This window comes from Trachurus trachurus (genome assembly GCF_905171665.1).
Source record: "Trachurus trachurus genome assembly, chromosome: 8".
Lineage (NCBI taxonomy): Eukaryota > Metazoa > Chordata > Actinopteri > Carangiformes > Carangidae > Trachurus > Trachurus trachurus.
This window is the reverse complement of record NC_139905.1, coordinates 29,355,368-29,493,084: the sequence shown is the minus strand read 5'-3', so window position 1 is coordinate 29,493,084 and position 137,717 is coordinate 29,355,368. Positions and strand designations below refer to the sequence as shown.

Here is a 137,717-nt window from a genome sequence, read left to right as displayed (position 1 = left end):
TTTTCACAGCACCGACTGCTCTTTGTCTCATTCATGAAATAGCCTACTTCTTTTCTATTCTTTGAAATAGCCTAGTCTTGCTGTCTGTCAACCTGTCTGCACTGTGGCCAGCACCACTCAGAAATCAAAAACAATACTTTTATGTTATAACCCTGTAATAATGACAGTAGACACAAGCTAAGCAAAAAGGAAAGAAAGAACGAACCAAAGACAGAAAGATCCCTTCTGTCTTTTAGAGGCTATTTGTCACCTCAGCTCTCGCTAAAGACAGAAAGATCCCTTTCTACACCCGGAATTGGGCTTGGTGCTGATGATCATCAAGTTTATAGAGGCTATTTGTCACCTCAGCTCTCGCTTACGGCCATACCACCCTGAACACGCCCGATCTCGTCTGATCTCGGAAGCTAAGCAGGGTCGGGCCCGGTCAGTACTTGGATGGGAGACCGCCTGGGAATACCGGGTGCTGTAAGCTTTTTCACTTTTTCACAGCACCGACTGCTCTTTGTCTCATTCATGAAATAGCCTACTTCTTTTCTATTCTTTGAAATAGCCTAGTCTTGCTGTCTGTCAACCTGTCTGCACTGTGGCCAGCACCACTCAGAAATCAAAAACAATACTTTTATGTTATAACCCTGTAATAATGACAGTAGACACAAGCTAAGCAAAAAGGAAAGAAAGAACGAACCAAAGACAGAAAGATCCCTTCTGTCTTTTAGAGGCTATTTGTCACCTCAGCTCTCGCTAAAGACAGAAAGATCCCTTTCTACACCCGGAATTGGGCTTGGTGCTGATGATCATCAAGTTTATAGAGGCTATTTGTCACCTCAGCTCTTGCTTACGGCCATACCACCCTGAACACGCCCGATCTCGTCTGATCTCGGAAGCTAAGCAGGGTCGGGCCCGGTCAGTACTTGGATGGGAGACCGCCTGGGAATACCGGGTGCTGTAAGCTTTTTCACTTTTTCACAGCACCGACTGCTCTTTGTCTCATTCATGAAATAGCCTACTTCTTTTCTATTCTTTGAAATAGCCTAGTCTTGCTGTCTGTCAACCTGTCTGCACTGTGGCCAGCACCACTCAGAAATCAAAAACAATACTTTTATGTTATAACCCTGTAATAATGACAGTAGACACAAGCTAAGCAAAAAGGAAAGAAAGAACGAACCAAAGACAGAAAGATCCCTTCTGTCTTTTAGAGGCTATTTGTCACCTCAGCTCTCGCTAAAGACAGAAAGATCCCTTTCTACACCCGGAATTGGGCTTGGTGCTGATGATCATCAAGTTTATAGAGGCTATTTGTCACCTCAGCTCTCGCTTACGGCCATACCACCCTGAACACGCCCGATCTCGTCTGATCTCGGAAGCTAAGCAGGGTCGGGCCCGGTCAGTACTTGGATGGGAGACCGCCTGGGAATACCGGGTGCTGTAAGCTTTTTCACTTTTTCACAGCACCGACTGCTCTTTGTCTCATTCATGAAATAGCCTACTTCTTTTCTATTCTTTGAAATAGCCTAGTCTTGCTGTCTGTCAACCTGTCTGCACTGTGGCCAGCACCACTCAGAAATCAAAAACAATACTTTTATGTTATAACCCTGTAATAATGACAGTAGACACAAGCTAAGCAAAAAGGAAAGAAAGAACGAACCAAAGACAGAAAGATCCCTTCTGTCTTTTAGAGGCTATTTGTCACCTCAGCTCTCGCTAAAGACAGAAAGATCCCTTTCTACACCCGGAATTGGGCTTGGTGCTGATGATCATCAAGTTTATAGAGGCTATTTGTCACCTCAGCTCTCGCTTACGGCCATACCACCCTGAACACGCCCGATCTCGTCTGATCTCGGAAGCTAAGCAGGGTCGGGCCCGGTCAGTACTTGGATGGGAGACCGCCTGGGAATACCGGGTGCTGTAAGCTTTTTCACTTTTTCACAGCACCGACTGCTCTTTGTCTCATTCATGAAATAGCCTACTTCTTTTCTATTCTTTGAAATAGCCTAGTCTTGCTGTCTGTCAACCTGTCTGCACTGTGGCCAGCACCACTCAGAAATCAAAAACAATACTTTTATGTTATAACCCTGTAATAATGACAGTAGACACAAGCTAAGCAAAAAGGAAAGAAAGAACGAACCAAAGACAGAAAGATCCCTTCTGTCTTTTAGAGGCTATTTGTCACCTCAGCTCTCGCTAAAGACAGAAAGATCCCTTTCTACACCCGGAATTGGGCTTGGTGCTGATGATCATCAAGTTTATAGAGGCTATTTGTCACCTCAGCTCTCGCTTACGGCCATACCACCCTGAACACGCCCGATCTCGTCTGATCTCGGAAGCTAAGCAGGGTCGGGCCCGGTCAGTACTTGGATGGGAGACCGCCTGGGAATACCGGGTGCTGTAAGCTTTTTCACTTTTTCACAGCACCGACTGCTCTTTGTCTCATTCATGAAATAGCCTACTTCTTTTCTATTCTTTGAAATAGCCTAGTCTTGCTGTCTGTCAACCTGTCTGCACTGTGGCCAGCACCACTCAGAAATCAAAAACAATACTTTTATGTTATAACCCTGTAATAATGACAGTAGACACAAGCTAAGCAAAAAGGAAAGAAAGAACGAACCAAAGACAGAAAGATCCCTTCTGTCTTTTAGAGGCTATTTGTCACCTCAGCTCTCGCTAAAGACAGAAAGATCCCTTTCTACACCCGGAATTGGGCTTGGTGCTGATGATCATCAAGTTTATAGAGGCTATTTGTCACCTCAGCTCTTGCTTACGGCCATACCACCCTGAACACGCCCGATCTCGTCTGATCTCGGAAGCTAAGCAGGGTCGGGCCCGGTCAGTACTTGGATGGGAGACCGCCTGGGAATACCGGGTGCTGTAAGCTTTTTCACTTTTTCACAGCACCGACTGCTCTTTGTCTCATTCATGAAATAGCCTACTTCTTTTCTATTCTTTGAAATAGCCTAGTCTTGCTGTCTGTCAACCTGTCTGCACTGTGGCCAGCACCACTCAGAAATCAAAAACAATACTTTTATGTTATAACCCTGTAATAATGACAGTAGACACAAGCTAAGCAAAAAGGAAAGAAAGAACGAACCAAAGACAGAAAGATCCCTTCTGTCTTTTAGAGGCTATTTGTCACCTCAGCTCTCGCTAAAGACAGAAAGATCCCTTTCTACACCCGGAATTGGGCTTGGTGCTGATGATCATCAAGTTTATAGAGGCTATTTGTCACCTCAGCTCTCGCTTACGGCCATACCACCCTGAACACGCCCGATCTCGTCTGATCTCGGAAGCTAAGCAGGGTCGGGCCCGGTCAGTACTTGGATGGGAGACCGCCTGGGAATACCGGGTGCTGTAAGCTTTTTCACTTTTTCACAGCACCGACTGCTCTTTGTCTCATTCATGAAATAGCCTACTTCTTTTCTATTCTTTGAAATAGCCTAGTCTTGCTGTCTGTCAACCTGTCTGCACTGTGGCCAGCACCACTCAGAAATCAAAAACAATACTTTTATGTTATAACCCTGTAATAATGACAGTAGACACAAGCTAAGCAAAAAGGAAAGAAAGAACGAACCAAAGACAGAAAGATCCCTTCTGTCTTTTAGAGGCTATTTGTCACCTCAGCTCTCGCTAAAGACAGAAAGATCCCTTTCTACACCCGGAATTGGGCTTGGTGCTGATGATCATCAAGTTTATAGAGGCTATTTGTCACCTCAGCTCTTGCTTACGGCCATACCACCCTGAACACGCCCGATCTCGTCTGATCTCGGAAGCTAAGCAGGGTCGGGCCCGGTCAGTACTTGGATGGGAGACCGCCTGGGAATACCGGGTGCTGTAAGCTTTTTCACTTTTTCACAGCACCGACTGCTCTTTGTCTCATTCATGAAATAGCCTACTTCTTTTCTATTCTTTGAAATAGCCTAGTCTTGCTGTCTGTCAACCTGTCTGCACTGTGGCCAGCACCACTCAGAAATCAAAAACAATACTTTTATGTTATAACCCTGTAATAATGACAGTAGACACAAGCTAAGCAAAAAGGAAAGAAAGAACGAACCAAAGACAGAAAGATCCCTTCTGTCTTTTAGAGGCTATTTGTCACCTCAGCTCTCGCTAAAGACAGAAAGATCCCTTTCTACACCCGGAATTGGGCTTGGTGCTGATGATCATCAAGTTTATAGAGGCTATTTGTCACCTCAGCTCTCGCTTACGGCCATACCACCCTGAACACGCCCGATCTCGTCTGATCTCGGAAGCTAAGCAGGGTCGGGCCCGGTCAGTACTTGGATGGGAGACCGCCTGGGAATACCGGGTGCTGTAAGCTTTTTCACTTTTTCACAGCACCGACTGCTCTTTGTCTCATTCATGAAATAGCCTACTTCTTTTCTATTCTTTGAAATAGCCTAGTCTTGCTGTCTGTCAACCTGTCTGCACTGTGGCCAGCACCACTCAGAAATCAAAAACAATACTTTTATGTTATAACCCTGTAATAATGACAGTAGACACAAGCTAAGCAAAAAGGAAAGAAAGAACGAACCAAAGACAGAAAGATCCCTTCTGTCTTTTAGAGGCTATTTGTCACCTCAGCTCTCGCTAAAGACAGAAAGATCCCTTTCTACACCCGGAATTGGGCTTGGTGCTGATGATCATCAAGTTTATAGAGGCTATTTGTCACCTCAGCTCTCGCTTACGGCCATACCACCCTGAACACGCCCGATCTCGTCTGATCTCGGAAGCTAAGCAGGGTCGGGCCCGGTCAGTACTTGGATGGGAGACCGCCTGGGAATACCGGGTGCTGTAAGCTTTTTCACAGCACCGACTGCTCTTTGTCTCATTCATGAAATAGCCTACTTCTTTTCTATTCTTTGAAATAGCCTAGTCTTGCTGTCTGTCAACCTGTCTGCACTGTGGCCAGCACCACTCAGAAATCAAAAACAATACTTTTATGTTATAACCCTGTAATAATGACAGTAGACACAAGCTAAGCAAAAAGGAAAGAAAGAACGAACCAAAGACAGAAAGATCCCTTTCTACACCCGGAATTGGGCTTGGTGCTGATGATCATCAAGTTTATAGAGGCTATTTGTCACCTCAGCTCTCGCTTACGGCCATACCACCCTGAACACGCCCGATCTCGTCTGATCTCGGAAGCTAAGCAGGGTCGGGCCCGGTCAGTACTTGGATGGGAGACCGCCTGGGAATACCGGGTGCTGTAAGCTTTTTCACTTTTTCACAGCACCGACTGCTCTTTGTCTCATTCATGAAATAGCCTACTTCTCTTTGAAATAGCCTAGTCTTGCTGTCTGTCAACCTGTCTGCACTGTGGCCAGCACCACTCAGAAATCAAAAACAATACGTTTATGTTATAACCCTGTAATAATGACAGTAGACACAAGCTAAGCAAAAAGGAAAGAAAGAACGAACCAAAGACAGAAAGATCCCTTTCTACACCCGGAATTGGGCTTGGTGCTGATGATCATCAAGTTTATAGAGGCTATTTGTCACCTCAGGTCTCGCTTACGGCCATACCACCCTGAACACGCCCGATCTCGTCTGATCTCGGAAGCTAAGCAGGGTCGGGCCCGGTCAGTACTTGGATGGGAGACCGCCTGGGAATACCGGGTGCTGTAAGCTTTTTCACTTTTATACAGCACCGACTGCTCTTTGTCTCATTCATGAAATAGCCTACTTCTTTTCTATTCTTTGAAATAGCCTAGTCTTGCTGTCTGTCAACCTGTCTGCACTGTGGCCAGCACCACTCAGAAATCAAAAACAATACTTTTATGTTATAACCCTGTAATAATGACAGTAGACACAAGCTAAGCAAAAAGGAAAGAAAGAACGAACCAAAGACAGAAAGATCCCTTCTGTCTTTTAGAGGCTATTTGTCACCTCAGCTCTCGCTAAAGACAGAAAGATCCCTTTCTACACCCGGAATTGGGCTTGGTGCTGATGATCATCAAGTTTATAGAGGCTATTTGTCACCTCAGCTCTCGCTTACGGCCATACCACCCTGAACACGCCCGATCTCGTCTGATCTCGGAAGCTAAGCAGGGTCGGGCCCAGTCAGTACTTGGATGGGAGACCGCCTGGGAATACCGGGTGCTGTAAGCTTTTTCACTTTTTCACAGCACCGACTGCTCTTTGTCTCATTCATGAAATAGCCTACTTCTTTTCTATTCTTTGAAATAGCCTAGTCTTGCTGTCTGTCAACCTGTCTGCACTGTGGCCAGCACCACTCAGAAATCAAAAACAATACTTTTATGTTATAACCCTGTAATAATGACAGTAGACACAAGCTAAGCAAAAAGGAAAGAAAGAACGAACCAAAGACAGAAAGATCCCTTCTGTCTTTTAGAGGCTATTTGTCACCTCAGCTCTCGCTAAAGACAGAAAGATCCCTTTCTACACCCGGAATTGGGCTTGGTGCTGATGATCATCAAGTTTATAGAGGCTATTTGTCACTTCAGCTCTCGCTTACGGCCATACCACCCTGAACACGCCCGATCTCGTCTGATCTCGGAAGCTAAGCAGGGTCGGGCCCGGTCAGTACTTGGATGGGAGACCGCCTGGGAATACCGGGTGCTGTAAGCTTTTTCACTTTTTCACAGCACCGACTGCTCTTTGTCTCATTCATGAAATAGCCTACTTCTTTTCTATTCTTTGAAATAGCCTAGTCTTGCTGTCTGTCAACCTGTCTGCACTGTGGCCAGCACCACTCAGAAAGCAAAAACAATACTTTTATGTTATAACCCTGTAATAATGACAGTAGACACAAGCTAAGCAAAAAGGAAAGAAAGAACGAACCAAAGACAGAAAGATCCCTTTCTACACCCGGAATTGGGCTTGGTGCTGATGATCATCAAGTTTATAGAGGCTATTTGTCACCTCAGCTCTCGCTTACGGCCATACCACCCTGAACACGCCCGATCTCGTCTGATCTCGGAAGCTAAGCAGGGTCGGGCCCGGTCAGTACTTGGATGGGAGACCGCCTGGGAATACCGGGTGCTGTAAGCTTTTTCACTTTTTCACAGCACCGACTGCTCTTTGTCTCATTCATGAAATAGCCTACTTCTTTTCTATTCTTTGAAATAGCCTAGTCTTGCTGTCTGTCAACCTGTCTGCACTGTGGCCAGCACCACTCAGAAATCAAAAACAATACTTTTATGTTATAACCCTGTAATAATGACAGTAGACACAAGCTAAGCAAAAAGGAAAGAAAGAACGAACCAAAGACAGAAAGATCCCTTCTGTCTTTTAGAGGCTATTTGTCACCTCAGCTCTCGCTAAAGACAGAAAGATCCCTTTCTACACCCGGAATTGGGCTTGGTGCTGATGATCATCAAGTTTATAGAGGCTATTTGTCACCTCAGCTCTCGCTTACGGCCATACCACCCTGAACACGCCCGATCTCGTCTGATCTCGGAAGCTAAGCAGGGTCGGGCCCGGTCAGTACTTGGATGGGAGACCGCCTGGGAATACCGGGTGCTGTAAGCTTTTTCACAGCACCGACTGCTCTTTGTCTCATTCATGAAATAGCCTACTTCTTTTCTATTCTTTGAAATAGCCTAGTCTTGCTGTCTGTCAACCTGTCTGCACTGTGGCCAGCACCACTCAGAAATCAAAAACAATACTTTTATGTTATAACCCTGTAATAATGACAGTAGACACAAGCTAAGCAAAAAGGAAAGAAAGAACGAACCAAAGACAGAAAGATCCCTTTCTACACCCGGAATTGGGCTTGGTGCTGATGATCATCAAGTTTATAGAGGCTATTTGTCACCTCAGCTCTCGCTTACGGCCATACCACCCTGAACACGCCCGATCTCGTCTGATCTCGGAAGCTAAGCAGGGTCGGGCCCGGTCAGTACTTGGATGGGAGACCGCCTGGGAATACCGGGTGCTGTAAGCTTTTTCACTTTTTCACAGCACCGACTGCTCTTTGTCTCATTCATGAAATAGCCTACTTCTCTTTGAAATAGCCTAGTCTTGCTGTCTGTCAACCTGTCTGCACTGTGGCCAGCACCACTCAGAAATCAAAAACAATACGTTTATGTTATAACCCTGTAATAATGACAGTAGACACAAGCTAAGCAAAAAGGAAAGAAAGAACGAACCAAAGACAGAAAGATCCCTTTCTACACCCGGAATTGGGCTTGGTGCTGATGATCATCAAGTTTATAGAGGCTATTTGTCACCTCAGGTCTCGCTTACGGCCATACCACCCTGAACACGCCCGATCTCGTCTGATCTCGGAAGCTAAGCAGGGTCGGGCCCGGTCAGTACTTGGATGGGAGACCGCCTGGGAATACCGGGTGCTGTAAGCTTTTTCACTTTTATACAGCACCGACTGCTCTTTGTCTCATTCATGAAATAGCCTACTTCTTTTCTATTCTTTGAAATAGCCTAGTCTTGCTGTCTGTCAACCTGTCTGCACTGTGGCCAGCACCACTCAGAAATCAAAAACAATACTTTTATGTTATAACCCTGTAATAATGACAGTAGACACAAGCTAAGCAAAAAGGAAAGAAAGAACGAACCAAAGACAGAAAGATCCCTTCTGTCTTTTAGAGGCTATTTGTCACCTCAGCTCTCGCTAAAGACAGAAAGATCCCTTTCTACACCCGGAATTGGGCTTGGTGCTGATGATCATCAAGTTTATAGAGGCTATTTGTCACCTCAGCTCTCGCTTACGGCCATACCACCCTGAACACGCCCGATCTCGTCTGATCTCGGAAGCTAAGCAGGGTCGGGCCCAGTCAGTACTTGGATGGGAGACCGCCTGGGAATACCGGGTGCTGTAAGCTTTTTCACTTTTTCACAGCACCGACTGCTCTTTGTCTCATTCATGAAATAGCCTACTTCTTTTCTATTCTTTGAAATAGCCTAGTCTTGCTGTCTGTCAACCTGTCTGCACTGTGGCCAGCACCACTCAGAAATCAAAAACAATACTTTTATGTTATAACCCTGTAATAATGACAGTAGACACAAGCTAAGCAAAAAGGAAAGAAAGAACGAACCAAAGACAGAAAGATCCCTTCTGTCTTTTAGAGGCTATTTGTCACCTCAGCTCTCGCTAAAGACAGAAAGATCCCTTTCTACACCCGGAATTGGGCTTGGTGCTGATGATCATCAAGTTTATAGAGGCTATTTGTCACTTCAGCTCTCGCTTACGGCCATACCACCCTGAACACGCCCGATCTCGTCTGATCTCGGAAGCTAAGCAGGGTCGGGCCCGGTCAGTACTTGGATGGGAGACCGCCTGGGAATACCGGGTGCTGTAAGCTTTTTCACTTTTTCACAGCACCGACTGCTCTTTGTCTCATTCATGAAATAGCCTACTTCTTTTCTATTCTTTGAAATAGCCTAGTCTTGCTGTCTGTCAACCTGTCTGCACTGTGGCCAGCACCACTCAGAAAGCAAAAACAATACTTTTATGTTATAACCCTGTAATAATGACAGTAGACACAAGCTAAGCAAAAAGGAAAGAAAGAACGAACCAAAGACAGAAAGATCCCTTTCTACACCCGGAATTGGGCTTGGTGCTGATGATCATCAAGTTTATAGAGGCTATTTGTCACCTCAGCTCTCGCTTACGGCCATACCACCCTGAACACGCCCGATCTCGTCTGATCTCGGAAGCTAAGCAGGGTCGGGCCCGGTCAGTACTTGGATGGGAGACCGCCTGGGAATACCGGGTGCTGTAAGCTTTTTCACTTTTTCACAGCACCGACTGCTCTTTGTCTCATTCATGAAATAGCCTACTTCTTTTCTATTCTTTGAAATAGCCTAGTCTTGCTGTCTGTCAACCTGTCTGCACTGTGGCCAGCACCACTCAGAAATCAAAAACAATACTTTTATGTTATAACCCTGTAATAATGACAGTAGACACAAGCTAAGCAAAAAGGAAAGAAAGAACGAACCAAAGACAGAAAGATCCCTTCTGTCTTTTAGAGGCTATTTGTCACCTCAGCTCTCGCTAAAGACAGAAAGATCCCTTTCTACACCCGGAATTGGGCTTGGTGCTGATGATCATCAAGTTTATAGAGGCTATTTGTCACCTCAGCTCTCGCTTACGGCCATACCACCCTGAACACGCCCGATCTCGTCTGATCTCGGAAGCTAAGCAGGGTCGGGCCCGGTCAGTACTTGGATGGGAGACCGCCTGGGAATACCGGGTGCTGTAAGCTTTTTCACAGCACCGACTGCTCTTTGTCTCATTCATGAAATAGCCTACTTCTTTTCTATTCTTTGAAATAGCCTAGTCTTGCTCTCTGTCAACCTGTCTGCACTGTGGCCAGCACCACTCAGAAATCAAAAACAATACTTTTATGTTATAACCCTGTAATAATGACAGTAGACACAAGCTAAGCAAAAAGGAAAGAAAGAACGAACCAAAGACAGAAAGATCCCTTCTGTCTTTTAGAGGCTATTTGTCACCTCAGCTCTCGCTAAAGACAGAAAGATCCCTTTCTACACCCGGAATTGGGCTTGGTGCTGATGATCATCAAGTTTATAGAGGCTATTTGTCACCTCAGCTCTCGCTTACGGCCATACCACCCTGAACACGCCCGATCTCGTCTGATCTCGGAAGCTAAGCAGGGTCGGGCCCGGTCAGTACTTGGATGGGAGACCGCCTGGGAATACCGGGTGCTGTAAGCTTTTTCACAGCACCGACTGCTCTTTGTCTCATTCATGAAATAGCCTACTTCTTTTCTATTCTTTGAAATAGCCTAGTCTTGCTGTCTGTCAACCTGTCTGCACTGTGGCCAACACCACTCAGAAATCAAAAACAATACTTTTATGTTATAACCCTGTAATAATGACAGTAGACACAAGCTAAGCAAAAAGGAAAGAAAGAACGAACCAAAGACAGAAAGATCCCTTCTGTCTTTTAGAGGCTATTTGTCACCTCAGCTCTCGCTAAAGACAGAAAGATCCCTTTCTACACCCGGAATTGGGCTTGGTGCTGATGATCATCAAGTTTATAGAGGCTATTTGTCACCTCAGCTCTCGCTTACGGCCATACCACCCTGAACACGCCCCCGTGGCTGATCAGTGTGCAGGTGTGTGAGCTGGTGAGTGGAGGTGTGTGAGGGAGCAGGAGAGCAGAGAGTGTGAGATTGAATTGTTTGTTTGACTAATTAACCGAGTGAGAGAGGCTCACAGACCTCATCTTTTGTTCTAGTTTTCTCTTTCTTTAGTTTAATCTTTAATCATTTGGACCTTTAGTTTTCTGTGTATTTTCAGTTGATTTAATTTGTTTTTCCCCCCCGGCAGTGTGAGCACTGGTCGGGGGAGGTAATTTGGTTTCCTTCCTTGTGAAAATACTTCGGACGGGTATCATGGCCACCAGAACTAGGACCGGATTGACGACGACTAAAACAACAATGAAGACTTTGGGCACGGCTGCACTCGCTTCTCCCTCTGGGGGCCTGGCTGCAGGCCCTCAGGGGGAGAATGAAACGGTAGGTTTATATGATGTAGAGATTAATAAGGAAGGAAAACTAGTGAGCAGGATTGAGTCTGTGAGTGAGAGCGAGTGTGTGGGAAGTGATGGTGTGGTGGATGAGGGTGAATGGGAGCAGGTTGGGAGGAGAAACCAGTCTGCTGCAGCCGGGAAGCCGCCGGCCACTGGCGGCAGTAGGGAGGCCGGGAAGGGCGGAAGTGGTCCGCGGTCGGCGCTGGCCATGCGGCCGCCGAACGCACCGAAGCCGGGCTCGGTGGCCGGAGGGGTCCGTGCGCCGGGGAAGCCCGGGTCGGCGGCGATGGTGGTGAACAAGGCGGCGGGCGCTGGGTCTGAGAGTGCGGCGGGACGAGCCACGGCGGGGGCGGCGGCGGGGAGAGCCGCGACGGAGCCGTGCAAAGATCTAGGTCGGGGCACGGCGGGACGAGGGGCGGCTCCAGGGGCCGGAGGTGGATCAAAGGCCGGGGGGGAGGCTGCGGTGGCCGGGATGGGAGGAGGGACTAGCGCCGCTGGTCCTGCTCCGCCGGTCAGGGCAGCAGCCTTGCTGGCGGAGAAGGAGAAGGCGGCAGCGGCGGCGGGGGTGGTGAGGCAGCCGGCGGCTCGGGCTCAGGGGGCGGCGGCAAAGTCCGCGGCGCCCCGTGAGCCTGAAGCCCCGGTCTCCTTCGAGAAGGATCTCACTGTCGTGCTGGAGCTGCAAGGGACGGAGGAGGTGTCGGTAATGGAGTTGATGCGGGCGGTCAGGGGTTTGTGTGGGGGATTGGTGGCGTGCAGGGCTACGGGGCAGCGAAGCTTCGAGGTCACCATGACGCACGTGAAAGGTAAGGAGAGGATTTTGGACGGTTTCAAAATAAATAGCACTGCAGTTATGGCAAAAGAATTGAGTAATGATGAGCTGGTTGTGTCTTTCCTAAATTTACCTGCTTACATTAAAGATGAGGAGATCCTCAGCAAGCTGGCTGGTTGGGGGGTGGGGGCCGCCTCCCCCATACGGAGGAGAATGTGGCCGGGCACCAGGGTGGCTGACGGGACCAGGTTCTTGAAGGTGAAGTTTAATGATACGGTGCAGTCTCTCCCCTACTCCGTTAGGTTCGAGACAGCGCTGGGGCCGGAGTATTTTAGAGTTATACATGACAGGCAGGTCCGGGTTTGCAGAATGTGCCTGCAGCCTGGACACATTCTCCGGGACTGCCCGGAGTTCAGCTGCCACAAGTGCGGAGTCCAGGGCCACTACGCCAGGGAGTGCGCGGCGGGGAAGGCTCGAGGGGAGGAGAAGGAGCTCTGCGCGGTGTGCAGGCGTGGGCTTTCCAGCTGCGCCTGCGGTGGCAGCAGCGGTGAGGAGGAGGAGGAAGGAGGAGGAGAAGGTGAAGAGGCATCTGTGGCCTCCTCTGCTGAGCTGATCTCGGGGCACGGGACCAGCGAGGCAGAGGAGGGCATGGACACGGAGGCGGGTGTAGCCGGGATGGCGGACCCAGCCGAGGCTGGACCCCCGCACCAGCAGGTGGGGCAGCAGGGGCAGAGCAAGGGGGCGGGTGTAGCCGAGAGGGCCGACCTAGCCCGGGCCGGGCCCCCGAAACAGAGGAGGACACTGGCGGCGACGGCCCAGGTGGACCTGATGGGGTCTAGCCTGGACGAGCTGCTGGTGGTCTTCGAGACCGGTAAGCCTGGGGGCGGCGACGGGCCTGGGGAGGTTCCGGAGCTGCCCTCGGGTCAGGGGTCGCCAAAGGGGGGCCCGGCCAGTGATGCCCCACTGCCTGGAGTGCAGGGAGGGGTCCCTGCCGCCCTGCACTTCAACATAGGGGCCAGCTCCGACTCTGAGCAGGATTTTGTAGACAGCAGACCTGGTAAGAGCCGTAAGAACAAAAATAAAAGAAAAAAATCATAGCCTGCACGCCGTGCTGATTCTCCTCCCCTAACATCATCATGGCCTCCCTGGTGTCTCTCAATGCTCGAGGGCTCCGCACGGAGGGGAAACTCCGGGCGGTCCTGGCGGAGGTGGGGGGGGACTGCATCTTGTGCCTTCAAGAAACCTGGTGGAACGATCAGCTGGCCCAGAGGGTGCAGAGGGCTTGGCCAGGCAGCATGGTTCACAACAACGGGGGTGGTACCTCCGGAGGGGTGGCCATGCTGCTGGGGGAGGCGGTCGGGGGTGAGTGGGCTCATGTTTATTCTGACACTGAAGGTAGGTTGATAGTAATTGATGTAAAAACTAGTAGGTGGGAGGGCAGGCTGATCAATGTCTATGCTCCGAACACTGAGCAGGGCCGTAAGGGCTTTTTTGAGAGTCTGGGGGCATGGGTGAGGCCCCAAACTTTAATAGTGGGGGACTTCAACCTGGTGCAGTCTTTGGATGATGTGGGAGGGAGGGCCTCTTTAAAGGGGGACGTCAGCAGGTACGCGTTTGTAGACTTCTGTAGCGATCACAACATGGTGGACGTGTTTAGAGTCTTGAATCCAGGTAAGAGAGAGTACAGCAGGGTGCAGACAGTGCAGGGGCAGATGAAGCGGTCCAGGATAGATCTGGTCCTGGCTTCGGGGGAGGCGCTGAAGCAGGTCAGGGGGGTCACTCACGTGCCATGCGCCGTAAGTGACCACCTGTTTGTGAAGGCTGACTTCTCCGGGCCGGGCGACGTAAGGGGGGGTGGGCTGTGGTGCTTCAATGCCAGTTTGCTGCAGGATGGTAAGTTTAAAGGTAAGCTGAATAAAATGTTGCGTTACTTCATTTTCTTGTGTGATGATGAGGAGGGGGTGCTGTCAAGGTGGGTCTGGATTAAACAGAGGATCAAGAGCGCAGCGGTAAGTTTTGGTAAGTATAAAAAATGGTCTGAAAGCAGGGAGAAGTTAGGATTAATGGAGAAATTAAATAAACTCATGGGGAGGGGGGATGGAGCCACGGCGGAGGAGCTGGCCAGCTTTGGTGCGGTAAAAGCCCAGCTGGCCAGACTCCTCCAAGCACAGTGCGCCGCGGCGGCCATTAGGGCCAGAGTCCAGGATCAATTGGAGGGGGAGAAATGCTCGGCCTTCTTTTTGGGGCTGGAGCGGCAAAAGCAGCAGCGGCAGATTATTAGTGCGCTGAAGGACGCCACAGGTAAGGTTCTGACTGACCGGGAGGGGATAGAGCAGGTGGGGATTGATTTTTACACAGCATTATTTCAGAGGGAGGGAGTAGATAGGGGGAGGGGGGAGGAATTAATTAATAGATTGAAGGGCAGGGTCGGCGCCGGGGACGCTCTCTCGCTGGGGGGGCCGGTCACGCTGGACGAGGTCGTCCGGGCGGTGTCCGGCCTCTCCAGGGGGAGGAGCCCCGGCGCTGACGGTCTGACTGCCGAGGTTTATTTGAGCAGCATAGACCTGATGGGACCGTTATTGTGTCAACTATATAATGAAATCATTGCCAGCCAGAGCACGCCCAGGGGGTTTAATGATGGTATCATCACGCTCTTGTACAAAAAGGGAGCGAAGGACGACATTAAGAACTACAGGCCCATTAGTCTTTTAAATACAGATTACAAGATTTTCGCTAAAATCCTCACAAACAGGGTCAAGGAGGTGGCCGGGGATGCCGTAACAAGCCTACAGGCGTACGGCATCCCCGGTAGAGATATAGCAGACTTAATTCTGGCAGTGAGAGGGGCAGTTCATAGTCTGGAGAGGGAGGGGGGGCTAGTGCTCAGCCTTGATTTAGAGAAAGCGTTCGATAGAGTTAGCCATGACTTTCTATGGAGGGTTTTGGGGGGGATGGGCTTTGGGGAGGGGATCATTAACATGATTAAACTTTTGTATACTGGGGCCAGGTCGGCTCTGAAAATCAACGGACGGGTAAGTAGTTTTTTTGCTGTGGAGCGGTCGGTGAGACAGGGGTGCCCCCTGTCCCCGCTGCTCTTCTCTTTTTGTATGGAGGCTCTGGTGGCGGCGGTCGTAAGTGACGGCCGCTTGCCGGGGCTGCCCGTGGCGCCGGGGCAGGGGAGGGTGGCAGTCGTCCCCTTTGCAGACGACGTCACCGTCCTCGCCTCGGCGCCACGGGAGGTAGATGTGCTCCTAGAGCACGTGCGGGGGTATGAGGAGGCCTCAGGGGCCAAGCTAAACATGGGAAAAACAAACTTGTTAGCGGTGGGGAGGGAGGGAGTAGAAAAGTGGGGTTTTAACAGAGCGGACTGCAGCATCAAGATATTAGGAGTGCATGTGGGCATAGGAGGGGAGAGCATCACTAAGTTAAATTGGGACATGGTCATTAGCAAGGTGAATCATGTTGTTAACAGGTGGAGGTCTCGTGGCCTGAGCCTGAGAGGAAAGGTGGTAGTGTGGAACGCTCTAGTAGCCTCCACTCTATTGCATGTTTTGGGGACCTGCGAGCTGCCGCAGTGGGCACTAAAAGCGTTGAATGACGCATTCTCCTCCTTCCTGTGGAGGGGAAAGGGAAATTCGATCGCTCGACAGGTGTTAATTGGTCATAAACGGGAGGGGGGTTTAGGACTGATTGACATTGGTGCCAAAAGAGATGCACTGAGGGTAAAAATTGTTAGAAAATTTTTGGATCCGGACAGGCAGTACCCCTGGGAGGGGGCGATGGCCGGCTGTCTGGCTCAGTACGGCGAGGGGGATGTGTACAATCTGTGCACTCTCCCTCCCAGAACGGCCTTCGGCGGGCTGCCGCCCTTCTACCGGGAGGTGCTAGAGGCCTGGGGCAAATTGCTGCCCCGCCTCGAGCCTAAGGTGGTGAACAGGAGCAGTGTCGCGCTGTTGCCTATCCTTCAGACTCCATTCCTCCAGCACGGGGGGAGGCCGCTGTCCTGCGCTCCACTGAGGACAGCGGGGGTCACGAGGGTAGGCGAGGTGGTCGATGGGGAGGGTTTTTTCAATCTGGACGGAGTAATGGCTAAGTTGAGGGCCAGGAGGGTTAGATTTAGGCCCGGGCACATTAGAACCACAGGTGCTAGGTTAGATAGTGTCATGCCAGAGTCCTGGAGGAGGGCTCTCAGGGAGAAGGGGCCGGTGCAGGCGCCCCGGCTGGATTTCCTCCTGTGTCTCCCCGCCCAGGTCATACCCATTGTCAACATATCCACCAAACTTACCTACAGCATCCTCACGTCCGAGCTGGGGAGGCGGCCTTCCTCCGAGGCAGCGTGGAGGGGGCTCTTCCCCGGCGAGGACGTGGGGACAATCTGGCTTAATCTCACAAATAAGTTCTTATCACATCCCTGTTTCGATCTAGATTTCCGTTTGAGGCACAGGAGGATCTTCACCGGGGTCGTCCTGCACCAGGTCCACAGGGAGCTCTTCTCCAGGACCTGTGCTGTTTGTGGGCAATTTGATGAGGATTTGTCGCACTTGTTTGTCTCGTGTCCCTGTCTTGTGTCTTTTCATGTGTTTCTGTTACAGGTTTTGCACCAGCACTGTGGTTTCATCCCCCGTTCCCTCACCCCCTGGACCCTCCTGTTCGGACTCCCCCCCCGTCACACCCTCATCAACACCATCCTGTCACTGGCCCGGCAAGCCGTCTGGACACGCCGTAATATCTCCCTCCACGAGCACCGCAATAGCCCCGTCACTCCCATCTTCAAGAACCTCACCGTTACTCACTTCAGGACCCTGGACAGCTCCCCCCATCTCAACACACTGGTGGAGGGTTTTTCTGTCTGTGTGCGTGACGAGTTGGGTGATCTGCGTTTCTGTTTTGATTAAGTTCTGCATTACTGTCCTGTCTGTTTCATTTTGGAGTGAATGGCTGTTACATGGTGTACGTTCTATGTTGTGTGTCTCCATGTGGCGAGTTCTGTGTAGTCTGTCTCTATGTCGTCTGTCTACATGTTGTGTGTCTCTATGTAGTCCGTCTTCATGTTGTCTGTTTTCATGTAGTCTGTCTCCATGTTGTATGTCTATATGTTGTGTAGAGGTTTATGATTTATTTGTGTTGTTTTAATATATATGAAATGAAAGATGTACCAATTATGATGTGTTTATTTTTGATAATAAAAGATAAAAAAAAAAAAACACGCCCGATCTCGTCTGATCTCGGAAGCTAAGCAGGGTCGGGCCCGGTCAGTACTTGGATGGGAGACCGCCTGGGAATACCGGGTGCTGTAAGCTTTTTCACTTTTTCACAGCACCGACTGCTCTTTGTCTCATTCATGAAATAGCCTACTTCTTTTCTATTCTTTGAAATAGCCTAGTCTTGCTGTCTGCCAACCTGTCTGCACTGTGGCCAGCACCACTCAGAAATCAAAAACAATACTTTTATGTTATAACCCTGTAATAATGACAGTAGACACAAGCTAAGCAAAAAGGAAAGAAAGAACGGACCAAAGACAGAAAGATCCCTTTCTACACCCGGAATTGGGCTTGGTGCTGATGATCATCAAGTTTATAGAGGCTATTTGTCACCTCAGCTCTCGCTTACGGCCATACCACCCTGAACACGCCCGATCTCGTCTGATCTCGGAAGCTAAGCAGTGTCGGGCCCGGTCAGTACTTGGATGGGAGACCGCCTGGGAATACCGGGTGCTGTAAGCTTTTTCACTTTTTCACAGCACCGACTGCTCTTTGTCTCATTCATGAAATAGCCTACTTCTTTTCTATTCTTTGAAATAGCCTAGTCTTGCTGTCTGTCAACCTGTCTGCACTGTGGCCAGCACCACTCAGAAAGCAAAAACAATACTTTTATGTTATAACCCTGTAATAATGACAGTAGACACAAGCTAAGCAAAAAGGAAAGAAAGAACGAACCAAAGACAGAAAGATCCCTTTCTACACCCGGAATTGGGCTTGGTGCTGATGATCATCAAGTTTATAGAGGCTATTTGTCACCTCAGCTCTCGCTTACGGCCATACCACCCTGAACACGCCCCCGTGGCTGCTCAGTGTGCAGGTGTGTGAGCTGGTGAGTGGAGGTGTGTGAGGGAGCAGGAGAGCAGAGAGTGTGAGATTGAATTGTTTGTTTGACTAATTAACCGAGTGAGAGAGGCTCACAGACCTCATCTTTTGTTCTAGTTTTCTCTTTCTTTAGTTTAATCTTAATCATTTAGACCTTTAGTTTTCTGTGTATTTTCAGTTGATTTAATTTGTTTTTCCCCCCCGGCAGTGTGAGCACTGGTCGGGGGAGGTAATTTGGTTTCCTTCCTTGTGAAAATACTTCACGGCCACCAGAACTAGGACCGGATTGACGACGACTAAAAAAACAATGAAGACTTTGGGCACGGCTGCACTCGCTTCTCCCTCTGGGGGCCTGGCTGCAGGCCCTCAGGGGGAGAATGAAACGGTAGGTTTATATGATGTAGAGATTAATAAGGAAGGAAAACTAGTGAGCAGGATTGAGTCTGTGAGTGAGAGCGAGTGTGTGGGAAGTGACGGTGTGGTGGATGAGGGTGAATGGGAGCAGGTTGGGAGGAGAAACCAGTCTGCTGCAGCCGGGAAGCCGCCGGCCACTGGCGGCAGTAGGGAGGCCGGGAAGGGCGGAAGTGGTCCGCGGTCGGCGCTGGCCATGCGGCCGCCGAACGCACCGAAGCCGGGCTCGGTGGCCGGAGGGGTCCGTGCGCCGGGGAAGCCCGGGTCGGCGGCGATGGTGGCGAACAAGGCGGCGGGCGCTGGGTCTGAGAGTGCGGCGGGACGAGCCACGGCGGGGGCGGCGGCGGGGAGAGCCGCGACGGAGCCGTGCAAAGATCTAGGTCGGGGCACGGCGGGACGAGGGGCGGCTCCAGGGGCCGGAGGTGGATCAAAGGCCGGGGGGGAGGCTGCGGTGGCCGGGATGGGAGGAGGGACTAGCGCCGCTGGTCCTGCTCCACCGGTCAGGGCAGCAGCCTTGCTGGCGGAGAAGGAGAAGGCGGCAGCGGCGGCGGGGGTGGTGAGGCAGCCGGCGGCTCGGGCTCAGGGGGCGGCGGCAAAGTCCGCGGCGCCCCGTGAGCCTGAAGCCCCGGTCTCCTTCGAGAAGGATCTCACTGTCGTGCTGGAGCTGCAAGGGACGGAGGAGGTGTCGGTAATGGAGTTGATGCGGGCGGTCAGGGGTTTGTGTGGGGGATTAGTGGCGTGCAGGGCTACGGGGCAGCGAAGCTTTGAAGTCACCATGACGCACATAAAAGGTAAGGAGAGGATTTTGGACGGTTTCAAAATAAATAGCACTGCAGTTATGGCGAGAGAATTGAGTAATGATGAGCTGGTGGTGTCTTTCCTTAATTTACCTGCTTACATTAAAGATGAGGAGATCCTCAACAAGCTGGCTGGTTGGGGGGTGGGGGCCGCCTCCCCCATACGGAGGAGAATGTGGCCGGGCACCAGGGTGGCTGACGGGACCAGGTTCTTGAAGGTGAAGTTTAATGATACGGTGCAGTCTCTCCCCTACTCCGTTAGGTTCGAGACAGCGCTGGGGCCGGAGTATTTTAGGGTTATACACGACAGGCAGGTCCGGGTTTGCAGAATGTGCCTGCAGCCCGGACAAATTCTCCGGGACTGCCCGGAGTTCAGCTGCCACAAGTGCGGAGTCCAGGGCCACTACGCCAGGGAGTGCGCGGCGGGGAAGGCTCGGGGGGAGGAGAAGGAGCTCTGCGCGGTGTGCAGGCGTGGGCTTTCCAGCTGCGCCTGCGGTGGCAGCAGCGGTGAGGAGGAGGAGGAGAAGGTGAAGAGGCATCTGTGGCCTCCTCTGCTGAGCTGATCTCGGGGCACGGGGCCAGCGAAGCAGAGGAGGGCATGGACACGGAGGCGGGTGTAGCCGGGATGGCCGACCCAGCCGAGGCTGGACCCCCGCACCAGCAGGTGAGGCAGCAGGGGCAGAGCAAGGGGGCGGGTGTAGCCGAGAGGGCCGACCTAGCCCGGGCCGGGCCCCCGAAACAGAGGAGGACGCTGGCGGCGACGGCCCAGGTGGACCTGATGGGGTCCAGCCTGGACGAGCTGCTGGTGATCTTTGAGACCGGTAAGCCTGGGGGCGGCGACGGGCCTGGGGAGGTTCCGGAGCTGCCCTCGGGTCAGGGGTCGCCAGAGGGGGGCCCGGCCAGTGATGCCCCACTGCCTGGAGTGCAGGGAGGGGTCCCTGCCGCCCTGCACTTCAACATAGGGGCCAGCTCTGACTCTGACCAGGATTTTGTAGATAGTAGACCTGGTAAGAGCCGTAAGAATAAAAACAAAAGGAAAAAATCGTAGCCTGCACGCCGCGCTGATTCTCTTCCCCTAACATCATCATGGCCTCCCTGGTGTCTCTCAATGCTCGAGGGCTCCGCACGGAGGGGAAACTCCGGGCGGTCCTGGCGGAGGTGGGGGGGGACTGCATCTTGTGCCTTCAGGAAACCTGGTGGAACGATCAGCTGGCCCAGAGGGTGCAGAGGGCTTGGCCAGGCAGCATGGTTCACAACAACGGGGGTGGTACCTCCGGAGGGGTGGCCGTGCTGCTGGGGGAGGCGGTCGGGGGTGAGTGGGCTCATGTTTATTCTGACACTGAAGGTAGGTTGATAGTGATTGATGTTAAAACTAGTAAGTGGGAGGGCAGGCTGATCAATGTTTATGCTCCGAACACTGAGCAGGGCCGTAAGGGCTTTTTTGAGAGTCTGGGGGCATGGGTGAGGCCCCAAACTTTAATAGTGGGGGACTTCAACATGGTGCAGTCTTTGGATGATGTGGGAGGGAGGGCCTCTTTAAAGGGGGACGTCAGCAGGTACGCGTTTGTAGACTTCTGTAGCGATCACAACATGGTGGACGTGTTTAGAGTATTGAATCCAGGTAAGAGAGAATACAGCAGGGTGCAGGCAGTGCAGGGGCAGATGAAGAGGTCCAGGATAGATCTGGTCCTGGCTTCGGGGGAGGCGCTGAAGCAGGTCAGGGGGGTCACTCACATGCCATGCGCCGTAAGTGACCACCTGTTTGTGAAGGCTGACTTCTCCGGGCCGGGCGACGTAAGGGGGGGTGGGCTGTGGTGCTTCAATGCCAGTTTGCTGCAGGATGGTAAGTTTAAAGGTAAGCTGAATAAAATGTTGCGTTACTTCATTTTCTTGTGTGATGATGAGGAGGGGGTGCTGTCAAGGTGGGTCTGGATTAAACAGAGGATCAGGAGCGCAGCGGTAAGTTTTGGTAAGTATAAAAAATGGTCTGAAAGCAGGGAGAAGTTAGGATTAATGGAGAAATTAAATAAACTCATGGGGAGGGGGGATGGAGCCACGGCGGAGGAGCTGGCCAGCTTTGGTGCGGTAAAAGCCCAGCTGGCCAGACTCCTCCAAGCACAGTGCGCCGCGGCGGCCATTAGGGCCAGAGTCCAGGATCAATTGGAGGGGGAGAAATGCTCGGCCTTCTTTTTGGGGCTGGAGCGGCAAAAGCAGCAGCGGCAGATTATTAGTGTGCTGAAGGACGCCACAGGTAAGGTTCTGACTGACCGGGAGGGGATAGAGCAGGTGGGGATTGATTTTTACACAGCATTATTTCAGAGGGAGGGAGTAGATAGGGGGAGGGGGGAGGAATTAATTAATAGATTGAAGGGCAGGGTCGGCGCCGGGGACGCTCTCTCGCTGGGGGGGCCGGTCACACTGGACGAGGTCGTCCGGGCGGTGTCCGGCCTCTCCAGGGGGAGGAGCCCCGGCGCTGACGGTCTGACTGCCGAGGTTTATTTGAGCAGCATAGACCTGATGGGACCGTTATTGTGCCAACTATATAATGAAATCATTGCCAGCCAGAGCACACCCAGGGGGTTTAATGACGGTATCATCACGCTCTTGTACAAAAAGGGAGCGAAGGACGATATTAAGAACTACAGGCCCATTAGTCTTTTGAATACAGATTACAAGATTTTCGCTAAAATCCTCACAAACAGGGTCAAGGAGGTGGCCGGGGATGCCGTAACAAGCCTACAGGCGTACGGCATCCCCGGTAGAGATATAGCAGACTTAATTCTGGCAGTGAGAGGGGCAGTTCATAGTCTGGAGAGGGAGGGGGGGCTAGTGCTCAGCCTGGATTTAGAGAAAGCGTTTGATAGAGTTAGCCACGATTTTCTATGGAGGGTTTTGGGGGGGATGGGCTTTGGGGAGGGGATCATTAATATGATCCAACTTCTGTATAATGGGGCCAGGTCGGCTTTAAAAATTAACGGGCGGGTAAGTAGTTTTTTTGCTGTGGAGCGGTCGGTGAGACAGGGGTGCCCCCTGTCCCCGCTGCTCTTCTCTTTTTGTATGGAGGCTCTGGTGGCGGCGGTCGTAAGTGACGGCCGCTTGCCGGGGCTGCCCGTGGCGCCGGGGCAGGGGAGGGTGGCAGTCGTCCCCTTTGCAGACGACGTCACCGTCCTCGCCTCGGCGCCACGGGAGATAGATGTGCTCCTAGAGCACGTGCGGGGGTTTTGGCTGCACCCGCTCCCCCCTCTGTAGGCTCGGTTCTGGGCCTGCAGAAGGGGGATGAGACAAACGGTTTGTATGATTTAAGAGTGAACAAGGAGGGTAAATTGGTGGTAAGTATCGAGTCTGTGAGCGAGAATGAGTGTGTGAGTGAGGGTGTGGATGAGGGAGAGGGAGAATGGAGACTGGTGCAGCGGAGAAACCAGGCAGCTGCTGCAACTGCTGCTGCTAGGGAGCCTCCGGCGGCTGGGGGCAGCAGTGAGGCCGGGAAGGGAGGAGGAAGTGGCCCGCCTCGAGCAGCAGCAGCTGGGGCTCAGCTGGGGACGAGCACGCGGTCGGCAGCGGCGTCCAAGCCGGGCTCGGCGGCCGGGGGGGTCCCGTGCGCCGGGGAAACCCGGCTCGGCGGTGGCGGCGGTGAGCAGGGTGGTTGGTCCTGTGGCGAAAGCGGCGGCGGGACGAGCTATGTCGGAGCCGGGGAGGAAAACGAGGGTCGAGGCGGCGGGGAAAGCCGCGAGCGCGCCGGGCAAAGGTCCGGGACCGGGGACAGCGGGACGAGGAGCGGCTTCAGGAGCCGGAGGAGGCGGTAAGACCGGGGCTGCGGCGGCGGTGGCTATGCTCGCGGTGAAGGAGGCGGCAGCGGCAGCGGCAGGGCGGCAGCCTGTGGCTTCGGCTCGGGGGGCGGCGGCACAGACCGCGGCGTCCCGCGAGCCTGAAGCTCAGGTTAGCTTCTCTAAGGAGCTGACTGTGGTGCTGGAGCTGCAGGGGACGGAGGAGATCTCTGTGATGGAGCTGATGAGAGCAGTGAGGGGGCTCTGCGGAGGCTTGGTCGCATGCAGAGCCACAGGACAGAGGACATATAAGGTAACTATGTCACATGAGAAAGGTAAGGAGAGGCTGTTGGATGGGTTTAAAATGAATAATACGGTAGTGTTGGCGAAGGAGTTGAGCAATGATGAGTTGGTAGTTTCTTTTCTAAACTTACCGGTGTATGTAACAGATGGGGATATTCTGGGGAAATTAGCTAATTGGGGGGTGGGGGCCGTCTCCCCCATAAGGAGGAGGATGTGGCCGGGCACCAGGGTGGCGGATGGAACCAGGTTTCTGAAAGTTAAATTCAGCGACAAGGTGCAGTCTCTCCCCTACTCCGCTAGGTTCGAGACGGCGTTGGGCCCGGAGTACTTCAGAGTCATCCACGACAGGCAGGTCTGGGTCTGCAGGATGTGCCTGCAGCCCGGACACATCCTCCGGGACTGCCCGGAGTTCAGCTGCCACAAGTGCGGGGTCCAGGGGCACTACGCCAGGGAGTGCCTGGGTAAGGCTTGTGGAGGAGAGGTGGAGCAGTGCGCGGTGTGCAGGCAGGGTCTCTCCAGCTGCGCCTGCGGAGGTAGCAGTGGAGGTGAAATGGCTGGGGGAGGGGACGAAGCTTCGGTGGCCTCCTCTGTTTTGCTGCTCTCAGATTCTGGGGGCAGCGAGGTAGAGGAGGAGATGGAGCAGGAGGGCGATGGTGATGATGATGATGATGAGGACGACGACGACGATGATGGCAGCAGGGCGGGTGTGGCCGTGAGGGCTGACCTAGCCAGGGCTGGACCCCAGAAATCAACTGATGGGCAGGAGGGGCAGAGCAAGGGGGCGGGTGTAGCCGTGATGGCCGACCTAGCCCGGGCCGGGCCCCCCAAACAGAAGGTGACCCTGAAGGCCCCGCCCCAGACTGACCTGTTGGGGTCCAGCTGGGACGGGGTCTCGGTGGTGGCCGAGACTGGTTTGGTCGAGGGTGGCGACGAGCCTGGAGAGGACTCGGAGCTGCCCTCGGCCCAGAGGCCGGTGAATGACAGGGGTCCGGCCGGTGATGCTCCACTGCCAGGGGGGCGGCTGGGAGGGGTCCCAGTCGCCTCTCACTTCAACATTGGGGCCGGCTCGGACACCGACAATGACCCTGAGGCGCCCCAGCCGGGTAAGAACAGGAAAAATAAAAGAAAGAAATTATAGCCTGCATGCCGCTGACTAACTCCCCTCTCCTTAAAACATCATGGCCTCCCTGGTTTCTCTGAATGCCCGAGGGCTCCGCACGGAGGGCAAGCTCCGGGCGGTCCTGGCGGGGGTGGGGAGAGACTGTATCCTCTGTCTACAGGAGACCTGGTGGGACGACGAGGTGGCCCGGCGGGCGCAGCGACTGTGGAAGGGCAGCATGGTGGCCAACAACGGAGGCGGGTCCTCCGGGGGGGTCGCCGTGCTGTTCGGGGAGGCGGCCGGGGGTGGTGGGAGGGAGGTTTATGCGGACAGTGCAGGTAGGATACTGGTAGTAGATGTGAAGACAGCTGTATGGGAGGGCAGGATTATAAATATCTATGCACCAAACGAGGAAGTCAGCCGTAAGCTTTTCATCCAGAGTCTGGGGGGGTGGGTTACACCGGACACAGTGGTCATGGAGGATTTCAATATCATTCAGACTCTGGAGGATGTAGGGGATAAGACGAGTTTAAAAAATGATGTGAGTAGATTTGCGCTGGCTGAATTGTGTAATGCATATAACCTTGTAGATGTTTTCAGAGTCTTGAACCCCGGAATCCGGCGCTACAGCAGGGTGCAGACGGTGAGGGGCCGTTGCAACCGCTCCAGGCTGGACCTCATCCTGGCCTCGGCGGGGGTACTGGGCCGTATCGGGGAGGTCACTCATGTGCCCTGCGCCATGAGTGACCACCTGATGGTCCGGGCGTCCTTTGTGGGGCGGGGAGAGGGGAGGGGGGGAGGAGTCTGGTGTTTCAACGCTGGACTCTTGGACGACGGTAAGTTTGAAGGTAAGGTGCGCAGAATGTTAAAATATTTTATTGATGAATGCAATGACAGTGAGGGGGTGCTGGGGAGGTGGGGGGAGTTTAAAGTAAGGTTGAAGAGGGCGGCAATCAGCCAGGGTAAGTTTAAAAGATGGTCAGATAACATGGAGAAGAAAAAGTGGACAGAGCAGATCAGCCAGCTTGCAGGTAAGGAGGGGCCGTTAACGTCCCTGGAGCTTGGCAGTCTGGAGGCCGCAAAGGCCAGGCTGCTCAAGCTGCAGATAGCTGAGTGCAGGGCGGCCGCCCTCAGAGCCAGAGTGGTAGACCTGGAACAGGGCGAGAGGCACTCGGCCTACTTTCTGGGTTTGGAAAAACAAAAACAGAATAGACAGATTATCAGTGAACTTAAAAACAGCGAAGGTAAGTTAGTGACAGACAGAGACAGTGTGGAGCAGGTAAGCTTAGATTTTTATGAAGATTTATTCAAGGAGGAGCCAGTGGATGAGGAGGCGGGGGATCTCCTCCTCCAAGGTATTAAAAATAGAATAGCAGCAGCGGACAGAGCTCTCTTAGAGGAGCCTGTTTCGTTGGAGGAGGTGGAGAGGGCCGTGGGGGGCCTGTCCAGAGGGAAGAGCCCGTGAGAGGACGGCCTGACGGCCGAACTCTACCTCAAGTTTGTGGGTCTCTTCTCTCCTCTGCTGTGTCAGTTGTATAATGAGATGATCAGAGAGGGGAGGTCTCCTGAGGGTTTTTCTAATGGCCTAGTTACATTGTTGTTTAAAAATAAAGGGGCCAGAGATGAGATAAAAAATTATAGACCCATAAGCCTATTGAACGTGGACTACAAGATATTGGCAAAAGTAGTCACCAACCGGGTGAGGGAGGTGGCCGGGGATGCCGTACGGAGCCTTCAGGCGTACGGCATCCCCGGCAGAGACATAGCCGACTCCATCCTCACGGTCCAGGGGGCTGTCGGGGGCATGGAGCGGGCGGGGGGGTTTTGTTTAAATTTGGACTTAGAAAAGGCTTTTGATCGTGTCAATCACAGTTTTTTGTTCAAAGTGTTGCAGGGCCTGGGATTCGGGCCTGGCCTCATTGGCATGGTTGGGCTGCTGTACGTCGGTGCGCAGTCTCGGCTTAAACTCAATGGGAGGGTAAGTAGAGCTTTCAAAATTGGTAAGTCGGTGAGGCAGGGGTGCCCCTTCTCGCCTCTTTTGTTTTCATTTGTTATTGGGACTCTGATCACCAGAGTGAATGAAGACGGTCGGCTGCGGGGGCTTCCGGTGGCTCCGGGGCTGGGGAGGGTGACTGTGGTCCCGTTTGCGGACGACGTCACCCTCCTCGCCTCGGAGTCGGGGGAGGTGGACCGCATGCTCGACCACATCAAAATTTTTGAGCTGGCCTCAGGTGCCAAGCTCAACAGGGCAAAATCCAGTCTGCTGGCGGTAAGTAGGGGAGTGGAGGGAAGGTGGGGATTTAGAGTAGAGAGGGAGAGTTTGAGAATATTAGGGATAGAAGTGGGCATAGGAGGGGATAGGGTCACCAAGAGTAATTGGGACAGGATGATTAATAAGGTGAATCACATTGTTAACAGGTGGAGGCCTCGTGGTCTGAGCCTGAGAGGAAAGGTCACAGTGTGGAACGCTCTAGTAGCCTCCACTCTAGTGTACGTTTTGGGGACCTGTGAGCTGCCACAGTGGGCGCTAAAAGCACTCAACAGTGCGCTCTCCTCCTTCCTGTGGAGGGGACGGGCTAATTCGATCGCTCACAGGGTGTTAATCGCTAAGCAAAGGGAGGGGGGCTTAGCTCTGATTGACATAAGTGCCAAAAGAGATGCACTGAGGGCCAAAATTGTGAGGAAGTTTTTGGATTCGACCAGGCAGTACCCCTGGGAGGGGGCGCTGGCCGGCTGTTTGGCGCAGTTCGGGGAGGGAGACGAGTACAACTTGTGCACGCTCCCTCCCAGAACGGCCTTCGGCGGGCTGCCGCCCTTCTACCGGGAGGTGCTAGAGGCCTGGGGCAAATTGCTGCCCCGCCTCAAGCCTAAGGTGGTGACCACACTCACCGCGCACTTCAGAACCCTGGACACCTCCCCCCTTCTGGATTCACTGGTGGAGGGTTGTTCTGTCTGTGTGCGTGACGAGTTGGGTGATCTGCGTTTCTGTCTGATTAAGTTCAGCATTACTGTCCTGTCTGTTTCATTTGGAGTGAATGGTTGTTACATGGTGTACGTCTATATGTTGTAAGTTCTATGTTGTAAGTCTCTATGTTGTAAGTTTCTATGTTGAATGTTACATGTGGTATGTCTTTATTTTGTACATGTTGATTTTAAATGAAAAGTATGGTCTGTAAAATTATATTGAATATTTTTTGATAATAAAAGACAAAAAAAAACACGCCCGATCTCGTCTGATCTCGGAAGCTAAGCAGGGTCGGGCCCGGTCAGTACTTGGATGGGAGACCGCCTGGGAATACCGGGTGCTGTAAGCTTTTTCACTTTTTCACAGCACCGACTGCTCTTTGTCTCATTCATGAAATAGCCTACTTCTTTTCTATTCTTTTAAATAGCCTAGTCTTGCTGTCAACCTGTCTGCACTGTGGCCAGCACCACTCAGAAAGCAAAAGCAATACTTTTATGTTATAACCCTGTAATAATTAAGGATCGACCGATATTTGCGTTTTTTTACGCTAATCGGCATCGGCCATTTAGCATGTGGGTTTCTTAAGTCTTTTTTCAGCGGCATGATTTATAGACAGGCATCCACGGGCTACTCTGGGTTGCCGGAAGACCCTGCAGCACATGCAGACGCGTTACCCCTCCCCCACTGGAAGAGTGGTGAAAGCTGCATTGCCCAGGAGGCTGCTTCAGAACAACAGTAAGCCTTAAACTTTCAATTAGCCTCTAGCTGTTAACCTCTTCATGCAGAGGCCATTTTTGGCAATTTCCGCCTGTTTTTGTATCACTGCAATTAAAGCTTAATTACCACAGAAGTACTAATCCCACAACTATGGTTTATGGCTTAAATGAAAGACAACCTTTGTCCCTTTACATCTATATGTATAAAATATTGAATTGAGTCATTCCATAAAAAAATGGGCTTCTGAAATTACTATTTTTTTTTTTGAAAAAAAAAAGAGTTTGAAATTTTTGGTGAAAAGGTGATATATCAAAATCCTAATTATAAAACAGGTTGAATTTTACATATATGGTTCACACACTCCCTGTCCACATGTGTACCAAATTTTAGGTTGATAGGTAAAACTACTGAGGCACTATAGAGTTTTTCCAAACAGTGTCCCTTGGCGATGTACAGTGTGCAAAACCTGTCCAAAATTGTCCAATTTGGCTAAAATGCACACTGCAAGATTTTAGTGAGATTTTTTTTTTTCCAACAGATAACCTATTGGGGCCAATCACACACTTGATGGGTTTTAGGAACACCAGTTACATAAGTAAAATGCCATTTGAAAATGTAATTAATGGGGATGAATATTTAGTGTCCAAAACCCATCCAAACATGAATTTACCTATTTTCGCCTGTATTATATTGTTATTTTCCTCTATTACTCCAGAAGTAAACATCCCACAACCATCAGTGATGGCTTAAATTAACAAGGACATTTGAAATAGTTCATTTTGTCTTTTATTATTATTTTAATTAAACTTGGGGCAGTAAAAACACACTTTTTGTGGCAACTTGTATTGCTTACTAGGGGGAGAGGGAACCACAGGAACCAGCTGGGTGCAGGCTTAAGCTTTGCCCAATCAGGGATCATTATATATCAGGTCACACCTTACAGTCTCTGCTATTGGACCAAAAAGTTTTCACCCCCGTGACCTTGATTGACAGGCGACGAGAGATGCGCAAAAGCGGGTGCGCAGTCTGCCGGAGAATGCGAGTAGTATTAGAACTGCGGAGTTAAGTAACACGCCGTGGAATATCTGGTCACGATGGATAAAATCTTGCAATGGATTATTTTCGAGCACATCTTCAGCTTGAAAAAGAGGGTAAGCTTGTAATTTTATTCAGTGTTTTAGTGGGTCTGTGACTGACAAATGTCCGTATTTTTCGGCACTCGAAAATGACTTCCGGGTTTGTTTGTGTTGAGTGAGCAGGATTGTTTAAACCTTTAATGGGGTAAAAACTGCATTTTTGTGCTTTGCTTTTGTTTATATGACAGTAAACGATTTTTTGGTGGTGAAAGAAGAGGTGTACAGATGGTACATATATGTTTAAATCACCTTCGTTGTTGACGTGACGTCGCTTGTGGGCTGCCGTAGTCTGATATTGTTTGAGACATTTTCAGTGACTGTGAAAAAACCATAGCACCTAGAAACTTCATTTTTTTTCTACTTGTTGCCGAAAGTGTCCTTAATGTTACGAATTCCTACGGCGAAGGAGAGGACCAAGGGCAGACATGCAACAATGCCGTTAAACAGATTTATTGTGACCAAACAGAAGGGGGGGACGATGGGAGGAGGGGAGATCCAGGGAGGGGTGCGAGTCCAGGGGTGCGGGGAGGGAATCCTGGGGGGAGCCGAAGAGGGAGGGGGAGTCCAGGGAGGAGGGCAGGTCCAGGGATGGCAACAAGGAGGCAGGGGCAGAGGATCTGGAGGCAGAGGAAAACAGGGGTCAAAAATGAGGAACACAGAAACTCTGAAGAGTGCACGAGAGCAATAGCTGAGGCCTGCAATATCGTCCGGCTGCGGACACAAATGGGCGTTACTGTCGCCCCGTTGTCGAGGCCAGGAACGCCCCCTTCGCAGCCAGGAACGCCCCCCCCCCTCTCCCCTTCTTCTTCGTCTACCCGCGCTTGTCAACATCCGGGGGTTAATAGCTGGGTTAACATAGCCACATCCGCTAGTCAGTTTATACGACAGGTAGCGTAGAGCTACCATTAGTAAGCTAAGCAAGATAAAGAACGTTAATTTTAAATGAGCGGCTGACTAGCCGCTAACAGCTCTTTACCGAATAAATCCATGCTCATTACGTTAACGAACTTAGAGAAACCCGGTTATTCAGTATCCCTGTGTACATGATAAATACAGTGTGTAACGTGTGTATTTCATGTTTCCAACCGGAAGCGAAACTACTGGGAAATATGTAGGCCTAGGTCATAAAATTTACAAATTAAAAATGCTGCCATGTTATATAACTTCAAAAAGGGTGATTTCTGTACACACGTTAGGCTGCAGAGCCTCCAGACAGGGCTGCTGTGTCCATAACGCTGCACACATGAAGCTTCACTTTTCATTCAAATAAACTAATGCAACTGCCACAATAAGATTTCATCAATGAAACCAGCATTTATCTCCTAAAAAGAGTTAAACCAGCCGGTGGTTTACCTCTAAAAACCTACGGATAAGTTCATTAACAGTCGTTTTCCCCCGCGAGGTGACGGAGTAGTCTGGCCGGTCGAGCACGTCAGGAGACGGGGTTGCTGCCTCTGTGATGTCCCGGTCACAGCTCATATTTATCCAATATTTATTTTATCCAAACGACGGCTGTTTAGAAGTTAACCTCGAAGCGAAGCTCCAGGTCCGAGCAGTGACCGCGGCATCACAGAGGCAGCAGCCCGGCTCCTGACGTGCTCCGCCGGCCAGCCTGCAATCGTCACCCCGGGGAGAAAACGACTGCTAATTAACTTACCCGATGGCTTTTAGAGGTTTACCACCGGCTGCTTAAACTTCTTTTAGGGAATAAATGTTGGTCTCTTTGATGAAATCTAACAACTGTGGCAGTAGCAGAAGTTTGTTTGAATAAAAAACCATGGTTGGACAGTAGCAGTGCTGCCTTGGGGTCAGTCTACGCACAGAAAACACCACATTTACATAAATAAATAAATACTTTAAAACGAGCCAGGCCTGTCTCAGAGCTGGCAAGACTCTCCGGTGGCATATTGAACGATTAAATGCCGTTAACGGGACGAGAGAGCAGTCAAAACGGCAGCTCCAAGCTTGTTGGCAGAGCAGCCACACAACGGCTACTGCTGTAAAAACCCACTTTGTCAGCACCGAAACGCGGAGGAGAAGGAAGGAGGACGAGAGACGCTCAGTTTGCCTCACATGGCACTCAGCACAGCAACTGCTCACAGCTGCGTGCAGGAGGGCGCTTTTATTAAACCACGCCCACCAGACAGGTGGCTTCACCTTCACAATCAAATCATAATCACATCAATGTTCTGACAAATAAACATAAATCAATAAATCAATAAACAATCAATAAGTGAGAATAATTGAGAGCACCATTCAACACCCCCACTTGCTCTCACATTACAAAAAAACATTTCATTTACATTCAGTCAGAAAACATCAATACAGTCTATTTTCTTTCAGTTATACCCAAACATAAATTCAGCAAATCTTGCTAACTTAAATTTTGTTGCAGGCTTGGTCATAAGATCTGCAACCATCTGCTCAGTTGGACAGTACTCTAATGACAGTTTACCATCAGTTACAGTGGACCGAATGAAGTGGTATTTAATATCCACATGTTTACATCGCTGTCTTTTAACAGGATTTTTAGCTAAAGCAATAGTGCCTTGGTTATCTTCAAAAACTATAGGTAGCATATACACATGTTTATCAATGCCATCTAACAGTTGTGTGAGGTACAGACACTCTTGGATGGTAGTAGCAAGAGCAATATACTCCGCTTCACAAGTGGACAGTGCTACAGTGGGCTGCTTTTTGGTCTTCCATGACACTAAAGTGCCACCTTGAGATAGAGTTACACAATACCCAGTTGTACTACAACGATCTTTTACATCACCAGCCCAGTTTGCATCACTGTAGGCTTGTATACCTAGGTTTTCATTACTCTTACTATAACACAACTTCTTATCACTTGTCAAAGCTAGCTACAGCGAGGGTAGGTTCATTTCCTGTTTACAAAGTAAAAGCACCTAAGCGATAAAAGGCAACGGGTATTTTATTTTGTGAAAATAACCGGAAGTGCGTTGCTCACTACGGCTAGTTTTACTAGCGCCAGAGAACGCCGACTTCGTCGGAACAAATTTGTAAACAGCGGGTATTTTGTCAGATTTTCAACACAGTGGGGATCTAAACGACCACTTTCTCGCCTGAAAATGTTTCAAATGTTGCTAAAGTTATATATTTACAGAGTTTAGCAGCAGCTAGCCGCTCGCTAGAATGCTACTTCAACCGGAAGTACGTCACATGAAAGGCTACCAGCCAGGAACGCCCATAGGCGTTCCCGTGTCATGACGGGAACGCCCCTGTCCGCAGCCAGACCCTTCTCGAGGCCTGACTGTTACCGCAGAGAAGACTGTAAAGTTCTGGCAGCGATGAGTGAGGAGACCAGGGTTTTTGAGCCGGTGAGTGATGAGGTGATGTGTTGCAGCTGTGTCCCCTGCACACCTGTCGCCAATCCCTGGAGCACTGCCTGAGGGGGAGAGAGTGAGACACACACACTGGGAGGGGCAGGGCAGAATGCAACACTTAAAAGGTCTGTGGTGGAGTTTTAATTACACCAGGCCTACTTTTCGTTATATTAAGGACGCCGTTCATGTGTTATTGATTTGGGACGCCGGCGTCCCAACCACTAGGGGGCCTGCGTGAACAGGTTAAACTTAATTGAAATATTAGTAATGAAGTAATAATAGTAATGTGAAAGTTGTCAGTTCAGTTCCATGGTGTTTGTAGGAGTTTAAATCATGCCGGTCTGAGATGCGTGTCGTGTGTGTCTGTGTGTGCACTCTCCTGCAGCAGAAGAGCAGAGTGGGGCAGCCACTGCAGGGCAATCAGAGGTCTTTAACGTGTACTAGAAGAACTTTTACAATGTGTTTCGTGAAAACGTGTTTAGAGCCGTTTGCTGCTGTTATCAATACAGTGGTGGCAGAGTTTTTTTTTTTTTGGGGGGGGGGGGGGGGGGGGAGTTTTTCAGTGTGTGTGTGTGGAGGGGGGTGCACGTCTCACTCTCGGTGATTAATTTAACTGAAACTATGAGAGAAATGTTTTGTACATGGTTGAATATTTATTCCTTTTAAAGTTGATAATGCCGTTTTAAACATGAACTTGAACAATTTGTTATGTTACACTTATTTTCCTGCTGATTTGTGTTGCCAAATCTGACAGCATAGTAGCCTAAGACACGATCACTTTATTTTGTGCAGAAAAAAAGAATCATAGGCTAACTGTCTTATCAGCAAGCAATGCATCATCAAGGCTGTGTTGTAGATATTGATGAAAGGGTGATGATATGGGTTATATAAATGTAAGATATTAATTCTGATTGATACTAATCTGTGTTTTTATTTATTCTTCATACAGATGGATGAACGCAAGAACCTGGTGTGGCAACGTTTTAGTGAGTCCACTTCAGGGAAAGCTAAGTGTGTCATAGCTTAAGCTTAAATTTTACTGTTCAATAAATGTTTGTTTAAACTTGAGACCTGTTATCATTGTGTCATTTTTTTTATGTAACTTGAGGCAGCAAAAGCAGTATCAGCCCCAAAAATCGTCCCAAGAAAATCGGCAGTCCATAATCGGTCATCGGCTAATGGTGATGGAAAAAGATCGGTATCGGCATCGGCCTTAAAATAACCTGTATCGGTCGATCCCTGACAGTAAACACAAGTAAAGCAAAAGGAAAGAAAGAACGAACCAATAGCAATACTTGATGGGATTCAACACCCTGGAAACGACGTTGAAGGGTGGAGACCACAGAGGACAGAAGCCCTCTCTTCTCTCTGGGGAGTAAAATTGGAAAATCTAATCTCTTTATGAGATATGCTAAATTAGAATTGACCCTTCGCCAACCCCTCCCACAAACGGCTTTTGTCCAATCCTACGTTAGCAACCGTAACTATAGGCCTGGCAAGCTTTCGGCAGTGAGTCATTACGTTTGCTTTTGTGGACACATTTTGAGACTAGGATGAAAAACATTTGTTTGTAGAGAAGGATGTTGTTGTTGTTGCTGCTACTGCTCCTACGGCGGCGGCGGCAGCAGCAGCAATATAGAGATGTTCAGATACGAGCGGACTTTTTTTTCGACTTGAGCAAGTGTAAATCATATGTTCACCTCCGAAATGACAGCTGTACTTTTAGGGCTTTTACCTGGGCTTTTAGGCGAGGGATCCTCCAGGCAGGGACTGCTTTCACTGACTGATACAGCGGTGGGAGAAAAAAAACAGCAGCCAAAGCTGTATGTGCTTCACAATCGCCCAAAAACTTGCAGTTTGACAACCAGTGAGATGACCTAAGTCTTTGTGGGTTGATAGACGGTAAAATGACCAGCCCTTACTGCTGCTCTGTACATTGTCCAGTCGTGTCGTTGAACAGATGTTTTATCCTCCTGCGCGAGTCACGTCACTGAAAACTATGAATGATCTTTGTGACTTCTTCTCTCTATTATCTCAGAACAGTTTATCCAGAGATTTGCTGATATTTCCTTTGAAATCGATACCAAATATTGCCAGGAGCATGGCTGGGAGTGAAATCTTGCCCGGCGTAGCAACAGTAACCAAGGGGGCGGGGCTTACGCAAAGGGTCAATTGTCCACTTACCGAAAATTTCCCTCATCATGTTTCAATCTACCTGGTGAACCCATCTCTTCTCTCACTGTTCCTCACCAACTGAACACTGTGAAAGCTTCCCTCTTGAGATTGTGCCAGAAAGTCTGCAACATGCTCTCCTGACTCTGTCTCCATATCAGCATCAGCGCTGCAGGTTCAGAGGCATGTAGCACCCCGGGCCGGGTAAGATTATCCTCCTGAAGCCTGAGGCTCAGACTACAACAATTAACAACATTATTTCCCTCATCAGAAACAGGTGGGTCACTCTCATACCTTATATTTGTATATACCATCCTGTGGAGTTTCCTGAGTGGGGTCCAAGTTCACAGCACCAGGGCCCTCATTTATCAACCGTGCGTACGCACAGATCTGTGCGTAATGAGTGCGTAAGAACATTCCCACGCAAAGTATGGAATTTATCAACTTGTACTTGTGCTTAGGAACGTGCGTAAATTTAAGCACAACTCTGACCATGCGTACACACAAAATCTAGTGGTAGAGCAGTGGAACTACAAATAGAACCTAGTGGAGGAGTCACAGTGTTCAGCAATGTCAAACTTCACACATGTTCCCTGTTTCCTAATTTAAAAAAAAATCTCAATTAGTAATTTAGCAGACATTTTGGATGGTTGGTGTGACAAGCTATAAAAGTACTCAGGTAGATTTGTGTCTTTATTATTCAATCAAAAAAAAAAGGTTGCTTCAATCAAAAAATATATTTTCAATAAAAAAAAACTTTTTTTCTTTGATTGAAAAAGTTTTTTTTGATTTAAGTGAAGGTTTTTTTAATTGAAAATATATATTTTTTATTGCAGAATAAAGACACAAATCTACCTTCATATAAAAGACAGCTTTTTTATTTCACAGCAGAGATGTTCACAAGTCTTTTTTTGCAAGTCCAAGTCAAGTCTCAAGTCTTTGGTCACGAGTCCAAGTCAAGTCTCAAGTCTTTGAGGGGTTAGACTTCATCAAGTCTCAAGTCTTTGGTCACGAGTTCAAGTCAAGTCTCAAGTCTCTAAAAAATAAAAGTCTCCTGTCTCTTCTGGTTGTAATGACCCTTTATCATCTGCTGCTATCCGCTCTACTAAGGATACTGCACAGCTATATCTAAGAAATTCAAAGCATTTACTGTAGGTTATTATCACTCCTTTATCTATTAGGGATGTCCCGATCACATTTTTTTGCCCCCGAGTCCGAGTCCGAGTCATTTGATTTTGAGTATCTGCCGATACCGAGTCCCGATCCGATACTTTGACAATGCAGTAAAGTCTTTAATGTAGATCAACTGTATCATCCCACTATTTTTCTGTTATTTGTGCTCTACTAGGGATGTAACAATATCACAATCTCACAATAATACGCCCCCCCTTGCGGCCCGTCTTCGCTTTAGACAGATAGGAAAACCCTGACATGTAGATATGTCATATATCCGATTCCTGATCGGGATGTAACGTCCGATTCCGATCGAGTCTGAAACCACGTGATCGACCCCGATTTCCGATCACGTGATCGGATTGGGACATCCCTATTATCTATACAGTATTGATTAGTTGTTTATTAGCCTATATGATCACTTTAAACAGGATATTGCAATGCAATATGAAGAAAACACACAATGAAAGCTTTCCTTTAAAGGAAACTGTATTCTGAGTCAAGAAATAATCAAGGCTGCTCTGTCCCTCTGCACTGGCCTTTTCTCTCTTTTTTTGCTTTGTTGAATTCAGAAAACCCAGATGAACAACATGGAACATGATTTAGGCTGTTAATTATAGGTCATTAGATCTGGGTGGTACCTATAGCTCACATCTTTATGTGCAGCAAAACCTTTCTGGATCCGCATCGTTGTTGTTGTTATTTTTTTAATTAGCTCCGTCAACTCATGGGGGCGTGTCGACACGTCCAGACTTCCATACGAGCCTTCAGTCATATTTCGCAGCAAAAAAATAAATAAACAGGAGGATTTAGCCTACAGTAGCCTGATATGTGCCAGTTATTCAGCAGCTAGTCCCCGTGAAGGAAAGTTTCACAACAAACGGGCGTTGTGCATGTAGGCTACGGACGGTGCCGCTATTAAAAAAAAAAAAAGAGCCAGTTCACAGTCACCTGTCACTCACCTGCAGCTGACTGCGCTGTCAGAGGAGCTCTGCTGCAGCTCTCTCTTTAGACACTGGTGTTTGGCTGCACTCTGTAGGAGTTCAATATGAAGATCTAACCTCCATCTGAATAACGTTACCGGCCATGTGGCGCTGCTCCGCTAGTGGTGTGTTAACGGGAAAAAAAAAGGTCGTCGGTCGTCCTGTCAGGAGGGAGACACGAGCCAAAAAAAATAAAGATTGTTCACGAGTCTCAAAACACGAGTCCGAGTCAAGTCTGAAGTCTTTAGGGCACGAGTCCAAGTCAAGTCTGAAGTCTCTGTGGGTGCGACTTAAGTGCGACTCGAGTTCGAGTCGCAAACTCGAGTCCCCATCTCTGTTTCACAGTGATCTTTCCTCTGACCCAACAGAATTAACAGCAGTTCTGTCAGGACCACTATGTCAAAATAATATTTATTTACTTGCACAGTTTAATTTGGCGGTATGGTACTGTTCTGGGACCCCCTGCTCTTCCACACGCTTGCGTGGAAAGCCTGAGGCAGGAAGAGCACCTCCCTGCCCTTCACGAGCCATCATGAACGGCATAAGCAGGGAGCGCAGCAGCAAAGAAAACCCAGACAGAGCAGAGCAACCAACAAGATACAATGACAGGAGGAGCTGGGGTGGAGGTGGGTTGCAAAAAAGCCGGCAGAGGAAGCAGCAGCAAGGGAGGTGACGTCGGACTAGAGCAGTTTAAATAGCGCGCTCTGAATGCAATTCCCCAATAGGAAGCAGCCACGGGGAGTCAGCTGAGCCATCAGCTGATCTGCACAGGTGAAGACAGTTACGCTGTGCTGATTGCTGATTAAGAGCTTGACGTCATGGCCTGCCAGAACTAACGCTACGCTTAATTTCTGTCAGGACCACTATGTCAAAATAATATTTATTTACTTGCACAGTTTAATTTGGCGGTATGGTACTGTTCTGGGACCCCCTGCTCTTCCACGCGCTTGCGTGGAAAGCCTGAGGCAGGAAGAGCACCTCCCTGCCCTTCACGCAGTGTTGCCAACTCCTCAGTATGCAAAGTCGCTATTGGCTGTCGTAAAAGTCGCTAAAAGTCGCTAAATGACGTCATTATCTCAGCGGGGGGGGGTGCGCCGGCGGCCAGCGGCGCTCTTCATGTCTGTGGCGTTGAGCAGAGCGTCTCTGAATGCAGCGGAGGCAGCTCCGTGACACTACTGTGTGTAGGCTGAATACCTGTGAGTGCCCGCGGCAGCGCCGCTGCTCGTTGAAAACAGCTGTGATAACGTGATTTCAGGTCCAGAAACGTTTGTAATATCACGGGAAAAAGTCGCTATATTTGTCGCTAGTCGCTTTTGACAAAAAAAGTCACCAAGAGGGGTTGGAAAGTCGCCAGATTTAACGACAAAGTCGCCAAGTTGGCAACACTGCCTTCACGAGCCATCATGAACGGCATAAGCAGGGAGCGCAGCAGCAAAGAAAACCCCCCAAAACAACCACACCGGCAAATCCTGGAACCTCTGCTAAGAGATGCCAGGAGGCTATCTAGGATGGAATTTATTTTTTCCTATAAAATTTAATAGGAAATAAGCCACACGCTACCTCTTAACAATAATAATTATTAATAATAATAATAATAACAATAATAATATTAAATCAATTATTTACAATGAGAGGCTCATGCTTTTGTGCATCTAGAATGGCTCTATTGCCAGGCGCAGTAGCAAAGAAAAATCCCCCAAAACGACCATACCGGCAAATCCTGGAACCTCTGCTACAGAGAAGCCAGGAAGCTATCTAGGATAGAAATAATTTCTTATATGATTTAATAGGGAATAAGCCATACGCTGCCTCTTAATAATATCGATGATAATATAGTAATACCAATATAATAATAATAAAATAATAATATAGACGTAACCAATCATGCCTATGAATGAATATTAAATCAATTATTTACAATGAGAGGCTCATGGCTTTGAGCATCTAGGATGGCTCTATTGCCAGGCGCAGTAGCAAAGAAAATCCCCCAAAACGATAAACGATAAGAGATGTCAGGAGGCTATTTAAGTTGGAAATAAATGTAGCCCCTTAAAAAGGAAATGGACAAAGAACCCCCCCAAAACCAACGAAAGGATCTGTATCGGTGAATAATTCAATGCAAAATATGATTCTGTATGATCGCTATGGAGGTCGAAACCCAGTGCAAATTAGGCAAGGCAAGGCAAGTTTAGTCTCAAAGGGCTTTACATCCCATCATAACAACATCCTCTGTCCTTAGACCCTCACATCGACTGAGGAAAAACTCCATGGAAAACCCTTTTAACAGGGAAAAATCGGAGAAACCTCAGGGTGAGCAACAGAGGAGGGATCCCTCACCCAGGACGGACAGACGTGCAATAGATGTGGTTACAGACAACAGACACTAGAGCAGTTTAAATAGCGCGCTCTGAATGCAATTCCCCAATAGGAAGCAGCCACGGGGAGTCAGCTGAGCCATCAGCTGATCTGCACAGGTGAAGACAGTTACGCTGTGCTGATTAAGAGCTTGACGTCATGGCCTGCCAGAACTAACGCTACGCTTAATTTGTTACTTTCTCCTACGCAGCATTTTTTCTTTTGTCACACCTGCAGCATTTAGTGTTCCAAACAGTATTTTTTGGTTTGATTCAACTTCTCCTACAAGTACCTCAATCTCGGTATCAGAGAAACTCCTCTTCTCCGCCCTCTTTGCCATGATATTGGTGTGGGGAAAAAAATCCATTCACGCATTATTAAAGGGATTGTTGCTACCATATATAGTCAATTGGGGGCGTTTCTGAATGCAAATGACCCTAACCATGGTAGTTAGGAACAGGTGGGATTTATCATCACTGATTACTTACTAGTGTGCGTACGACCGGTGTCCGCACGTTTGATAAATACGGATTTTTTTGTACTTACACACATTCTAAATTTCATTCCTATGACAGAATTTAGAACCTTTTCTACGCACTGTTGATAAATGAGGGCCCAGGGGCCTCATGTATCAATGTTGCGTACGCACAAAAAAGTGGCGTACGTCATTGTCCACGCCAACGTTCAGATGTATCAAAAGTGAAATGACCGTGGAAAAGTGCGGTGGCCCACGCCAACTCCATAGCTGGCGTACGCACGTTTCTACAGCTATTGTTCCTTTGGCGACACTTAGAGGTGAAGCTGGGAAACTGTTAATAATGTGAAAACAGACAATTGTCTGCTTTCATTTGGGATGACAGCGGTCGTCTGCGTCACGTTCACCATTATATGACACACACACTCTCCCACTCCCCTTTTAATGGTGCTGGAGGACAAAAAAAAAAAAAAAAGTTTACGCGGCTCAACTTTATCGTGGAGCACCTTCAACTCAAATTTTGTTAAATTGCTCTTCCTCACAGTTTTTCATGGTGTTATCTGACCGTGAAGAGAAGAGAATCATTGGTGCAGGCCTTATTTACATTGATTTGCATATTTAAATGGAGGCGTGGACAGGGAGGAGTTCGGCACTTCTACATGTGCGCTCAATTCCAAGTTGATTAGGATGTACAAAGGAAAAGTGCTTGGATCCATGCGTACGCACACTTTGATACATCTGATTTGTTTTGTGCGTACGCCATGTTTCAGGGTTACATGCTGCCATTCCGACATGCTGCCACTCCGACATATCGCCGTTTCGACATTTTACTATTCAGACATGTCACCATTCAGACATACCACCATTCCGACATGCAAACGTCCTGCCATTCCGACAGTTTCGTCCCACTAGGCTTTAATTACCATAAGGAAATGTGCGTTACTCCGAGCGGCGGTTAGGTGTATGTGTGTATGTTTTTTTTTTTTTTTTTTCATGTTTTAAGACATGTGCACAGATGTGATACAGTCAGTGGAAGCTTAATAAATAAACAAACACAAAGTCTCGCCATTTACAATCACACACTCCAATGTCAGTTTGTAACAATTTCCCTTACAATAAGGATATAAGAGGAACTGGCACAACGCAGTCCTGCTGCAGGCGGATCTAGGCTCGCGCTACTGGTGCGTCCAGGGAAGCAATAATCAAAGTCGCTAAACAATTACACACAGATCAACAGAACCCGAAAGCCCTCCCCCCTCCCGCTGTCCATTAAGTCCGAGTGGGAATGAGTGTGTGTGTGTGCGCGCGAGCGCACTGTCACTGTCCGTGCCGGCGTGTATGTGTGTGTGCGGGGGTGCGCGAGCTCACAGTCAGTGTGTGTGTGTGTGTGCGTGCGTGCGTGGCGTGCGTATGTGTGTGTGTGTTGGTGCGTGGTGAGGGTGAGTGAGAGATAGTTTGTTTGTCCTACTGTCCACACGGGAGAGACGCCGCGGCTCCGCCGAGGTGACCACCAGTCCTCTCCCTCGTCCCGCTTGGCTGAAAACGGGCTGTGAGGTGTCCAAACGGGCCTTTATGATCCACAGGGTAATCCACTATGCCGCCTCTCCTCTCCTCCCCTCTCACCACGTCACTTCTCCATTTAAACCCTCGGTCCCATGCACTTTTACGCATTACGCACACAACTTACAGCAAAAAATTAACATTCATTCATTCATTAAAGGTCCGCACGTCCCAGTGCGCAAACCACAAGGATAATTGATCATTTCCCTGGCCTAATACACAAAAAACCTGGGGAGCCAACCTGCAAATCAACTACCCCAGCTGGCCAGGCAAAACCCAGTGGATCACTACAAGTTGTTGCAACTTTTGGGAATTTACTCCTGGTAAAAAGGCTTACAAACATGGACCAGGACGGCTCCATAATACGCACAAAAATCCAAAGGAAACGAAAGGTAACTTAAAAAAAAATAGCAACAGCACGAAGTAGTCAAAATATGTGTTTTACGCATGCCTCTGTGCGTCTGCAGATCAAATTGTCTATAATTAAACTTGGAGCCAGACCCGGCCAGGCTACAGGAGAGATCAAAAATATGCAGGGGTCCAGGACCCCCATGAGAACCACTGATCCTGTTGAACGTAGTGTAACTACTGTGATACAATAAAAACAACATCACTGATCACTGATGATTCACCGGCGTAGCGGCCCCTCTCTCCATTAACTCTCTAGCTCTCTCGACCACAGCTGCAAACTAAGCAGCACAGCGCCAATAATAATAATAATAATAATAATGCATTTTATAATCGAGATGGGATGTGACAAGGGCGTTGACCAGAGTCAAAGTGCTGTTAGAGGAGAGAGATGGGCAGGCAGGGAGGCGGTGATCATTATTAACCTACACATTTAATGACCTTATGTCGGAATGGCGGGACGTTTACAAAAAAGGAAAGTACCGCCATTCCGACAATGGAAACAAAAATTGTCGGAGTGGTGGGACGTTTTCAATTAATGGAAGTGCCGCCATTACGACAATTAGACGTCAATGTCGGAGTGGCGGTATGTCGGAATGACCCGCGGATACCATGTTTCAGTATGAAATCCACGCAAGTATTGATACATGAGGCCCCAGGGCCCTCATTTATCAACCGTGCGTACGCACAGATCTGTGCGTAATGAGTGCGTAAGAACATTCCCACGCAAAGTATGGAATTTATCAACTTGTACTTGTGCTTAGGAACGTGCGTAAATTTAAGCACAACTCTGACCATGCGTACACACAAAATCTAGTGGTAGAACAGTGAAACTACAAATAGAACCCAGTGGAGGAGTCACAGTGTTCAGCAATGTCAAACTTCACACATGTTCCCTGTTTCCTAATTTTAAAACATTCTCAATTAGTAATTTAGCAGACATTTTGAATGATTGGTGTGACAAGCTATAGAAGTATGCAGGTAGATTTGTGTCATTATTATTCAATCAAAAAATATATTTTCAATAAAAAAAAAAACACTTTTTTTCTTTGATTGAAAAGGTTTTTTTTTTATTATTGAAGTGAATGTTTTGATTGAAAATATATTTTTTGATTGAAGAATAAAGACACAAATCTACCTTCATATAAAAGACAGCTTTTTTTATTTCTCAGTGATCTTTCCTCTGACCAACAGAATTAACAGCAGTTGTTACTTTCTCCTACGCAGCATTTTTTATTTTGTTGGTCACACCTGCATTTAGTGTTCCAAACAGTATTTTTTGGTTTAATTCAACTTCTCCTACAAGTAACTCGGTTACATGCTGCCATTCCGACATGCTGCCACTCCGACATATCGCCATTCCGACATTTTACTATTCAGACATGTCACCATTCAGACATACCACCATTCCGACATGCAAACGTCCTGCCATTCCGACAGTTTCGTCCCGCCATTCCGACAAGGCTTTAATTTCCATAAGGAAATGTGCGTTACTCCGAGCGACGGTTAGGTGTATGTGTGTATGTTTTTTTTTTTTTTTCATGTTTTAAGACATGTGTACAGATGTGATACAGTCAGTGGAAGCTTAATAAATAAACAAACACAAAGTCTAGCCATGTACAATCACACACTCCGATGTCAGTTTGTAACAATTTCCCTTACAATAAGGATATAAGGGGAACTGACACAACTGCTGCAGGCGGATCTAGGCTCGCGCTACTGGTGCGTCCAGGGAAGCAATAATCAAAGTCGCTACTTAGTCTGAGTCTCTGTATTTCACTGAACTCAAAACGCGCCCATCACAGGCGGCATATAATAAACTATTACACACAGATCAACAGAACCCGAAAGCCCTCCCCCCTCCCGCTGTCCATTAAGTCCGAGTGGGAATGAGTGTGTGTGTGGGTGCGCGAGCGCACTGTCACTGTCCGTGCCGGCGTGTATGTGTGTGTGCGGGGGTGCGCGAGCTGAGCTCACAGTCAATGTGTATGTGTGTGTGTGTGTGTGTGTGTGTGTGTGTGTGTGTGTTGGTGCGTGGTGAGTGAGAGAGAGTTTGTTTGTCTGTCCACACGGGAGAGACGCCGCGGCTCCGCCGAGGTGACCACCAGTCCTCTCCCTCGTCCCGCTTGGCTGAAAATGGGCTGTGAGGTGTCCAAACGGGCCTTTATGATCCACAGGGTAATCCACCGGGAAAAATAATCCACTATGCCGCCTCTCCTCCCCTCTCACCACGTCACTTCTCCATTTAAACCCTCGGTCCCACTAATGCACTTTTACGCATTACGCACACAACTTACAGCAAAAAAGAAACATTCATTCATTCATTAAAGGTCCGCACGTCCCAGTGCGCAAACCACAAGGATAATTGATCATTTCCCTGGCCTAATACACAATGAAAAAAACCTGGGGAGCAAACCTGCAAATCAACTACCCCAGCTGGCCAGGCAAAACCCAGTGGATCACTACAAGTTGTTGCAACTTTTGGGAATTTACTCCTGGTAAAAAGGCTTACAAACATGGACCAGGACGGCTCCATAATACGCACAAAAATCCAAAGGAAACGAAAGGTAACTTTAAAAAAAATAGCAACAGCACGAAGTAGTCAAAATATGTGTTTTACGCATGCCTCTGTGCGTCTGCAGATCAAATTGTCTATAATTAAACTTGGAGCCAGACCCGGCCAGGCTACAGGAGAGATCAAAAATATGAACCACTGTACTGTAACCACTGTGATACAATAAAAAACAACATCACTGATCAGATTCACCGGCGTAGCGGTCCCTCTCTCCATTAACTCTCTAGCTCTCTCGACCACAGCTGCAAACTAAGTAGCACAGCGCCAATAATAATAATAATAATAATAATAATGCATTTTATAATCGAGATGGGATGTGACAAGGGCGTTGACCAGAGTCAAAGTGCTGTTAGAGGAGAGAGATGGGCAGGCAGGGAGGCGGTGATCATTATTAACCTACACATTTAATGACCTTATGTCGGAATGGCGGGACGTTTCCAAAAAAGGAAAGTACCGCCATTCCGACAATGGAAACAAAAATTGTCGGAGTGGTGGGACGTTTTCAATTAATGGAAGTGCCGCCATTACGACAATTAGACGTCGATGTCGGAGTGGCGGTATGTCGGAATGACCCGCGGATACCAAGTAACTCAATCTCGGTATCAGAGAAACTCCTCTTCTCCGCCCTCTTTGCCATGATTTTGGTGTGGGGAAAAAAATCCATTCACGCATTATTAAAGGGATTGTTGCTACCATATATGGTCAATTGGGGGCGTTTCTGAATGCAAATGACCCAGTTAGGAACAGGTGGGATTTATCATCACTGATTACTTACTAGTGTGCGTACGACCGGTGTCCGCACGCTTGATAAATACGGATTTTTTTGTACTTACACACATTCTAAATTTCATTCCTACGACAGAATTTAGAACCTTTTCTACGCACTGTTGATAAATGAGGGCCCTGGGGCCTCATGTATCAATACTTGCGTGGATTTCATACTGAAACATGGCGTACGCCAAAATCCAGAAACTGTCGTACGCACAAAGAAAATCTGATGTATCAAAGTGTGCGTACGCATGGATCCAAGCACTTTTCCTTTGTACATCCCAATCAATGTGGAATTGAGCGCACATGCCGAAGTGGTAATCTCCTCCCTGTCCACGCCCCCATCATCGACGTCCACATTTATGTGGACGTCGATGATGATGATTGTCTGGCTACTGCATTCAAGTCACTTTTGGACTCAGTCGGCTTCTCTCAGAGGGTAAACAAACCCACTCACACTTTTAATCATATCCTTGACTTAGTACTTACTTATGGAATAGAAACGGACCATGTCACAGTTCTTCCTCAGAACCCCGTCTTGTCTGACCATTCTTTAATAACATTTGAATTTACTTTAACAAATTATATCCTACCTGGGAAAAAATCCCGCTACAGTAGATGTCTATCTGACACTGCTGTTTCTAGATTTAAAGAGCTTATTCCAGCAGAGCTTGCTGCCGCATCCTGTAACAATATTATGGGCAGTTATGCTGATTTCACCCCCACACAGGTGGACTATCTTGTGGATAGCACTGCAGCAGCACTCCTTGGGACACTTGATACTGTAGCTCCCCTGAAAAAGAAAGTTATCAACCAGAAAAGAATAGCTCCCTGGTACAGCCCAAACTTGCGCACTTTGAAACAGAAGACCAGACAGCTGGAAAGGAAAACACATTCCAGCCAACATGAGGAAGACCGTCAAGCCTGGAAGGATAGTTTTTTAATATATAAAAAAGAACTCCGTAATGCTAGAAGCAATTACTATTCATCTTTAATAGAAAAGAATAAGAACAACCCCAGGTTCCTTTTCAACACTGTGGCCAGGCTAACCAAGAACCATAGTGTCGTTGAGCCATCCATCCCTCCAACTCTCAGCAGTAACGACTAGGGATGAGCGAGTACAGCATTATCTGTATCTGTATCTGTATCTGTTAACCATATGAATTATCTGTATCTGTATCTGTACTCGGAGTGGGCGGGGCCTAAACCGGAAGTGGGCGGGGTTTAACCATGGATGTATTATATGGGTCGGGTTGTCTTGAAATGGGCGAGGCTTTAACCGGTATGTTATTTTAAGCATGCAATTGACATGGGTTGATCAGAAATTGTTATAGTTATTGCTGATTAGAAAACTGTTTACAGGACAATACAACACATGCGGTTGCAATTATTAAGGAAAATGTAATGAACAAGAGTTTTCATACTCAACAACTTTTTTTTTAATGATCAGTGTGATTTTTCTTTTTTCTTTTTTTTCCACACCAGGTGTGTGTGTGTGTGTGTGTGTGTGAGTGAGTAGCCTAAGAGAGAGACAGAGACAGCTGAGTGCTTCTCTCTGTGTATCACTCATTATTCTGTATCACTGATCATGAGAGAGAGAGGGGAGGGGGGAGAGAGTGTAGCTTAATTTGTAATTTATACCACTACTATTTTTTATGAAATACAGCAAGAAAGTGTCAGACACTCAGTGCGTGAAGTTAAAAAAACTGGTTAGAGCCAGCTGACGGTTAAAAAAAAAAAAAACTCCGACGACCGGCAGAGAGAGGGAGAGGGAGAGAGAGAGAGAGCGTGTTTGTGAAAAAAAAAAAAATCTCCGACAGGCAGAGACGCAACGCGAGTCGGCACCACTCCTGAACGAACCCACGTTTACCAGAACTCTACTGGTTAATAAGTGAGTAACTGAAGTAATAATAACAAACCTGAAGCTGAAGAAACGCTAAACGTTAAGGGTAAAGACCGGTGAACCTGAGTGACTGAGGGAGAGACAGACAGCTGTCAGCTGTTCTGTGTGTGAGTGATCAGAGCGGGACACAGCAACACACCTGCATGTGTGTAGGGGAGGGGCTGTAGCCTATCACAGAACGCTGACACAGTCAGCTATCCAATGAGGATTTTCATTCAATCTTTTTTTTTTTTTTTCCGAGCACAGATATTGACTCGTATTACTCGTTTAATACTCGTACTCGGCAAAAGTGCTCTATCCGTACCGGATACTCGTTTCAGCCGAGTATCCGGCTCAACTCTAGTAACGACTTCCTAACTTTCTTTACCGAAAAGATAGTTAATATTAGAACAAAAATTGCTAGTAATGGACCACAGATTACAGTACCCATAGAAGCACCTCCCAGACTTGGTACACACTTGGACAGCTTCTCTCCCATCGACCTGTCAGACTTAACTTCTGCAATTACTTCTTCCAAGTCAGCCACATGTCTGCTGGATCCAGTTCCGACAAGACTACTTAAGGATGTCTTCCCCTTAATTAACATTTCTTTTCTGAACCAAATCAATCTTTCCTTAGCCACAGGCTACGTGCCACAGGCCTTCAAGGTGGCTGTCATTAACCCTTTACTTAAAAAACCTTCTCTTGACCCAGATGTCCTCACCAACTATCGGCCTATATCCAACCTTCCTTACATCTCTAAGATCCTTGAGAAGATTGTCCTGGAGCAGCTACATGAACATCTGCACAGCAACGAGCTCTTTGAAGCTTTCCAATCTGGATTCAGAGAACACCATAGCACTGAAACAGCACTTGTCAAAGTCTCTAATGATCTTCTTATAGCTTCAGACAGAGGTCTCGTCTCTGTTCTTGTACTTTTGGACCTCAGTGCTGCATTTGACACCATCGACCACAGCATCCTGCTGCAGAGACTAGATCATGAAATGGGGATTAAAGGACCTGCCCTAAAATGGTTTAAGTCATACTTATCTGACAGGTTTCAATTTGTTAATGTTAATAACGACCATTCAGAGTATAGCAGAGTTACGTATGGTGTACCACAGGGTTCAGTCTTAGGGCCAATCCTCTTCATTCTTTACATGCTCCCATTAGGTGGCATCATCCGGAAGCACTCAATCAATTTTCACTGTTACGCGGATGATACGCAACTCTACCTGTCCATGGAGCCAGATGACAGAAGCCGCCTCATCAATCTGCAAGACTGTCTGAAAGACATTAGATCCTGGATGTCCTCTAACTTCTTGCTACTGAATTCAGATAAAACTGAGGTCATCGTGTTTGGACCTAAACATCTCAGGGACACTTTCTCTAATCAGATCGCTACTCTAGATGGCATCACCCTGACCCCGAGTACAACTGCGAGGAATCTTGGAGTCATTTTTGACCAGGACCTTTCCTTTAGCTCCCACATAAAACACGTGACTAGGACCGCCTTCTTCCATCTGCGCAGTATCACTAAGATTAGGAATATCCTCTCCCAGAGTGATGCTGAGAAACTAGTGCATGCATTTATCACTTCTAGGCTAGACTACTGCGACTCTCTCCTGTCAGGATGTCCGAAAAACTCTCTAAAGAGTCTCCAGCTGGTCCAGAATGCCGCAGCGAGGGTTTTGACAGGAGTTAGGAAGAGAGAGCACATCTCTCCCACCTTAGCTTCTCTCCACTGGCTTCCTGTAGGATTTAGAATAGACTTCAAAATCCTTCTGCTAACTTATAAGGCTCTTAATGATAGAGCTCCAACCTATCTGAAAGAACTAATCATTCCTTACTGTCCTACCAGAGCACTCCGCTCCCAGAACGCAGGTCTCCCAGTATCTCTAAAAACAGACTGGGAGGTAGAGCCTTCAGTTACCGGGCTCCTTTACTGTGGAACCAGCTCTCTCCATGGGTCAAAGAGGCAGACACTCTAACTACATTTAAGTCTAGACTTAAGACCTTCCTTTATGACAGGGCTTTTAGTTAGGGCTGGTTCAGGTAGCTCTGAACCATTTTATAGCTACGCTGCTATAAGCTTAGACTGCTGGGGACACATCTGGTTACACAGAGCCCTCTCCTCTCCTCTCCTCCTCTCTCCTCTCCTCTCCTTCCCTCTCCCCTCCTCTCCTCTCCTCTCCTTTCCCCTCCTCAGTATATTTTTGAACTGTCATTTTCTGTTGTACCTTGTAGTTTGGTCTTGGTGTCTCGCACTCTCTCTGTGTTTCCGCAGATCCACCGGAGCTCCATCTCTCTGCACCAGCCGCCGCCTGCATCGCCCCGCCCACCCTTTCCCCTGCTGTTAGACCGGCCTCCCCTCCCTTCCCATGGACCAGTCTACCACCCAGTCCTCCCATCGAGCTGCCCCCCCCCCCCCCCCCCCCTCCCCTCAGCAGAGACTGCCTTCATCAACTCCTGCTAACATTTCCATATTTCGCACATTCTGTGACAAACTGTAAACTGTTTTCTTGTCTGTAACAACATCTATTGCACGTCTGTCCGTCCTGGGTGAGGGATCCCTCCTCTGTTGCTCACCCTGAGGTTTCTCCGATTTTTCCCTGTTAAAAGGGTTTCCATGGAGTTTTTCCTCAGTCGATGTGAGGGTCTAAGGACAGAGGATGTTGTTACGATGCCATGTAAAGCCCTTTGAGACAAACTGTTTGTAAAAACGGGCTATACAAATAAAATTGCCTTGCCTTACCTTGCCTTGCCCCATTTAAATATGCAATTCAATGTAAATAAGGCCTGCACCAAAGATTCCCTTCTCTTTACGGTCAGATAACACCATGAAAAACTGTGAGGAACAGCAATTTAACCAAATTTGAGTTGAAGGTGCTCCTCGATGAAGTTGAGCCGTGTAAACAGATTTTTTTTTTTTTTTTTTTTTTGCCATCCTCCGGCACCATCACAAAGGGGGTGGGAGAGTGTGTGTGTGATATAAAGGTGAACGTGAGGCGGAGGACCGCTGTCATCCCAAATGAAAGCAGACAATGTACTCTAATTAAATTATGTGAAATTGATTTACAATTTTATTTGCCTTCTTTTATACACAGATCGCGTAGTAAATAAATGCAGAAGTGCGCCAGGGAGGCTGATAAAGACACATGTCCAACTTTACGCATGTGTTTATTGACATTAAGTACTTCACACAGTCTGTGTAGTTTAACCAGCAAAAAGAAAGTCACTGACTGTGATATTTCGGCAGACATGCTCAATGTGCATCGGGGGGTTACATAGGACAATTAAACAAATACATTTACTTTGCGCGCATACAGTCCCAGCCTATAATCTGTCCCCAACTATGCTGAATGAATAAATTGTGCGCTGAACCTGCCACCTCGCCACAATGTTTGTTAATATGTGATGCATTTACGCATCACATATGATCTGTACATTTATAGTATAAAAATGCTTCCTGTTCACAGTGTGGTCAGCACCTGAATGGAGGCGATGGCTCCCCGCCGTGTCGCGCGCGCTCAGGCCGGTCGCAGCGCACTGCGCTCAGTTCCAAGAGAATTGCCCTCGGAAACCAAAAGAAAAAAAACCTCCGGGACTCGTGTACACTTTGCACTGCAGCATCTGCAATATCTTAAGACTAAAGCTGATGCTATTTTCTGCACCACTTTGCGCATGCTTTTCTATCCACCTATCTAATTGCAACATGTGGATGGGTTAGTTGTTCATAAATGTGTCTCTGATGTGCACATTACTCTGAGGACTAATTGTTTTCACATTATTAACAGTTTCCCAGCTTCACCTCTAAGTGTCGCCAAAGGAACAATAGCTGTAGAAACGTGCGTACGCCAGCTATGGAGTTGGCGTGGGGCACCGCACTTTTCCACGGTCATTTCACTTTTGATACATCTGAACGTTGGCGTGGAAAATGACCAGGGTTGGGGAGTAACGGATTACATGTAACGGCGTTACGTAATTAAAATACAAAATATGAGTAACTGTATTCCGTTATAGTTACAGTTTAAATTGATGTATTCTGATTACAGTTACTTTCTTTTTTTTAAAAGGATTACTTGGATTACTTTAGCCTACCGCACACGCAGGTTGCACTGACGGACGCTTGTTGCACTGTGGCGAAGTTATAAGGGAGAGGGACGGACAAAACAGACTAAACTCGTCGGCCGTCACTGGTGAAGTTGGCTTCATTTTGGTAGTGGCGCTATCGGGATGCCCAGCATATTCCTCTTCAATGTCCGGTCTCTGGTAAACAACATGAATGAACTGCGACAGGATGACGTTTTTAAAAGGATCCTGGACTGTCATGTGTTTATGATGAGCTGCATGTTTAACAGCAACGTCAGTCACGCTGTTTCCAAAACCACACCGACTTCAGCAGAGACGTAAGTTTACAGTAGGCCTAAGTCATAGACTGTATTCGAAACCGCATACTATACTGCTAGTACGTACTGATTTGGCCAAAATGTAGTATGCAGTATGCAGTATGCGAACAAAAGCAAAATCTGCAGTATGCGAAAAGTTCCCGGATGTCGTACTGATTCGGAAAATATTTCCAGTATGCATCCGACCAGACTACTCTGCCTACTGTTTCCCACAATGCAATGCGTTGGAACCTGGCTGGACGAAAAAATGGCGGAGCAAGGCAGCCAAAGCGGCGTCCCTCAGGAATACAAATGTAAGTACCACATTTAAAATTTCACATCCGTAATTTGATGTACGCGAGTGATCGGAGAACAACAAATGTAACGTTACGTGTTATTATTTATGTATTTATTAATTTGTTAGGGACAGAGCAGGACACGGAGCGGCTGATACTGTGGCGGGCTGCCAACGACAGCCTCTTCAGCGGCAGGCGAAATGCCGCCCAAAAAGGTTTCGAGTAAGTTTGGTAATAGTTTAATAATTGAATAGTTAAATACATAGAAGGGAATTAGTTTATATGTTACGGGGCGCATTTCTGTCACGGTGCCGCTGAGACGAGGTGGGATTCGTGGGCGCTGATCTTGCCAGGAAGGGGGGGGGTTGTGTTATTTCATCTTGTCGTGCTCCTCTGTTAGATTTTATAAGTGTGATACCGCTTCGTTGGATCTTTTGTGGAAGTAATTAGGTTTATTTCTTCCTTTTTTTTCATCAGGGAGTTCATCAGGGTGAGCGACTTGGTGGGGAAGGTGGACCCCACCAAGGTAAAAAGGAAGTGGGAAAACCTCAAACAAAAATATAAGGTAAGTTTTCAAGCTGGCAAAGTTGCAATACCTTGTAGACAGGCAGGCAGGTAAAATGAGAAAATGTAAAGGATAAATGCTGTACTAAAAATGTCTAAGATGCTTGAAGTGTGTGTGTGTGTGTGTGTGTGTGTGTGTGTGTGTGTGTGTGTGTGTGTGTGTGTGTGTGTGTGTGTGTGTGTGTGTGTGTGTGTGTGTGTGTGTGTGTGTGTGTGGTGTTGTGCAGGAGTTGAAAGCCCCGAAGACAGGGGTTAGCACAGAGGGAGGAGAGGCCACTGCCGCATCCTGGAAGTGGTTTGATTTAATGGATGAGTTTTTGGGCCGGAGGCCCAGCATTGTGCCTCCGGTCTCCATTGACTCATCCAGCCAGGATGTGGTAGTGGCCTCTCCTCCCTCTGAAACGGAGGCTAACCCACCACCAGCAAAAAGAAAGAGGGGGCCTGAGTGGCTGCAGATGATGGCAAAGAAGGATGAGGATAGGGAGCGTGTGTGTGTGGAGAAGGAGGAAAGAAGAGAGAGAGAAGCCCTGGAGAGAGAGGAGAGGAAGGAGAGAGAATCACTGGAAAGAGAGGAGAAGAGGGAGAAAGAGCGACTGGAGAGAGAGGAGAGGAAGGAGAGAGAATCACTGGAAAGAGAGGAGAAGAGGGAGAAAGAGCGGCTGGAGAGAGAGGAGAAGAGGGAGAGAGAATGGAGGCAGTGGATGGAGATGAGGGAGAAGGAGAACTCTGAGCGGGAGGAGAGGAGGGAGAAATCCATGATGATGATGTTGGAGAGGGTGATGAAAAAATAAATTTCACTTTTCCCATTAAGTTTGTTTCTAGTGTCACTGGTGTTCAAATTATGTCATCCCAGAAATATAACAGTATGATAACATGCATAAACGTATTTGTATGTTGGTGACAAATGTTATAGCATAGTTTTTACAGTTAGTCTCAAAGGGCTTCACATAGCATCATAACAACATCCTCTACCCTTAGACCCTCACATCCACTGAGGAAAAACACCCTTTTAACAGGGAAAACCAGGAGAAAGCTCAGGGTGAGCAACAGAGGAGGGATCCCTCACCCAGGACGGACAGACGTGCAATAGATGTTGTTACAGACAAGAAAACAGTTTACAACAGAATGTGGGAGACATGGAAATGGACAACGAGCTAATGGAGGCAGCTTCTGCTGGGGGTACAATCAACTAGATTGAACAAGAACAATTATTCAGTTATTTATTTTGAAGTAGGGACAGGGCACACGAATGAACATTTCAACAACAATAACACCATACATTAAATTGATTAGACAAAGAAAAGAAGATTGAACATAAACAATCTGAAAAGTAACTCATAACTATGTACAAAAATTAATGTCTTTAATAGTCATGCTCCCGCAGTGCAGGGATGACCCCTCCAGGAGCAGACACCTCTGCTGCCAGTCGTGCCCGGACGTTGTCCCCTGGCACCTGATCTGCAGGCTGGTTTGCCTGCTCGTCCTCTCCCTGGTCGAGCCCTTCCTCCACATCTGGCTCCACCAAATCCCCATTGCGGATGGAGAGGTTATGGAGGAAGGCACAGCAGGAAACCACCACCGGGACGAAAGTCGGTTTAACCTACAGGACCAAAGAGGTGAGTTATGTCATTTTAATCCTAGTTCATGAAAATGCTGTGTAAACTATTTTGTAATGACCCTCAAATGTTTTTCCCTATACTTGTGTATAATGTACTACTCAGCTGTTAGGTAGTAGTTACATATAACATACTACATTTACACACATCTTTTGCTCTCTTTTACCTCGACAGCCTTAAGGAAAATGCTCCGCCACCGGGTTTTCATCATCCCGAAGGACCTCTCCACAACACATCTGGCCCTGGAGTGGTGCCGGTTGTACCGTGCCTGCACGGGGTTCTGGACCGGCTCCCTGTACGGGGTGATGAGGGAGATGGGAGCAGCCAGGCAGGGATAACCCCCATCCCCAAGGATGATCCAGCCCGGGGGTGGGTAGAGCTGCCTGTAATAAAGCGAGCTCCACCGCAGGACCCGTGCATCATGGACTGCACCAGGTAGGCCTGTAAGTAGTGGTTGTGAAAAGACAAAAAGAAAACTGAGTACTTGATTGCAAACACTTCTGATACACACACCTTTTATATAACAAATAAAAGCAATCCACATTCCTCAAATAAATGTAAAAACCACATCAGTGTTATCCAGATCAAGGTAATTCGGGCTATTATCATCCTGTTAAAGCCCCTGCAAAGATTTTTTAACTGGATATGCAAAAGTATCTTGTTTCTGCTGATGTCTCTTTGTGACCTACAACAGCAAATGAGCCCATCAGCGTGAAGTTTAGTTGTTTTGTAAATAGTGAAACCGGGAGGCGGTGGTGGGGTTGGTCCACAGGACGGATCAGTGTCAGTCTGCAGCCACAGAGTGAAGCTCCTGGTGACAGCTGAGGTAGGCGCCGCTCGGTCTCACTGTCCCCTGTGGTCCTGGTGCCACACAGACCGAGACGGTCTCTTCTGGTGGGAGCTCACACTCGGTAGTAGTAGTTGTTGTTGTATACTACTACACCACTTTTGGGGTGGCCAAAATCAACAAACTGAAAACTCTTTGCAGTGGCTTTAACAAAAGGGGCTTTGGACAAATGGATGAATCCACGTATGTCTGAGTAGTCACAATGGTCAGACACACCTGGATTAATCAGTTTGTCCAATAATGTATAAAGGAGCTGCCAGTTCTGTAAGTAGTGGAAGCCCATAATATATTAATATTGATGTATCATCCATACCAGTGAATGTGTTCAAGAACACCCCTTTGTGATCACACACGGCCTGAAGCTGAATTGAGTGGCTAAGCTTCCTGTAAAAAAACAACAACAACAAAACAATTTAAAGAAATCACTTGATAGTTCACATTAAGATTAGAGCTGCAACAATTAATTGATTAATCAAACAGTAACTGATTATTTAATTAATCACCAACTATGTTGATACGTAAACAATCGGTCCAAATTCTCTGATTTCAGCTTCTTAATATGAATATTTCATGTTTTTTTTTTGGGTTCCTTTATGACAATACACTGAATATCTCTTTGGTTTGTGGACAAAACAAGACATTTAAGGATGTCATCTTGTGTTTTGGGAAACACTGATATTTTTCTATATCTTTTAATGTTTTATTGACCAAACAACTAAATGATTGATGGTTTAAATAATAGTCTGATTACTGATAATCAAAATAATCATAAATTGCAGCCCTAAATAAGGTGGGATTAAATAGCGCTTGTATGCAAGATACCTGTTTAGGTAATCCTCTTTGTTCGCTGCAGGTGGCTTTATCCTGATGTGCGTCCCGTCAATGCAGCCAACAACACGGCAGAAGGCACGGGAGCCAGCCAGGTGGGCAAAGCCTTCCCCAATGCCCTCCAGGTCATCTGCAGCAGGAAAATGGACGACCCTTGCATAGATGGCCATGATGTTGTCCGCCACTCGGTGCACAATATCATGAACTGTGGTGGTGGGGATATCAAAGGCCTCCGATACCACCCGGTAGGAGGTGGCACTGGCCAGCCAGTACAAGAAGACTGCAGCCTCCAGGTCATCTCCCCATCCGTGGTCCTTGTCACACCCCAGAGCCTCGACCAAGGCATTTACGGTTTGCCTTGAAAGCCGGAAGTCTCGCCGCAAATCCCCCTCTCCCAAGAAGAGGTGGACCATGGGAGTGTGGGCATTTAATCTGAGATACTGCCCTCGAAGCGCAGCCTGTGAGAGTAGGGGCAAATGTTATTTCTTTGTTGGATAACTTAACATGACTCTTTAAGTTCTCTTATGTCCCCAAGTTAACTATTTCAAGAAGGACTTGTAAATTGTTTCTTAATAAACGTGTTTATCTCTGAATATTGTTTATTGATTTATATGACATAACTGTGCCCAGGTTAAGAACTAAAACTGACCCTAAAATACTCAAAAGTGTTTGGTTTACTTACATTGGCTTCATATTAGCATATGGCGAGGAAATTTCTCCGGTTCCTCTCCCTCCTCCGTCTTCTTCGTGCCACATTGTGGCCTCTCACTACTGACAGATAAGACATCTGTAGTTCTATCTATTGTCCTATCTATCTTCTATCTATTGTTCTATCTATCTATCTATTGTCCTATATATCTATTGTCCTATCTATCTTCTATCTATTGTTCTATCTATCTATCTATCTATCTATCTATCTATCTATCTATCTATCTATCTATCTATTGTCCTATCTATCTTCTATCTGTTGTCCTATCTATCTTCTATCTATCGTCTATCGTCTATCGTACCCGCCACTGCTCGCCTTTTATACTGTCCATAAGCGTTATGACGTCGTTGTCACGTACAGATGTTACTGGTTCAAAATTGCGGACTTCACGCGTGGTCCACGCGAGACGGCACAAGACTCAGGCATTTTTTTTCTTTGGCGAGACAAGAGGTTTTAATGAAAAGCCTCAATGTGCCAAAACAACCGCCAGGTGGCATCTGTGAGAACGGAGGATGACAGGCGGATGACTCAGTGATCTGTGCAGTAATCCACAGTTTAAACTCTAGGCTATTAAACTAGAACTAACTACTGTATACCCTGCCTAAATCACATTTTATTGTAATATGATAAAGCCTGTCTTGCTTTATGACTTGATGATTATGTATCACAAATTATGAAGGATCATCTGCGCAAGGCAAAGATGATAGCATCAACAAAACACGTTGTAACACACGCGGCTGTATGGGACAGGCTTTTATTTAATTCAGCACTCACTTTAAGTTAAACACTTTTTAATTCATAAAAACTGCTCGGCAGCGAGAAACGGAAGCGTTTCGGCAATCAGCCGTCCTCAGCGTTTTTTGACTTTGAATTTTTTTGGACTGGCACCCGATTCACCCGTTCATACCTTGAGTTGAGCACGCCAGGTTTGCTGATTTTATTTAATTCAGAACAAACCGCTTAGCAAAAATGGAAAATATAGTCTATAATAATTAATTGATCTGTTGTTTGGCCACTGTTTGAAAATAACCCGAATTATGAGCAAATAATCTGATCCAGAGCAGCAGTCATAATCAGACTTCTTCTAAATAAACCTAAACATTCATTCTTTTTTCTCTTCTTCTTCACAGGAGAAAATGAGGTGCGCTGCGCTCACGGACGCGTTGATGTTTTGTGATTTATCTGCTGCCTTGACTCTGCCCTTTATACATGTGCGTTCAGATTAACAATAAGACAAGCCATGATTGAGTTTATTGAGTTAATAATCAGCATCTTAGTACCTCTGATCCGGAGCGATAGTGTTATGAAAATCGCTACAGTTGAACTGGTCTGGTTTTTAGCTGCTCAATCTCATTGTTTCAAAGAAAAGGGATTGATTTTTATAACGAAATGAAACGAAAACAATATTATATTGATACATTGTTGTAAAAAAAATCCAAAAGAAACGAAAATGAACTAAAGAAAATAACTTTCACACACACATTAAAACAGTGCGATTGGTTGAAAGCTGATAATTAGCCATGTGCTTATAAGCTGATTGGCCGAAACCAAGAACAAAGCCGCGTGAATGGCCAATCGCCATACGGCCGACATGTAAATCAGCTGTTTCGATGGGCGTTATATGAATAGAGATGTTAATGTGGTACTTTGCACATAGGCTACTTTCTGTAACTGGAAGAAAAACAGCCAGCTGGAAGAATGTGTTGCCTAAATCTTTTACTGTGTGGGAGATCTCCACCAACGTAGCCGGGGAGAAAGCAAGTGGGACCGTTCTGCCCAGTCTCTGAGCAGCGCACGTTTCACAGATAAGCTTCATAACGGGAGTAGCCTAATGTCAGTAGTTTCTGTTTAAAACATGCTGTTTCAACCGCCCCTCCTCTGTGTCTCAAACGACCCGCATAGGTGGGACGTTTGAGACAAATAACAACATACGTTTAAAGTTATAAAACAGCGCGATCATCCAACATATATGTTAATTATAGCCTATGTAACTAAGAGAATAGACATGTGAGTTGTTGATCACATGATAAAAATGTTTGTTTACATAACGTCACCTGCCCTAATGTGCGTGTCCCTTCTTTTGTCTCTAGTATATTTCCGACAACTTTAGAACAAAGAACTGACTCATGCCAGATTTTTTTTCTCTAGCTTTATTTAAAATATACAGCAGCTTTATATTAGGCTACAGTCACCAGCAGGCACACAAACAGCATCCCCAGGACAGGATATCGATTACGGTCACATGCCAGTCGCTCCTCCCTTCAGTTCTATAACTTTCTCAATGACACTGTCCAGATGATCGATGTACTTATTACAGACGCTGATGGTCAGCTTCTCCATCCAAAATGTCTGGATCGCTGCTTCCAACTCCTCCCTGTTAGTTGGTTTCGCCTCAGAGCGGTTTAGGGTTATTTAGAAGAAGAGTAAGTTATTTAGAGCGGTTTATTTAGAAGAAGTCTGATTATGACTGCTGCTCTGGATCAGATTATTTGCTCATAATTCGGGTTATTTTCAAACAGTGGCCAAACAACAGATCAATTAATTATTATAGACTATATTTTCCATTTTTGCTAAGCGGTTTGTTCTGAATTAAATAAAAGCCTGTCCCATACAGCCGCGTGTGTTACGCCGTGTTTTGTTGATGCTATCATCTTTGCCTTGCGCAGATGATCCTTCATAATTAAAAATAAAAAGTCCAGGCCGGCTGCATGGCTGACGGTGTCACCACTCTCATTATCACTGGCTGTTTGTGTTGTCTGTCAAAAAATGGATGAATGAAACGACTTTGTATCGGCCGCGTCTTCTATCGAGGGAAAGTTATTTATCCTATGTTTTATCGCCCAGCCCCAAAGTGACACAGACCCGTTCATTCACAAGAAATCATCCAGCTGCACTCTCAAACAAGGTGCGGAGTGAGAAATCTGCGGCACTACTGCACAGTACTGTAGTTGGCTCATTTTAAAAACACATTTTGGAGATGACGAGACAGATGACCGAAAAAAGAGAGTGAGACGTGGGCTTTAGTCTACTGTAGCTGCCGTCGTTACATTTTGTCATTGAAAAACGAGGCTACTATATTATTTACTGTCTGCAGCTAGTTCTCCTTTCATCCTCTTGTATTCTGTATCATGAACAGCGCCACTCCTAATCGCGGCTATCAGGCTGTCAGCATTGTCCCCAAAACGTCTGAGCAGTATTTAGTACGGTGCTGCCACCTAGAGGAAAACAGTTGTGGTGAAAAGTCACGCGATCACGCGATCCTGCAGTGCAGGAAAAACCCCGCAATTTTGAACCAGTAACATCTGTACAGTACAGCGTTTGTTTACATACATACGTACAGTGCATGGGCTACTTGACTATTGTGATGAAAGCATATAGGTACAATAGGAATCCAAGGTGTTGTATATTTAAGAAAAGAAAAACAGTACTCTGTTGATTAACTGTCTTTTATTAATATTTTGTGATTTGTGTACAGTGGCCCTAGGCAACTCTGCTCTGCTGTCCAATACACATAGGAAGCTTCACATTTCATTCAAACAAACGAATGCTATTGACACAATTGTTAGATTTCATCAATGAGACCGACATTTCTCTCCTAAAAATAATTTAACCAGCCGGTGGTAAACCTCTGAAAACCTGCGGGTAAGTTAATCAGTGATCGTTTTCTCCCTCAGGATCAAACGTAAGCTGGCCGGTCGAGCAGCTCTCCAGACCGGCTGCTGCCTCTGTGATGTCCCGGTCGCTGCGGAGCTTCACTTCTCCGAAAAACATCGGAGCAAACTTTTAAACAGCCGTCATTTGGATAAACTGGCGGTATATTTGGGGTCTTAACAGTTACTTTCTCGCATGAAAAAATATTAAAACTTAATAAAGTTACATAATAACAGCACTAGAAGGGGAAATAAAACAGCTTTTCGTCTGTTTACAGCTACTGCTACCGGTTGCTGTGAAATGCATTCTGGGAAACTCAACTCGTATACTGCATACTGCGGTGATAACGGCGTCGGTCTGCTGAAGTAGTATACTGAATCCCACATTCAGTATGCAGTATACAGTACATATAACGCAGTATGTAGTAGGCAGTACGGTAGTATGCGGTTTCGAATACAGCCATAGACTGTAAAAGGCCTAAGTAGGCCTACAGTTTTTGTGTCACCCTCGCCCTGCTCATCAAGCTGTAACAGATCCGACCCGCAGTTGTTGAAGCCCGGACCCGACACGGACCGACACACTAGCATTAATTATTACGAGGCGAGGCCGGCCAAAATAAAAAAATAAAAAAGGAGATGACGCCCGAGGCCCAGCCCGGCCTGACGAGTCAGATTTTCGGCACGAACCAGGGTCAAACCAGCGCGTCCGGTCGGGTTGGACCGTCCATCACCTAGCCCGAAAGAACCAGGCAGCCCAGACCAGAGAGCAGAGGAGAGAGACAGCAGAGTAACAGGTGTGTGTGTGTGTGTGTGTGTGTGTGTGTGTGTGTGTGTGTGTGTGTGTGTGTGTGTGTGTGTGTGTGTGTGTGTGTGTGTGTGTGTGTCTGCCTGCTGTGAAAGATAGGCTAATTCTAGGCTGAAAATCTCAGGACACATCAGCTCTGTGAAGCTCAAGCAATATCTGACAGACAGATGAGAATAGGGCAGATGTGGTGGAAGAAGACAGTGTGGCCTGAAAGAGACACATGGTGAAGCAGAAGATGGATAGTTGATACTTGATGGATCGAAATTATGGTCTGTATGCTTCAGATACATGCTCCGGTTGTGAGAAATGGGGCTATACAGTATGTCCAAAACAGAGGCATATCCCTTCTATTTGCTTGTTTTTATTGTAGGTTTTAAAAGATAATAAGTACATTTTGATTCTGCTCTACTAATGTAGCTTGATTGTTATTTATATCTATATGAGGGTTTTCTAATCTTATACAAATTAAATGTTAAGCAAGATTGGCAGAGCAGAGGTGCTGTGGTATCAGATGTCAGTTTGATATGCACTGTGGCAAAGAATACAACTACACACACACTACACAAGTACTTTGTGTAATTGGGGTTTATTTTGCAGTCTGTATGACCTCTGGATGTCTAGACATTGTATGTCTTTTTGCTTGCAAGCTAGACCACCTTGGCACGACAGGGGCCCCCCGCTGTACGGGCCCCCCAAAACATTTTCTACACTCACAAACAAAACCTATTTTAAAAAACATGTATTTTTTTTTGGATATTCTGCATGAGTAGGAGGTTCAGAGGCTGTAGTCTGAACTGTAGAGCAGAGAAAGCTGCTCAGTTTTAATATAGCCTAAGCCCACTAATTCAATGTGTTTGGCGATAAAAAAAAACATTTAAATGTGGCTGGATGATCAATAACAAATTAAACTGTGGTTTGACAAATTCAAACACATGTAGCCTATTACAGTAATGCTTTTGTTTAAAGCCACGGTAGTCTACAGTAAGATCATGTGTAAGATCATTCAAAGCAAATTCAGTGTCCCAGTCAAAGGCGCTTAGGCAGGCGATTTTAAAGTAATCTAAAAGTAATCCAGAAAGTAATGAAGTTACATTACTTTACTTGAGTAATCTAATTACATTACAGATTACATTTTGGGACATGTAATCAGTAATCTGTAGGGGAATACATTTTAAATGTAACCCTCCCAACACTGAAAATGACGTACGCCACTTTTTTGTGCGTACGCAACATTGATACATGAGGCCCCAGATCACTTCAGTTTATTGGATGCAGTTGGACAAACACAGGCAACAGTTCCAAATCAGCAGGTATAAAGTTTAAATCCAATAATTCAGAAACACCGGTCAAACGGGAGGGAATACCTGGCAGAGCTATCAAATTGAGTAGTTAAAAAAGAACAAAAACAAAGCCAGGGTGGAAAACAAAAGAGAACGGACCAATTTCAGGGAGAACAACAGCTGGAAACTTGTCAACGGGAGGGACAGAGAGAAGGGGGAGACAATTAGACACAGGTGAAGCACAATAGGGCAGAGTGATCACACATGGGGGGATGACGAGGGAGTAAAGACACCATGGGACTGGAGATGGAAATTAGCTCTTGAGCTATACAAATCTGGCATAAACGTAAATCTGGCATATTCACTACGAGTCCTGTTACAAATAAACTAATAAATGAAAATGGAAAAACAAAACAATAAAACAGAAAGTAACAAAAATACAAACACAAGATCTAAACTAAATCCAGGGAATTTAGTTAAAGACACACAGGACATTAAGAAGCATCAACAGATCAGACCTACAGCTGACAGACCATACATTCATTGATCCATCAAGAATGTATTGACTATTGATTCTTCTGTCACATCCTGGAGGTGAAGTTTGCTCTCCTGACCAGAGACCTGTTGACCTCTGACACAGAGCGACAGCCTACACACGCACACGCACACACACACACACACACACACACACAAGGTTGGTCTGAGGAAATGGCTGACATGTGGACATTTTATTCTATGTGCGTGTGTGTGTGTGTGTGTGTGTTACCTGACAGTGCCATAGCCAGTCGCAGCTCCTCTTTGAGAAGTTCTAGGAGCTCAATAACTCCTTGTTCTCCCTGGACACGCACGCACACACACACACACACACACACACACACACACACACACACACACACACACACACACACACACACACACACACACACACACACACCATTAGATGATAATGACAGACGCCATCAGGTGCTGCTCTCTGTGGGAGCTGTTCTCTTTCTAAAAAAAAAACCCAATTTCATTTTTATGTAACGCATAAGAATCTAATCTAATCTAATGTAATCTAATAATCTCATTTTACCCTTGGAAGTTCCTTGAGATAATGTATATTCTGTTTCTGTCTGTTGTCTGTCTGCTGCTAGACAAATAAAACGGAATTGTCTGTTGTTCTAGTCTAGAACAGTGGTTTTCAAAATGGGGTTCGGGGACCCCCAGGGGTCCTTGAGAGGGTTAAAGGGGGTCCCCAACTTTTTTCTAGAATTTTTCTAGAAAAAAATACTTATATAAGCCAGTTCAGGATGAAGTCCTGTGGCCTGACCTAGTACGGAGAAATGATGCTGTGGCTGAATAATGCACTTCTCATTTCTATATTTTTGTACTTTATTTTGATGTAGGCTTACTGTAAACAAGTGCTAAATGCACAAGACTTCTGTTTGTTTTTGTACTGTACAAGTGCTACGTGTGAATGCAAAGGATTTCTGTTTTTTGTACTTTTTTTTGTTTTGTTTTGCAACATGCATTTAGCCTACAGTGAACAATAAACATTTATTTATACAGCTTCATGTGCTGAGCGTTGTGTTTTCTATTTTTCTAGGTAGTGTTTAGTGACTGCTCAGTAGTGTTTTTAATTTTGATTGACTCGGGGCACGATTTGACAATAGTTCAGTTTTGAGCACAGATTAAACTGTTTTGAGGTGAAAGTTTGGTTTTGCAAGAAGAGTCTGAGGTTTGGTGAATGCAGCTTGAAAATTGGGGTTTGTGTTCACACAGTTTAGAGAAAAGGAGAGCAGCTTTCAAGAAATGTGTCTTAGCAATCGAGAAAAACAGTGGAAGAAAATAGGTGTGGGGGCGTGGCCTCTGGGTGCTGTCCCTCACCTGACAGGCCAGACCCCACAGCACGGGTCGACCCACGAACACAGCCTTGGCCCCCAGAGCGAGGGCCTTCAGGACGTCTGTCCCCCGCCTCACCCCTCCGTCCAAGTAGACGTCACAGTGTCCCTGCACCGCCTGCACCACCTCCTCCAACACGTCCAGCTGCACACACACAAACACACACACACACACACACATCATATATTGTCACAGAATTACATTTAATTGTCGATTGGTCAGGGTTGGGAGGGTTAGGCTACTTTAAAAATGTATTCCAGTACAATTACAAGTTACCTGTTAATTTATTAAATGTAATTAGTAACTTACTCTAAGTATCACAAAATTGTGTAATGTAGCCTAACAGATTACTTTTAGTTATTTTTGGATGACTACCAAACATGCAAATTAAGTCACGCAGCCATCACGCATCAATCCACGTAGACTGGATCACTCAGGAAACAGGAAATGAAACGCACCGAGCATCCGCTAAATTTCAAAATAAAACACAATGGATAAACTCTCGATTGTAAATCATCACTTTATCAACAGAGTCACCGGTCAGTCGGAGGATCCTGAAGCTACAGGACCTCATGAAGGTAGGAAAAATATTGGTGGAGGTGGAAAACCGCGACAGGAGTGATGTTGAACAGTGAATCAACCTCAGAAAGGCAAAGTGACCTGTTGTTTACATTTTAATCTGGCTGTTATCACGTCAGATGGTTCTGGTCCCTGATCTTGTGATCTGGGGTCTCCAGCTGCTCTGGGCTCCAGAGTCGGAGCAGTGGCCGATGGTTTGATCTGAGAGTCGGAGTTACGGAGACGGAACAGTGTGTGGAAATCTGCACACAGATGGAGGCTACAGGAGGTTGTTTCACGTGTTGGTTTGTTGTGGTGTTGCCTCGGTAAGTGTTGCTGTGCGCTCTGTGCATACGTTTGCTCTATAGCCTGTGGTTGATTTTTAAAATGTAAAGTAATCAGCCAATTAATCTCCGTTTATATCAAATATACCGGTAATCTGATAACGTGTTTTTTTCTGTACTTGTAATGGATTACCGTTACCTTTTTTGTATCCTGATTACGTAAGGCCGTTACATGTAGTCCGTTACTCCCCAAGCCTGCGTTTGGTAATATTCTGTGTCTCAGAAGCACAGAGGCCGCCTCGCTTAGGACCACACACAGTTTACTGTGGCCGCCAAGCAAGCATCAAACACACACACACGCCCTAACACACTAACACACCCATACACAACACAGACCGTGGCAGGAACTCCATCCAGCTGTCGAGCCCCGTGATTGGACACCAGGATGCCATTGACACCATAGTTCACAGCCTGGACAGCATCCTCACCTGATACACACACACGCCACACACACACACACACACACACACACACACACACACACACACACACACACACACACACACACACACACACACACACACACACACACACACACACACACACACACACACACACACACACAGAGCATAATATCAGTGTATGCTTCAAAAAGAGAAAAAAGTTCTGCTCTATTTTGGCTGGCACGTGTGTGTGTGTGTGTGTGTGTGTGTGTGTGTGTGTGTGTGTGTGTGTGTGTGTGTCAGAGATGGACAGAGTACTCGACCTCAGTACTTGAGTAAGAGTACAAATACTACTGGTCAAAATTTACTCAGTTTCAAGTAAAAGTAGCTCAGTCGACATGTTACTCGAATAAGAGTACAAAAGTACTTGCTTTTAAAGGTACGGAAGTATCCAAAAGTACATGCTTTTAAATTTACTTTAAGTAAATGTAAGAGTAAGAGTAAATGTCTTATTTTTCACTCAATGATTTACTATAATTTGTTCTAAATTAATTTAAGGAGCTTCTGAGAATGAACTCTTTGAAACCACCTTCACTGATGTGCTGCTTTTAGGGGTCAGGGTTTCCTTCTTTGACAAACACAGCTTGTGTCCGATAGGATTTTAGAAAAAAAAAAAAAGAGCAGACCTGAAAGTAACGAGTAGGCTACTTTTCAGCATTCCTAGACATTAACTCGAGTAAAAGTAAAAATATTTGTCTTGGAAATGTATTCAAGTAAGAGTAATAAGTACCAAAGAAATCTAATACTCATGTAAAGTACAAATCTTCTGGATATGTATTTAAGTACAGTACTCAAGTAAATTTACTCCGTTACTGTCCACCACTGGTGTGTGTGTGTGTGTGTGTGTGTGTGTGTACCATTCAGTACTCCCTTCACGATGACAGGTAGATGTGTGTGTTTCTTCAGCCAGCTGATGTCGTCCCAGCAGAGGGTGGGGTCAATGGCTTTGGCTACGTAAACAGCCAGACCACTGTCGTTGCCATAGTTACCCTCAGAGAAAGCCAAGGAGGCTGTGGAGAAGTTAGACATACTGGACACACACACACACACACACACACACACACACACACACACACACACAGTGAAAAGTTACACTCGTGTCCATTCTTGTTTTGGGGAAATCAGCCTGTTTGGTTCCCACCTCAGGTGTTGGGGCAGTTTAAAGCGGTTGCGCATGTCATCCCATCTTCTCCCCAGGTACGGCGTATCCACGGTAACAAAGATGGCCTTGTAGCCCGCCTCCTCGGCGCGGCGCACCAACGACAGCGTGAGCTCTCGGTCTTTGTAGATGTAGAGCTGCAGCCACAGGACGCCGACGCCCGGTGACGACGTCATCGCTGACATCACTTCCTCTATGGTGGAGGTGGCCCAGGAGCTGAGCATCATCGCTGTTCCCACTGCACGGCATGCTGGGTAGACACAGTGTTGCTGGAGTTAGTGTGGTGGAGTCGAACGGCAACCTTTGTGGCGGCATATAAACCCGAAACCGGCTTCCAGGGGTTCGCTGTGGTTGTGACACGCTCCAATAAAAAACATCACTACATCTCTAAAATCACAAACAGTGTTTTATTCATGTCTGGTTTGCGGCGTCCACACACAACTTAACCCTCCTGTTGTCCTCCTGGGTCAAGGGAGGAAGGAAGGACGAAGGGAAAGAAGGATGGAAGGAAGGATGATGAGAAGTAAGGAAAAAGGAAGGGAGGGGAAAAGGAAGAAAAGAAAGATGGAGGGAGGGAACAGATTTGTTCAAGGAAGGAAGAAGGGAAAGAAGGGAGGGAACAGATTAGGGCAGTTGGATCAAAAGAGGAAGAAAGTAAGGAAAAAGGGAAGGAAGGATGGAAGGAATGAAGGAAGGGAATAAGGATTGTGGAAAGAAGGAAGGGGAAAAGGAAGGAAAGAAAGATGGATGGAGGGAACAGATCAGGTCAATCGGATCAAAAGAGGAAGGAAGGAAGGATGAAAGGGAGGACGGAGGAAGGGAACAGATTGGGTCAATCTGACCCATCAGGACAACAGGTGGGTTAAGAGTCACGATTACTAAAAGAAAAGTAAAACGAAAAATGAGAGCGGTCGGAAAACATTGTGGCTCTCCCCCGTCTCATCCGAGACACCAGTCCCACTCTCCCCTGTTGTGTCCTCATTTCCTGGGAGGTGGCTCATCATCACAATAATCACAATGAATAATCAAACAGTCAAATTAAATCATAAACTTCATCTAAACAGTTATGCTCCTGTTCAATAATATTAATGATAATAATAATCAAACAAAATATGCAATGTGGCTCTAATAACCTTGTTCCGAAATGACACACAGTATGATGCCAGCATGAGGATGACGTTCAAAAGGGTTCCTATGCAAGTATGAAAAGCATGGAAAAGTATGCAATTTGATTTTATACATTTCCAGGTCTGGAAAAGTATGGAAAATTGAAACTATTCAGTGGAAAAATATATATTTCTTTCAAGACTGTTACCACTGTTCTGTTTTCTAAAACATAAAATTAAAAGTAGCACTATTGCACATTCCAATACTTTGTTCAGCCACTAGATGGGGCCGGTGGTGCAGCGTATCAGCTTGTCTCATAACAAAAAGGAATTCTGCATTTGCTCCACAGGCACTACACTGTTGGCTATATTTTGTGTACAGATAGTTATGGCTCCTCTGGACCTATGTATTAATTTTTTCCATTTCATTTATTTGTTTATTTGTAACGGGACTCTGCATATTCATGAACATACAATATGTAAATATATAAATATGCCAGATTTAGCTCTAAAGCTAATTTCCATTTTGCATATTTCAGTTTTTTTGTGTTGCTATTACTGCTGTATTTGCAATAGTGCTACTTTAAGAATATATAAAAAAAAAAAAAAAAAAAGGAAATAGATCGATCTTGTTTTTCAAGGCACTTGGCAGCGCAGCTAAAATGTTTGTGTGAGAGCGTCCCAGATAACATACATCCTTTTTGGGCAGATTGACAAGTGGAATGCCCAGTACTCTGCTCTGATCCTCCTCCAGCCTATTTTAAGAACTTTACTCAAATGTCACAAATTATATGAATTTTTTTTATTCAGAATTATCTGAATATATTTTACCGTGAAGTCTGGAAATTAGGGTCTGAAAAGTACAGTATGGAATTTTGAAATTTCAAATGTGTAGGAACCCTGGTCCAAGCTCATCTATATTTTCTTCTTCTAAGTGACTTTTTTCTCGTTCATCCTGAGTTCACTTCTACTGAAAAACGGAAGTTCATGTCACATCAAGAAACACTATTGAACACACAACAAATGCAGCTGTGTCCAACATCACTGAGCATCACAGAGGAGGACGTGTGGTCAGAAGAACATGAGGACAACACCCCTCGGATGTGTGTCTTCTATGACTCTTCACACAGGAAATTAAAAGCCAGTCTGGTTTACAGCCATGTTGTCTCAGAGCAGTTTTACAGTCTGTCTATAAACATGTGCAGTAAACACAGGCTGAATGGAGCCTGAGTATTAGTGGTGTGTCTCATGCTCTGCGCTGCTCATCACTTCATTAAAGGGATAGTTCAACATTTTAGCAAATTCTCCTATTGCCACAATCTCTATAGTCTTAGAAATAGGTTCATTACCTTTAATTGTCAGTGCAAGCTGTTTTTAGATCGGTAGGGCAGAGACGTGAGCTGCACGATATTTCCACGTTTCCTTCATCAAACTAAATACAAAATCCAACAACTCCAAAACGCTCTTGTGGACAAATTGTGACCTGCACATTCACCACACTATGAGATAATAACGTATAATTATGTAACATTACGACGTCATGAAGCAAATACTCAGAACTTACGCCTTGCACTTTTGAAGTCACTCTGCCGAGCAGCTGTGTTTGGGATGTAGTTCCGGTTATCCATTTGCCTCGAAAACAACTCGTAACGTTCTGTTATTATCTCATAGCGTGGTGAATGTGCAGGTCACAACTGTCCACGAGAGTGTTTTGGAGTTGTTGGATTGTGTATTTGATGAGTTTGATGAGGGAAAGGCGAAAGTCCCGTGCGCCGTGCAGAGCTCACGCCTCTGCCCCGCCGATCTAAAAACAGCTTGCACCGACAGTTAACTATTCCTTTAAGACTCCATTACAGGTAAGGGACCTGAACCTTGGCCCAGGTACTCTCTACAGAACTCAGTCCTTGTGTCAGAACCATTGCCCTCCACTTATGTGTAACTATTGTATATAGTGTTACTTTTCTCTTTTTTACTTTTATGTTGTGGTTTTTTGCACCTTGTGGAAGGAAAGAAACAATTTGGATCCTCTGTACGTCTTGTACATCACTGAAGTTTTGACTTTGACCCTCGGTCAGCCTGCAACTTCACCTGAGTTTACACTGCTGAGTGCTGACAGTAAATCATGTTTCCTTCACCACATCCACCTCCAAAAACTGACTGATAACCTGGATGTATATTCTCTCCAGCAGAACCACAAGCAGCTGAACTTTAGCTCTGTTTACATTTTCCTATCGCTTTATGTTCTATCACCCTTCTCTGCTCTGATTGGCTGCAGGAAATCAAAGTAAAATGACTCAAGACTCATTCACAAATGTACAATATATAGTGATACAGTGTGTGTGTGTGTGTGTACCTCTAGCTGTAGCAGTCTCCCCGTCAGGATGAGCCATCCTCTGCATGGCTGTGGCTGCGACACACAGAGGCATACTGAGTCTCTGTCCCAGCACAGAGACAGACAGATCTACTGAGGACACGTCCCTCAACACCCGGGGGACAAGATACCACCTGCACATACACAGACACACACAATCTGAGACATTTTGCATATACAGTAGTCTCTGTGCTATAATAGAAAGCTGGCGAATGGGTCTGATAGAAATAACATAGAATCATCAGCGTGTAGAGAAACTCTGCGCTCTGAGTTCCTTCTACATCTGGATTCTAGATTCTCTAGGAGTCTGGTTGAGCTAGTAGCACGGGATGCTGGGTAGGGATGGATACCTTTCACATTGGAATCGATACGGTACCGATGTTCGCTACCTGGGATCCAGTACCAGTATGCAACGGTACCTGTTTTCAGACCCTGTGTGGTGATGTTAGATGCCTGTCACGCTAACAGGTTTGAGGAGACGTGCATTTCCCTCTTTATGATGCAACAACTCATTCATTTATTTTTAAGGACACTTTCAAAATAACATGTAAATGTAAATGTAAATGACACATGACTCTAAATGCAGTGCAGCTCTAACCTAAATCCCCCCTCCTGTTGCGATCATTAACCTGTTAAAGGGATAGTTCACCCAAAATTGAAATTTCACTCATTATCTACTCACCCTCATGTCGACTAAGGGCTGGGAGAATTTTCAGAGTTATCCGTGGCTTCTCTGAGTTACAGGGGGTCTCAGCGTAGCAGTGCATGTCCATATAACGGTTGCAAATGGATACCAACTGTCTTCGTAACAAAAAGACACACCAAAAAACATCCAAATACCTCCATGCTGCTCGTATGTAATGTCCGTCTTGTATTGAAGCCCCTAAATGCGAAATTGTCCCGAAAAAAATTAAATAAGTCTATATTTCAAGCTTGTTTGTAGCGGAAGCTCCTCTTCCCGGTTCGTCAAATTTGGACGAACCAGGGTCTGTCCTCTTCCCAGTTCGTCCAAATTTGACGAACCGGGAAGAGGAGCTTCGAGAAGCTTCCGCTACAAAAAAGCTTGAAATATAGACTTATTTAATTTTTTTCGGGACAATTTCGCATTTAGGGGCTTCAATACAAGACGGACATTACATACGAGCAGCATGGAGGTATTTGGATGTTTTTTGGTGTGTCTTTTTGTTACGAAGACAGTTGGTATCCATTTGCAACCGTTATATGGACATGCACTGCTACGCCGAGACCCCCTGTAACTCAGAGAAGCCATGGATAACTCTGAAACTTCTCCCATCCCTTAGTCCACACGAGGGTGAGTAGATAATGAGTGAATTTTCAATTTTGGGTGAACGATCCCTTTAACGGAGGAAAGAACAAACCCAAAGGATTGTGGGCACTGTAGTCATGTCCCTACATCTGCATAGTTACTCGTGCAATGATTGATGAACACAAGAGTAACAACAGGAAGAAGTGGACACAAGGACTGCTGACTAACAATAATAAAAAAAAAAGGTACAGGTTAATAATACACAACAAGGTTCACACATTCAACAGCTGAGTGGTGAGTGCAACAATCTTCAGTCATCGGTGATAAACACTCCATAATACAAACACAGACAGCTGGTGACTGAGCATAACGTATGTGGCATGAGGTTTCATCTCAGGCAGCAGCTGATCTGTGGTCAGCTGTAATAGCTCAGAGCAGAGCAGTGAACTCACCGACTGTTTGGATTTTTTGGAACTAAATTCTGTGATAAATATTAATGAATGAATGAATTTTTTATTTTCGTGTCATGCCACCACTGTGGCCCATCCCATATGAGATTACAAGACACATTTAATGACAAATACAAAAAAAAAACAGTCCTTCCTGTTGGTGTTACCTGCCACACAGGTGTGACATAAATAAACAATTTAAGATTACTTTCAGTACTCAACTATATATCGCTCTTCGTCTCATTGCCCAAGCCTTTTCAAGAAATAAAGAAAATGTAAATATATTCAACTGAAAAATATGTTTTAGCTTCTCAGCATCGTCTAACCACACAAATTCATTATTTGGATCTACCTTACTAAACAATTTTTGTCTTACAGAGTCATAGAAAGGACAGTAGAACACAAAAATGACTTTCATTCTCCATCTCTTGAATGTCACATACTGTAAGTTACAAATTCTATCGCCTTCTGCTGTGCCAACATATCTGCCTGTCTCGATATGAAGACCAAGAATACCAGCTCTCATTTGAGCACACGGATCTTTTCTTTTTAGACAAATTATACAAAACATAGTTTTCTGGGCCAAATACCTGTTTTATTTCACAGCAAGTATGCAGTTTTGGTTTACCCCAAATATCTAATGCCCTTCTATCTTTACTTTGTTGAAAAATAATTTCTTTTAATATGTTAATCTCCACTTTCTCTTTGTTTGCTCTCAGCAAGATGCCATATAGTGTCCCACTCAAAGATTTTTCTTGCAATCCTATTACGATTTAATCCTAGTATCCTGTTCCATAAACGCACCATATGTAGACTCCACCGTACCTCATTGGGTTCCCAGCCCATATCTCCCTTCACAGCTAGGGTCGGTGTGAATTTATATACGCCAAGAAAATACCGCATGGCTCTATTATAAATAAGTGTCTCAACTACTTTGAGTGAAGTTTTGAAAACATACGACTCTGACACTTCCTCTTGACTCTTCTGACATGAGCTGGTGTGTTTTGGGGCTTTTTTTTGTTTGCTTTTTACCTTTCACTGATTGGAAAGTGGGGAGAAAGACTGGAGTAATGACATGCAGTCCAGATTGGCACAGTCGGGATTTGATCCAGCGATCACTGCATTGGACATTGCCAACATTGAACGTCGAACCACCAAGAGCCCCGAGTTGCAGCTTGCAGAGTTCCAAGAAATCCAGGACTCTGCAGGCTCCTACATGTGTGTGTGTGTGTGTGTGTGTGTTGTACCTTTTGAAGGCAGCCACATTGTCAGACAGTGTCTGCTGCTCATCAGCTCCTGAGCGGTAGTAGTCATACACAGCTTTGGGAAGAACTCTCCTGGCCTCCTTCTCAAAGTCCGACACACACACTCGCTGCTCCGACATGTTGGTCCACCACACACCACACTCTGACTCTCACTGTCACACACACTTCAGAGCTCTGTAATGATTAAGCCGCTGCAGGCCTGAGTTTTAATCAGGACTTCAGAGTCAGCTCGGCTCAGTTTACACAAGATAACGCTGTGTTAGACCACAGCAAACCCAGAGGATTGTGGGTATTGTGGACCTTTATACCTGTGTGTTTTAGACCATGACAAGGTGCTGGCTACAGGTGAACTTTGACCCCTCGTGTAATGATCCAATGAGTAGGAGGATGATGATTACCCTTCATCCTTCTGCCTGTGGCTGCAGGTCTGGCGTCACTGTTTGTCCTGACACTACTCTTTGTTAATGACTTTTGTATGGAGGCCTTGAAGGGACAGTTGTTCTTGATGGGCCAGGATCAGTTTTCTACATTTTAAGTTAAACTAAAAGGTTAAACTTTTTGTCTCTCAAAGTTTTTTTTTTTTTTTTAAGTCTCTCTGGCATTTCCACATCCTCTGAATGTTATATTTGGTGTAAGACCTGGAGACTGTGACTGGACATTAAAAGGGACATATTATGGAAATATCACTTTTTGAAGACTCTTTAAAGCAGTGTTTTTCAACCTTGGGGTCGGGACCCCACATGGGGTCGCCTGGAATTCAAATGGGGTCTTCTGAAATGTCATAAAAACATTACACACAATCTTAAACAACTGTATTATATACTTTCACTTTCTTAAATATAAATCAAGTTCAAATAAAATGTAGCATTATAAAAATATCTGAGCTGGCGCATCTTGACTGACGGACGCAATCACGTGACGGCACATGATTTCAGGGTCGCCAGAAATTTGTGATGTCAACGTGGGGTCACGAGCCAAAAAAGGTTGGGAACCACTGCTTTAAACTTTAAGGGACTACTAGGAGTTTGTATTTGGTTATAAAAAAGTATCATATTAATGTGGATAAATCTACATTACCCACACTTGTTATGGATCCATTTTTGATAAATATATCGTTTTGTCTTTATCGTTATTTTGTTATTATTAGTGGTGGAAATGCTGGGCAAGCCGCCAAGCATTTCAGCATGCGTGCAGAGGCTCATGGGAAATGTAGTGTGAAAACACTTTGCTTTCCAAAACTCCTCATTGTCCCTTTAACATAGTATATCTGGGTGTTTGTCTTGCCTTGCGGCCGCCAAAATATGATAACTGACACAAAAATCTGTAATGTTCAGACTCCCTAGGTTGAAATCCATGTGGTTTTACAAGCTGTTCCCTCAGTTGTCTTTCAGTGATGTAACTAGGATTCATATTTGCATAAACCCACCCCTACCTGGTAGCAGTAGAAGGGGCGGGGCAAGCAGTCGTTTATAGGGCAGGCAGTGAAACCAGCTGTTCTGAACAGGGCTGTTTTGAGAAGATGAAAAGAGCTGTGATGTTTAAATCAGAAGTAAGCAATCCGGTGGTTTTGGCTAACTTCCTGTCAGTGGATGGAGTTAGCAGTCCCCGCCCTCGTCCCTACGTCACCACATTCACACGCATCCCTTGGCTGCACACACAGAGAGGACCGCCCCTTTATGCCGTTCTCTCTCCTCATTGGATAAGGAAAGTTTTCTCCTCGGCTTACAGCAGAGCAGAGTGACTGACAGACCCGTGTTTTGGACCAAACACTCCATATAAGTGATTGCTGTCGGAAGATACAACTATTTAAGACTTATATTAACACAAACATTCCGATTACTTCTGCTTTAATTCTTGGGGTATTTTGACCAAAGCATGTCACAGACATGTCTTTAAGACACCTGGGAACTATTTTAATTTGTGGAAAGGGGGCATAATATGTCTCCTTTAAACATGTATAATGTTGTGGTCTTTACTACTCTACTGGCCCCAACTGGAAGAGCTCAAAACCTCCAGCTCATGTCAGATGGATCAGCAACATAATGTTTCATCTAAAGTTGGAGAAGATCAAATTCACTCTGAGAGGTTTGAAGGACTATTTTAATACGTTTTGGATGCCTTTTCTGACTTAGACAACTTTAATCTATTGTCACAAACTGGGGCTCCTGATCTGACCCTGGTTCAGCCCAACCTGCAGGAATCATAGGATTAGTGAATTTAGATGTGCATTTTAGGGGAATGCTGGTGATTTTGCCCAATGCGTTTTTCTCTTTTTATTACAATACTCTCTTAATTCTATTTTGTTGTACATTTTGAACAATATATTGTGTAATGTATTATTTTCTTTGCAATTTGCAACATATGTTCTGACTCTGGGCTTGTTATCATGGATAAAAAAAAAAAATATTGGACAAGGAAACATGTCACCTGACCCAGGCTTTGGTACTTTTGTTCATTACTCTTTAGTTAAGTTGTGGAAATGTTGACGTCTAAAACTCACCAGAGAACAGATTAAAGTTAGTGATCGCTAAATAAAAGTCGACTCTCCTCAGTTCCATGTTTATTTGTCATTTAACAAAATCCAATAAAAGCTTTAAGAATTAACATTTTGCACCATCACCAAAAACATAACTTCTCCCACTAAAAAGGTAAAACTAGAAAGTCAAGGTTAATAAAATGCAAGCGTCAGGGAGGGGGGGTGAGTACATGAGGTCAGCGACAGCTTGTGACAGGCAGGTGAAAAAAGAGAAGTCTACTCTACAGAAGATCGTCACAAAGCACAAGACTTAAAGATGCACACTGAAGAAAGAGTCAGACCGAGGACGCCCCTCGTCTGAAGTGTCCCTCTGTCCAAAACCAGTCCACGTGACAGGACGTCTCAGTCTGATCCACAAAGAGCCTCCAGAAACGACTCTGCTCAACAACCTTTTATTGGACGTCTGACAACACTCACAGACTGTTTATCAATCACAGAACAGTTTGATTATTGATTCGACTTTGATTTTCTTCTCATTTCAGGGTTCAGCTGGGTGTTCGTTTCTCCTCCGGAGCGCCATCCGACCTACATTCCCATCGCTCCCGCCCCCCCACTCCGTGTCACCCGCTGGCCAATCGGAATCAAAGCCGTCAAGGAAAAGATTAGAGAAAAACGAGTGTGGCTGTAAACGCCCCGTCCACCTGAGCTGTTGCCCCGGTGAAGTCCCACCCACAGCTGGCAGCTGTGTGCTTCAGAGGAAGCCGCTCACTTCCTGCTCCATCCTGCCCTCAGGACGAGTTGGATTGGCTCAACAGGATGCAGTGATGTTTATAGGTACAACTTGATAGTGAGCTATGCAGGTGAGGGGGGAAGGTATCTCCAAGTCGAGGGTGAGAAGGCCTTTGCCTTCCTTCCCCCCTCCCCCAATTCGGCGCCGCTTTGCTGGGTCAAACCCCAGAAAGGAAGGCGGGGCCGCAGGCCCACTAAGCGTTGTGTTGGCCTGATCGCCGATGGTTGGGGGAGTGTGGTTGCAGCGGTGCTACGAGGTCGCTGCCCCAGTTTGGGTGCCCGGGAGTTTGGGAGGGCGGACGAAGCATCCGCTTCCCATTTCCTCCCCCCAGTGTGGCCCGGTGCTGCTGTTCCGACACCCCAGACCCGCTGGACGCTGGTGAATCTCCAAGCCTTCGCTGGACCAAAGACATGAAGCAGCATAGCGTTCACACCCAGGCAGTCCAGCCCTCATACAGCTGGGCCAGGTTGTCCATGTTGGTGGCCTCCTTGATGACGAAATCCACCTGCACACACACAGGAAGGAACATTTAGAGCCAGAGTCACACTGAAACACACTGCTGCTCTGTAGGACTGGGACCATCTGATGTGATTGTTGATTGACTGATTGTTAAAAGGATAGTTCAACATTTTGGCAAATTGGCCCATTGCCATAATCCCTATAGTTTTAGGAGTAGGTTCGTTACCTTTAATTGTCGGTGCAAGCTGTTTTGAGATCGGCGGAGCAGAGCCACGAGTTGCTCAGAGCTACGCTACAGAGGCTAATGGGATTTCTTGGTTTTTCGGCAAGCACTCTGCATTTCCCTCTAAAACAACTCTGTCTCGTAACGTTCCGTTATTATCTCATAGCGTGGTGAATGTGCAGGTCACAACTTGAGTTGTTGGATTGTTTATTTGATGAGTCTGATGAAGGAAACCAAGAAATCCCATGAGCCTCCATAGCGTAGCTCTGAGCAGCTCACGGCTCTGCTAAGCCGTTCTAAAAACAGATTGCACCGACAATTAAAGGTAACAAACCTACTGCTAAAACTAGAAGGATTATGCCAAAATAATAAAAAATATTGAACTATCCCTTTAATCTGTGATGTATCAGGGCTTGTGGCAGGAGGCGCTGTGCTGCTGCTGGAGGCTTCAACATTTAAACATTTTGGTTCAGAGATTAGTTTAGAACATGATTACATGAAGTATTTTCAGGATGAGCAGTGAGTTGAGGAGATAAAAAAATCATTAGACTACAAAATATGAAAGAACAAATATAAAAGCCTTCACTGTGAAGATAATCATGCATTCAACTGTCAGTTCAACTTCAGATATTAAGCCTATTCAGCTTTTCTCAAGTTTGGTTTCACATTGTCAAAGCTAATTAAATTCAACTATACGGCCAAGTTTATTCAATTAGACAGTTAATTATGTATTTACATAATTAACTGTCTAATTGTCATATGAAATTCATTTGTTTTAATAATTCCAGTTCCAGTTCCTTCACCTGCTCTGTGGCGCTCATCCTCCTGTTGGGGTCGATGTCTCTGCCCTCCAGCTTGGCTTTCACTCTCTTCCACACACTGACCGCGTACGAGTTCCTCTCCTGGACGGCTGCAACACACACACAGAGCAGCAGGTTCAGAGCACAGTACTGACACGGCATCATCATCATCATCATCATCATCATCATCATCATCAGTCAGTGCTGCACTAGCAGGTGAGCGGAACAGAAAAAACTTTAAGCTCATGAGATGCCTTAAGTGAGAGCTGGTGAGTCCTGGGGGGTGACTGGTATACAGTGTTTGTCAGTCAGATATGCTGTGTGATGACATCACTTCCTGTCTGTGGGTCGGAGCACCTACCTCGTCCTGTCTTGGGGTCTCGTACGGCCCTCTTGGGGCTGGGGTTGAGGCCTTTGCTATTCATCAGCAGGGTGCTGGGGGGGGTGTCGTTGGGGGTCCCGAGGTTCCGTGGCAGACCCTTGCGCGCGTTCTGGGACATGGAGTCTGGCTGCGTCTTCACCCCGCTGCATCTCACAGCTGGAGGCGAAACACATGAGACGTGGTGAGACAACAGTGACACAACAGCTTCACTGACCAACACAGAAGGTCAATAAGGAGCACAGAGAGAAACACTACAGCCTATTTTTTGTGTCAAAGTAATAATGCAGAGAAAAATAACTTTAATTATTTTAAATATTAAAATGTTTTTATTTGTTTGGGTTTTAACTTTGCTATTTTAAAAAGCATGAAGTGATAGAGAGGTGAAGGTTTTGGTAATAGTACCGGAAATAATTTAAAACTACTTTAACCCCTGTATATATGAAAAAAAGGGTTATTGGAGGGGTGGGGGGGTATTCTTGGTGGCTCTCAGTGCTGCGTCATGTGAACCATAAGCTCTGTGTTTGAGGCCTGAGTGACGACCTAAGCTTAAGCTAACCTTAAGCTTTACACAATGTAGTCCTCTAATACCCCTTTCCCACTGGCCAAAAAACCCGTTTAAACCCGCTAACAATCTGCTTTTGGTGGCAGTGGGAAAGGCGCACCGAGCCGCGTCGACCCGCGTCGACGCGGGTCAAACGACTCGGCAAGCGACGCGGGTTAAAATCGCCTTTAATCGGCTCCGAACAGCTTGCAGTGGGAACGCTAGACCCGCGTCAACCCGCTAATTTACGTGATGACACTGAACGTTACGTGACGCTACGTCTCATATCACGTACCAAAACAAAGCTCTGCTCCGCTCTGCTCTCATCCGAGACTGGGATCAAAAGATCAGAGAACACTGACCAAAAACGATAGAAAAAAAGGAAAGAAAAGAAGCGACAGTCTGTTTAATTGACGTGTTGTGCCGCGGACGTCCATCATCCGGCCGCAGCAGACTCTCTGTCCTCCGCGGTCCTGGTGCTCCAGGTCAGCCAGCCAGAGAGTCTGCCTCGGCGGACGGACACTCCGCGGCGGGCGGCTGTGGCATGACTGTGTGTGTCTCTTGCACCGCGGATGAGAGCGGGGCGACTGGTTTATGCTCTGTCTGATCCCTCAGCGGGGGGTCAGACTCGGCTCATTTTGGTCAATGGGAAAGGGGCCAAATGCCGATTGTTAGCGGGTCGACCCGCGTTTAAAAAACCCGCGTCGACCCGCTAATTTTAGTGGGAAAACGGCTTTAGTCTCTTTTTTGGGTTTTATAAGAGTATTAACTTGTCAAACTGCTCCTGCAGTGCTTCAACATGTTGTTGTGATGTTTCAAATCTCTTCACCTTTGACTGAGCTGAGCTGAAGAGGAAGCTGCAGTGTTTACAGTCACCTGTTGACACTACAGGGGTTGGGGGGTGTTACCTGCTGCGAAGCTCGTCTGTGCTGCAGAAACTGGGCTGGCACACTCGGTGTCTCTGTCTGTCACCAGCGGGGAGGCGAAGCCCACCAGGCCGTTATACACACTACGTAAACACACACACAAACAGGCGATTAAATACAGCATTTGTACGGGGCGATGAGGTGTGTGTGTGATTGTGTGTGCGTCTTTCACACCTCTGGCTCTGGGAGTGCAGCTCCTTCAGGGTGGCAGGGATCTCCTCCAGCAGCTCCAGCTGCTCTTGGTTGCGCGGCTGCCCGCTGGCCTGCACCACGGTGAACAGGACCAGCTGGATGTTGTCCTGCCACGCTTTGTACTCCAGCAGGAAGTGACGCACGCTGCCGTCATACACCACCTCCTCCCCATCTGCCAGCGCTGCCTCCTCATCCTGACGGAGGATCACAGGGATCAGTTTACATTAGTATCATGATTAGATGTTCAAATTTTGTTTTGTTATTGTAATTTTTCTACGCTTTGCTTCTGCTTTCGCCCTTTCGCCCATATTGATCATGACATTTTGACTTGTTTGTGTATGTTTATGTTTTGTGGAATGGACGAATAAATCAAATCAATAAAATCAAATTAGAGACAAAAATGATCCTGTGAACACTCTACTTTTTGCTCTGTTCTGATTTGAGTATTTAATTTTAATTGATTTACATTATGGAAAACATCCCCCCATAATAAAATTAAAGGACAATTCCAGGTTAATTCAACCTGGGGCTCTAGTTTCCTAATGTTTTATGTCAAAAAGAAGGAATGTGAAGATTTTCTTTTTAATGGCTCTTGTTCTGCAGTAGTTCTGTCAGTCCCTGCATCGCCATGGCAACAATGAATGGGAGTGAACTGATCTTACGCAGTTTAGGTTGTTTACATCCCTCATAACTGCAATTTTTTTCCACAGACGCCGACATGTTTGTAAACAGAGCTGTAAGACAAAGTTTCGCGAAGTATCGCGCAAACTCACGAAGTCTCGCATGAGAGTCGAGTTGACGGTTAACTATGTTTACAGGTCGTCTTTTATCAACAAAGGTAGATCAACTCAGAGCCACAATGTCTTTGTAGCAGTAAGAGCAAGTCTGGATATTGTTTATTCTACCTGTAAACACACTGAACTGTCGACTTGACTCTTGCGCGAGACATTGTATTACAGCTCCGTTTACAAACATGTCGGCTTTGTTGAAGTAAACAAACCTCTCGGTGTATGTTTAAAGTTATCTGATGTTGTCTGTGGGAAAAAAAAGTGGTTTTGTGGGATGTAAACAGCCTAATAAAATCGGTCTGCTCCCATTATACGCTGCTGTGGTGATGTGGGGACAGAAGAGACAGAACTACTGCAAAATAGGAGACATTAAAAATAAAATCTTCATCATTCTTTTAGACCTAAAATATTGGGAAACTAGAGCCCCAGGTTGATTTGCCCGGAACTGTCCTTTACGTAAACATCTCAGTCCAGATGTGTCACAGCTGGCTGTGTGTACCTTGGCCATGGCTCTGAGCAGGTGTTTGACATCAGCCAGCTGCCGGTTGTGGTTGGACAGGATGGCTTTGATGGTGTCCACCAGCAGCTGCAGCGTCTCTCCACACGACTCCAGCTGCTGCTCCCGCTCCTCCTGAGTCCTCCGCTCCACGCTCAGCTCCTCCTCCAGCTGCCTCTGGGCACAGCTCAGCCAATCAGGGCTGCCGATGGGCAGGTCCAGCAGTGGACTCTGTGGTGATGACAGAGAGCGTGAGGGCACGATGCGGAGCTTGTTTTTAAAACGAGTATCTAAATGAGAGGGTTGGAGTGTGACTGTGCTGAGGTCGGAGGTCAAACCCACCAGTCTGTGCAGCAGCTGCAGCTCCAGAGGAGACACGGTGCTGCTGAACTGAGCAGCGTAGGAGCAGGTCTGCTGGCAGCGCTTCAGCAGCTCAAACAGCGCCGCGTCCATGTTGAGCGCCTCGGGGGAGCGGGTCCGCAGGCCTTCAAAGTTCAGGATGGTGGAGCACAGGAACGTGACCTGGAACAACAACAGAGAGGACCTCGAACCTTTAGCATCGGTCGTCTGCAAAGTGCTGGAAGTGGAGACGGTCAGTGAGCGTTTGCCCCGGTACCTGACTGGTGCGCTGGTTCTCTCGAGCCACCACGCTGCGTCTCTCCCTGATGGTCATCTCAAAGTCCTGCAGCACCGGGGCCAGAGCCGGGTTGGCCCCTCCGGCCCATTTCAGACGCTGCTCTATGCTAGCCTCCAGAGCCGCCAGCTTCTCCTGGGACAACGGAGAAAATAGACTTCACAAATAAATACAAGCTCCACTTTGACAGTCTTCAGGACAACATTACACAAGTTCAATTCACTTCTTTAATGAATGATACAGCTCTAGATTTATGACAAGATGGAGTGAGTCAGTGTTTCTAAAATTCTGGCAACAAACTTCATCATTCAAGACAGCAGACAACCATGATGTGCCTGCTGGACCACGGCTGTTGGTTTAAAGTCATAAATAAATCCACCATAATAAATAACTGTGAAAACCTTTAGAGATCATCATGTTCTGTGGAGTCTCTGACACTTATACTGATTAATTAAAGCTATAGTGCGTGACTTCTACGTGTCTGTAAATATCCGTTTCACCCAAGCCACTACAAGAGGAGATGATACTGATTGAATAAATGATGGCAACGCACTAGTAGACTATGAAACTGCACAAAAAGTTACCTATTTTTATTCAATACAAAGAACATATAGTAAGGAAACACTTATTACTTAAAATGTGTAGCCTGCTATGTTTGAGCTGAGAAATACGCTCCTAAAATATGGTTATTTCCTGTGTTGTGCTTGATAATCAAGCAAATAGACTCATTACAGCATTGATTTACAATATTGTAATCACACTCGCAAATCGCAATATTTTCCACCATAATCACCATCGCACATTTTTTATCAAATCGTGCAGCACTACAGCACGGTAGTGTCTCTGCGTGAGCATGTTTGATCTGTGGCTGTGACGTGGGGTGGTGTGTGGTGTGTGTTGCGGACCTGGATGCCGATGATGGCGCCTTCGTCCTGACTCAGCTTGTACAGCTTCTTCTTCATGTTGCTGAGGATGACGGAGCGAGGAGGGACGCTGACGCTCAGAGGCTGGTTGTTGGGGCTCAGGACGTCCTCGTGCTGCCACTGCAGGTGGAGCACAACAACACGTGGTGTTACATGCAACCATCTCGTAACCGTTAACACACATGACCCTCGATTACAACCCATCCCTCCATGATATCATGCTGTGATCAGGGTCAATGAGACACTGACACACACACAGACACACACACACACACACACACACAGACACACACACACACACACACACACACACACACACACACACACACACACACACACACACACACACACACACACACACACACATCAAGATCCTGCTGTTATTTATTATTATTTATTTAGCTTCATCCATCAGGCTGAACGCTTTCTCCTTGGCTGGAACTCTGATTATTCATTGTTTGTTTATTTCTTATTTATAAAAAATGTTCTTTTCTTCAAATTTGCTATTTTCTACTTTGATGTCAGTCTTGATATCTTTTGATATCTTTTTGTCTTGAATGTTGCGTCTTGGAGGGACGAGTAAAATGTTATTTCCATTCCCTCAGGGAACTGACAATAAAGTTGACTTGGGCATTTCAATTTCGTTGTACATGTGACAATGACAATAAAGGATATTCTATATTAGAAGAACCATAAAGTCAAAGCAGCCGGTGCAACATTCAAGGTTAAAAAAAAGAAAAGAAATTGCCAAGATGTTGGCCATCCAAGACAACATCATAACTCAGTACCAGCTCTATAAGCCCAAATAATTTGTGTTGTTGGTGAAATGAATGAAATCACAGCCTGTGTGCATCTTTTCTGGATGTACTTTCAGTATTTTAGTGCAATTTATTCTGCATGTAAAGCACTTTGGTTGCACCTCGGTTGTTTTTAAATGTGCTATATAGGGCATCAATCTACCTAGACATGGACGTGACCATGGCCTTACCTGGAACATGGCGATGTGCAGCTGGCTCCTCTGCAGGCTGGCCTTGGCGGCTTCCAGGTTGGCGTCCAGCCTCCTGAGCAGGTCCACCTTCTTCCAGGCCGCGTCGTAGGAGGAGGCCAGCACCGTGGCTCTGTTGAGCAGCAGCTGGGAGACCCGGCCTGACGCCAGGCTCTGCTCCACCGCCTTCTTACACAGCTCGTCCAGAGACACCTGCAAGAGCCGGGACAGAGGGAGGTTTGGCTCTGACATCGACTCAAACAGGAGAAAAGTGTCTCTGTGCTGATTAGGCAGCCATACCTTGCCGTCTGCACCAAAGTCTTTGGCCTCCACCTGGGTGACGACGTCGAGGCCGACGGCGGACAGCGTGCTGCAGAGCGCCAGCCCCAGCGCCTGGCTGGGCAGGCCCATCAGCATCTGACGGACAAACTCGGCCGTGAAGGCCTTGATGGGGCGGGTCATCTGCTCCTCGCTCACCACTGCCACGCCGGACCCCGTGGCGCTGGGACGCCGGTAGAGAGGCTTCCCCAGAGCCACCGGCCCGTTGGTCGTCAACAGCTCCTCGGCCGGGGGACAGGTGCCTGGACAGAGGTCATTCATCACAATATATCTGAACTGGTCTTCAAGAGCAGAGGCGTGGACGATCGACATAAACAAGACAGGTGAAGATCATCAACATAACGTGACTGGTCATTTGGTTGTCAGTCACTGTGGGTGTCTGTAGCCATGTTTCCATCCAAAGTGATTCGAATTACTGGGAAATGCGCATTAAAAGAAATTCGAATCATGTGTGTTTCCATCTACGGACTGTGACATTAGCGGAAACCCTGATGTTGTCTTGTGAGTGAACTGCAAACACGGGAGCAGATGGGGTGAAAGTGCGCTACGTCACACTTAATTCGCGTACAGCTGTTTCCATCCCATTCGAATCAACCAAAACGAGCGTATTTCAGTTTGTGCGAATCAGGGGGATTTTAACTGGAATCACGGCGCTTCCATCATCATTTTCCGATGCGATACATCTCAATGCGCATCTAAACAGCTGATGGAAACGCAACTTGTGACTGGCCTGGAAAAACCTTCTTCATTCCGTGGGCTTCACCTTATGCGGTAGAACTCTTACCAGACAGAGTTTGCGCAAAGGAGGAGCACAGTCTGAAGAAGTCTAGGATGGTCTGCAGCCTCTTCAGGAAGAACACCTCCTCCATCAGCTGCCTCTGGTTCAGGCTGTCGAAGAAGTGGAGCTGCGTGGCCCGAGCCTCCCTCAGGACGTCCACCTTCCTCCAGGCTGACGGGACCTCCAGAGAGCTCAGCTGGAACAACGGGTTCAAAAACCAGTGACATTGAGTTAGCCAAGAAGTGATGCTCTGTGTGTCTGATCTGTGGACAAAGCTGTTGATTCACAGGTTTTTATTTTATTGCCCGTTTATTCGTCTGGGGGCAGTGCACCCAAGTGTTCCCACACTACATGCGCAACTTTGATTTTGTCCATCAACCTATATCTGTCACTTCTCCGCTCTAGCTCTGTCCGTTTTCCCTCCTTTCAAAATGAAATTGTGGGCATCACTGTAATATATATAAAATAGACAGAAAGCACAACTTCTCAGCTCTCCGTCAGCTTTGGATTTTTTCTGATTGGACAAACTATGACCGAGCTAAGGTAATAGGACTCCGCACAGAGTAAATTCAGTAGGTAAAGGGTTGAAAAGCTGTGCAGTGGATGACAAAGACTTCAGAATGTAAAAACCTTTAAAGAGGAGAAAAGCTAAAATCTAGACCTTGAAGATGTAACACAGACTCATGTTATAGGTATGAGAACAAATGATGTGAAGGAAAGAGCGGGTGCTACCTTCTCTGTGAGCTGTCCGAAGGCCGTCTCCAGCTGTGTGAACATCCCATCAAAGGCCACCAACAGCATTTGACCCGCGGACATCTTGGGCGTGTCCTGTCCTGGTCCGTCCATGCTGCGAGGCTGGATCAGCTCAGAGTACTGAGCGCGCAGCATCCTGAACACAAAGCACCAAAACAAAAAAACGGGTCTTGAAACATTTGCCAGGAGTTAAAGCATGTGACGCGTGTGACAGAGTTGATGACGGAGAGAAGCTGCTTACCTGGAGATGTGCAGGCAGTGGCTGTGGCCGTCGTGGTCCAGGCCCGTGGTGGTGGAGGCCTGCAGACTCTCGGCCAGGTCCTGCAGACTGAGGCCGTCCGAGCTCTGCTCCACCAGCTGCTCCAGCTCGGCCAGCATGGACTCCAGGGTGGGCTCTCCTTTGATCATACAGCGCAGAGCCTCCGGGAAGATGATCTGACGGAAGTTGGTGTTCAGCTCCTACGGTCGGACAGAGAAACGTCAACATGCTGACACGTTCCACAAGATACGTTTTAAAGGGATAGTTCAACATTTTGGCAATATACAGTCTTAAGGTCTTGCACACTGAGTCCGTTTTTTTCGCATGCGTTTTTCGTATCCGTCATCCGACAAAAAACGTTACGCGCAGGCTCCTTGCACACCGAGTCCGTTGCGTTTTATTCGCATGCGTTTTTATTTTGTGTTCCAAATTTCGGAGAGGGAGACAAAATCGTCACGCAGTGATGCACTTTGTGGTTCTCTCACTTGTAGAGAAATGAAAGAGAAAAATTTAAATATTGTGTCCATCCTGAGAGGAGCCAATCTGCCTGCTTGTAAATGAGCGTCGGAACTATCATGATCACTTCAACAGTTTATTTTAGGATGTCAGTGGTCCAGTTTGATAGATAGCCTATTGATTATTAGCTCACACATTAAACAGAAGACGGACAATTTCCATGATCCTGAACAGCGGCTGGCACAGACACACACACACTCAGAGGTGAACAGCAGCTGGCGCACGCACAGACACACACACACACACACACACACACTCACTCTGCGGTGATGCCCCTCCCCACCCTCCCTTCTTTCTCTCTGTCCAGCCTCGAAACTCTGATGTGATTGGTCAAAAGGCTTTTCACGGATGCGAAAAACGCATTAAATCGAACCTGTTCTGAAAACTTTTATGACGGACGAAAGTTTCGGACTCGGTGTGTAAACATGATTGACACAACATGAGGTTGAATTAATTTTTTGACGTGCGGCAATTTCGGACGACAAAAACGGACTCAGTGTGCAAAGGCCTTTAGGAGTAGGTTCATTACCTTTAGTTGTCGGTGCAAACTGTTTTTAGATCAGCGGGGCAGAGACGCGAGCTGCATGGTATTTCCACGTTTCCCTCATCAAATTAAATACACAGTCCAACAACTCCAATACACTCTGTGGACAAGCTGTGACCTGCACATTCACCACGCTATTAAATAAATATAATTATGTAACATTACGACACATGAAGCAAATACTCAGAAATACTTGCGCTTTTCAAATCACTCAGCCCAGCAGCCGTGTCTGTAATGTAGTTCTGGCTACGCATTTGCCTCCAAAACAACTCTGTCTAATGTAATATGATTATTTCATAGCGTGGGGAAGGTGCAGGTCACAATTGGAGTTGTTGGATTGTGTATTTAATTTGATGAGGGAAACTTGGAAATACCACGCAGCTCGCATCTCTGCCCCGCCGATCTAAAAACAGCTTGCACCAACAATTAAAAGTAATGAACCTACTCTTAAGACTATAGGGATTATGGCAACAGGCCAATTTGCCAAAATGTTGAAATATCCCTTAGACCGTTTCTCTATAGCATAGACTGCTGTGGGGGTGTATCTACCTGCAGGCAGGTGTACACGGTGTTGGCCAGGTAGACGGCCTGGGTGGTGGCTGAGGGTGCGGGCAGCTCCAGGTCGTGGGGCAGCAGTGGGCAGCGCTGCAGCAGCGTCACCAGGGCGCTGACGTTTCCGATCATACTGCACAGCTCTTCCAAAAACCACGCCCCGTCCCGAGATGTCAGGTCCACCAGCTGCTCTCCCGCGCTGGCCGCCGCCCCCTCCATCACCATGTTCCTCCTGGAGAAGAAACAAACACGGTGACTTTTCCCTCTGTTCACATGCAGCTGCTATCAATCCACTTTCCAGAAGCTCCACCTTTGAAACTTGGGGTGTAAATGTGGGATCTAAAGGCTTCAAACATTCAGCAGATATGACAAAAAACTGGGGGTGTCGATCTTCCCCCCAAAATCAGATTCAAATTTCTAATGCTTCTTATATTAAATATTCAGATTATATTCGAATTATCAATGTTTTTTTAGATTATGTAGCCTACACCTATACCAGTTTATTATTAGTCCCGCGTCCACTGATGAGCATTCAAACCAAATTTGTAATTTAATTTTTGCAACACACTTAAAGGGATAGTAGCATTTTTTTTTAAAAGTGGGGTTGTATGATCTACAAATATAGCCTGGCTCTTGCCAGACCCTTGTAGTTCCGCAAAGCTCCACCAGAGGCGCTACGCTCAGCTTCACACAAGGGTCTGGACTCGAGGCCAATGCAAACTTCTTCCCCGGAGCAAAAAATAATGAACCAATCAGGATCGCCGGGCGGGACTTTCTAAGGTGTGACGTAGCGCTGAAGCGACTGTTTGAGTCAAACAACAATGGCGGCTCGCAGTGAGTGGCTGAAGTAGCACGTCATTCAAGATAACGGACAAGTGGTTTATCCAATCACATACAAGATTTTTTTACAAGGCCCCGCCTTCTGAAATGAATCGCCTATGGAGCAGTCCCAAACCCTTGTGTGGAGCTCAGCGTAGCTTTGCGGAACTACAAGGGTCTGGCGAGAGTCAGGCTACTACAAATAGCCCCTAAGTACTTAAATTGCAGTAGAAGACTCTCTGCACTCCTCCCATTAGCAACGCCAGCCCATAGCCCTGCCCAGAGATTTACAACATACAGTGTTGTGAACAGACCCAAAGAAACGGCCTATTTTCGCGGCCTAAAAGAGGTTTTACCTGGAAAAAAAAAAACACAGTTCCATTGTTCGCTATAATATAATTTTTTTCAGCCCTTCAAAGTGCAGGAAAAACGCAGTTTTTATTTGGACCTAACCAATTCACGTATCCCTCCGGCCCAGGGTTAGGGCCCGCCGATCAGCAGTTGGGCTGGCGTTGCTAACGGGAGGAGTGCAGAGAGTCTTCTACTGCAATTTAAGTACTTAGGGGCTATTTGTAGATCATACAACCCCACTTGAAAAAATGCTACTATCCCTTTAAGTTTTACCAACTCAACATAAAACTTCTAGAAGGGAAATCTAAATATTATCAGTAGGCTAGTGGTGCGGCACATAAAAAAAAAAACGAGTGTCAAAAAGTGTGCGTGTATGCATCGTAGCAGTGACTATGTTCCACGGTGACTGAGGGATGTATTAACCTGCAGAGTGTGCAGAGGGCAGAGGTGATGATTCCAGCCAGGCTGAGGGAGCCGGGCTCTCCGTTCTCCCGGAGGAACACTGTGATGCAGTGTTCGATCTCCTGCAGCTGCTCCTCGCAGGCGGCTGCCGTGGTTCCCTCGGCCTTGAGCCGCTCCGCCTGGTGCATCACGCGCTCGTTGGTGTCGGCCACCTGGTGCTGCAGGGTGAGCTCCACGCTGGACAGGAACTGGCAGGAGGCTGCAGGAGGCTGAGGGGAGAACAGCACCTCGTATCTGTGAAGGAACGGGAATGATTCATTACAGTACAAGCCGGACATGATGTCTTTTTTTTTTAAATTTAACCAGGAATAATCCCATTGAGATTCAGAATCTATTTTGCAAGGGGATCCTGGCCAAGACAGTCGGCGTCCGTGTACGAGGAACAGCGTACATTATCAGTCTATCGAGCCTGAGACGACAGCTTTTGGTGTTGACTTTAGGAGTCAAGAGAGAACATAAATAAGGAGGCAAGTCACACAGGATGGCCTTATAAGAAAGCAATACCAGTGTTCCCATATTCACAGTGGTGTCTGTCATCAACCTCACAATATCTCCAACATGGGGAATGTGTTGCTTAGTAACAGCTATAGATAATAACAGCCTTTCAGCCTTGAGAGGATATGGAGAGCTCCAAGTCAGAGCTGTGGCTGCACCAGGCTCAACCTGACTTATCACATACTGGCAGAACCTAGGACCTGCCAGTTGTTTTTCATTAAAAACATGTCTGGTATATATGCACCAAGTCAGCAAAACAAAACAAGTCAGGCTGGTGGAGCTGTTATAAAGCATGAGACGGATGTAATTTATATAATCTACATATGCCAGAAATGATCGGTGTCTCACTCATAAATGATCAGTATCAGTGGCAAAAAGTGGTGATAATGGCATCTCTAAAGGTGATTAGTCGCTGGCCCATCAATAATCTTCAATGAAATTCAGAACTACAGTTACCACTCATAAAATTATAGGCCCATGTTGTAGCCTGCTGTGTGAAGCAAACAGCTATTGTAACCAGGGCCGTTGCTAAGAATTCTGGGCCCCCTGAAAGAATACTAAAGTGGGCCCCTGACTTTTCCACTTTTTTTCTTAGACTACGTACATATTATAATTTTTTATGTAGCCTACTTTGTTTTGATGCTAATGCAGCATTACTATGAGTATTAGTCAGGGTCTTATGCAGAATAATTCAGTCATACAAAGATTAGATTACTGGGGTGTTTTGTGGGCCCTACTGGGCGCTGGGCCCCTAGAATTATCATCACCTTTCTCCCCTATACAACGGCCCTGATTGTAACTACTTTTAGGTTCTGCATCTGGTATCAATGTTAACTCATCCCCATCCAACTCACTTTTCAAGACAACGGACACAAACACATGGTATTCTTTGCGCAATACACCGGGTAAGAAGAGGGAAAGTACACAGAGAACAGCTTTCTCGTGCCGACATGGCGGTTCCTTACTGTCGATAGATGAGCTGGCAGTGCTCCACCGTCATGTCTCTCAGCAGCTCCTCCTGCCAGGCCTTCCACTGGTGGGCGCGGTGGTGCAGCAGCGTGGCCCGTGGGTACAGCAGAGCCACCGTGGCGTAGCTGTGCAGCTGCTCCAGACAGCCGCGCAGGGCCCCGCGCCGCTGCTGTAACAGGGAGCTCAGCTCGGCCTCCAGGCTCTCGCACTGGCTGATCAGGTGGGCCTGGCCGGCGTTCTGCAGGAAGGCTGTGGCCGGGACGTAGCTGGGAGGACCTGAGACAACCGGACAGAAGGACAGGCTAATTGTCAAATGCTCAATGAGGCTTTTGAAAACAGGAAGCCACATCCATTGACAGCTATAAAAATCTGACAGCCTCACCTTCTACACTTCAGGTACCTTTGATCTTGCCACAAAATGTACAATCAATATTTTTCCTTAAAGGGATAGTTCGACATTTTGGCAAATTGGCCCATTGGCAGTCATAGCAGTAGGTTTGTTACCTTTAATTGTCGGTGCAAGTTGTTTTTAGAACGACAGAGCAGAGCTGCGAGCTGCTCAGAGCTACACTACGGAGGCTAATGGGATTTCTTGGTTTCCCTCATCAAACTCATCAAATACACAATCCAACAACTCCAAGTTGTGACCTGCACATTCACCACACTAGGAGATGATAACGGAACATTACGAGACAGAGTTGCTTTCGAGGAAAATGCAGAGACTGCTTGCCAAAAAACTGCCCCCGACGGGAAGACGCATCAGCTGTTTTGCACAAATTTACCTCAAAAACAACTTTGTCTCGTAACGTTCTGTTATTATCTCATAGCGTGATGAATGTCACAACTTGTCCACGAGAGTGTTTCGGAGTTGCGTATTTGATGAGTTTGATGAGGGAAACCAAGAAATTCCATGAGCCTCCATAGGGTAGCCCTGAGCAGTTCGCCACTCTAAAAATAGCTTGCACCGACAAATAAAGGTAACGTACCTACTCCTAACACTATAGGGATTATGGCAATAGGCCAATTTGCCAAAAATGTTGAACTATCCCTTTAAATAACCTAACAAATCACCCAATGCTCACTAGCAATACTTTCAGTACTTTCGAAAATTGCTTCAAAAATAAGCCTCTTAAATCTTAAACTTGTTTGTGACCAGTTCATCCTGGTTGCATCGTTTCCAGTGGGACTGACCCAGGTCTATGGGGCTGCTGATGTCCTGCAGCAGGCTGGCCAGCTGCGTGGCCTCCAGGTTGGAGAAGGCAGCCTGGTACTGGGAGATCCACTGGTCCAGGTCGGCCAGCTTGCTCTGGATGGCCTCCTGCACGGTCCGCTGCCTAGACTGCAGCTGCGTGTGTTCAGAGTACCTGGGAGGACGGGAGGTGGATGATAAGCTGTGAGTGTGGCGCTACGTAACGCTGCATACAGCAGAGAGAGGAAACCTGGGCCTAAAATTCAAAGTGAAGTGCAAGTACACAGTCAAAATAACATTTATATTCAATACTTCAGATAAAATATAAAAGGTCTGATGAGGATGGTTCTCTTGATTGTTGTTTTTCACAGTGACACTAATCGATCATTCTACATGCAGATTTGCTATTCTTTGTAAACCAAATGCGCCAGATGTTCGTTTCACCATGGTTCTGTAGTAACCCACCTTTGCTCCAGGGTGAGGATGAGGTGGTCTGGGTGGTTCTCTGCCCCCTCCAGGAAGGCGATCTCCTCCTGCAGCTTGGCTTGTAGCTTCTCCCCCTGGCACAGCAGCTCCTGCAGGACCAGGTACTCCTCCACCGCCTCCTCCACTTGCGGCAGCACGGCCAGCATCTCGTCACGGTTCTTAAACCAGTTCACCTGCACACACAGCCCAGTCGCACGCTCAGCCCCAAAACACTCTGTATCTCTTTTGACTCAGGGTTCGACAGCCTACAACTTTGTACACTAATATGAAAGCAACTAAAATCCCCAACTTGCAGTTGTTTCCCAATGATTGCAGGACATATGGTCACAGTCTCTCCTTCCATACGGCCAGAAGTGATTTTACAGAACATTATGATGTCACAGTGAAGCTGACCTTTAAATTCTAATCACTTCGTTTAATCTTTTTAGACATGTGAGTGACTGTGTCATAATTAGTGAATGCATTGATGGGTTAGAGCCATAAATGTGTTGACATCACAGTGCGACAAAAGTGATGAATTCCCCTCTGGGCATTCCTCATATTGCCAATTAGTCAGACTGAGAAAGCTTCTTTATCATCATTTATACAATTAGACACTTCTGAAATGTGACTCAAATACTTAATATTTGATTATTGACTGTGACGGGAGATAATAAATAATGAACCTCATGGAAAAAGTCCATCGCAGCAGAGTCGACTAACAGACTGTAATAAACTCACCTTGATCTCAGCCACCCTGGAGGAGAACAGGGAGCGGGTGATGTCTCGCTCCATCTCCCTCTTGCTCTGCTTGCTGTCGGCCTGTTGGCCTCCTCCTCCATACACGGCACCCGCAAAGCCCACCTCCCCCCCGGCGGTCCAGTCCACCAGGGGATCATAGACAAAGGCCTCCAGCAGGGTCAGTAGGGTCTCTCTGCCCCGACGCATCATCTGAACCACCTGAGAAGACACACCTCACTTCAGCGGCGTAAAACTTGTTTACTTCTTTCCTTAACGTTCACTGCTGCTCCTCCAAATTGTTGTACAGTTGATTCCCAAAACTGTCAACATGTTTTGGCAATTCAATGTGAGAGGAAAAGGCCTCAGTGTAGATAAACGGGGCGGGTACCTGTTCACAGGACAGCCTGAAGATGCCCTCCACGCCTGTGACTCCCAGGGCCGTCTCGATGTTGTGGGTCATCCTGAACGGGACCTTCTCTGGCACCCGCAAGCTCTTACCTAGACACACACACACACGTTCAAAAGGATAATTCAACATTTTGGAAAATTCGCCCATTGCCATAATACCTATAGTCATAGCAGTAGGTTTGTTACGTTAATTGTCGGTGCAAGCTATTTTTCGATCTGCGGGGCAGAGATACAAGCCGCTCAGCTAACGCTACGAAGGCTAATGGTATTTCCGTGTTTCCCTCATCAAACTCATCAAATACACAATCCAACAACTCCAAAACACTCTGGTGGACAAGTTGTGACCTGCACATTCACCACGCTATTGCTATTATGTTTTTGAGGCAAATATGTAGCCGGAATTACATCCCAGACACGGCTGCTGGGCGGAGTGACTTTAAAAGCGAAAGTAGTTAGGAGTATTTGCTTCATGTGTCGTAATGTTACATAATTATACGTTATTTCATAGCGTGGTGAATGTGCAGGTCACAACTTGTCCACCAGAGCGTTTTGGAGTTGTTGGATTGTGTATTTGATGAGTTTGATGAGGGAAACCCAGAAATACGATGAGCCGCCTTAGCGTTAGCTGAGCAGCTTGTATCTCTGCCCCACCTATCGAAGAACAGCTTGCACCGACAATTAAAGGTAACAAACCTACTGCTATGACTACGTATAGGAATTATGGCAATGGCCGATTTTGCCAAAATGTTGAAAAGCCACACAAAGCTGCAGAGCCAAAGCAGCTCAACAGATATTTCACACATATATCAGACACATGCATGTCATTCTCTGCACGCTGACCTTTTTCAAAGCAGACGTTGTAGTCAATGTGCACCACCTCTCCGGTGGTCATGTCAATCAATACGTTGTCGAGGTGACGGTCACCGAGGCCAATGATGTATCCCACCATCGACATGACAGCGGTGGATCTGGCGTAGGACTGCGGCAGGGGAAAGAAAAAGGAACATGCATCAAAAACAGTGGACCGCTGGGAAGACCTCGTGCTTCTCAACATCCCACAGCGTCATGGTTACCTGAGTGACTCTCCACCACTCGCTGGGTGTGGTGCAGGAACACCACAGCTCCTTGGCCAGCAGGTTGGAGGGCGTGGCCTCCATCAGCTCCTTCAGCACCTCCTTCATGACGCTGAGGGGCCAGTCCCTCCGGGTCACATCCAGACTGAGCCCCACCGCCTTCAGAGCCGGACCGATGCGGCTGTAGTAGAGCTCGCTGGGCCGGGGGACTGGAGGCACTGGCTGCTGCTGGAACGAGTCGTGGGCCTGGTCAGGGAAGGGGAAATGAATGAAATAATCTGGATTCTGTAGGTCTGTATTAGGGATGTCACGATTACTTGTTTTCACAATTAATCATGGTATTAAATGCCACAATTATTTAATCGTAAAGGTTCCTTAACACCCGTCACTTTCCAAAAAGGATTATGTGGGAACCATGTCGGCAACTCGCACGGAATGTAAACAAAGTTATGCAACATTATGAATGATATGAATCATCACCTGCGGGATAACCACCTTGCTTTGTACCCCAGAGTAAAGGTAAATACACAGTAACTGGGTTAAATTGTGTTAATGTCAATTTACCTAACGTAACACTGAACTGGTAGGAATTTAAATGTTAGTGCCTCATTTGTAATAAAAAACGATTTAAAAAAAACTTCAAACATTTGAATACTTCAAACATTTCCCCTGAGGGATTAATAATTGGTCCTATATTAATAGATACTTTAAAGCAGAAGTAAGCGATCTGGTCGTTTTGGCTAACTTCCTGTCAGCCGATGGAGTTAGCAGTCCCGCCCTCGTCCCTACGTCACCACATTCACGCGCATCCCTTGGCTACACACACAGAGAGGATCGCCCCTTTATGCCGTTCTCTCTCCTCATTGGATAAAGGTTGTAGGATACAAGGAAAGTTTTCTCCTCGGCTTACAGCAGGGCAGAGTGACTGACAGACCCGTGTTTCAGACCAAACACTCTATATAAGTGATTGCTGTCGGAAGATATAACTATTTAAGACTTATATTAACACAAATATTCCGCTTACTTCTGCTTTAAATAATCTGTTTATATAATTGGTAATGCAATTATATTTTGACTATATTTGATTTTACACATTCATAATGTTGTAAAATTATTGAATATAATAATCATACTAATCGTGATAATCGTGATTCTTTCTCTGACAATAATCGTACCAAGAAAATCTATAATCGTGACATCCCTAGTCTGTATAAATATAAAATATCCTAAAAAAAAACCCAATTCATGTCAATTCATTTATGATTCATTATTATACAGATTATACAGTGCAGCGTAGTACGGAGGAGATGGTCACCTTCTGAGCCTGCAGCACAGCCTCTCTCTGCTGCCAGCGCTTGTACAGGCCAAAGAGCGGCGTGGCTCCGTCCACCCACTGGATCAGCCCTGAGCGGGTTCCCAGGGGGGTGACGGAGTAGTGGCGGGCGTGGAAGCGAGGCTGCTCCTGTTGGTTGATCTTGGTGAACATGGTGTTGACGATCGACAAGAACTGCATGATGCGCTCATCCAAATGTAGATCCTCCAGACCTGAGAGAGAAAGTGTTTTATTACTGCAGGAGTTAGGTGCAGGATCAAATATTTAGAGAGATCGTTTAGATTTGGATTCATTTTAGTTTAGGATTTGAAGGGTGGAGGAAAGTACCACAGTTCTACACAACTCATTACAATACAGCTGCTGAATACCAGAGCTCCCCATCACAGACCAAAGCTTACAGTCTGTGTTACGACTGAGTCAGAGAGCTGCAGGGCTTTACTGGTGTGAACAACACAAACTAAAGTCCAGTCAACTTCATTACACAGAGGGAGTCTCAAAATATCTGGCAGTGGAGTGAAAAATTTAAATTATACTTGGATGTTAACATTTAAAGGGATAGTTCAACATTTTGGCAAATTGGCCTATTGCCATAATCCCTATAGTCATAGCAGTAGGTTCGTTACCTTTAATTGTCGGTGCAAGATGTTTTTAGATCGGCGGGGCAGAGACGTGAGCTGCTCAGAGCTACGCTATGGAGGCTAATGGGATTTCTTGGTTTCCCTCATCAAACTCATCAAATACACAATCCAACAACTCCAAAACACTCTGGTGGACAAGTTGTGACCTGCACATTCACCACGCTATGAGATTATAATGGAACGTTACGAGACAGAGTTGTTTTAGAGGTGCGTAGCGAGCGATGTGCGCTCCCGTTAGGGGCAGTCGTTTTTTGGCAAGCAGTCTCTTTTCGGCACAACACAGGCTTTGCATTTAGCTCGAAAACAACTCTGTCTCATAACATTCCATAATTATACGTTATTTCATAGCGTGGTGAATGTGCAGGTCACAACTTGTCCACCAGAGTGTTTTGGAGTTGTTGGATTGTGTATTTGATGAGAGAAAGCCTGGAAATACCATGAGCCTCCGCAGTGTAGCTCTGAGCAGCTCGCATCTCTGCCCTGCCGATCTAAAAACAGCTTGCACCGAAAATCAAAGGAAACAAACCTACTCTGTAGACTGTAGGGATTACGGCAATGGGCCAATTTGCCAAAATGTTGAACTATCCTTTTTAGAGAAAGAGGAACTGGGTTAACTGGTGGGTTAAAGACACAGTTGGACAGAACAGATTTAATCACAGGTGGTTGCTGTGCGCTGCTCTCCTACCTTTAAAGAGGTACGGGTAGTTGCGACCGTCTGAGCCCAGGAAGAAGAGCTTCTTTGGCTTGGTCTTAGTGGGCAGGATGGTGATGGTGTTGCCAACGCTCTGTATGGTGACGGCGTCGGAGGCCGACACCTCTCCTGGCAGGGCCATCTCTGTCGTCGTCATGGATACCAGACGAGGGCTGATCTCATCCAGGTGGAGCAGGTAGCTGGCTCGCTTCTGAGCGCGCTGCTGCAGACTCATCATGATCTGGACACACACAAATAGGGATGTCACGATTACTTGTTTTCACAATTAATCGCGGTATTAAACGCCACAATTAATTAATCGTAAAGATGCTTAAATACCGTCACTTTCCAAAAAAGATTATGTTGGAAACACAGAGGCAGATTTGCACAAAAGTTAAGGTAAATGTAAGAAATACTGGTCCATTTACCTAATGTAACATACAATTGGTAGGAATTTAAATGTTAAACGTCTCATTTGTGATAAAAAACAAACAAACAATTAAAATAAACTTAAACATTTGGTATAGATGACAATTAATGATTTGAATATTTAAAACACTCCCCTGGAGGATTAATAATTGGTTATATATGAATAGTAGATACTTATAATATTTAGTGTAGAAATTTGTAATGTAATTATATTTTGACTGTATTTGATTTTACATGTTCATATGCTGTGAAATTAATTAATGCATAATAATCATGATAATCGTAATACCGTAATTATTTCTCTGACAATAATCGTACAAAGAAAATCTATAATCGTGACATCCCTACACACAAATTGGGTTAAATGGTTTTGTCTGAAATCCTGAATGAATCAACACACATACAGATGTATAAAAAACACACACCTGTTTGAAGGGGAGCCAGCTGCTGGCCGGGTTGGCCGGGTTGGCGGGGTTCCTGAGGCGCTCCAGGGCGGTGGTGATGGCGTCCCCGTACGTCTGCTGGAACCAGGTCTCGTGCGGCGTCTCGGCCGGAGCCGCGGTGATGCTGCAGACGTGGTCCAGGGCAAAAACCACAGGGCGCATCAGAGCAGAGTGCTTCTCCCGCATGATGGCGATCTTCTCATCCCTACAGAACCACAGAGAAGGTCAATAGATACAGTAGATCAGTATAACAGGTCAGTCATTTGTAGTATGGCTGATTGGGGCATTAAAAACTAGTTTGCACTGTTGCACATGGTCTTGAGTGCACACTGACAGGATAAAACAGACTTTTTTTTAGTTTTTTAAAGGTTATAGCTACAACTTTTTCATCAAAAGGATAAATTTTTCAAAAATAATGTTTCCACAGAATGTCTAGAGGGGTGCAGAATAAAAGTATTAATTTTACTGATTTAAAAAAAAAATAGTATATAAATAATTGTTTAATACATTTTGGCGGGTCCGAAATATATAAATATTTAAATTGGCAACGTCGGCATGGAATGATCTCTGTGGCAACAGCATTAGAACATTGATGTCATGTGTAACTGGCAAACAGTAAAACGGAAGGTTGGAGCGAGAGCAGGCAGTGTGAGTGCGACACCTACTGGCCAGGAGGAATTAAACTTGTAGGTAACACCTTTAAGTTGACCTAAAATCATAATTACTGAATAACCAAAACTGCCCACAGCTGTAATTGTTTTGTTTGTTTTTTTAACTAAAATTTTAAGATCTCGGTATTGGAAATCTGGGCACCTTAAAATGTTTCCCCATATTCTGTATTTTGTAAATGAATTGTTTTCCTATGCTGACCATGCAGGGTCCTCCCCTTGGTTATTGGTCACTTGACTTAGTAACTTTATTATTGTGGTAATTGTGTGTCTTTACTGTCTCTGTGCAGTCCATCGTTCACCTATTGTCATTTCAACTATCTTCTGCTATATTTTAGACTGTGGTCTTTGTTGTGTCAGTGTTTAGATGTGGGACTACAGGTGGAAATTAACATTTTGCTAAATCTGGTGCAACCATCTTTTTTATTTCATGCAAATAATTAATGCCGTTGTACACTGTCCTGTGAATAAACTAAATAAACTAAACACATTTTTAATTTTAGGGTTTTAACCATTTATTCAGTCATATAAAATAAATCTCAAACATTTGCATGAACTTTTGGTTTGGTGAAGCTCACCTGCGCAGCGTATTGTTGTTCTGCACCCTCTTGACCTCGTCCTCCAGCTGTTGGATCCTGCGCAGGACGTGCATGTGTTGCTGCTGCAGAACGCCCAGCCACAGCTCGTCCCACAGCAGAGTGACCCGACGCAGCTCGCCCACCAGCTGCTGCACCTGCTCAGCACACACGAGCGGTTAGCAGAAGACTGTGCTGTCAATCTGATCTGAAGAGCTCACGTGGGAAAACCAATACTTATTTTCTGTCGCGACTAGGCCTTAACGCCAGGTTTGATTGACAGCTTCCTCATCCAAGTTACAGTATTTTAACACAAAACCTCCCCCATTTTTGTAGAATCGGTCAATAAAGAAAGCAGTGTCAAGTCGCCATCTTCAAAGATGGAGTGCCCTCTGCTGGACCTCAAGGAAAACCTCTGACTAATGTATCTATTCTGTTTTCAGACAGGTCATCACAGTTTAAACATTTAGCATATACTGTGTGGTCAAATTCTACAGAAGTGGTATTGTATTTACAAAAACATGAGATCACCGAGACCTTGAACTTCAACAAAAGTCTAATCAATTCTTCCTTGAACCTAGTGATAGACTGTACTAAATGAAAAATTCCATTAAAGCTCCAGTTGGTAAGTTGACGAAAGTGAAAGTAAAATTTCAAGACGATACACCGTCAGGTCCCTTGATGAACCTCTGACAAGCGCCCCACACACACACACGCAGGCACACACACACACACACACAAAGCAGCCATAAGCGCACCCACAGAAGACGTACTGTATCCATAGCAACCAGAGACTCCAAAACGATCTCACCTCTCTCTCACCATGAAACACACTCTTCTTGTGTGTGTCTGTGTGTGTGGAGGGAGGGAGGGAGGGGGGTTGACAGAGGTGTATCATCTTGAAATGTCCGACCAAGTCACAGAGTTTACTTTCGTTCACTTTCGTCGGCTTACTACGACGTGTACGAGCTGCGATTGGCTGCTCCTCCTGCTCCCTCTACCTGACTGGTGGAGAATCCTCGGTCGCGGTGGATTTGGGCAAATACGATTGCAGGCTGTAGGTGAAGCCAGAGGAGCTGGATTTTGTCCTAAATTACTAATTTAATGTCCTACTATCAGAATATAGTGACAGTTCCAGCAAATATGACTGAATAATTGTCACCAACTGAAGCTTTAAGGCACTGGTGAGATACTGTGCACATGAGAATACAATCTGAAAACTGAGGAACTGGCTTGTTGTCTGTGTAAACAAGTGAACACTCGGTATAATGCTGTTATTCTGAGATTGTGATGTGATGAGGCCTCGTACCTGCAGCACCATGGTGGGGTTGGCTACAGACAGCTTCTCCACAATCTTGCTGTAACAGTCCTGCATCATAGCTTGGTCCTGGCTGGAGCAGAAGGTCGACAGCTCCTCTGCTGCTCCCTCCTGTCCTCCGTTCTCTGGCTGCTCCTCCTCCTCTCCACCCAGACCCTCTCCCTGCATGCTGCCCAGGAAGGTGGGCAGAGCCGGCGGCAACTTGCTCCCTGTCAACACATTAATCAATTAAATCCAGCGTAATTTGCATTTTTAAGCATTGTTCATCATTTACATTTTTATTAAATCCGCTGAACTTGAATGTTTTCCACATAAACCATGTACTGTAGAAGGTTGAGTGAAGGTGATGCCTTATAATCAAATAAATGACAAAAGTTTAACACTTTCTGAAGATTTTTATTGGAACAAAAAGAGAAAGAAATACCTGCGTTCTGGGCCTCCCCTCCCAGGGAGAGTGAGCCCACGATGGCTGGGTACAGGATGAGATGTGGGGAGTCCTGAGCCACTCGACACAGCAGGCTGCAGATGCTCTGGCGGATGTAGGCCTCTGGGTGGTTGAGGCGAGAAAACAGCTGGGGGATGATACCTGAGGAGAGACACCGATTATTTAGTCTTAGTTTAAAACCACAAGTGATAAGAAGCTTTATTTTGTTTCCACTGCAGGAAGTTCGGGGTGATTTTACAGTTGGTGCATGTCTCCACTGCAGGAGCCTCCCCTGAAGGGCTGTCTACAGGAACCTTTACAGGGCCAAAAGGAGTCCCTGTCTGAAAACCTCCCAGGTGGAGCTTGAGGTTTACTCTGAGCTGATTGGGCATAGTCGAAGCGGGATGTGACACCAAGAGAAAGCCCTAAAATAAGCGGCGTTTTTAAATATTTTATGAAGGTTGAAAAGTTACTTAGTGCTGGTTTAAAACCCAGTGTTATTAAAAAAAGTGTCTTCACGGCTGGAAAAAGATCAGAAGAAAAATATTATGGCGCAATTACGATTGAAACGGCAGTTTAAAAACACACTTTTATCGGAAAGTGTCTATACTGCCGGAAAAACAACAGGAGCAAGACGCCTCAAGAGTCCGGTGGGTCCTGCTCCGCAGTGGAGGCAGGGCGGTTGAGAGGACGGTTCCTGTAAAGTTCCTACCCGCCCCCCCCTCTCTTTACCAGGAACTCCTGCAGTGGAAACGCAGCTATAGTGCTTTTGTTATAAGAGCAGCCAGAGAGGAAGGAGACGGGGTCTGTTCATTCAAACTGAGTCAGGTGAAAGAATGACGTACCCCTCCAGGGCGCTGTGGGGGTCGAGGCCAAGCCCAACTCAAGCCCCTCCCTCAGTTCACCGGCATGCTTCACCAGTAGACGGAGTAGGCGCAGGGTTGCCATGACGATCACATCATCATTGCTCTGTTTGTTGTTCTGACAGGACAGCAGGAGTTTGGGGTCGTCCTCATCTATAGGGACCTAAAACACAACAGAGACAGTCAGCCATCGCTCCACTTGCTCCAGCCATCAGGTCGTCGGGGGCGACAGAGCGCCGGGGTCTCACCTGTCCAGCGTTCAGCTTGAGGAAGGTGAAGTAGGCCTGGCAGGAGACCCTGTAGAGACCGAAGATGCGGTCCACCACTCGTCTCCAAACCCGGATCAGACCGTCTGTGACGGGCTGGCCCGCCTCCCCCAGCCACGGACACGAAGCAGTGAGCTGCCTCCAGATCACGTCCACCATGTCGTCCTCGTCGTCTTCCTGCTGCAGAGCCATGTCCTCGTCCTGACAAACAACACAACAGTCCAGTCAGTCACAACTATTGATCTGCACAGGAGGGACGCTCCAACATCGCAAAGTCTGTCACACCGACAGCCGTTGTTAGTTGTTGTCTTACATGCTTTATCTGTTTTAAAGAGGAACTATTTAAGTCTGGTCACTTTTCCTCTGTGTTGCTAACCCTCCTCCCGGCCATGTGCATTTGTTTACAACGAAGCTGGCAAGAAATCAATCCATAGAGTGGTAGATAATGTTATCATATACGATGTATATTTCTCAACAAGAGATTACGGGTAATGAGGCACGTTTGTGTCACGGTGCTGAAGAGATGAGAGCTGGGACACCGGGGCGGTGGCCGCGATCTTACAAAGTTTTTTTTCAGCAAAGAGACACAATAAGTGACATGAAGGTCGAAGGCACAGTGTCGTCATTCTCCCTCCTAACAAGTTAAGCCATCATAATTGCTCCAAAGATGTTTAATTAAAGTCAAAATGTGGCACAGTCAAGCTGTAGTTCCTCTTCAAGATAAAAACACAGCCGTCTACCTGAATGCCTGTGGGTCGACACATGGCCTGTCCCAGAATGCTGAAGATGGTGTCCTTGTCTTCTTCGCTGGTGGTTGCTGGCAGCAGCTCTTCTATCTCCTTCTTCTCCCCAGGCAGGAGAGGCAGCCCCTCCCCTTGGCTGGAGAGAGAAAAAACAAAGTTAGTATCTGCAATATGCAAAACAACACACCTCCACCAGCTATGGGATCAAATCATGCAGTCAGCACATAGTGTATCTGACAGCAACAAACAGCAGCAGTACCTCCTCTATAAATCAAAATCAATCAAAAGCCACTCCACTAACCTGGCGTTATCCACCACCTTCCTGCCCCAGCGGTAAGCCCAGCTGGCCAGAGCCGCCCAGGACTTGGCCACCTCTGGAGCCAGGCTGGTGGAGAGCTGGTAGAGCTGACCCAACACAAAGTCTGGCTCCCCGACACCCACGCTCACTGCACGGGCAAGATTACACAACAGTTAAACATCGACCACAAAAATTCTGATTGAAAAATACAGCTTAGATGTTAATGAGTGCGTATGGACTGGAGGTGGGAATGGATTCTGACACCTAGTGTCCTGATGGAATCAGATGGGAAAGGTGGGTGGAATTTAATTAAGCAAAGGCTCTTGAGTCTATAAGGTAACGATAATATAATAATAAGATAATTATGTGAAAATGGGTTTGACTAAAAGAAACATTTGGTTTTGTCTATACTATGCTAGGTAATCATACTATATTGACAGGGTTAAATAGAATTACATTACAAGAAAGAGATTGAGATCATTGACTAAAACTAGACTCAAATAGTCATGGGTTATTCTCACTAAAATGAAGTAAAATAAAAAATAAATCGACTGAAACTTTCCTAGACAAAAAAAAAGAGTATGAACTAAAACGAATAAAAACTAAAATGACCGTTTGACTAGTCTCTTTGAGCCTTTGTTTCTTTTGCTTTGGGGCCGTAACATATAGACTAAAACTAAAATGAAAACAGGCTGCCAAAAACAACACTATCTACGATGCCTGTAGTACATCGATGCTGTACACTGTCCCTGTTCTGTACTGCACTTTGCAATTCAGTTTAATTCACAAAAATCAATCACTTTAGCATCACAAAATATAACAATTACACCTCTTATGTGAATCAGTGTGTTCCCCCTTCTCTAAGATGGACACATCAGGTTGTGTATCTGTTGGTGGTGTTACCTGAAGTCTCAGCCACGATGTGCGGGATGCCCTGGTCCTCCAGGGGCAGCTCCAGGAGAGCAGCGATGTTCCGGCTCAGAGGAGACATGTTGCCCACTGCGTTTGATGAGTTCACCGTTCCTGACTTCTTCACCACCTACACACAAACATCACACCACCCGTTCATTTTTTTGCTGTGATGATACTTCTCAAGTGTGAAAGAAGACAAGATTATAATTACCTAACTATAATTAACTACTAAATATCAGCAAAATCATGATTAAGGGCTTTTTCACAGATCGTCTGTACCAGTGAATAATACCTCAGTAACATATCATATTACAGTGACCTTATACCAAAGTAAAGTAGAACTATAGTGATGAGTAAGCATGCCTGTTTGAGCTGAGGCGTCATGTCCTTCCAGTCAGCCAGCAGCCATTTACACAGCGTCAGCAGCGAGCGGCAGGCAGCTCCTTCGTTCTTCCCCACGTTGCAGTAGGACAGAGCCGCCCTGCTCAGCATCTCCATGGCCGGCAGAGACTGACCTGTGGACAGAGACACGGCTTAGAGGGAGCTGAGGAACATGGACGCACTGCTGTGGGCGCCGACAGCTGGTCACCTGATCATCAACATATCACTGGGATCATCATTGTAGATGTTGTAAAGTGCTATATACATAAACTTTGATTGACAGCGGCTGAGATCAGCCCTGATGCCTTTTATTGGCTGACACTGTGACCTGTGTGCAAATCTGTTCTGCTATAGCAGAGGTCTTTAAAGGGATATGCCAACTTTTTTTTTCGTGTCTTGCCTCACTCCCGAGTGCATGACAAGCAGATATACACCATCCTTTCGACTGTGCGTGCAGTAACAAGGGAGAGCCCGTATCGCCCGTAATTAGCTTAGCTCAAACACTGGAAGTGCATAGGTAGGTAGTGTTAGCCTGCCTCCACCTAAAGTCATCAGAGAAACTCTTCAGCAACTCTAAACGGAAACCGGCGGGCCGATCTTCGTCTCAGAGCTGACAAAACTCTCCGGTAAGGCATCGTGAGCGGTCAAATGCCGGGAACGGGTCGAGATCGGTCAAAACGGAGGGTTCAAGCAAAGACGGTTTATTTTGGTTCAAGCTAGCTACATCGAGGGTCGGCTAGCTCAAATTCTATCGTCATGGTTTTCTGTATGTAAAGGGCAACGAGTGTTTTATTTTGTTTAAGTAACCGGAAGTGCATTGGTCACAACAGCTAGCTTGAGTAGCGCCAAATTCATCCAACAAAATTGTAAACAGCTGGTATTTAGACAAATTAACGACACACTGCTGATCTAAACGGCTACTTTCTCACCTAAAAATGTTTGAAATGTCAATAAAGTGATATATTTACAGAGTTTAGAGCTAAAATGAAATCAGCTTCTGACTGCTGATTTCGGCTCGGATAGGAGCGCAATGCATTGTGCAGTGTTTCCCACAGGATTTCAGGAGACCATGGCGCGACGGGGGGGGGGGGGGGGGGGGGGGGGGGGGGGGGGGGGGGGGCGAGCGATAGCGCAGCTGAGCGATAATTGGCGCGATATAGCGCATTTAGCGTGCGCACGTGTCTGTGTATCTATGTGGAGGCAGAGATCAGAGATGGTGTTTTAAATAACCATGCTAGCGTTTCACCAGCTCTCATCTCTGCCAGTCAGTCTCTCAAACTGCTGCCTCTCTCGCGTGCGGGCGCACCGCATGTAGACACACGTGAGAAAAAAAAAAAAAAAAAAAAAAATTGAATTTTTTTTTTTTTTTTCAAAAATTTTTTTTTTTCTGTGAGAGACTGTGGCGGGCCCAAACGAGACTGTGGCGGGCCGCCACAGTCTAGTTAATTAATGGGAAACACTGCATTGTGGGTCATCATGTAGTATGCTGTAGTCAGAAGCTGATTTCATTTTAGCTCTAAACTCTGTAAATATATCACTTTATCGACATTTCAAACATTTTTACAGTAGCCCTGTGTATTATTTGAATAGTTTAGTACTGAATGCACAAAAACGAGGTACGTTTATACATGGCACTAGGCCCAGTTTAATATAAAACAATATTTTATGTAATCTAGATAGTAGCAGCTTGATGGTCCTTGGCCATGTTGAAGACCCCTGTGCCATAACATCAGTAGGTTCTGTGAGCTGGTGGAACTGAGCATGAAGCTCATTGTCTGAGCATCTCTGAATCTTACACAGCACTGTGGCGACAGCTGTTGATATTATAACTAGGGCCGGGACTCGATTAAAAAAATGAATCGAATTAATTAGAGGCTTTGTAATTAATTAATCGCAATTAATCGCATTTTAATCGCATATAAATATTTGACATTTGAGAAGCATTTTTTTTTCACATGGATTTTAGTATACCATTGAATGACTGAATACATAAGCTTAAGCATTCAAGGTGGTACTTAACCAAGACCAACAGACTAATTATCAATGAATTCATTAATCGATATTTGATACATACAGATTAAATGGTCTTTCCTGCCAATACACTATGATGATTACTGTAGTATTTAACAAGGCTACATAAATCACAGTAGCATAAACTGATTTGTTGAACTCAGCCTGATGTAAACATTAATAAAACTCAGTAACATATCTAACTCAGTAACATAGTAACTCAATCACGTGACGAGCGGCCAAAGCGGCTGATAATATTTGCCGTTTCTGTTTTGGAAGCTCAGACGCCGACCCTCGAGCGTTTTTGACGCTTTGGAAGCTTTTGGTGTGAACGCACAGTGAGGGTGAAGTCCTATCATAATGAGATGAGCTGCACCTGTGACAGTGACAGGTCATAGATATAGTGCTGCAGCTGAGCAATTAGCGCGATATAGCGCATTTAGCGTGCGCCCGTGTCTGTGTATCTATGTGCAGGCAGAGATCAGAGATGGTGTTTTAAATAACCATGCTAGCGTTTCACCAGCTGTCATCTCTGCCAGTCAGCCTCTCAAACTGCTGCCTCTCTCGTGTGCGGGCGCACCGCACGTAGACACACGTGAGAAAAAGAAAGAAGAAAAAAAAAAAAAAAATTAATTTTTTTTTATAAGTGCGATTAAAATGCGTTAATTTTTTTAACGCGTTAATTTTTGTGCAATTAATTAATCGTAATTAATGCGTTAAAGTCCCGGCCCTAATTATAACAACAACCATTATCAGTGCACCGTTTCTTCCCGTTTCCTCACCTGCGGTTCTTAGCACTTTTGCTTTTTCTATCTGCAGCTCGGGGCCCCACTTTTCTCCCAGGGTTCCCTCCAGAGCGATGCGCCTGAAGGACGGGCTCAGCTCGTCCTGCTGCTGCTGCTTCTCCTCTTGTGTCCCGTCGCTGCACTGGTTGAGCAGGCGGGACGCCAGCGCGATGTTGCCCTTTTTACGGGCAAATTTGACAGCGGTCAGACAGAGCTCCACCAGGTGGCCGTCGACTGAGGAAGAGTAGCCTGGAGAGGAAGGGACATGGAGAAATCTCAGAGGTTCCCATGGACAAACACATGGTTTGAGTCATTTTATAACTATGTTGAGATTTCCATTGGTGAAACAACAAGAGGCTTATATTGTTAAGATGACAATCGCTGGTTTTGGAGTCATATTTACATAAAAACAGGTGACCACAACAGAATATGAAAAAAAAAAAACGTATTCAATTGATCAGTGCATACGACCAAACAGCAAGAACACAACTACAATTCACACCAAACAGCCATATCCCTGGGAGAAGGATATTAAACTTGAATATGTATTATACTGTCCTCTTTGGACTCCCTGGATACTTGTCGGTTTTTTGTATAACTATTATTATTTTTTATTATTTTGTCTGTTATCTTGTGCACTGTTGCTAGTGCTATGATCTATGTTGTTCTTGTTGCATCTGCTTAGCAAGAAAAAGTATAATAAAAGCATGTCTGAAAACAAACACAAACAGCCATATCATTGTGGCCCTCAGTGCTGCTAGTTTACCTTTGAGCTTGTGGAGGAGCTGTCTCTGGAACATGGTGTATCGAAGGGCCTGGAGGAAAGGACGGATGTCCTGCTGCTTACAAGAACTTAGAGCCTCACTGGACAGAGGAATCACACAGTCCTGCAAACAACACACACACAGCATAGGTATTACACATCCAGCTGCTTTTCTTTGGTGTCGTCGGTTTAGATGTTTACTGTGCTGCTCTGCTTGCATCTGTTCACTGTGGGCTAACATTGCAACAAAGCATTAGTAACACTGCTTATGCTCTTTTTCCACAATCTTTTTTAATTTCCATTCCCCTGTGTCCAAACCAGTGAACGATCAACACAGCTGCAAACATTCTTATTATGAGAGCAGTCAATTCAGGCTATGTAGAGTCAACTGGACAGTGTGGGTGCACATACTTCTTGGCTGGTGAGCGTGTTCTCCAGGGTGGCGGTGCAGTGGAGCTGCAGGGTGGGCAGGGTGGGCAGGGTGTCGGACAGAGTGAGGGTGGACAGGCGAAGAGGACCCAGGCAGATCCGTCCGGTCTGTTTCAGGCAGCGCACCAATGTACTACAACATCACAGCATAAAAAACACTTTGTGATTGGAGAGCACATCTAATGCACCTGAATCCCTAAAACATTAAAAAGCTGATAGTGGCGTCTGTTCCTAGTGCACCTCAAGAGCTGTACTCACTCTGGATTGGCTGTGCTCCTCTGCTCCTGCTGCTGGTTGGCTTTGGACATGGCGCTGACAGCACTTCGAAGGAGCTGCACCTCGATGGCTCTTTGCAGCTCGGTGGGATCTGGACTCATGGAGGGCAGAAGCCTCTTCAGATCTGATGAAGAAAGCGTTTACACCATTTAGGGTTCATGCGCATTTTAGCCAACAAATCTCCATGATTTTATCCACGACTTGGCAGCAAATTTCCATGACGAATCATGACCCCTAAACTGTCATTGTAGGCATGAAATATAGGAATGTAAAAAAAAATCATCTTGACAGCTGTACTTCAGATATTCAATTCAGTCATTACTGACTCACCCTCATGCTGATGAATACTTTATATGCGAGCAATAGCGCCCGACACAAAAACGTCCATAAAACTACACAAAAACCATTTCAGATTCCTCCACACTGCTGGTCCACTGCAATCCAAGTGTCCTGAAGGGAGATAGTCCAGAGTTTACTAGAAACGACGTCATTTAGGACATTTTTACAGCCTAAACAGTCCTGTATTGAATTTGCCTGGGGCGCACTCTTGCGTTCACGCCATGAATGCAGACATGCCTAAATGGAAAAGGAATATTAGAAGGTTTTTGTGTAGTTTAATGGACCTGTTTGTGTTGGGCACGGTGAACGCGAGAGCGTGCTCCAGGCAAATTCAAAACAGGACTAAGTAGTAAACTCTGGACTATATCCCTTCAGGACATTTTGATTGCAGCGGACAAGCAGTGTGGAGGAACATTATGAGGTATTTTTTTTGTGTCGGGCGCTGTTACTCTCATATAAAGTTTTGAACCCCCCCCCCCCCCCCCCCCCCCCCCCCCCCCCCCCCCAGTTTTTGTTGGACTACGAACTGGCCTCCCGGGTCTCCAGAGGAATAAAAAACTACTCCGGAGTATTCATCAGCATGAGGGTGAGTCACTAATGACTGAATTTCATTTTTTTTTTTTGGGTGAACTATTCCTTTAAAAACTTGAACAGGTTCACTCCGGCCTTCAGTCAGGAAACTTTTTTTTTTCAAAGGTTTTCCAGAGTGAGTTACCTAGCTTGTCCTTGCTGCTGGACAGCGAGCTGTAGTCCTCTCCAGGCAGCAGCTCCAGCTGAGTCCCGCACTCGGCCAGATCTCCCTCCTCGAAGCGGCTCAGGGCCTGGACGTAGTTGAAATCGGCCCTGAGGCTGATGCTGAGCGGACTGGTGGAGTTTGATTTGAGGGCGTGGACGGTCGACTGCCACTCCTTCACCGAGGGCCAATCGCAGAGCGCCACGTAACACTGACAGGCTTTGTTGGCGAGGAAGTTGACCACCTCCGGAGAACACTCGCTGGCCTTGAGCAGCACAGTCTTCCTGTTGTCACCTGTTCAAGGGAGAGAGCAGTTTAACATGTCAACATGACAAATACACAATGACCTAAGTTCTTGAACGTAACAATAATAATAACATTGCTCCTTCTGGGAATTGTCAGGCTTCTCTATAATCAACTATGATCTTGACCTGTACAGTGTAAAGTGCCCTGAGATAAGAGACAAGAAGTTAGACCACCCTCTATAATCAGTGTTACCTCCTTATCCTCTCTATCTTCTATATTTAGAGAGACAAAGATTATAGCGACTGTCCTGCCCTTCTCCTCTCCTCCCACTCTGCATGGATGTGGGAGACTGTTTTTGATGAGCTCTTAACAAACAACTGTCATACGTTCGCCCACGTTCCCATTTAATAGACAAAAAGGTTACATACAAACAAAACATGGCTTGATTAATGCAAAAAAGAAACTAATAAAGTGATGCTGCTGGAAAACAAAAGGAGTGAGGTGAGCGAGTGAGTGAGCGGTAAAAACCGCATGATCCTCCACCTGATGATTACCTAGACCCATGGAGACCTGATGAAACCCAAGAGACAGACAAATAAACAAATGTGGCTCCTACAAAGATCTTTGTCTCTCTGCACTTTAATATAATAAATGTGCTTAAAGAGGAACTATGCAAGTCCAGTGTTTCCCACAGGTTTGCAAGGGGACTGTGGTGGGTGGTCGGATCATTCCTCTGTTTGCAAACCCTCCTCCTGGCCATGTGCATTTGTTTACAACGAAGCCGGCGAAAAATCAATACATGGAGCGGCGGATAACGTTATATAACATATACGACATTATATCTGTGTAGTCTTAACCGTCATAAACAAACGATTACGGGTTACGGAGCGCGTTTCTGTTGCGGTGGTGTGCAGAGACGAGAGCTGGGACACCGGGGCGGCGGCCAGGTACTACACTGATGTTGCAAGGTTGGTTTTCAGCCATGACACGCAGGTGGAAGGCAGAGAGCCTCCGTTCTCTACTCGTAACAAGTCACAAGTCATGTAGTTAACCATCACAATTACTCCGGAGCTTTTCAATGAAAGCCCCAGTGTGTAACTTATTTTGCATTCAGGTGCAGTCAGGCAGACGGCCGCCGACAAACCAACCGGATGTCATTTTACTCAACGAGAGAAAGACGGTAAAACGTGGGTCATGTAAACAATACGACATCACCATGACAACATATTGTCAGGCCTGTATTGTTTTGCCTCGTGCTGACGTGTTTATCCTGTTACATGCAGCGTCTGTTGTCTGTCTGACGTCTGCCCGATTTCACGTGAATGCAACATCAAGAATACGTTCCGGAATTCCTACACAAATTCCTAATTATACCTTTGAGGTAAAAATGTAGCATAGCCACGGGAGAAATCCTGCTTAGTTCCTCTTTCAGTTTGACAGAAATAGTGATTTGATTTATATATTGTTAGGTACAGATCAATTTCCATATCACCTCACCCTAAAGCTCCTTTAAACCCCTTACATGATGGATATCATCACTTCTCAGCTACAGATACATTTAAGGTCATTAACAGGCCTGTAACAGCAGCACTTAACATTGATCAACACAAATCTGTTTTCTGCTAGTTCGTCACTTTCAACACACTGAAGTGCAAATGAGAGAGGAGTTAAAACTCATTTCATTTTGTGGCAGTGGGAGTGAATGAAACATTGTGGTTACCGTTGCTGGTGTGCTTGGGGCTGCTCATGTTGCTGGAGAGTTTGAGCAGGCAGCATTCAGACATTTTAATGCTGCAGTCCATCCCCGTAACCGCAGACAGCTGATCCTGGTACTCCAGAGCCGCCTTTTCAAACCTACACGGACAGTATTCATAATGGAAGACGGCCAAATGATTAAATCACAGACAGAGATGGACGTGGGAAGAATTAGCGGAGTATCCGAGACGTCTGGGCTTACCGTCCCTCAGCCTGCAGGGCCACTGACGACAGCCAGCCCAGACTCCTGCCGGTGGTGGTGAGGCTCCAGGCTGCCAGGCCCTGGATGGCCTCAGGACAGCGCAGCTCACACAGGGCCTCCACCAGCAGCGTCAGAGGAACCTCCAGCTCTGGAGGACTCTGATGGGAATACAAGAACAATCAGCACACGATGCTATCAAATAAACACACAGGTACCGTAAAATTCGGAATATAAGTCGCACTGGAATATAAGTCGCAGTTTATTTTTGGGGGACTCAAACTGGGAAAACAAGGTTTTCTATGCCTATTTTAAATAAAAACGCTATACAAGTTATTCCACAAGTCTCCAACGTGAAGTTTCTGTTATTTCGGTTCAGTTATTTTAAATTTAAAAAAGAAAAAAGAGATTGCGGGGTAATTTGAATAGGTTACTGTACATTTAGTGCAATATAGCGCACGTGTATGTGTGTGCGTGCCAGACCAAGTCCAGCAGGAGGAGGGGCTGACTGACAGAGATGAGAGACGGTGAAAGGCTGTTAAAAAAACATCACAATAAGATTATTTTCTGTGAGAGACTATGGCGGACCCAAACGAGTCTCGTTAATTAATCAGGAAAAAAACAAAAAACTAAAAAACACACACCCGCCGCGCGTAGTCGTACATGCGGATACAGAACAATCACCGTTTACACCGGTCACAACGCGTCCATGACCACCTCCGGAGGTGGTCTGGCCAATCGGATCACTGTACTTTCATGTGGTCAAGCTCCATCTGATTGCAATCTGATCGCTGAAAACACGGTGTGAACAGGGTTGAAATTTACCTTGGTCTATAGGTTGCACCGGTGTATAACCCACACCCAACTTTTTAGATGAAAAAAAAGGGGAAAAAGGTGCGACTTATACACCGAATTTTACGGTATGTTAGAAATGCTCACATGCAGATAGAGACAGGCCACTAATGCCACTGATAAGGTCCCAATGTTTTCAATCAAATCTCTGGGGTTGGTCCACTTACAATTCAGATTCTCAGAGAACTGCTTGTTTTTTTTAAAACCCCGACCTGATGTTTACCTGAAAGCTCCTTAAAAATGTAAAGTGCAACGGTACTGACCTGGGTGCTGCTGTTCTTAATCTCTGTGAGCAGGTCGAAGCCGTGACGAATGGTCACTGCTGGCTGGCCAGACAGAAGGCCCACCCTCATCAGTGCCAGCCGGATCCTGGTCAGCCAGTCTTGGCATGTCTGACGGTTCGTGTAGAAGAAGGTTCTGATGCTCTGACGCACAAACAAGGGATCATCATTATCATTATTATCTACACATAGAGCCAACGTCTGGTTTCTATTCTTAACCCATTTATAGTTACTTCTCTTAAACTACCAAACCAGCAGTGGGCTCTGGAGCTTCCATCTGCTCACCTTGGGTGGGGCGGTGAGAGCGTTGGCGCAGCCCTCGTAGGCGTTGTACATGAGCTTCTCTAGATTCTCCAGGTACTGAAGCAGCAGGGCGAGGCGGAGCTGATTGGAGTGGTGACCGTCGCCGTCGCCCCCGGCGCCAGCCCATGCTCCAACATCCTGCTCTGGGTTCAGACTGTGGGCAGCCAGACTCCGGATCATACCTGCAACACACACGGGACAAATAGAAGCAGGCTGGAAGTAGTTGGAGCCCAGAGGTTGACGACCAATGACCACCTGGTTACTTTCTGGCTATTTTTTACATTTATCTATTTTTATTTTAAAGGGATATTTCATTGACAAATTCCCTATAGTCTTAGGAGTAGGTTCATTACCTGTAATTATCGGTGCAAGCTGTTTTTAGATCAGCGGAGCAGAGACGTGAGCTGCTCAGCTAACGCTCAGCTAAGGCTCATGGTATTTCTACGTTTCCCTCATCAAACTAAATATACAATCCAACAACTCCAAAACGCTCTGGTGGACAAGTTGTGACCTGCACATTCACCACGCTATGAGATAATAACGTATAGCTATGTAACATTACGACATATGAAGCAAATACTCGGAACTACTTTTGCTTTTGATGTCACTCAGCCTAGCAGCCGTGTCTGGAATGTAGTTCCGGCTATGTATTTACCTGGAAAACAACTCTCGTAACGTTCCATTATTATCTCAAAGCGTGGTGAATGTGCAGGTCACAACTTGTCCACCAGAGTGTTTTGGGTATTGTTGGATTGTGTATTTAGTTTGATGAGGGAAAGCTGAAAATACCACTCGCCGTGCAGAGCTCACGTCTCTGCCACGCCGATCTAAAAATAGCTTGAACTGACAATTAAAGGTAATGAACCTACTCCTATGACTATAGGGATTATGGCAATAGGCCAATTTGCCAAAATGTTGAAATATCACTTTAATAAGTGACCATTAGATATTTACCTACAACAAACAAATTCTGGATGCCCATTGAGAAAGTTATACGCTGTGCACAAAGCACACTACAAATCCAGTGTCTTTTATTTACTTTACAAAAACCTGTGATAGCAGGCCAGGCTGTGGAAAAAAACCAAGGATAAGTTCTGATCTGAACACAAACAGGATCTTCTCTCTTTACCTTCGATAGTCTGGAAGGTGTCCTGAGCCCGGCCCAGCGGCGTTCTGAGTTTAGACAGCACAGTGAACTGTGCAGCCTCCCACACCGCCCACTGCCACAGAACCACTTCGGTTTTCAACAGAGCCCGTGGAACGACGCCCGGCCTGCTGCCGTCCGAACCTCCTCGGACGTCGCGCTTCTCCAGCCGCTGGCAGCTGTAGTACAGACGCTCCAGCCAGGGGTCCTTCCTGTGGAACACACACACACACACGAGGCAACATGAGTCTCATCACAGTGACTCCTGACAGGCAGGCTTCAGGCAGCTTGCTTTTTCTTTTTTTCTTCTTCAACTCTCTCTACTGATTTTCCTCATTTTGAACATAAAACATAACAGACAGTAATACAGACACCACTAGAGTTCTCAACAGGTGGGGCCGGCCCGACAAACCCGACCGGACCCGCGGGCTCGGGATGAAAAATTATGCAAGTGACCCGGGTCAGGTCGGGCCTCAGGCTTCCTCTTTTCCCCGACATAAAATATAACATGACATATTTCTTTGGTCAAATTACTTCATAGATGCGGGACCCGCGGATTGGAAAAAAACCCGACCCACGCATCACTAGTGTGTGTAATGCTCACACTGTCTAATGCCTCATTATGAGATTTGAAAAAGAAGTGTTCTTTCAGAGAAAAAAGAAAATAATGAAAGAGAAATAAAATACTTTTACTTTAACTGTTTGCTATGAAGTCATAAGTTTCATTATCAGAAGGAATATGCTGCTGTACACACAGTGTGGGCCCGGCTGTAGCCGTCTCTGTTCCTGGGACTGAGAAGAAAAAAAGGCCCTGTTGGCCCCGTCTAAAAACAACAAGGACGTACCCTCCACGGTGCAGGACCCCGTACAAGATGAAGCTGATGAGGTCACTGAAGTCCTGGGGATGGAAGGTGCTGCTCGGTGTTCGGCTCATGTGGTGGCGGATGGCCAGGGAGATCTCCCTCATCTCAGGGTGGCTGTGGTTACTATGGACAGACAAAACCACACACAGCTCATTAACAAGGCAAATATCTGAGCACAGGAATGAATCCATCACCGCCTCGCCATCGTACGTTCTGCCTTGTGGATTTTGCAATGCACATTCTTCTCTTTTATTTTGGTAAAATGCTCCCAAATTTTCGAGCTCCGTTGCCGGCTAGCCATGATACTGTTTGGGCATAACGTTTCCGGTGACATCATGGCTGAAGCAGATTACTACTACTACTGCACATGCGCGTCAAGGACAGGAAGGCAGACAGGGCAGTGGAAGGTACAGCAGCAGTTTTGAGAGAAAAACACACGTCGACTATTGAATTAGTCGTGGATTTTGAAAGTCGAAGTGAATGAATGAATTTTTATTTTTGAACATGTTTAAAAAAATATGTAACTATTTGTACATACAAAAGAAATAAAAAAATAAAAATAGAGCCAAGACATTACAACGAAACAACACCGCACATTGTTCGAAAAAGGAGTGGGAAGAAGTAAAAAACGTTTTAAATTTCCCACTCCTTCTTAACTACCGGTGTTCTTCAGTTTCACAGATATCCTTATATCATAATATTGGTACATAATACACCGATATAAATATATACACTTCATAAATATCTAATTACAAAATAATAATAAACTACATACATATCCTTATAAATATAAAAACTATCCCCATAAATAAATATATAACATATACTAAGTTAGTTACAATATAACAATCAACAATATTCTAATCGAGACTAGTCCACTAATCTTGGCAGCCCTGATTTACATCTGTGAATTTTTGTTTAAGTGAAGTTATGGATAAAACTGTTCTGTGAAGTCATCTTTGACCTTTAACCACTGAACTGAAATCAGTTTGTCCTTGAGTCCAAGTGGACATTGGTGCCCAAATGTGAGAGAAGCCCCTCCAGGCATTATGGAGATCAAAGATAATCATCATCTAATCATTTTATTTTTGAGTTCGAGTGAATGTTTGAGCCAAATCTGAAACAGTGAGATAAGATAAGGAACAGATGCAGGTACACGCGGTCTCACCTCAAAGCCACATCAAGGGGGATTGTCCTGAGCAGCTTGCCGTAGGCCTGCCTCACTCTCACTGCTGAGTGGACCAGCTGTACTCTGCACACGTCCACACACCTGATGGACACACACACACACGAGGGAGAATATGATTCATTTACACATTAAACTTTCGATATTGCCTGAAATCTGTTACAGCTGGAGTGTGTGTAGGTCTGTAAGTGTGTATGTGTGTGTGTGTGTGTGATGTTTACCTCTGCAGCAGCTCAGTGGACAGCGATGAAGACAGGACCTGTAAACTGTGGCAGGTCTGAAGACAGATGCTCTGATCTTCATTTAGAGCTATGTAGAGAAGCAGATGTGGAAATATATTAAACACAAGAAGTAAAAAAAAAAGTAAACTGTTCTTTGTTGGATGTGGGGGACATGTTGGACTCACCGTTAGCCAGCAGGCCTCTGCAGAACTTGTTGAAGGAGGGCAGGGAGAAGAGGGGGCTGTAAGTGTCAGATTTCTTCATCAGCACGGAGATTTCCTGGGCCCAGGTCAGCAGCAGCCTCCTAACGCCAACACAACAGAGTCAGAACGACTGTGTCCACCGATGGGAGAGAAACGCAAAAAGACGGAGGAGGGAGAGAAAGTACCTGGCCTCGGGGTACAGGTGCTCCTTCATCAGCAGACCTCCCAGCAGGCTTAGCAGCGTGCTGAAATGTTTCTTAGTTGCTGTGGTCACTGTGCTGATGACGGCGCCATCGAACAGCGAGGGGGAAGATGATGACAGGCTGGATGAGATGAAGTGATCATGTCTGAAACAGAAGAAGAACAAGACCAGTTCAACAGTGACCACAGAGGAAGAAAGGAACAAAGAAAGAGCTGTTTCAACACGATTCTGACATTTTACTGCATTTACTTTTAAAGGGATAGTTCAACATTTTGGCAAATTGGCCCATTGCCATAATCCCTATAGTTTTAGGAGTAGCTTCGTTACCTTTAATTGTCGGTGCAAGCTGTTTTTAGAACAGCAGAGCAGAGACATGAGCTGCTCAGAGCTACGCTATGGAGGCTCATGGGATTTCTTGGTTTCCCGGACTGTTTGCCGAAAAACTGCCCCCGACGGGAACGCGCAGCAGCGGCTTTGCATGAATAACCTCTAAAACAACTCTGTCTGGTAACGTTCCGTTATTATCCAGGGTATCTGCAGGTTTCAGCAAGTCAAATTTAAGACTTTTTAAGACCTTTTTAATGCCACCTTGAATGAAATTTAAGACCGAAAAAAAGAATAAAAAATCCTATAAATATAAGCGATGGTTGGGGATCCCACGACCTCAATGACAATCAGTCAAGTTTACTTATTGTCTGTTATTAATAAGCAAACTGATAATCAATACAAAACTAGAAAAAGCAACAAGGAAGAAAGGAAGGGGTCTGCGCGTGACTGACACTGAAATCACTCACACAACTTTTACTCAAGGAGAATGGAAAAATTAGCAGTTCCAAGTATTGAAATGAGTACCAGAAGGCTGACCAACGGTGACCAAACCCCTGTAGGAGGGCAAACAGGTGCATCTCAATGAATTAGAATAAATGTAGACAAAATGTAGGGAAAAAAGACCAATTTAAAAAAGCATTTTTAATATGGAAATGTTTGCTTTCTGATAAGTTTATCATTTTAACACATAGCCTAAATTAAGCATTCTGGTGTACTCTGAGAAGAACATTAAGGGAACATTTGTTTCAGATTTCTTTTAAAAAGCACATTGAGTAGCTACTGACTGAGGTTCCTATCATTGTAAGGCAACAAGGCAAGAATGGCTGGAGTGAATGAAACTTAACTGAACTCAGTGGACAGCAAAAACAAATCTCATTTTAAATCTAGGGGTCTGGACCTGCCATTCAAGGACCCGTTTCTTCTGCTATGGGGGGGGGGGGGCGCATGTCCGTGCAGCGGTGCACCGCGGACATGCACGAAAAAAAAAAAAAAAAACGAAACCGAATGCGCGCCGCCATATGCGCTCGGACCGCGGCCACTCGGACCAACAGGTCCGCTCGGTCCAACGTCAACAACGGCTGGAGACCCAACGCGTATCACTGCCTCCAGTGAGTGACTGAGTGTCATGTCACCAGGCTCATACGCGCAGGCAGGCCAGGGTTGCCAGATAGAGCGAAAATATCCCCCACAATATTACTTTTTTTCCTTCACTGATTAGCGGGAGAAATGACCGACCTGGTTGAGAGCAGCATTAGTAAACCACAACAAAAACACGTGTAGCCGTCCCCCCCCCCTCATTTTTCCCACTGACGGAAATCCGTCGTGGCGACGGAGAACTTTAATCCATGAATTTAAGACCATCGAGTACTGTATTTAAGACCATCTTAGAAATTTCTGATAAATTTAATACTTTTTAAGGCCTTAATTTTAGATACATGAATTTAAGACTTTTTAAGACTTTTTAAGGATCCGCGGATACCCTGTTATCTCATAGCGTGGTGAATGTGCAGGTCACAACTTGTCCACCAGAGCGTTTTGGAGTTGTTGGATTGTGTATTTGATGAGGGGAAACCAGGAAATTCCATGAGCCTCCGTAGTGTAGCTCTGAGCAGCTCACGGCTCTGCTCCGCCGTTCTAAAAACAGCTTGCACCGACAATTAAATAGAGAATAGAATAGAGAATACTTTATTCATCCCTAGCAGGGAAATTCAAGTTAGTCCAGTAGCTCACACAACAATGACACAAAAAAGATGAATACAAAAAACATTTTAACAAGTGTTATATAAAACGATTGCAGCAGGAACAAATGATATCTTAAATCTTTCAGTTCTGCAGGTCAGGGAGATGAGCCTTTTATTGCGGCTGCTCCTCTGACCTGAGAGGGTTTTGTGTAGAGGGTGTTGGGGGTCACCCAGGATGGTCTTCAACTTACACCCCATCCTCCACTTAACCACAGCCTCTACCAGCTCCACTCCCTCCCCCATCACAGAGCTACATTTTTTGATGAGGCTGTCTAGTAAAAGGTAAAAAGTAAAAGGTAACAAACCTACTGCTAAGACTATAGGGATTATGGCAATGGGCCAATTTGCCAAAATGTTGAACTATCCCTTTAATATGAACCATTAAAACCCTGCAGAAAATCTGACAGCTCATTTGTGACACATTACAGAGTGTTTTCCAGCACAGAGGAGTACATTACCTGGTGCAGTGGGAGTACAGGGTGTAGAGGACAGCGTACTGGATGGCGGGGTAGTAGACGGCTAACTCCGAGTGGACCAGCGTCAAATTGTGGCTGAGGAGAGCGAAGACCGTAGGAGACAACGCCCACATCTGAACGGATACAACACATTTCAACATGAACACACAGGTGATACCTCTTTTGATTACGGGCGGCTGGAGCAATCGCTTGCATTTTCCTAAATAAAAAAGAAAAGGCACAGTACAGAAAGTACAGCAGCTCACCCCAATGAGAGAGTTCTTGGTGTTGCCGATGGTGGTGAGGGTGCTGAGGTTAAAGATGAGGGTGAACTGGGCCTTCTCCAGTGGCAGGGTGAGGGAAGCGAAAGCAGGGTGCTGGATGGTGGGGCACAGGCCGTCGGGGGCCGGGGCCTTACCGGGGGGCTCCAGGGGCCCCATCAGGCTGGACAGGGCGCAGGCCATCTCACCCAGGACCATCTTATAGGCTGCCTCCAGTGTGGGGATGTTTTTGAGGCTCAGCAGAGCCTGGTACACACTGTGGACTGCTGACATCACCTGTGAAGTGCAGAAACACACACACACAGATATTCAGACTTCGTATTGTAACCAACAGCAGCCCTCAGCCAGGCTCCAATCAGACTATATAGGACTATATGCTAAACCCTTGGTTTGACATACAGCCCTAACTACTCTTGGTTTTGGAATCATTTTTAACTACCGTACAAGACACGGAAGCCTTCTTCCAAAGTGATTGGCAGTTGTTTTCATATGTTCTGGGAGTTGGTCGCCTTAAACCTCTCTAAGTTGTTTAAAATCAGGTTTCCCTGCTCGCCTGCTACACTCATTTTGAAAGATTTGTCAAGGATGGGTTTGACACAGACAAGGACAAGAGAAGAGCTTTGTTGCCTGGACTTAGGGCTGCGAAAAAACTAGTTACAACCACAAGATGGAAACTTATTTTTCCATATACTATATACTATATATATATATATATATATATATTTTTATTATTATTATTATTATTATTATTATTATTATTATTATTATTATTATTATTATTATTATTATTATTATTATTTATCATCAACTATTATTTCATTTTTGTTTATTCATGTGAATCTGTATAGAAGCATATGTATAGGTATGAATATAGATCTTGTGATCTATTTTTGTAACATGTGCATATGCCCATCTATACTTTTCTTTAAAATAAAATAAACATTTGATCACAAAAAAAGGAATGGAGGCCTGTAGTGCCACCTTGTTACACTCACCTCTTTCTCTCGATGGAAGCGCAGCTTCAGCAGCTTGGAGTCAGGCGCCAACAGCTTCTCTACAAAGCACACAGGCAGCTTCGTGTGGATCTGGTCCACGATCTGAAAGCAAAAGGTAGAGCAATCAATGACTTACAATGGCTTACAGGTGACAGAAAACACCTACTCCTCTTCATATGTGGATCGTTTCAGGTGTGGCAGGAATCTCTCAACAGCCCTTTGTCACAACGATGTACAGCAACTAGGTTAAATCTTTTTACACCAATATGTCTGAAGTTAGAGGAAGACACCTGCACAATTTATTCTCATCCAACAAGAGCATAAGACTGGAAAAGGGAAGAATAATAATGCAAAACATCTGATGAATAAATAGAGAGAAGGTGCAAAAGGCCCATCAGCTAACAGTGAGTAACAGACCTGGAAGCAGGTTTGTTTGGGCCACAAGCGGTGTGTTGTGCATCAGTGTGGTGTGAGGTGTGACCGTACCAGGGTGAGCAGGCTGAGCACCGCCAGGTAGTAGTCGCTGCCACAGGCCTGGCAGCAGTCCAGCTGGTCCAGGCCGTAGGCTAGGACGGCCTCCATCAGCGGACCGCAGGGTTCCACACTGGCCAGCAGCACTCCCACACACTCGTTCCCGGCTGTGAGAACGCCCTCAGAGAACTGGACCTGCTTCGCTGTGCTCACACAACTCAGGACCCGGTTCAGAACCTGAGACAAACACAACAAAGGGGACAATTATTCCAACACCACAGAACCCGTGGTTTGGTTTTTGCGGGTCCTGACTGGAATGTGTTTAGGTCTAAAGGGACATGAGGCAGTGAGACGATCCACAGCTCTTTGTGCTTTTACTTTCAGACTCGTCGTCATTTTGCTGCTGATGTGAAGACGACGACAGAAGAGGGGTTGATCGTTAATAAAGAGACGAGCCTAATCTGTTGATTATTTAAACGATTAATCAATTAGTTGTTATGTCAATAAAATGTTAAAAAATGTTGAAAAATCAGTGTTTCCCAAACCAGAAGATGACGTCACCAAATGTCTTGTTTTGTCCACAAAACAAAGAGAGACTCGGTTTGTTGTCCGCCTGCTGTCTGCCCAATTTCACGTGAATGCAGCATGAAGAATACGATTGAGTTGCTTGCGATATACAACCGCAACGCTAGATGGGAGTAATTACTACACAATGTACCTTAAAAAAAAAAAAAAACTACTCAAAACCAATTATTCAATTATCAAAATAGTTGACGATTATTTTAATAAATCGATTATTGTTCGATTAATTGATGAATTGTTGCAGCTCTAGTGCAGGCGGCAGAGTGGTCAGTTTATGTTGTGTTTCTTCAACAGCTGCTCATAGAAGAGAACAAAGAGGAAACAACACACCTAGGTTTTGAGTGACATCCCCTTCATCGTCTGAAATTGCATCATCAGAACAACCTCTGCTTCAAAGCTCATATTTCAGATTCCAAACTTCTGCCAAACTTCCAAAGTCAGAGGTCGCTCTCTCTCCCGAGAGCAGTAGGATAAGTCGACACCATCGGCTTATTTGACTGATTGCAAATACCCAGCTGGCCGTTTCATTTCCTCACATTTAGAACAGGTGCAGATTTGTTTTGTTGTTAAGGTTCTTACATCGGTGACGTATGCCTCAGTGATGGGCGGTCCTCTGACGGGGCTGAATCTCTCTCCGATGCTGCGGACCACTGTACTGAAGACCCTCAGCAGAGCGGCCAGTTTGGGCAGCGACACCGAGGGAGGGGGGATGTCTTCATCCAACGCCTCGCCCGACACCACGTGGCTCAGATCCTGAACAGAGACACAGACTCGGTCAGTTCCCTGACAAAAGCCAGTCCTGCTTCATTACACTTGTTGAGACTAATCTGTATTTGCCCTCAGCCATGTGACTGGAGGCTCTAGACTAACTTCACCTCTGCATACGCCTCCATGTCCTCCAGGAACTGCCCCAGCAGGGTGGTGGAGAAGGTCAGGTCTGCCACCCAGAACTGCTCCAGACTCTGTAGCCAACCTGGACAGACAGGAGGAGCAGAACACTGGTATTGAGAATAAAACAGGAAACAATGACCTTGGAGCATACGCACTGGTCAGATGCCTCTTGTGCCACAGAATGAAATGTTTCATTCGATTAATAAAACAGTTAGGGAAAAACAGCAGCAGCTGCAAAGCCAGATCAGTTACAATCACAACAACAGGAATAAAAGTGATGATAACGTTCCCAACTGACCTGAGACTTGCTGAGTGAGGGCCTGTTTCTGTGTGTGGTCAATGTGCCAGCCCACCAGGATGTCCACTGTGTCCTGTAGAAGGAGGACATATCAAAAAAAGGGGGTCATGACGTGAAACTCAGGTGACCTGTGAGCTGCAGCGGCGGCCGGCGCTCAAACACTCACCCTGAAGTTGGTGCTGAAGACGTGTGGGTAGCAGCGAGCCACCTGGAGGATACACCTGACGCTTTGACAGAGCAGCTCCGGTGTGTCCACGTTCTCCAGGATGGACTGCAGGTTGCTCATCACCAGCTGAAACACACGGAGACACTCAGACCACAGAGCAGGCTTCTATGCTAGCACGAAGGTGCTGCTAAAACATGTGTATGAGCATGGGGGGCCGTTCAGATGTAGCATCTTTTGCACACAGACCCATTTCTTTCAATGTAGACGCGTCATGCGCGATCACAACCCAAAGCAACGCTGTAGCAGCGTGCATTCGGTGCAATGTGCTTGTTTTTTCGTGCACAATAATTTAGTGGTCAAATGAGTTTTGTAGCTCCCAGTGGGTTTTAATATGGTGGAGCCCAAAACAGCTCTTTTAATGCTAAAAGTCACCAACCCCTGTTCTATGGTAATGCATAGAATAAAACTGTAAAGCTAGCTCCTCTGTAAATGTTGCTTTGGAAATGACAGACTCCTGTCCAGAGCAAGGTTAGGTTTGTTTTTCTCATTAGTCTTTATTTTGTTTCAGCTTTTTATATTCAGTTTTGCAGATTTGCACTTTTTTCTTGTAACATGTCAGGGGTCAGATTGCTGGAGATAACAGGGCTCAGATATTTTAAATCGTTTTTTCCCCCCTCCTACCTAGAATCAAACTGAAAAAAAATTGCTCAAAACAAGTTCTAACTTTACTTCATTTTGGTTTTCCCCTCTGGTAGTGTGACCAGAAACAACAAGCCAAAAGAAGAGATGGCAGCTCTTCTGTTTCTCTCTCTTCAATCTGGTGTTTGGCTTCACTTGGTGAAAGATGAGTTCAAAATGTGAAGATCTAACCGCCGTCTGAGACCGCTGATCAGCTGAGCCAGATCACAGTGGATGAGACGCTACAAGGCAGGAGCAGCGTGTGTGTTATATAACATGAGCCTAGGGTGAAGCCCACTCTGAACTACGGGAGCCCAGTGGGGAACATCGGTGGCAGATGTTAAAGGGATAGTTCACCCAAAATTAAAATTTCGAACTCATTATCTACCCACCCTCATGTCGACTAAGGGCTGGGAGAAGTTTCAGAGTCCTCCGTGCCTTCTCTGAGTTACGGGGGGGTCCGCGCAGCAGTATTTGTCCATATAATGGTTGTGAATGGATACCACTTTTCTTCATCCAAAAAACATCCAAATATCTCCATACTGCTCATCGGTAATGTCCCTCTTGTATTGAAGCTCCGACATGAGAAATTGTTCCGAAAAAAATTAAATAAGTCTATATTTTAAGCTTGTTTGTAGCGGAAGCTCCCAGTGTCTCAGTTCACTGCTCTTCCTGTGTCCGTGCAAATCTCGCGTGATTTGCACTGACCGGCGGAACAATTTCTCATGTCGGGGCTTCAATACCACAGGGACATTACAGACGAGCAGTATGGAGGTATTTGGATGTTTTCTGGTGTGTCTTTTTGGACGAAGAAAAGTGGTATTCATTCACAACCATTATATGGACAAATACTGCTGCACGGACCCTCACAGCTCTTAGTCGATATGAGGGTGAGTAGATAATGAGTGAAATTTGAATTTTGGGTGAACTATCTCTTTAAAGAGAAACCAAATCGATTTCAACTACAAATTCGAATTAATCAACAAAAATCGCCCAGCCCTAGCAGATAATAAATACAAATTTGAGGTGATTAATATAATGAATGTGCACCTGTACTGGTTGCACACCAAGAGCCAATCAGCTCGTGAGGTCAGTGAGTTACTGCTCCATCTGACTCAACTAAAACCAAAAGGTAGATTTCATATCCAACTAAAATACCAAACCACAAATGAACAAAGACAAATTCTTACAGAGATACATTTGTTTTGTTTGTCCTCATTTTTAGTTTTAGTGTACAGTGTACTGGTCCAGTGTGTGTGTGTTTACCTGCATGACGTGAGAGAAGGCCTTCCTCTCTCCAGCCGTCTCCAGAGCGCGCTGCGCCGCCACCAGGTACAGCAGCTTCACCTCGTCACGACTGCTGGAAGTGAACTTGAGGAAAAGCCACTTGAAGATGCGCTCGGCCTCGTAGCCCAGCACGGTGCAGAGGAGACCCAGGCACGCCGCCGCGTCCTGACGCAGCTCCCACAGCAGCTTACTGCTACACACACACACACACACACACACACAGCAGCAACCAGTTAGACTCACAGAGCAGGGAGGGATGAACCTACTGAGGCTGGTCTTGAGAAAGTTTCATTAAGTGTGTCACAACTTCTCTGTTTCCCTCACTCAAACACTTCATTAGGTTGTTGCTGTTAGGGATGGGTACCTTTCACATTTGAATGGATACGGTACCGATATACAACGGTAGCTGTTTTAGGTACTTTTTGTGTGTATGTGTGGTAATTAAAGTACGACGGAGTATTAGGGCCACATTGAGAAAAAAAAAAATCACAAACTTTGAGAATGAAGTCATAAATTTCCGAGAATAAAGTCGTACATTTCCTACGAGATAAAAGTCATAACGTTACGAGAATAAAGTCGTAAATTTACAAGCATAGAGTTGTAAATTTACGACTCGTAATGTCATGACTTTATTCTTGTAAATGTACGACTTTATTCTCGAAGTTTGTGATTTTTTTTATTTGTCAATGTGGCCCTAATACTCCCTCGTATTAAAGTTATTTTGTCTATTAAAAAAAGGGCAAAATTCAGAATTTTGAATATTTATTTCTCAACAACATCACAACTCCTACGCCTTTAAGAGTATTTCATACTGTCTAAAAAATGTAAATGTTCCCTTTTGACTAGGGGTGCACCGAATGGCACGTGAATCGATACTCTGTACTTTGGTGGGAGTTTGGTCGGTACCAATAAAAGTAGAGAATTCGGTAGCCATCCCTAGTTGCTGTTACACTAATTATCATCAACAAATGGTTAGTCTGACTGTGTGTACATGGTGCTGAATCCTCAGGAAAGTGCTTCAGTTAAAACGCAGAGCGCCCAGCTTCCTCTTACCTCTCATTTAAAATATCATTCAGGGTGCTGAGGATGGTGTCCAACTGTTTGACCAGGGTCTGTGTGAGAGAGGATACAGAGGATTATGTCAGGGATGTGTTAGTCACTACTTTGATCCTCTACAACGCATTTGATTTGATAGAAGCAGCGATGTGTTGACTAGAGACGAGCGTCTGCTGTGATTCATGTGAGGTGTCCTGTTGGTTCAGGAAGCTGTAGGAGGCTCAAACAGCTCGTCCACAATCCCTACAGAGCCTGATTCCTAATTGACACATTTACAAGAAACAAAAAAAACACAATTTCTTTCAGCACAATGGCAAGACAATAGCTGGGTTTACATGGAGCCAAACACTCCAATTAGAATCAGTTTTTAGATGTCCAAACCCAATTAAAATGCTCCATATAAACACCTCGGTCAGAACACACAGGCCCAGACTGAGAGGAATTTAATTTGGTTTCAGAGGGGTAGAATATTCCTTCTCCTAAATGGATCAAAAGTAAAATGACATCATGTAAACAGGGAAATGAATTGTTGTCTGGTTGTGTTCTTTCTGTGCATGCTGTAAATGAGTAGTGAGTAGTAGTGTGGCAATGTCCACTAAAGACTCAACGAAGCCGGGGACAGACCGGAGCGTCCAACAGATACCAAACTGCTGGAAACCTCTGAAGGCCAGCGGTGACTATGTTGTGATTAATCTGCATGTGACACGGCTGTAAAACGTCTGGTTTGAATAAAAGCAGACACGCATGTAAACACCAGATCACGTCACATGTAAACAGTTGACATGAAACCTTCATTCACAATGATTTGAACCAGAATGAAAAAAAGTCTTCATATAAACATGACTAATGTCTTGACGGTCAAACTGAGCAAAGCTCCACTTATCATTCACTGCTGATCTATGGACACGGCTGGATTTAGTTTGAGAACTTGATAAGGAGTTCATTTGTCCATGAAATAAAAAAAAAAATTTAAAAAATGGTGCGCTTCAGTCCTGGCCCTTCGCCTTCAAAATACTTCTGAAATTCAGCGACAGTATTCATTGCTGAGGAGAAGATGTGACTGACCACTTTGCTCTCTCCATGGCTGATGAAGTCCTTCAGCTGTTTGAGGGTGGCCAGCCTGCGGTCGCGATCATCCTCCCTGGAGACTCGGCGCAGGAGGTTGGCCAGCCGAGACTCCTCTGAATGAGCCACCCCTCTGTCTGCAATCACAACGCCACATGTCAGCAACAACTGAAATTAATCTTTGTCCTTTATTTCTATGGCTTGGTCATGTTAAACCTTTAAAACTCCTATGTGTTAAGGAGTTTTAAAGGTTTAACATGACCAAGCTATAGAAATAAAGGCTTTTTAACAAGAGTCAGGTAGATTTTCCACAGATAAAATTCTGTCTGATCCTTTTCTTCAGCAGCTGTGAGGCTGGAGGCTCCTCCAGATAGTAGATACAGGGATTAAAGTGACTGATTTTTAATAAAAATCGTAGTGCCACAGACATTGCAACAAAACAAAACTTGTGCCCATAACATCATTCATGCTTCTGTCTCCACTTTAAAGGAATAGTTCAGCAAAAAATGAAATTCAGTTATTATTGACTCACCCTCATGCTGATGAATACTCAGGAGTAGTTTTTTATTCCTCCAGATGCACTTTGAGGAATAAAAAACTACTCGGAGTATTCATCAGCATGAGGGTGAGTCACTAATGACTGAATTTCATTTTTTTGCTGAACTATTCCTTTAATCACTTCCTTGGCTCCTTCATTGTCATTCATGCTGTCCACCTGTGGTGCTTTGTGAAGCAAACAAAACAAAGTAATAGAAGGCAAAAGACTTTCTGGAGTCCAACCGATGGAAACTCATCACAGACAGACAACTTGAATCCCTGCAGATGTATCATGATACTCGTTTTTCACTCTGAATGAATCTCCAGTTGATGTTTTATGCATCAATTATGAAGTTTCACAATTTAGATTTTATTCTTGCAACCTGTTCAACTTCACCCTCAGTTCCAGCTTGTATATGATCCTAGTTTCTCCTTTGTAAGCGATATCATACAAGTCTGACGTTTTCACATCCAATTGTTGCACTAAACTGTGGTCCAGCATTAAAAACATTTCAGTGCAGAACGTGCCCTAATCCCGTATTTACTTCATTACACCGGTGTCATATTGCATTTACAGCGAGTCCAGACGGCCACACACCGACTGTTACCTTGACAGAGAGCTGCAGCTGACCAACAGGTGACTGTCAGTAAACCCAGTGAGCGCTACAGAACTGCCAAGCCAGCTGCAGTCAGTCATATCATAGAGAGCAACGCGCTGGTGTGGGAGAGCTGCTTACCCTGCGATTTCCTCATGTCCTTTGAAGCTAAAGCACGGTTTCCATGCTGAAAAGGAGTCAAATCCGTCGTCACGTCATTGGGCCTCAACTCTTGCCCCAGCGACTTCCAACCAAATGTAGTATCACAGACACCCTGACCAGCTTCATATCCACCTGCAGGACACACACCGTGTTGGGTTATACAGCAGGTCTGGCCAGGTGTGTATCATACCTGACATCATAGAGTGGAACAATGTTCAGGGTCACACAGGTTAAAGCACTGAAGTATGTTAGGAGAAAATAGAAGCCCATGTTCATTTTTGCATCACATTTGTTGTTTGACAGTAAACTATTTGACTAAAACAACCAGGGGCCGTATTCACAAAGCCTTTTATCTTACCGCTAGGAGTGCTCCTAACTCGCACTAAAAGTTTTTACGTAGGAGTTTTTTCTTAAAAGCTATTCACAAAGCTGCTGAGACCTACTCTTACTAAGGATAAATCACTAAGAGCAGAGTAAGAGTGACGCCCCTGGTGACGCCCCGTTGCTATGGATTACGTCAATTCTCGTGCACGAATTCGAGGCGCTCAACGCGGTGATTGGTTGTTGAGTGCCGGCGGCGCCCCCCCTCCCCTCCCCTCCCCTCCCTCCTCCTTCTCCTCCTCCTCGCCGCCGCCGACGCTGCTCCGCTCCACTTTTTTTTTTTTTTTTTGCCGTCAGGTCCGACGGGGCTACTGCTTCGAGTCCAAACCACTGTCTCTGCTGCCGAGTTGGGCTCTGAACTTTCTGTCTTTCTCTCTGCCATCTGCATCTTTCTGCTACAGTTTTTGTCGCGTCTCACTTTCAGCAGTGTGACGCTGTGCAAATGCATTGAGGGTCAGTGCGTCCACTCGCAAAGCAGCCGCTGGTTTTTTTTCTTCCCACATTTTAATATTAATTTTCACATTCGTTGACAGCCCTATATGGTGATCATAATAATGATGAGAAAAGAAAATGTATTACCCACATTTGTGGCCTATAGCAGGATTTGAACCCAGACTAACAATAAGTTTAGTTTACTGGGGGAGCAGCCTTATCACATGAGCTATTACTACTAACAGATGTGTGTGTCTAGCGCACCCACCAAGTTTTTAAAAATATTTTTGGCTCACATCAGCATGACTGCATCGCAGCTGTCGCAGTTACCTCGGTCCGACCGTTGTGACGCCTATATTGGACAGTTCGTCACCGTCACTACTCCCGTTTTATAGCGAAAATGTTGTAGATGACCCCAAAAAAAAAAAAAAAAAAAAAAAAAAACACCGACAAAAAGGCACGTTGGGCATCAAAGGGCAAAGGGGCAGGTGCTCCAGCTCCCCCCTCTGCAGCAATTCGCAGTCCTCCATACATTTGCCTGGCTGCAGCCATTTGCGATTCTTTGTGAATAGGTCTCACTGAGTTAGGAGTCCTCACGAGGACTTTTAAGCTCTCCCAGACTTAGGAGCTACTTTTAGCCATAAAATACTTTGTGAATTACTCTTATTTTAAAAAACTAGGAGTCCTAAATTTAAGACTGACACGCCCACTTTTTTTAGGAGTTGCTCCTAAATTCGGCCCTTAGGAGCTACTTTTAACCTTAAGATTCTTTGTGAATACGGCCCCAGGACCCATAGCAGCAGAAATGAGATAGATTTCAGGTTCACTAAACTGACAGTAGGGTACAACTATAATACAACTACGGTATACAGGTTCATCTCAATATATTAGAGTATCATGGAAAAGTTTGTTTCAGTAGTTCAATTCAAATAGTGAAACCCATTTTTGAAAATTGAAATATTTAATTATTTTAATTGTAATGAAAACCCCAAATCAGATTTTTTTGACAGTCTATTTACATGTTCTATCAGAAGTGACCCATATCTGATAATCTGCATTTATACCTGCTGTGGTTGCATGAAACAACTCGCTGGAAATAAACTAGTCTTTTTTTTTTTTTTTTTTTATACGAGAGATTATGATTCCATAATATTTTTCAACGAAGGTGAGTCTGGTGTTCAGAGTTTATATCCAACACGTCACTTACGAAGTGAACGTCTGTCCTTACAAAATAAAGTCTGTTTACACTGCAGACGCATTGGCAGATAACCGATTTGTATCTGATTTATTTCCACATATGACGGGGGCCTGAATCTGATCTGACAATATCTGATTCAATAAGTATTTGTCCCGTTAAAACTTTCATGTTACAGATCCGATCTGAGCCACCGCCTCGCACCAGTCCTTGCTCACAGTGCAAGCTGCTCTACCAGGTGAGCTATACCTGTTATACCTTGACAGCTACACCGAGCTGTCAAGCCTTTCACCTCTGAGCCAGATGCAGAGCGGGGCGGGAGGCAGAAAAACTCAGAAATGCAATTTTGCACTTCCTTTCCTGCCGATATGTCCTCTAACATAAGAAAAATGCCACAGGAACATGTGAAAAGCATGAAAAACACGATTTTCATGGGAGGGGGTCTTTAAGAAAAAAATCACTAGTTCATTTCCTCTTCAGCGACTTGTTTCACGCAAGCAAAGCAGGTGTAAAGGGATATATCAGATATGGGTTACTTCTGATAGACATGTAAATAGACAGTCAAAAAATATATGCCAGATATAGGCAACAAATGGGAATTGGGCCACTTGAACCATGCGGTGTAAAGACAGTCTTAGTCTGGTTCAGTAGCTCCACTCTCCATCAGATTCTACTTTATTCAGATGCAGCTCAATCCACAGTTAGAATTGTTAATTGTAAATGATCGGTGTTATCAGAGCAAAATCTCAAGACCTGTTGAATAAGGACTCACCCTCTTCCTGGTGTGTATCTGCAGCAGCGTAAACATCGCTGGGCACTGCTGGCTGTTCAGGGCAGCTGGAGGGCAACACGTCATACAATGCTCCTGAACCGAGCTCTCTGGACTTCACAGTGTCCTGGCTGGATGACACACTGTCAACTCTGAGCATAGGGAGGACACACAGACACACACACACACACACTAAAAGTTATTATCGTCAATTCTGAAAATGAAGGGGGAGTGAGTGGTTCAATAGTTGCTACAGTGACATCATATGAAACCGGCAGTTATGGTCCGGATGTCTGAGCCAATCAAGCAAAGAAAGGAGAGAAACATGTTAATCATGTGAAATAATATGTCACTGCAACAATATGTGAGCATTAGGGTTTTCTGTCTGTGTCAGAGTAATGAAGTGAAAGGATCATTTATTGACCAACCATCACTGGCTGGGTGTGTTGGTACTTTTGTTTAACAGTTCCATTGAAACTTAAAGCATCATTAACCAGAACAGAAAGTGAAACTCACAGTAGAGCAATTTCCTTCGCCCAATCAGAATGAGCTAAGTTTGGTGTACACAGTTGTCTCTGGGTGATGATGGCACAGAAGGGTTGTATAGGGATGTCACGATTACTTGTTTCCACAATTAATCGCGGTATTAAACACCACAATTAATTAATGGTTCCTAAATACTGTCACTTTCCAAAAAAGATTATGTGGGAACCATGTCGGCAGATGTGCGCCAAAATAAAGGTAAATGCACAGATACTGGTCCATTTACCTTACGTAATAATAATATTTCAAACACTTCCCCTGGGGGATTAATAACTGGTCCTATATGAATAGATACTTACAATATTTTGTTTAAATACTGTGATTTTACACATTCATAATGTTGTGAAATTAATAAATGCAAAAAAAAATCGTAATACCGTGATTATTTTTCTGATAATAATCGTACTAAGAAAATCTATAATCGTGACATCCCTAGTGTTGTACCAAGAGAAACTACATAAACAAGTCCAGCTGTCTTTGATTTTAGCACTTAAAGCTACAGTTGGTAAGTTGACGAAAGTGAAAGTTAACTCCGTGACTTGGTTGGAAATTTCAAGAAAATACAGCGTCAGGTCCCTTGAGTTGGATTTTGTCCTAAATTACCCATTTAATGTCCGACTATCAGAATATAGTGACAGTTCCAGCAAATATGACTGAATAATTGTTACCAACTGAACCTTTAAAGCTCAGGTTAACACAATGCATCCAACAACTTCAACTGAAAAGGTCTATACACTACATTACAGTGGTTCTCAACGTGGGGTCCAGGGACCCCCAGGGGTCCTTGAGAGGGTTCAAGGGGGTCCCCAACTTTTTCTTGAAATTTTACCACTTTTGAGAAATTTTTACCACTTTTTCTAGAATTTTTTTAAAACTTTTTCGGGGAAATTTTACCACTTTTTTTCCTAGCATTGTTTTCGAGAAATTTTACCACTTTTCTCTAGAATTGTTTTTGAGAATTTTTACCACTTGTTCTAGAAATGTTTAAATGTTTTTGGGGAAATTGTACCATTTTTCCCCATAAATTTCTCTATAATATTTCCAAAAATCCATGCCATGGCCCTAGTTTGAACGCACATTTAATAAAAATGTAACATTCTTCAGTCCCAGAACAAATATATGTGTATTTCTGGCATTTGCTTCAAAATTTTGTCTAATGGGGGTTCGTGGTCTAATTTGTGTCAATTTAGGGGTCCTTGATGTAAAAACCTTTGAGAACCACTGCACTACAACACCAAGATCTCATGAAAAGCAGCCCAGAAACCAAAGCAGGAGCAGCGTCACCTGAATGATACATTTCAGATCAAAGTCATATGGGAAAATACAGTCAAAGGAAAATTAATGTAATAAAACCTCTGCTGTAAAATGATTTTTTTTCTTCCTTTTTTACTTCACACATCGACAGTGTGTCAAACTGTGTGGTAAATGACCACACTGCTCGAGGGCAGCAGTTCAGAGCTCAAATGCCTGTGGTTAAAATTGGACACAACTCTGCCCAGTGTTGTACTTGTGATAACAAATGTGATAACAAATCACAAGGAGGACCCGGCCTATGACAATGAACATAGTGTGTACGACAGTGTGTAGACAGACCACACACAGTCACCTGGCTGCGGTGGTCAGCTAGCAGCTTTTGCAGACAGCTGTCGGCCGGTAGCTAAAACCAGACCGCAAATTATGTCCCAACAGGACGGTATGAAACCCTGGAACAATGGACGGACGCGTCTTTCATCTCATGTGTCATGTATTCTAGTTATTCACTGTCCAGAAAATGTCAAGCCGCTGGACCGCTGCATGTGACGGGTTATGGCCGGGAACCAGGTATTTCATCTCCACTGTGGATGCTACACACACTCAATACAACACAGTTACTATAACAACAACACAAAGCTAATGCGGCATCGTCTTCACTAAGGACAGCCAAGAGCAATGGAGGACTCCGAAGGGAGCCCAGACTGAGAACCATCTGCTCCTCCTAGTGGTTTTGTGGGCTGCCATGATAAAAGCATGGAATAACTTAAAGAGATGTTGGTGTTGTTGATTGGCAAATATCTAGTCAGCAAGTTTGTTGAGAATGTCTCGCATTGATGATTCTCACTGACGAATCAGCAGTCTGCTGTGTTTTCACATCAACTTTCGGCACTTTGTTTTAGTGGATGTGATACCAAAAGAAAAGAAAAAACTACCAGGTACTATCCACAACTTTTATCACATGTAAAACAACAACAGATGAGTAGAGGTAAGCTCATTCCATGTTGTGGAAAAGATTTGTAAGAAATTCCCCAAGATCTTTTGGTTTGTAGACAGAGGGTCACCTCACTATTTGTTAACAAACTGCTTTGAGTGCTTCACAGGGATAGTTCAACATTTTGGCAAATTTGCCTATTGCTATAATCCCTATAGTCATAGCAGTAGGTTCATTACCTTTAATTGTTGCTGCAAGCTGTTCTTAGATCGGCAGGGCAGAGACGTGAGCTGCTCAGCTAACACAACAGAGGCTCATGGTATTTCTACATTTCCCTCATCAAACTAAATACACAATCCAACAACTCCAAAACGCTCTGGTGGACAAGTTGTGACCTGCACATTCACCACACTATGAAATAATAACGTATAATTATGTAACATTATGACACATGAAGCAAATACTCGGAACTACTTTTGCTTTTGAAATCACTCTGACCAGCGGCCGTGTCTGGAATGTAGGTAGTTCCAGCTACGCATTTACCTCGAAGCGTTCCATTATTATCTCGTATTGTGATGAATGTACAGGTCACAACTTGAGTGTTTTGGAGTTGTTGGATTGTGTATTTGATGAGGGACAGCGGAAATACCGCTGTGCAGAGCTCACGTCACTGCCCCGCTGATCTAAAAACAGCTTGCACAACAATAAAGGTTTTTCTTTTCCGCGGTTGTAGCTCGTTGAAGACTCTGATCGCACACGCTATTAGTGCATGAAGAGCGGTACGCGCAGAGGAGGGAGGGAAAGAGACAGCAGATTGAATGATCCAATCGACTTGAACGTGGCGTTCAAGATGATTGGATGCTGTTTTTACATTGTCCGTTCCACAGGCGCGTGACTTTTTTTCATTTTTGTGAAAAAAGCATTGAATTAATAGGCTGTAATCGAAGTGTGAAGAGGCTTTCAGATCTCCAACCCTACCTCTATTGTTTCTGCTAGTTTGGACAGGGTGTGGGATGTTTACAAGTTGATTACACTTTAACCTTGACTTCAAAATGGAAAGGGTTACTGGAGATTCAAACACGTGCCTCCCTCCTCACCCTGTGATCGACCTCAGCTGTAGACCTCTGAGGTTCAGATCCTAGTTCATGACTCTACAGGAAGTGATTGTCAAGAGCTGATTGACAGGGTGAGTGAAGCCTCAGCCTGGGGAAATATCCAGCTAGCCCAATGCAGCACCCACAATTCAGTTTGTTTTAATATGAGACACTTCGATTATACACAAATGCATCACATCATATAAACGCCACATAATGTCAACTGGTAAAAGCAGTTTTTTCTCAATCTTGACACAGGGCCCATGTGTCAAGAAGACAGGGCCTTTAGGTTTTGATGGAGGTGCAGTAGACACCATGAGGTTCTTGTTAGTGAAACATGTTACCAAGCAAATGTTCAATTCATTCAATTCATTTTAACACTACCACCGCGAGCCCCGGGGGGCAGCTGCCACATTGTGTAGTGGGAACACTTGGACCTGATGTTGTACATGTCATGACATGAGCTACGGTGACACATGTGACGCTAACACTGGACTTCACAGCCTCGATACCTGCTGTGTCTACTTTTCTAATTAGGAGATTTAAAAAAAAAAAAAAAAAAAAGTTGCCGAATATTTTCCGTAATTTTGAGACTCGGGCCAGAAGTTCCCTGCGAAGTTACGGTGATAACGTTATAGAGCAGGGTGGCGTCTTCCTGCTGCTAACCCGCTGTAACGTTAGTTAGCCAGCGGCAGCCGACACCGTAGTGACGCTAAACCAGCTACACACACACTACACACCACAGCTCACACAAGTGTCTACACGCCCCTGTGGTTGTTATAAAACAAACACTAACCTGCCTCATCACCGGGGCAAACGGGAGGTCGCTAACAGTTCCCAGGCTCCCGTTACGGTTTATTACCGTTAACTTGGTAAACGAGCAGCCTTTTCCAAACACGTTAGCTAACCGAAGCTAACCCAAACACACCGAGCTAACGCGGCTCGTCAACGGCCGACGCTCGGCTCAGGCTGCCGCTTCCACGAGCTGCGGGTTAAAGGCAGCGTGGGGGGAGTCCACTGTACGCGTTTTAAGGTCACTGTAAACACACACAGACACACACAGAGAGACAGAGTATTTCCCTCCCATGTGGCCACTGCTTCACAAAAGCAGCACGACACACACAGGCCCCACAGAGTCACCGCTTTATTGTGCCCAGCCTCCCCCCCGGAGCCCAGCACCAACCTGGCCTGCCAGTCATTCCACTGTGGCTGCAGTTTGTGGGCGCCGCTGAGCCGAGACCCCGAGGCTTTACGGCTCATTACCTTTTAGAGAGCTGCATGACCCGCCGGCAGCGGTTACCGTGTCTCTCCTCGCGATTATTTTTTCACTATTAGGTTTTTGTCAAGTCTCATAAGTCGGTTAGCTATTCGTCGTTAAAGCTAGCTGAAGGTAGGCTCCTTCTTCTTCTTCTTCTTTGAGGTTGCGCGGCAGGTGTCGTCCTTAACGCTGCATTACCGCCCCCCTCCGGAGGCGATGTGTACTGCAGCGCCTGGTTTTTCAGATTATTTATCACAATCACATTAAAGTGAAAGATAAAGGTAAAAATCATCAAATTATAAAGACAAAAATGAAACAAAGAATAGCAAAACAGAAGAAAACATTGAACATTTTAGAGGATATTTCACCACCTTGTTTTTATTCCTCACTTTTTTTTTTTTAATTATTATCTATCAGGCTGAAAACAAACAGCAATAATTCTGCCTCTGACCTTATTTACAGCCACTGTCTAACTACCTTTATTGTGAGAACTTGTCAGTTAGTCCAGTAATTTTAGGCCAAAAAAGGGGTCAACGTTGAACAAATTGCAACAGAAACTCAACTGATTTTGTATCCTCAACATGTCCTGAGTGAGGGGGGAAAAAGCCCCGAAGAATCCCATTAGGGGAAAGTTTCGACATTTATGCAAATTTGCTCATGTTAACAAAGAATTTCAAAAAACTTGTAATACATTTTTTGTTTGTCTTAATGTAAGTAATCAACTCAGTAATTTTCATGGAGATATCTAAAGGTTAAAAATGTTACCCTATTCACATGAGAAAAATAATTAATAGGCGTATAAATGGGATATATTTGGGTCTTTTTCTAAACTTTCCTCTGATGGGATTCTTCGGGGCTTTTTTTCTCTCACTCAGGACATGTTGAGGATACAAAATCAGTTGAGTTTGCTTCTGTTGCAATTTGTTCAACCTTTTTTCATAAATTGACTGGACTAAGTTGTGGAGCTATCATTTTGTACAATCTGATACCTCTGACATTTATAAACTTCCTCTGACAACAGCAGAGCCATCTGGGTGGAAGTTTTTTTTTTTCTATATCATGGGCTACAATTATACAATTAGCCTACTCCAGGCTAACTTCTTTTACTAGGAGCACTGTGGCCCCTA

At 45.9% G+C, this 137,717-nt stretch overlaps 2 protein-coding genes across 4 annotated transcripts; both read right to left on the bottom strand.

The window, feature by feature from the left end:
• Positions 1-62,164: 62,164 nt before the first annotated feature.
• Positions 62,165-73,262, bottom strand: hao1 (hydroxyacid oxidase (glycolate oxidase) 1). 2 transcript variants are annotated; one of them, XM_083978101.1, is made up of 8 exons: positions 73,027-73,262; positions 70,046-70,197; positions 66,569-66,836; positions 66,285-66,457; positions 65,321-65,412; positions 64,068-64,226; positions 62,965-63,034; positions 62,165-62,847 (listed from the first exon to the last, which is right to left on the bottom strand). In XM_083978101.1, exons 1-8 carry the CDS (start codon positions 73,161-73,163, stop codon positions 62,780-62,782), a joined length of 1,119 nt encoding a protein of 372 aa, XP_083834227.1. In that variant the 5' UTR covers positions 73,164-73,262; the 3' UTR covers positions 62,165-62,779. The 2 variants fall into 2 exon arrangements, with proteins under 2 accessions (XP_083834227.1, XP_083834228.1); XM_083978102.1 differs by lacking the exons at positions 62,165-62,847; positions 62,965-63,034; positions 64,068-64,226 and adding an exon at positions 64,262-65,179 and having other exon boundaries at positions 65,235-65,412; positions 73,027-73,260.
• Positions 73,263-75,591: 2,329 nt separating this feature from the next.
• On the bottom strand, positions 75,592-136,731 carry smg1 (SMG1 nonsense mediated mRNA decay associated PI3K related kinase). 2 transcript variants are annotated; one of them, XM_083978039.1, is made up of 64 exons: positions 136,516-136,731; positions 131,514-131,662; positions 128,713-128,865; positions 127,439-127,575; positions 126,371-126,429; positions 125,297-125,510; positions 123,353-123,478; positions 123,187-123,259; positions 122,873-122,970; positions 122,577-122,750; positions 121,431-121,652; positions 120,945-121,046; positions 119,935-120,225; positions 119,672-119,802; positions 117,128-117,289; positions 116,925-117,043; positions 116,740-116,827; positions 116,501-116,602; positions 115,315-115,455; positions 114,455-114,681; positions 113,308-113,507; positions 113,005-113,166; positions 111,893-112,050; positions 111,656-111,789; positions 109,672-109,983; positions 108,600-108,741; positions 108,324-108,474; positions 107,916-108,036; positions 107,147-107,398; positions 104,337-104,488; positions 103,965-104,100; positions 103,065-103,209; positions 102,761-102,899; positions 102,003-102,221; positions 101,737-101,917; positions 100,892-101,053; positions 100,459-100,676; positions 99,153-99,307; positions 97,889-98,111; positions 97,029-97,275; positions 95,688-95,917; positions 94,373-94,618; positions 94,140-94,278; positions 93,280-93,389; positions 92,892-93,110; positions 92,151-92,344; positions 91,688-91,860; positions 90,493-90,772; positions 88,994-89,266; positions 87,398-87,632; positions 85,771-85,988; positions 85,509-85,665; positions 84,783-84,972; positions 83,960-84,240; positions 83,663-83,872; positions 82,657-82,794; positions 81,734-81,886; positions 81,460-81,639; positions 81,121-81,348; positions 79,816-80,027; positions 79,624-79,724; positions 78,154-78,330; positions 77,796-77,902; positions 75,592-76,815 (listed from the first exon to the last, which is right to left on the bottom strand). In XM_083978039.1, the coding sequence occupies exons 1-64, from the start codon at positions 136,590-136,592 to the stop codon at positions 76,738-76,740; spliced, it is 10,983 nt and encodes a 3,660-aa protein (XP_083834165.1). In that variant the 5' UTR covers positions 136,593-136,731; the 3' UTR covers positions 75,592-76,737. The 2 variants fall into 2 exon arrangements, with proteins under 2 accessions (XP_083834165.1, XP_083834166.1); XM_083978040.1 differs by lacking the exons at positions 75,592-76,815; positions 77,796-77,902; positions 78,154-78,330; ... (5 more) ...; positions 82,657-82,794; positions 83,663-83,872 and having other exon boundaries at positions 84,128-84,240; positions 84,762-84,972.
• Between the last annotated feature and the right edge of the window lie 986 nt (positions 136,732-137,717).

Excerpts from the sequence above, each read along its gene's own strand:
- hao1 (XM_083978101.1), bottom strand. The coding sequence starts at position 73,163 with ATGTCGGAGCAGCGAGTGTGTGTGTCGGACTTTGAGAAGGAGGCCAGG. Across the intron at positions 65,413-66,284 it reads CGTGAAGGGAGTACTGAATG|GTGAGGATGCTGTCCAGGCT; the intron begins GTACACACACAC and ends TGTGTGTATCAG. Across the intron at positions 64,227-65,320 it reads TGGATGGAGTTCCTGCCACG|CTGGACGTGTTGGAGGAGGT; the intron begins GTCTGTGTTGTG and ends GTGTGTGTGCAG.
- smg1 (XM_083978039.1), bottom strand. The coding sequence starts at position 136,592 with ATGAGCCGTAAAGCCTCGGGGTCTCGGCTCAGCGGCGCCCACAAACTG. Across the intron at positions 121,047-121,430 it reads TGCTCAGCCTGCTCACCCTG|ATCGTGGACCAGATCCACAC; the intron begins GTACGGTCACAC and ends TTTTGCTTTCAG. Across the intron at positions 81,349-81,459 it reads TGCAGCTGCTGCACAGACTG|AGTCCACTGCTGGACCTGCC; the intron begins GTGGGTTTGACC and ends TCATCACCACAG.